This window comes from Syzygium oleosum, unplaced genomic scaffold, assembly GCF_021117445.2.
Source record: "Syzygium oleosum isolate NSW1041296 unplaced genomic scaffold, Sole_v2.1 Sole_v2.23, whole genome shotgun sequence".
Taxonomy (NCBI): Eukaryota; Viridiplantae; Streptophyta; class Magnoliopsida; order Myrtales; family Myrtaceae; genus Syzygium; species Syzygium oleosum.
In genome coordinates, this window is record NW_026607507.1 from 1,011,719 (window position 1) to 1,146,793 (window position 135,075).

Consider the following 135,075-nt stretch of genomic DNA (forward strand, 5'->3'; position numbering starts at 1 on the left):
AAGGTGTTTTGAGTTTTGAGGATTTTTAAAATTCAAATACAATTATTTTTCTTCCAACTTTGCCATCGGTCAATTTTCATAATTCCGAAAATGTCCCCACCATTTTAAAACGCACCCGTCAGCTTTCAGGAGCTTTTTAAATCAAGCTTACCCGTTTGGGCTTTAGGCCTTGGGCATCAAACGGGCGAATTTTTGAGAATCTTGGAATATGGGTGTTTGATGCATTTTGAATTCAATATATCGTTCCTCACGGAGAGGGTTCGGGCCACCCGTGAGGCCAAATCTGGCCTCACTAACCCCAAGCAAGGCTAGCCAGCGGCAGCTGAGTTTTGCTGGCAAATTGGTTTGAGAAATTTTTTTAAAAAAAATTAGCAAAGGTCCTTTATAAAATGTAGTTCTTTTTAAATGGCATATAAGTCAAAGTTTCTTCCCAATGTGTTTGTAAATTACACTTTACCAAACACTATATGTATTTTGGGAAAACCATTTCACCTAAAGTCCTTTCCATTTTCCCAAAAGTTTTTCCCCAAAATGTTTCCAAACTCACCCATTCTGAGCATTACGTGATGATGCCAAAATTCAAAGAGGCAATCTATAATTTTTCAAAGTTCAGGTTCTATAGCACAACTGTGTCAAAGTTTAAGAAAGGTTTTGAGCAAATACCCATTTTTGTGAAATTTTGTGAAATCACAGCCAACTGTTCTAAAAGCATAAACTGTTTGACGAACATATGATTTACTATTTAAATACTCTATCACTCCCTCACGCTTGGTTTGGTCTTTTATGCCATGTATTAAGCGTGGAAATATTTCATTGGGAAGGCAAATAGGAGCTTGAAAAGATTTAAACTCAAGACCCTATGTTATGATACCAAGCGAGATTTTATGAAATTACTGCCAACTGTTTTAAAAGATTAAACTGTTGAATAAATGTGTGGTTTAATATTTAAATATTCTATAAATGGTATTGAAAATTGAAATATTTTCTCAATTAGTATGATTAACGAGTGTACTTCTTTAGTGAGATCCTTAAATTATTATCGGATCGCCTAAAAATGCTGTTGATTTCCTGGGTCCTCGCACGGACGATATATACTTCTTCATTGGGATTGGATAAGCAAGTATATATTGTAAACAAGTACCCCTATGACACTTCTACTTGTTCATGCGAGATTTTGTGAAACCACACTGCTAACTATTTTAAAAGCTTAAATTGTTGAATAAATGTGTGGTTTAATATTTAAATACTCTATAAATGGTATTGAAAATCGAAATATTTTCGCAATTAGTATGATTTACGAGTGTACTTCTTTAGCGAGATCCTTAAATTATTATCGGATCGCCTAATAATGCTATTGATTTCCTGGATCCTCGCACGGACGATATATACTTGTTCATTGGGACCGGATAAGCAAGTATATATTGTAAACGAGTACCCCTAGGACACTTGTTCATGTAAGATTTTGTGAAACCACTGTCAACTGTTTTAAAAACTTAAACTGTTGAATAAATGTGTGGTTTAATATTTAAATATTCTATAAATGGTATTGAAAATCGAAATATTTTCTTAATTAGTATGATTAACGAGTGTACCTCTTTAGCGAGATCCTTAAATTATTACCGAATCGCCTAATAATGCTATTGATTTCCCGGGTCCTCACTCGGACGATATATACTTGTTCATTGGGACCGGATAAACAAGACTATATTATAAACGAGTACCCTAGGACACTTATTCAATACCTATTTAAGGAAAGTTTGCGATTTTTTATGCATTGACATACGAAAAAAAATAGAGCATATACCATTACTATAAAGGAAATTTTACAGCCATTCTAAATGAAAATTTACACAAGCGGTCTGATCTATCCTTAATATGATAATTGTAACTATGCACTTCTCAAATCAATGATGTATAAGGCCTTTTGTGTAAAACTTTTTTTTTTTAACCGGCGGTAGATGTTATAATCATTATTATCTTTTTCGTGTTAGGTACAATCAATGAATTGGAAATCGAAACATGTCCTCAGTTACTATTGTCGTTGTAATACGGCTAAGGTGGATATATAATGATAACCTAGGGTTATTCAGAAATTTCCATAGCACAACAAGAAGTCAATCAAGAAAATGCCAAAGACCACCTGTTCAATGGCAAGTTAAATTGCTTTCATCAAGCTCTTCACGTTGAAACATGTACGCATGCCTCTCTGTCATAGAATATTAGGTAAACTGTGCTCTTCACAGATCGTAAGGGTCAGCTTGTAATTGAGTCGTTCAGATTCAATCACATGCACTACTTTTCAACAGTAAGTGATGCATGCACTTGAGCTACCTCATCCAACGAGTGCCACTTATACATCAGTCAAAGCTGTGAAAAATCAGACTCGATGAAATAGAGTTGTATATCTTGCACCTGGATAATTGTCCAGAAAGTCCTAAACTTATTGTGCGGCGGCCAATTCGGTCCGGAGCCTTTCAATTGTCCCAAAATATTCCTAAACCTTTTAAAAATTTGCCAATTTAGTCATAAGTCTTTCGATTGAGTCTATCTAGTCCTAAACATTTTGAAAATTTGTCAATTTAGTCCTAAACATATTATTTGGATAATTGGACAAAAAGACTATATTAGTAAATTGTCAAAAAGTTTAAGACTAAATTGGAAAATCATCAAAAGGTTTAGGACTAAATTGGCACAATTGAAAGGTTTAGGATTAAATTGGCAAATTGCCAAAAGGTTTAAGACTGAGTTGGTCTCCGTATAATAGGTTTATGACTTTTTGGATAATTTTTCCATCTTGCACCTATTAATCCAAGTCAAATAACAACATCAAAAAATTGCGCATCGGTACTCCTCTGGAGATGTTAACTTACACATTTGGGGGAAGAAAGACAAGCCGTTCAATTGAGAATTGTTTTATGTTAACGATAGTATGCAAAGTTACTCAAGAAGGGAATCTCGACAGTGACATTATAGCTCATTTCCAGTTTTCCCTACTCCGGACCAACATTGGTGCAATTCAGCATGTCCATTCATGTTAATGTTAGTCTTATTTCAAAGTACACATAATATGATTAAAACCCTTCCAAAAGTGTAGTTCCTTTTGCTTTGTAGAATCATGTCTTTCGGTGTTCAAGGCATCCGCAAGAAGAATAACCTCTTTTCCTCTTAATAAGTTTCTCTAAACCGGCGATGAAAACAACCGGGGGGGATCATTAGGGAGAGTGTTAGAAGTTACCAAGGATCATAAAGATCGAGTGGGCGTCTCATGTATCTATACAGAGCCAATGATTGCGATACACGGGGATAAAGGGAAAATTGCCGAAAAAGTCCTAAACCTATCGTACAACGGCCAATTTCAATCCTGCATTTTTCAATTTTGCCAATTTAATTTTAAACCTTTTGACGATTTGTCAATATAGTCCTTTCAACCAATTTTGGCCGGAAATTGCTGACGTGGACGCCGGCCGTCTTACATGGCACGACCGCCACGTCAGCGATTTCCGGCCAAAATCAAATTAGAACGATTACATTAGCAAATCGTTAGAAGGTTCAGGATTAAATTGGCCAAACCGTCGAAAGGGCTAAGACTAAATTGCCAAAACTGGAAAAAAAAAAAAAAAACAAAGGACCAAATTGGCAACCGTAAAATAGATTTTATGACTTTTTGGACAATCATCCGCGAGTATAAAACATCAAGTCCCACAAGATTCGGAGACCGGCTCCTAGAAAGCGAAAATGTGATTCTCCAAACAAAAGCTCTCTTGCTCCTACTCACGAGTTGCCTTGAAAGTGAACGAACTGCCTGTGCTGTGCAAAAGCCACTTTCGCATCCAAGAGCAGGATTGGCGCACTAAAAGTAGAAATACTAATCAACATCCTCAGGTTGACAATCACGCCACTAATAAATACAAGTTGAATCCCATCGAGTCGATCCGTGCGTGCGATTTGCCTATGATTATCTTAGTAAAGGGAATCTTCTTCACGAGAGGAGGAGGAGGAGGAGGAGGAGGCAGGTAGGTTGGGGGACACCTCTCTCTTGTCCTTTTGCCCTTTAGCAAATTTTTTGACTCCCAAGCTGAGAACCCTTGTCCCAATGTGTGGGTGGGACTCCTGAATTAGCCGTGACCTCATCATCTTTTTTTATTTTTAGTTTTATTTTTCTCCTTCGACCACCTTAATTTAACCTTACAGAAGAATAAATTAAAAATAATTAATAGCACGAGAAATTCCAAATTGGTACACATATAACAAATTTACCCAAAACTAATTTTTTTACCATTGAAAACCCTAAACCAATATACCCGTGATAGATTTATCCTCCGTTAATTTCCGTTAAATTTAACCGTCATATTTTTTAGTTGGATGACACGTGACTGTTGACGGATATACCAGCTTGGGATTTTATCCTCCGTTTGTCACAGTTATACCAGTTTGGGGTTTTACCCTTCGTTTGTCACAGGTGTACCGGTTTGTGATTTTTCGTAACATTAATCCAATTTAACGGAAACTAACGGAGGTTAAATGTTTCACAAATGTACCGGTTTAGGGTTTTTTGGTGATCATTGGGGTAAATTTATCACGGATGTACCAGTTTGGAGTTTTTTTATTGTTGTAAAATTAGTTTATGGTAAATTTTGTAACGGGCGAATCAGTTCGAGGCTTTCCGTGGTATTAACCCAAATTAAGAAACTAAACTAAGGGAGACACATGAGCTTAATCGAGAGAATAAACAAAGAAAAAACAGAGAGGAGCATTTTGTTTTTGTGAGCACGTACTTCCCCCTGCCCCACCCCCCCAATATTTAATGGCCGCCCACAATGCAAAAAAAACAGTCTCTCTCTCTCTCTCTCTCTCTCCTCACGAGCTGTTCACTCTCTCTCTCTCTCTCTTCCCCTGTCCGTGACCTCAGAATGGCGGACTCGGAGACCGTCAGGCCGTCGCCGGCGGAGCCGCCGTCCTCCGCCTCCCGACCCGGTTCGGATTCCGGCGAGGCCCCGGGAATTCCGGCCGCGGAGAAGCCCGGGAAGGACGAGCGGGAGGACGACGCGCGGGAGACCAAGCGGCGGAGGAACTGCCCCAAGGCCCTCGACAAGGTCCAGGAGCTGGCCCGCACCGATCGCCGCCACCAGAGCCACTGCTCCTCCTCCTTCACCTTCGACACCAAGTTCAACGCTTGCTCCCCGGAGTTCACCCCCAAGTTCGGGTCCTTCAATTTCTGCGGCCAGGTGCGGGAGGAGAGGGAGAGGACCCCAGAGGACGAAGAAGAAGAAGAAGAAGAAGAAGCTGATGAAGATGCTTCGAACCCTTCGGTGACTAACGGGATCGGCAAACCGTTGGAAGGGGAATGATGGGAAGGCAACTGGGGGCACTGAAATTGATGATGGGTTGGACTTCGATCGGCTAACGTTGATGGGGATCAGATCAGGGAGGTTCCCGGATCGACTGAAGCGAAGAAAGAGAGAGAGAGAGAGAGAGAAAGGCTTGTCCTTTTTTTCCTCGTTCTTTATTAGTTTTCTACCCCACCATGCTCGTTGCTCCAATGCTCAAAGCCCAGTTGTATCTTTTCGTCCCCTTGTTAAAATTTAGCTTATTATCTTATGCTACTGAAAAGCTATCAGTATGTAGCAGCAGCACAGTGAGAATGGAGGGGGACTGAGCAATCAGGTTATCTTTGAGTCACTTCCACGTGTGGCCTCTCTCTCTCTCTCTCTCTCTCTCTCTCTCTGTGTCTCTCGGACACGCACACGCACGCACGAAACACATTAAAAGACTCTTGCTTTTTTGCGTTTTAAAAGTGCAGCTGACCCTTGAAAGATTGGTGATGACTCACTCACCTTCCTCCCCACAGTGACAATTCGCCCCCGTGTTCTTTGCTGTCGACTGTGGAACGTAATCGGGCGGCGGCTCAGTCGATGCCCAGAACGAGAAGCAAAAGGACAAAGACGCGAAAGGAAAAAAGGGAAGAGAAAAACCCGTGGCCCGATGGACTGTCGCATATGATCGATCCCTCTTCTTTAACAGTTGGCTTTGAGTCCTAGTCCTGACAAAAGACACTGACTGAAAATGAGACCAGTATGATGGAATTTTCGTTACATAATGATAAATATAGCACGAATCATCCAAGGGCCAACAGAATGCTGACGAGGAGGAGCCAGAACATTGCCTCAAATCTCGTTGAATATGCATAAAATATACAACTTTCCCGAGACTGACTTCGCTTGTTTTCATGAATTGTGTACTTATTTATTAGTTTTAAAACCATTGTAAGAATTCCTAGTATCTCTCGAGCCATCTTAAGTAATAGCTCTTTTACAAGATAAGATCTTCTAATGTTTGACGATGACACAGGATTACTTTTACGATGGCGATAATTGGACACGGATGGAATAGCCCTTTTGAGGATTGCGAGAGATTAAAAAAAAACCAGTGATTGGAGCGGGAGAGCGGCAACCACCAACAACGGTGGTGGCTTCACAACAGTTGGTAGCTAGCATAAATCACCAAACCGGTGGCTGGCGGTAGGGTGGCACCGGCGACAATGACTCGTGGCAGTGGCAGCAGCGGGAGCAGAAGAATCGGCAGCTGGCAAATGCTGTTAGAGGCCGGTAGTAGCGAGGCCTGTATAAACGTGTTTCTTGGAAACTGAACAGAGCTGCAAAATTGGCACGGACAGCACTCTATGTCATGGTGTCATTCACTTCCAAAATTTAATGGCTGAACCGCCATCCAATACAAATTCTCCCTAGTTCTTAGAACCTCCTAAACAACTGTACTTCTTGCAACTTTCATCCCAATTCTAACTCGCCCCTAATCTCGTAAGTTGACAGTACGTGAGCTTCCATAATATATATACAATATATTCTTAGAAGCTATCGAAATTTAGAAGCACCGGACAGGCCGCAAACTACATGGAAAACCAGTTGGTATGACAAGCAACTTCTCAAATGCAAACTTCAGGCAATTGATCTAGGCTATACTTGCATTATGATGAAGAAACAAGTCATTTCAAATGCCGCCTCTTCAATTTCACACGTGCTCGACACATTAGCAGGCTTCTGTATTTGGAAAGTAAAAGGGCATATATTCCCTCTTCTTAGCAAAATACCCTCAGGAAAGTTCCATTGCCAGTATGTCATCCAAACCATGTCCAGCACATCTGAAGGCGGGAAGCATACACGCCCAAAGCATCAGTGGCGACACAAAAAGCAGCATTGAGGATTCTTTCACCACTTAAATCTGATTGAGACTATATCCCGAGTTTAGTCAGCATCGCCTAGTCCATCACTGCCATCCCCTTTCTTTGTTATAGGTGCATAACGAGAGTTGGGTTTCTTGCTTTGTGAAGCAATTTCTGCATTCTTCCTTAAGACAGCTCCAGGAGACGGGTACGGCCGCTGTTGAAACAGAGGACCCTGAAATTTACCAAAACACACGTTACTTACTCAAGCAGATGAAAACATCAAATGAATGAAATCATCATTACTCATAGACCACAACATTGGACAGACGTTTGCCTGATCATGTCTCTTTTTCATGGATATGAAATCACAGCAAAAATTGCAATTCCTAGGTTCTTCTACTTAATCAGCTGAAAATAACCCTGCCTCGGGGCTAACCATGAAGAAGAAAGTAAAAACAATTTCTACTATTTCCATTTTTGATATCTGCTGAGAAAAAGTTTCCATATTTGACCTTAATGCAAAATGGATTCATCTAGCAGAATAAAAGTAAATGCATTGATGTCGACAATGTAGTGTACCGTGGCTGTGGTATCAGCTGCACGTGGTTGTACTCCTTTCAAGCCTACAACCCTGAAGTAGATCAGCAATTTCTTAAGTCAAATCAAGGAAAATTTGCCACACCACATGACCACATTTTCAGACATAAAGCAGCAGTAAAACCAATGAAACACATACCATCCTCCACGAGGAGCATCTGAGTAAGAGCTTGGGTCCATGGGATCCAACTCATCATCCTCAGAAAAGGCACGTTTCCTGCTATCTTTTTTATTTTTCTTTCCTATAGGAGGTCTCCAGCCAGACCTGAGAGTCCAAATTGGTGTTGTTTACTTTTCCGGTGAAACAACATTTACATGAATTTCATGAAGTCTTAAGAGCTGCTTATACATTGTCATCCAAGCATATGGACGCCAAAACTACAGCTAATATAATGCTACAAGAACACCAATGTACAATAAGAATATTGACGAGAAGAGGTAGGGGTGGGTTGGAAGGGGGGGAGAGAAAGGGACCACATGCATTTAAAAAAAGAACTCCAGCTAATTTAATGTTATGCCATAGTGAAACCTAGAGACTGGAAAGATCTCCTCATCATGACAGCATATGATGTTATTCGCAGAGCATACCTAACAAAAATCCTCAGGGAAAAATATGTAGCTTCAATTGACGTAGTGAGGTTCATTTTCTTAATCAGGTGATACTGTTTCATGAGCTTAAGTTCATATGCACAAGAATGACAAACAATCTGTTTGGTGCCCTGGCTCGGAAGAAAGGTGAAGGTTCAATAGCAGTATAAACATGATGCAACTATCACAAGCATCAGTCACAGCTTGTCTACCAATTTCGAATTACCTGTCCTTGGAGGACTTTCTCTCAGTATCTTCTCCTTTTGCATTAATGCTGATCTGCTGATAGTTATATGAAATGCTTGATATGTACTGGCTCTGAGGAAGATTAAGAACTCTGCAGTTCACAAAATATAGAGAAATTTCATTTCAAACTTCACGTAGAAAGTGCAGTTGCATACAGTATGTCAGCAAACTGTGTTTAAACTGATGCATTTGAAAAGAATAGACATCAGTAGGAAGAATGAGCTAGCGCTCCAGATAAGTAAAACAAGAGCACAACATAGGATTACTTGCAAAAGTTTCAAAGGAGTACAGAGAAATTTTCGAGGACCCTCAAGTACTCTTATGCAGGCACCACTAGGCCACACCTTGGCTTCGATAGCATAATAGCATCCACATTTAAAAAGGACCAGTCTCTTCAAAGCAGTCAGAGACGCCATCCTTCAAGAGGATCACAAATCTGAACTTTCAATTGAAACTTTGGAACTATGAGGTCTCTGTAGAAAAACTGATATATCACTTGTAGGTTTTATTCAGTTAATCCATTTTCCTTCCAACTATTAACAAAGGAGCCTTACTTACAGTTAGACAGCTCCCATAGAAGATAGATTAACAGATAGTCTTAGCCGTCAACAACATTCAGTAGAGTGTTGAACTATAAAAGCAGCAATTTTGTTTCCTAAAGTCCCATTGAATGAGCTCCCAGCTTGCAGATTGCAGTTGAAAATGGTCAAATGAGTCGAGAAAGGGGTGAAGTTGGAGAGAAATGTGTTGATCTTTTCAAACCACATCAGTAAACTTGCCCCATAGGCTCTCTTCAAAAGTAACTTTTTTCCTCCAGCAGTACAACATAACAAAAGCAAGATCACAATAATTACAGTGATCATAAACTTTGTATTACCGAGTGCAATGGTTGCAGTATCCCCAAGACTGCACAAGACCCAGTCCCCAGCCACCGCATTCCATGCATCTCGTCAGATGAGATGACTGGTCGTCACAATTTTTGTTAGCTGCACTTTGAGACACCGAGCTTGTATCATGTTGTGAAGCAACCGGCTCAGATGAACTAGGACGCTCCCATTGCGATACATGTGTCGCCGTATTATAATAGTATTTATGACCTGTAAAGAAAGATTCGGTTAATCTGAAAACAACAGTAAGTGGCAACCTGATTTACAAATGTTTGCATGCCAACGCATTAATCAACAGGCCAGGAATCTGACCCATGCATGGTGACTGATAAGAGATAAGCTAGCACAACACAATATTGTATCCAATTGTAATCTAGATTTGTGAGCAGAATGAACATATTACTAACTATTTTCCCACTTTGATACTTCCACCATTGGGTATAGAAATTACACAGGGAATGTGCACAATAGAATTGGAAAAACCAATTTCCCTTTCAATGCATCAGGGCACCACCCCAAACCCCCCCACCCCCCTCCCCTCTTTCCCACCCCCTCCTCCTTTCTCTCTTTGGCAAGATCAAGATGACATGAGCCATGACTAACTAAAAATTGTGTTATGGAACCAAATCTTTATGGATCCATATCAATCTTACATTTTTCAGGAACCCACAAGTCGACAGTCAGATGATTTTGTGAAGTACCTGTCGCCTCATCAAATGCCTCAATCCAATTTTCTGGAAGAGAAAATGATGATGGAGAGTGGCCAGCAGAAGAAGTTTGTTGAGGAATTTCCCACTGACTCTTCCCAGTGCTTTGATTATAATAGTACGGAGCACCAGTTGCTGGGTCTCTAGCCTCAATCTACACAAATTAGTGAGTAATTAGCGGAATCAGAAGCTCTAAGAAGATTATAACTCCAAAATCAAAATTTTTTGAAGAACAAGAAAGAACAGAAACATCTTTCTGTTGCATCTTTTTCCAGTTTTACATACAATGCAGTGATTTAAGAGTAGCCTATAACTCTATGCCAAAAGCCCATCAAACAGGGAAATAGATGGAAATGATGATAAGCCAAAATGCAGTCAACTGAGTCTTTTCGAATCTGAGATTATATTGATTGAATTTACATACTATAATTTTTTTTCATGAATAGAGGACAAATCAACATTACATGAACGATCCTTAAACTCTTAGAGATTATGAATCAGCAATGGCCATCAGTGTCCTCAGAAATAATGGGGTTTTCTCAATCCAAACAAAAACATTCTAGTCTAGCAGCAAAAAATTGCTATAACACGTGTACTCCATTGAATCATTTTCACCTTGCTAGCTTTCATTGTTGAGCTGTTTATACATGACCTACACCTTTGTTGACATTATGTGGCATTTGATGTCTGTCAAACATGCTGACTAGAAGAAAATAAGCTCTGGTGGATGTGGATACATGCATGCATTTTATCAACACTTGGAGATCTTTACCAGTGATCTCTGAAACATCCTTATAAGCATGGGGAGCAGATTACTGTAAAGTTCACAAAGACCACAGAACATTCTAGAAAACCTCCATCTAGCATTTGGCATTCACACATAAATATTCATCAGATTCAGGGAATCAGTTTTAAAAGTCTCAGGCATATATGTAGACAACAACGTGCCAAAGGCTGGCACAATTGTCCAAAGCACCCGATAATGCAAGAGATTTAGCCATGAGATGTAAGAGACTTCTACCAAATCATGGATCATTCACAGCAATTATTTGAACATACGCGTTTTTCCTATTTCTAATACACTATGGCCAATCAGAAAAGAGAAAAAATGTCATGCTGTACTTACAATAATTACAATCTGCATTCAATAGTTTGTGCTTGTAACCACTGCCTAGTTTATCCTACAACTAAATTCTCTGTGCATTGAACATGCTTCTTAGCTCTTGATTTACACAAATGATCACAAAAGAGAGGATATGAACAGGTTAGCTGTTACCCACCCATCCAGGAGGCAACCTTCCACTCCGCGAGATCTGAGCTGACTGTATGTCCAACTTCTGAAAGTGAAAATAAATAAATAAAAATGTTAAAAGAACTCATTACCTGTTTGAGTATATGCAACAGAATATATTTGAGAACAGAAGATGCAAATCCAGAACTTATCTAGGCATTTTATATCATAAAAAATAGAAAACTCCAATACACTCAACCAACAAAGACATGCAGAAAGAAAAGAAACAATATCAAAGAGACAAGCATATAAAATTCTCCATCCGCAAACAAGTGAAAATGGAAAAAACTAAAAGAACTCTACGAGTGACAGCAGCCTACATTCACAGCTGCAACAGGATCCTTATCGGCCTTATTATCCTTTAATATGCCACGTGCTTTCAATTTCTGCTCAAGATACTCTGGCAATTCTTTTGCAGCAGACAATTCTTCATTCCCGACACGTCCTTAAGCATCAGAAGAAAGAGAGATGTGACCAGCTTCAGCATAAAAAAAAGAATTGCACTTGAAAAGTATAGGCTGTTTAATCTTACTGGGCATAGTAACATCGGGCCTCGCAGCAACAGCGTAAGCCCCTCCTCCAGGTACACCATATCCATTTCCAATTTCTAAATTACCTGTAATCCATGGTTCATAACTCTTAAATACAAAGATAAACATTACCAAGTCAACATGCCTATACTATGATAATTCACGCCGTGTCTCTTTTCTAAGTGGACAAGAAAAAATGAGATTTCAGGTCATCATCGAAAGAGAGCTTAATCAGAAGTAGATCTATATTCAACAGTTACAATAGGTACCAACCAGCTGAATGATTGTAACCAATACAAAGAGATCAATTCAATCATATTGATCCCCATATACCTTTGAGAATTTTTAATCAAAGAGTATGTAATTTGACGTTTGTCCCATAAACAGACGAAACAGCATCAGATAAATACAAACTCAAGCAAGCAGCTAATTAACAGGACTGGCCTTCACATCAATTATCTAATTTAGCGTTTAATTTCTCTTACTGTCTTTAGTAGAACCTCGAGGTTGAGGGCACTTCAAACAAGGGTACTGTGCATATCCATATGAACCTAGATGGCCAAACTGATCCGGAAAAAAAAAAGCCAAATGCAGGTCTCAACCAAATGTTTAATTTGCCAAAAGAAAAGGAAGATACAATAGCTTCCTTTTCCATCCCACTCTTCCTTAACTCCCATTTTCACTACCTCTTAGTTCTCACTCTGTCTATGCCAATTCTTTTCACAAACAAACATGTATTATTCAGACAAGCACAAACATGAAACTCTGTTTATGCTGCGGAGAGTGCCTTTATGGAGCTTCAAAAAGTAGAAAGATGAAATGGAAACTCTCTACTATAAGAAAAAGGGAAAATATAGAACATCTTAACCATTTACGAAAGACAAAATTGTCTACCATTTTCAGGAGAGGAAGCCTTCCCCCGCTTTAAAGCCATCTCTGCACGATGCTCAGATGCCATCCTCAGTAAATGTTCCTGACACATTCACATTTGTTCTAAGATTATGATGGTGCACAACAAAAAATAATGCAAGTAGGTGCTGAAAATAACCAAAATACGATATATAGATGATACAGAATCTTGAATTTCTTTTTGATAGATAAAAGATAATCTACTACAAAGTCTTGAAATATGCATACTTTTAAGGCATTGGGGTCACGACGTTCTTTGAAGATGTCTGCATCGTCATCAGGAGGTCGAGTCGCAACATTCGCCTCTCTAAATAAACAGAAGGTTAGCTGCAGAACAGTTTTGAGTTAATAATTTAGATATCTCGTTGTGCCGAGTGCTCACCTTTGATTGCGTATGACATTTCGAGTCGCAACTTCCTGAAATTCGATCACAACAATGCTCCATAAGAATAAAGAAGATGCAAACAGGGAGAAAAAGTGAAACACGAAACGAAAAAACAATAACGAACGGAAAAATATATACTTGTTCTCGGAGCACTGCATTTTGAGCGGCAGTCTCAATATCCTGAGCACTTTCAATAAAATTGCTGGCATAAACAGGAGATGCACTAGCATTATCTGGCAGTCTGTTGGATTCTTCAGAGAGATTTTTCAAACCAGAGTCTTGAGTAACTGAGAACATGGTATCATCATACCTCTCGATCTTTGCATCAACCGAGCCTGTCTCTTGATGCTTTGAACTATCCATATGCTGGGGTATCTCCGCAACCTTCAAATTTAGTTTTTGAGGCACCTGCTCTTCAGGGCCATTCAACATCGAAGACAATGAGTCACCTTGCTGAGCATTGACCTGTTGAGAAGTCCTAACTTCACTGGTCTGACAGTAATTTACTTCCCCAGAATTCATTTTCTGTTGCACTTCCATGTAAACTACAGGACTTTGCGTTGGCAGATGTGAAGTTTGTTCGCCATTGGATTGACTACTATGGAATGAAGAATTACAGTGAACAACAGGGCTTGGGACCACACTGTGAATAGAACCATCTGGATTTAAAGATCCATAGGATTTGGGAGTTAAATTTGGATCGGCAAGGATGTTAGAGTGAGATTCACTGACATGTTGAATTCCATAAGGGTTCTGGCCCGACAAATTTGGAGCATATTGAGCAAAATTAGCCAGAGGTGTTGCAGCATAAGGATAAAAGCTTTGAGTGTTTGTGTTTTGAACAAAATTAGGAGAAAGAGGCAACGAGTGGTTTCCAAATCCACCAAATTGATAGTGAGGTCCCACAGCATTGTCAGAATGATAAGAAGGAGCTGAAGTGGATGGCCGAGGAGGTTGGTTAGGTGGATATTGAGCATATGATTGAACTCCTGGAGGGAGCGGCTGAGCATGATAGTTATTCATGGTAAGCACCGCTTCAGTCAAATGTACTCTCAAACCAAAAGATATTGCCAAGAAAAGAGATGCTGAAGATGTTGCTGATGGTCAAACAACAGTGACGATAACCACAGAGCACCTGAGTTGCACGAGGGAGAAAATAAGCTGTAAGCACCCGTTTAGTATCGTGATAGCTCTTCAGCAACAATAACAATGGCAGGAGCAAAGCACTCCAAAGAAAGAAAACATCAATGAAAAAAAATATAACTTGAGCAAATGCTAATCGCATCGTGATCAAAACTACGAAATTTGGTAGAAAACCAGGGGGAAGAGAGGAGCATCGTGCTGAAATATCATCGTCACGGCCTAACTCGCCAAATTTCCTAGGTTCAGACAACATAGGAAGAGAGCAGTTGCGAAAAAAAAGCACACCCGGGAAAACCTCCCTAAACAGCAACCTGAATTCGCAGTCTCCGTCCACGCAAAAGCGCACAACTGTCTCTCCTAGAGCACACTCTACCTGAGACTCGGCCCCACATTTCATGGTCTCCTAAGGAGGAGGACTCTTCATCTCTTCAAACTCGATAGTTATGCGGCCGAGCTCCGCGACATACAACAACAACAGTAGTACTACACAAACCCATGGCAAAGCCTCGACTTTCTCCCTCATCGTGCTTCTACAAAATGCACCGACTTCAAAGTTTCGTGAAAAACGAAAAAATCGCACTCAACTCCTCTCGCTGAGAACTCGGTCTTCAGCCGCCATAGATGCTCCTAAACCCTATCCCATGCTGGATTTCGCGCCCGATCACATCAATCAACGCGCGATAATCAGGTCGACGAGAACCGATTCCTCGCCATTCGCCAAGCGTGCTACGAACCAGAGCCTCGCGAAACAAAGCCGAAATCGCGAGTCGCCGCAGCAAGTGCTCCGACGAAGGGAACGAGAGCTGAATGAAGAGGACGAGTTACCTGAACTCCGGCTGCCGGATCGTCGAGCGGTGGAAAGGGCGTTCCTTCCTTCTTCCTTCCGTTCCTCGCGCAGAGTCGGCGTTCGCGGCTGCCTTCTTCGCGGCGGATGAGGGCGCTATTCCGGTGGGAGGATATGTTTAATCGCCTGGACAAACAGACCTCCTCTGAGCCGTATTTCCGGCTGGCCCGGCCCGGCCCGGTTCGGGGATCGGGCCGGAGTCGACGATCGCCTTATTGGGCCCATCATGGCCCAATATGAAAATGCTCGCATTCTTCCAAGTTGTGGGCGAAATCAATTGGATCTTGGGCCCCGTTAGTTTAGCAGAAAACAATGATTTGAAAAACTTTTTTTTCCTAAAAATGATCGTTTATATCGCTTGAAATAATTAGTCGATTGAAAATATTTTCATTATTAACGATAATTTATATTTAAACATTTTCATGGATGATGAAATTATTTCTTGTTCATTTATTTTGTAAACGATCGCTTTTAGGAAAATAATTTTTAAATTGTTCATTTTTCACGAGACAGACGGAGCACTATTGTAATTACATTTGACATGAAATGAGGAGAATTTTCTATTGTACTCAATATATAGTAAGCTTCAAACTCGAAATATGCAATTTTTTAAGTATAAATGAGCAGCACGTTGCCTTTTAAATTGAGTAAACGACTTTTGAATGAAAGTTAAGTACTACCCAAAGAAAGAAATATCCATTGGCAAAACGTTGTGCGTCAAAACTAGTAAAATACTAAAGCTATCGTAAGTCAATTACACTTCTTTAAGATCAACTGCAACGTGTTTCGATTATGAAAAAGTACGCGTACCTATTAACTTAATTCCACATGTCAACGCCTTAACGGCATAGGATGTAACGCAGTGCTGACACCTATAATTAATTAGGCTGTCCACAGCAAAAATAAATAAAGTAGCAGAGACAAATGCGCGAAGATCGTCAAGGAGTGACGTAACCCATAAAGGATTGTTTACGTAAGTAAACAACTAGCAAGCATTGGAATATCCTGGCGAGAAATTTGAGAATTCGAAATTGAAAAGATTGGAATTGTAGAAGAAGCAAGCACTACCTGAGCTTTCGAACCAAAGGTCGTCGATGAATCATAGAATAAGCAAGTGCCACCTAAGCTTTCGTACCGAAGGTCGTCGATGAAAACTGCTATATGGAGCCCGAGTCATTGAAGTTGTCGATGAGAAAAGGAGGAAGGACAGGTATCAAGACGAAAAAGAGATTGATGACAGTTATCGCATGGGAAATGACAAGTGTCACGACGAAAAGAGATCGATGGCGGTTATCGCATGGGAGAGGACGGGTGTCAAGACTAAAAGAGATTGATGATGGTTACCGTGCATAGAAGGACATGTGTCAAGACAGGAAAGAGATCGACGACGGTTATTGCATAGAAAATGACAAATGTTAGGACGAAAAGATAAGATCGATGACAGTTAATGGACAAATGTCATCAGATGAACGGCGAAAGTGAAATCAATGGTAGTTATTGAATATGGTGTCAGAAGGCGGTTATTAGACTCACAGTATAAATATTATCCGATAGCCAGAAAATCCTCTCGCGAATACACATCAAAATGTTGTCTTTCGATTATCTTTACTTTCCAGTATTGCATTTTTAGTTTCCAGAGATGTAGTTCTCTACGTTTTAAGCCCAGTAACTTTGTAATGTTATGTCGCCAGTCAGTAGCTAGACGGATTTGTCCGGATTGTTTATAAAGTTCAAAGTTTTATTAGCCAAACTTCGTCACGGTAAACTTGTGTTGCTGATCAAAATAAACAAGCTCTTTGTTCACGTCTGGATATCTCCTGCCCGGAATTAGTCACAGAACCCGGTCTCCTCTCATTAAGAATTGAAAAACAACTTTCGGTGAATTATATTTCATCGCAGGAGCATTTCCGGCGAAACACTCGGTTACAAAATAATCTGCGATAACTTTTCATGTGCAAACAATGAATGTATAATGCAATTTCAATCACTTCTGCAAAATAATTGTATTATGAGCAACTTGCAACTTGGTGCGTGGGAGAAGTCAAAGTATGACGACGAGAAAGTATTCTTTGCATTGGTTATACCGCACCCGGTTGACCTTGTTCTACATAGCAACTCAATCAACGCATTAGTCATGTTATTTTGTACCCTATCTTGATTGTTTTCCTATTTCCTATACTTGTTTAATTATTAGTATAGTATTTATTTTCCAAGAAAAAGAAAAGTCAATTAAAGCTTGGATGTTTCTAAAAATTCTATATTATCGTAGATTCTCACTATAGTGCCCAATTATTGTGTTGATGAATAGTGATTGGCATGAAATAATAAGCTTTTATGGCAACATTTTTTATTAGCTATCGAGTCTCTGCTCTATTAATTGCATGCCCCCAAGCCATATCGTCTAAGAGTCGCCTTTAAAGTCCGATATACGAGACTCTAGATGGTAAGAGATTGATCATTCTCCTTACGACGAGCCCTTCTTCTTCCATTTTTCGCTACTGTGCTACTAACTAGGATGTTGTGCTTCATTGCTCAAAGCGCATTCAATATCGTGAAATCAACAATCAGCTAAATAGATGATCAAAATGAAAAACACCGATGGAAATAAGCACCGATAGACACACAGTAAAAGTCCGATAATCGTGAGAGATCGTCAAGAAAGAGCCCAAATTTTAACCTAATGATAAATTCAGTCGGAACCATTTTCACTAAAAAAACTTAAGACAATAAATAGTTATCAACCAATGTATACCAATCTATGATTTCTATTTTATGCTTAATGCCTTCACAATGCACCTCGACGAAGCCTTATCTGTAAAACAAAATTGGGAAAATAATACAAATGGTCCTTGAATTTTGACCCAATCTGCAATGTGACCCTTAAGTTTTTAATTCATTCAATGTGATCCATAAAATTTTTGTGCATGTTTAATTTAGTCCCTCAACTATATGAAAATATTCAATATTACCCCCACACATTTGGTGCACATTCGATTTAGTCCATGAACTATATGAAAATATCTGATGTTATTCCCGAACTTTTTGTACATGTTCAATTTAAACCCCGAACTATATAAAAATGTTCAACGTTGTCCATGAACTTGAATTAATGGAATAACAACACCGAAAATTTTTCATATATTTCAGGGACTAAATTAAACACTCACAAAAAATTCATGGATCACATCGAACATATTAAAAGTTTATGGACCACGTCATGTATCGGGGTAAAATTCATAGGCTGTATTGAACAAATTAAAATTTCGGAGATCGAATAACACGCTTTGCCAAAGTTGAGATATTATTTGTGCTATTATTCCAACGAAACACGACCATAAATTAATACCAAAAGAAAAAAATTAGTTAGGGAAAAGAAGAAATATCTGGGAGCGACCTCCTTAAATAATGCGACGTGACCCATGATGTCACCGCTGGCGCTCTGACCTCTTCAAAAGATTCCGAGATACGCCTTCTAGAAATGGGGGTGTCCCTTTCGTATCCTTTTACGGATCTTACCTCCCTTGGATGCGTACACGAGGGATTTGACGGTGGACCACTTCCCGCCGTTGGATTCTTATCCGCTACCCTCTCTTCTTCTTCTTCCTCCTTTTCTCTATCTACTCATATTCTTTTGTTATTATCTTTCTTGAAGTTACTTTAGACAAATTTCTTTATCTTTACTCCCTTAAATTTGCCATCTTACTTGCCTTTTACTCTCTCGACAAGTTTCATTTGGATTTACTCCTACATCTTACCAATCAAACATATGATGATGTCCACGTCTTCTAATCTGAACATTTTTCTATCACTAGGGCAACTAAAATTTAACCATAATATAGGAGGTTTATCCTTTTCTGAGGTTTTTGTTTGGTATTGAACCCGGTACTTAGAGCTAAACAATCCCGGCCATCAAACCCTCTGCCACCACGACGAGCGCCTGGCGATATCTGATAGTGTAATCTAGACGAAAGGTTAAGGGTTTTTTCTTGATAGCGTTGGGTTGTCATGTGGCAAGATTCTGACGAATGATAAAATGTGGTGTTGAGTTATCTCGATGTGGAAGTTCGGAGAAACGCTCACATAAAAAAAAAAAGGGTTGGCGGGAGAAAATCCCCAAGTTGAAGGAAAACATAACCGTTCAGGATGTCATAATTTCCATCATCGTCGATAATTAGGATCAAAATGGCCATGTACGTGAATTTCTCGACTTATGGTAAAAAATTCAACCCAAACTTATAATTTTTTAAGTGCACGGAGAGTACACATAAATAAGAGACAGTTATAATCACGTCTTTAAGTGACATGAAATTGCACTAAGCACTCTCTCCCGTAATAAAGTCACTCCCTTACAAGTGTTCAACTCAGTTCAATCTTGTGAAATGGGCATGACTCTAGAATTGCGAGCAAGTCGATACGAACCCGGCCACTACAAATAAAGAGTTTTAAGAGGGGTGCCAAGACTTGAAATTTTTTTTTTACGAGCGTTCCGATGCCACGTGAGAACCTCGAACCCCAAAACTTAAACCATCGAGTAAAGTAAAATCACATTCGTACAAGACATATTATGAACACATCTTCGGGACATAGCGAGTCAAGAATTTTTCCAAAGGAGCAAAGCGCGACCGACGTGAAATTACCAGCCCTCTAAGTTGCACTAGTCGGTGTACCAGTAAAGACAAACGCTCCTCCATATTTTTCTTTGCTTTCCGTTTCGTTTCCTTCCTCTATGCTTCTGCACTTTTGACGGGAGAATTAAAAGAAGAAAAGAAACAGCAGTTGAATCGGGGCATGGCACAGACAAACGTTGGATGAGTGAGTCAACCTTAGACAGACGATAAACAAGGATTCATACACAGCTGATCGTACTGTGTGTGGGGAGGACTTTTGCCCGGTCGTCAGTCAATGCAAATGCAATCCTCCCCTCGCCATAATCAAATCCTCACGACCTCTCAGACTCATTATTATTGCCAATTTGGCAGCAAGGCTTTCCTGAGTTTTCAATTCGAAATCTCGAGCAAGTTGTCCGGATGAATCGGGAACGCCGGAGCCCTCAGGAATAATTTAGGTAAGATTCCATTCGCGCTGCATTAATCATCATTATGGAGTAATTACATCGCATATAATATGACCAAGCGTGCGAAGTGGCACTGTGAATTTTGATCATTAAGTTCGAGGGAGGAGGAGCCTTTTCCCGAAAAAAACATTTTCTTTTTCCGAAAAGGGTAATGAGAAAAAAAGACCCTTTTAAAAAATTTGGAGTTTCCAGAAATTTTTTACTAATGCCACGGGGAGGACAATGTTGACTATCGAGCGTCCCACTTTGGGTTAGGATTAAATAATGGGAGGAGATAATTGGGGTCGAGACGAAAGGACGAAATAATAATTATGCGGGTCTCACCTTCACCGACTATTTGTCGATTTAAGAATTCGTTTGGATCAATGTAAGGTTTGATCGGGCTTGGACAGGACAATTCCATTTCTGTAGATCATATTTCTATAAAATTCGAAAACCGCGATGTCAATCGTGACGGGATCGTCCACTTAAACTAAAATGTAACATCGGGGGCGAGGTTTATATTTGTGATCCACCAATGGAAAGAATGATAGAATGAAGTTTTCTCAAATCGATGATGGAGAACGACAGAGTCTGTACGTAATGAAATACTCATCACGAATAGTCCCGAGAGATGGAAACATCGAATTTTTAATATGGAATTCACATCGGTGCATGGGTCGCCGTGTTCGCTCCACATGCGATTAAATAGACTTCACTAGATTGCGCTCTTCTTTCCTCCGATAAAAAATTTCACCATTGATTTGCCAAAAAAAAGCCTCTACTCATGAAGTCAATGGCGCATCATTTATAATGTGCCTTGAGTGCAACAATAACAAATTTCGAAGAGAACGCTAGCGACACACGTTGGGTGAAAGAAGAGTACAATCCAGTGAAGTCTATTTAATCGCACATAACTTCTTCGTCCGAGTGTGCTATATAAAGTAATCACGTATCAAAGAATCGGATCTGAATAGGCTGATACTAAGGATTTGCATAGCAACGTTTCTGTTCCCAGAAACAATTTCTGATCAGAAATTGTTTTTTCTATTTCTATTTTTTGGAACAGTTTCTGAGCAAAAAATAGCGTTTAGTAACTGCACAAAATTTCTATTCCTGGAATAGAAAAGAATAGAAACGCGTTTAGGACGCGAATGATCCATTTCTATTCCATGGACGAGTTTCTCCCTTCTTGGCTACCGGCAGAGGACGGTGGGTGGCGGTGGGGGGCGGAGGACGGTGGTCGGCGGCAGTAGAGGATGGCGGCCGGCAGCGGGAGGCAGTGGAGCACGGCGGTCAGCGGCGGAGCACGGTGGCGTCGGGCGGCGGTGACAGCAACGGGGGGCGGCGGCAGGAGGTGGCTGGTGGCGGAGGGTGGCCATCGTCGGTCGATGGAGCATGGCGGCCGGTGGCGAAGGATGGCGGCCGATGGTGGGTGACTGTTGGCATCGGGTGGCCAGGGGCGGGAGGTGGCCAGCGGCCGAGGGCAGCCAGCGCCGGGTGGTGGCCGGCGTCGGGCGGTGAAGCACAATGGCTGACGGTGGAGGATGGTGGTCGGTGGTGGGTGGCCGGCGGCGGCGAAGGACGGCGACCGATGGTGGGTGATCGCCGGCGTCGGGTGGTTGGCGGGAGGCGGCTAGCGCCGGGTGGCGGCCGGCGTCGGGCGATGGAGCACGGCGGCCAGCGGTGGAGGACGGCGGCCGGTGGCGGGTGGCGACAAGCGTCGAGCGGCGTAGAACAATGGTCGATGACAAGAGGCGACCGGGAGGAGGCCGGCGGGCGTTGGTCAGCGGGCGGCGGCGGAAGGCGGGTGGTAGGTGGCGGCGAAGGACGGCGAGAGGCGACGGTAGGCGGGTTGCGGCCGATGGATTGTTTCTTGTTTTTGGAGGGTTCTAGAAAAAAAAATTGTTTCTTTTTTCTTGTTCCAGAAAGAAGAAGCAGATTTTTTTTGCTTATTGTTTCTGTTCCAAATTTATTTCAGGAACACTTTTTTGTTTCAGAAACAAAAAAATAGATTTTTTAACTAAACAGATTTCTATTTTTTTTCTATTCCGGAGAACAAAAAAACAAAAAAATAAATAAACAGAAACTTTACTAAACAGACCCTAAGAATTTCCATGCTCGGAATTTTTTGTACTATATATAAAAGTCGAATTATGTAATTTTGCCAAAAAGAAAAAGAAATAACACAATAACACAGACAAAGAAAGCGACACGTATCGCTCCCCCTCTCTCTCTCCAGAGTCTCCTGTTTAAATTCCACAGCAAGTCACAAGTCACAGCTCCAACCTCTCTCCTCCATCTCCTGCATCATCATCTCCTTCTTCTTCTCCATCTTCTTCTTCTGATGACAGCGAGAGAGAGAGAGAGAACCAGAGACCTTGCTTCTTCTTCTTCTTCTTCTTCTTCTTACCTGACTCTCTTCACTCCCATCTCACCATCCCCGGATCAGTATCTCTTCTTGGAAATGCTCTGATAGTCTTTTCTCTCTCTCTTTCTCACATCTGTTCCCCGCATGCTCCGAGTCTGACCAGAGAGAAACGCAAGAAGACATGGCGTCTTCGTCTGACCCCATCGCGAGCCTCGACGCCCCCGGCTTCCGGCCCCCCTCCGTCGACCCCGGCTGGGTCCTCTCCCGCGACGCCGAGGCCCTCACCAAGTCCCTCCTCCGATCCCTCTCCGAGCCCCAAGCGCTCGCCGCCGCGACGCCGGGCGCGGGCGCCTTCTTCTTCGACCCCGAAGCGACGGCGCCCGCCTCGAGCTTCGACCCGGAGACGGCGGCGCGGAAGCGACCCCGGGCAGCGGGCCCTTCCCGCAAGAAGCGCAAGTCGCGGTCCTCGAACCGGTCCCAGACGACGTTCATCGCGGCGGACGCGGCCAACTTCCGCCGGATGGTGCAGCAGGTGACCGGCGTCAAGCTCGGCGGGCCCCACGGCCTCGGCCCGCCGGTGACGAGGCCGGAGCCGCAGCCGCAGCAGAGGGCCGGTTGCCGTTTCCCCGTCGGCGGAGGCCTGCTGCCGAATCTGGACACGCCGCCGTCGTTCTTGGTCGGTGGCGTCGGAGGCGGTGGTGCCGAGGGCCCGCTCTGTTTCCCGGCGGCGGCGGTGGCAGAGGGGGGCGGCGCCGGTGGGCTGGGCTTTGACTCGTATGCGTGCTTTCCCACTCTGGACTCGTGGAAACTCATCTGATCAAGATCGATAGCGCTTTTGTTTCTTACTTTCTGTCCTTATCCTATGTACTAGGCTGCTGATAATATGTTGGGCGCTAGAAATGAAGATTATGGAATGTTAATGTCATCTGGAGAAAGCGTATATATTTCAGGACTTCGTATGGATAGCCACAGCATATGTAATTGGTGAGTGATTAGTCATATGATTTAGTAGGGAAGATCATTTGAGTTTAGTAAATATAATCTCAGCACTCAATTCTCCATATAGGCATCGTTTCCTGTATTCAGCACCTTCGATGATAAGGGTTCTAATGACCGGTCCATACCGGACTTGTCACTGAGGAACGACCGCGAAATTCCACTCGTTGTTCCATATAAAATCAGTTGCATTATTGTTCATAATGGGCTGTTTCTAGAGCAATGGTATTATTTCTTGATGTTATCTCGAGATGGATCTTGATAGTTATTCTTCCAAAGAATTCGATCTCGCTTTCAATTACGCAACATTGTTAAGTTAACAAGCACGGTTTACTTTCTACCAAAGCTCTATTTTCGGCATTTTTAAGTCGCCCAAAGTAAAGAGCAAGCTAAACATCAACAACATGAGAAAAGGGTAGGTCTAATTATCAACGAATCTCAAGTTGAATTCTCTTTCTTGTTGATGAATCGGTCTTTTTCGCTAGTCCAACGTATCTAGCAAAAGCAAACTATTTGCAAATTCATCGCAAAATCCGGCTCTCACCTCAGCAATTTGCTAAGCTTGCCCTGTAAACATTACAGCGACCAACTGGTCATTCAAGGAGAGCAATTAACAGGGCAAAGAGGCTTCGATGGGATTTGATCTGATTAGCCAACTTATGACACATGAAGACATTGGCCCAATTAACTAAACAATAATAGGAGAGATAATGTACATGGGTACGCTCAAGTCAAGAAGTCATAATGAAAAGATCATGTACATGGGGTTAGGTGATAGCGTGGTTGACTCCGGTCTCTCCCATCACTTTACTTTACTTTACTTTTGTAGTTTGTATTTATATACGAGAATGTAAGTGCTGATCGTGCATTTGAAAAAATAAGCCATGCTTTGGTGGCCATGTCTAATAAATCATTTCTTTAGGGAGTGATGTATAGTAAAATGGCTTCTAGCTAGTTGTTTCGGAGGGTACGGTTGAAAGGACGTGATCAAAATCGATAATAAGTCACGATATTATTGGGAAAATTACACGATCAATTCCGAATCTGTTGTACAGATGTCAGTTCAATCCTCAATTTTTCAATTTTTTCAATTTCGTCCCATAGCTTTTGGTAGCGGTGCATGGTGAGTTCATTCTCCGAGGAGTTAATAGATCAATTCTAGCTAATTAGCTTGTGGGACACGACTGAAAAGACGATATTAAAATGGATAATTGGTCCCAACGCGGCATGGATCCACCCTGAGTTTTGCTGGGTGATGGGAGGTAGGAATTGGTCAAATGGAAGTCGCTCTCAAGATTGATAGCTAATCTTGCTCGGTTTGGATTTTTTAGGGGATGACTTTTCTTCTTGATGCTACATCGGCTCCGCTAGAGGAAGAAGCACAGTGATTTGAATTGCAAACTGACATGATCGTTGGACTTTTTTATAAGATTAATCACGTGTCATCTATTCAAGAAATGAATTTGATCCTTTCGATTTGTAATCGGTTTGCTCGTACATTGAAAATATCCGAATTCAATGTTAATGGTGGTTGGTTCTCGTAAAGAAGAAAAAGGATCCCCGTCTCGATTTTGTGATTGCCATGACTGTATACATCATTTTCGACTTGCTCGATCGAACATGCATCGTAATAACGAAAGACGTTATTCGTGTAAAAAAAAAATATTTTATTTAAATTTATCATTTCATCATGATTGTTACCAGTTGCAACACTCAATAGAAAACTGTCACAATATAAAAACAGGCTAAAGAGAGGAACCCAATGGGAAATAGTGCAGAAGGAGTTTGTATTTGGTTGTCAAGAAATAAAGCCGGATAGGGTTGTTTATTAGGACAGCAAAAATGTAATTTTCGGGCTCTGCCCCCTTTTCTTACCAAAAAAAAGTTAGGTAGAGTTGAATAACACATGTTTTGGATTTCTTGTATCCTAATTTTATAATGCTAGATACAGGATCAAGCACAAGAATACTTTATTGAGTTCTCGAACGGTGCACAGTAATTTAGGGAAAATTCCAAAAAGGAGCCCGAAATGGAGTTATTTTCTCAAATAAGAACCCAGAATAGACATTGTCTCAAATAAGGACCGGAAGTGCCCTCATTTTCTCAAATAATAGTATAAAGTGAATTTTGTCTTAAATAAGGGCTTGAAATAGCCATATCAGTCTCAAATAAGGACCTGACCTCATCGGCCAAAGGGTATTTTCGTCTTTTTACTTTTTTGAATTTTCTTTTTTTTTTCCTTTTCCTTTTCTTTTTTGTTTCCTCTCTTCCCTCTGCCGGCCATTGACAGGGGTGGCAGAGGTCGCCCTTGCCTGGGCTGGCGAGGCCAAGGGTTGCCCTCGCCGGTGTCAAGTGAGGGTCGCCTCACTTGGGCTGGGCGGGCGAGGGCGACCCTCCTTAGATCCGGCGAGGGCAACCCTCGCCCTCACTCGCCTAGCCTAAGGGAGGCGACCCTCACCCGACGCCGATGAGGGCGACCCTTGCCCGATGCGAGTTGGGTGGCCCTCGCCCGATGCCGGCGAAGGTCGCCGGCCAGGCGCAGTGACGGCTAGGGAGGGAAGAAGAAAAAAAGAAAAAAAGAAAAAGGTAAAGAAAAGGAAGAGAAAAAGAAAGTAAAACAAAATCAAAAAAATATACTTATAATTTTTCTTGACTAAAATACCCCTTTTCCTGTAACGGAATAGTCACCAGCCGGCCAAAGGTCCTTATTTGAGACGATTTGGCCACTTCAGGCCCTTATTTGAAACGATTTGGCCACTTCATGTCCTTATTTGAGACAATGTTCACTTCAGGCCCTTATTTGAGAAAAAAACTCCACTTTGGATCCCTTTTTGGAATTTTCTCAGTAATTTATAACTTCACCCGAATATTCCACTACGATCGCAAGTCCTTATAATAGCGTTCGGAGGTGGTATCACCAGGACATAAGAGTGAAAATATCCACCTAAATTATATCTCGATCAATAGGAAAACTTCCACCTAGATTAGATCTTGGTAGAGTAAGTTGACGGCCAATATCGTTAGCTAGGGGTGGGCACGGTTCGAGGTTCTACCTGGAACCATAAAACCTTACCAGTAGGAACCTATAGGTTTCAAGTTCAAATATATGCGAGGCAGGTTTTAGGTTCCAAAAATTGGGGAACCTGTTTTGACGGGTAGGTTTTAAGTTCTAGGTAGGCGAAACTTGGAACCTGAAACCTAAATAAGTTTTTTTGTGTTTTTTCTTGGTTTATATATTCGCGTGATCTTTCTGTGTTTCATGGAGTTAGATGATGAGTGTATTATCTGGAACTACTAGTCTGAATTTTCATTTTATGACTTGTTAATGTTTCATATTCTTCATGTGTGTAAATATAAGTTGTGGTTAATTGATCATAGCAGTAAGTGGTGGTCATTAAAGGTGATGATTCACTACAATTGATAGGTGGAACCTGAGTAGACTTTAGAACCGACCATCAAATCTTGATAGGGTAGGTTCAAAATTCCAAAAAATGAGGAACCTATTATCATTGGTGAACCTATACGGAACATGAAGCTGCTCACCCCTAATATCGATTCACACAATGACTTCTTAGTTTAGTTATATTTATTGAACCGTAATATCAGGAAAACTAGTCTTTTGTATTCTTTTTGATGAATGACAAGTTTGTTCAGTATTGTGGCGTTCATTTTCGTTTTGATGAAATAAAAAAAAACTTGTTAGACCCTGGAACTTATGATAAGGTAGGTTCCAGGTTTCAGGTTCCGACGAGTAAGTTCCATATTCAAAAAAATGAGAAACCTGTACCCGATGATAGGTTCCAGGTGGAACCTGGAACCGCTCACCCCTATCGTTAGCCATCAGGTGCCCGCATGTTGCGATGCTTCTCACACGCGTACGCACTGAGAGAGAGAGAGAGAGAGAGAGAGAGAGAGAGAGAGAGAGAGAGAGAGAGAGAGAGAGAGAGAGAGAGAGAGAGAGAGAGAGAGAGAGAGAGAGGATGGTCATCTCAGAGCAGCGACCACCATTGGTATCAATGGTGCCACCGACCACGGTGGTTCCACAAGGAAGTAGAACGAAACTTTGGCATCAGATGGTATTGGACTTGTACTTGTGCTTGGATTTCTCAATCTCAGCCAGGCAGAACACTACTAGGGATGGCGGCAACAATGGTTCCCTATGCCATCTCCCTCCCTTGCTCTTCCTCTCAAACCCAGAATCCACCCTCATTGTTCCCATTACACTTATCACATGGCGATGTTTAACAACAACATCTGTGAACCACTTTGAAACAGCAGTCTCGCAGGAACATGATCATGCATACACCGGAGTGCCCTTTTCCAGTGATGGTGTTTGAAATGTGGACCCTCGGAGTAAGTCCATTAAATCGGAGCCTTCCATCCATTATTTTAATGTTCTAATTGGGTAAAAGACAAGATTTTTTTTTTTGAAACATGTGGTGTCCTAGGTATTTTACTTGTGGGGTTCAATTTACGTGATCCGTAAAGAGACAAGGTAAAAGTCTAACAAAGGGATGAGAGTCAAAGCAAGACGGATGAAAAGATAAAAAAAGATAAAATCGATGCCGTAAACTTTAGCTAAGCATTGAAAATGAAATAAAATCCCCGTGTAGGCCCATAGGTCCTGAAGGTGTCTGAATCGTGCCCAATTATGGGTGGCCCTTGCAAATTTTCAAATGCATAGGCAGGGGTGGCAGGGGAGCGGTGTTGACTTTTCGTGGCGTCGATGCACAGAGGAGAGGGGAGGTAGGGAGATAGATTCAAGGCCTAGCGACGGTGAGCGCCGCGTGTCGCGCGATCATTCGTCGGTCACCGTCCATGTGTCAGCGTCAAGTTTGACTGCGCTTTGCGTGCTTCGCTTGGGCCTTGCGATCCTGGTTGGCTACTTCATGCTTACGCCCGCATCTCGTCACGATTCTTCGGCACACAATTCGTGATTTGGTTCCGATTGCCCGATTTGCTAATGTTACGAACAAAGTTTAAAGTCATACTCTAATTTCTTTTCTTTCTCCACCCCGAAAGCCTTTCTTACGTATCCCGATCTATACCGTCGTTTTAACAATTAACATGTAAATTTTCTAAAGTAATCATCTGCAGTGATACGTAGTTCCTATCAAATAATGGACAGGATAGGATGTGAAAATATTCGATTTTAATATCGCGGTTCACCAAACAGATTGGAAATCTAGACAATCAAATACAGCCTTCGCATTTTTCGCAGTCGGGAAAAGAAAATCCCGGTGACAACCGTTTGCCGCAAATTAAGTAGAAGCAAAAGGTCCTTCTATTCTTTTTTTCTTTTTTTGCGTTTTTCTGAGGGTGGACTACACCACATATCTAAGTCGGGCCGGCCCGCATCGCAAGATAGGACAAGGCCGAAGCCTCAGCTGATGGGCCGGGACCAAGCCCAGGCCCAACCTGAAGGTATCATCCCATCCCCGACACGACACATCCTATCCGTTCGTTGTGCGTTGGCCATCCCCCGTTATCCACTGAATCGGAGGAATTCAGCGCAGACGGGAAGCTCTCTTCGCTTTTGCTTATCCCCAACACCACAACGCACCGAGCGAGCGGCATCATTCGTCGATTCGTGCTGTGATATGTAAGACAGCGAGAGAGATAAGAGAGAATGGCGCTGCTCTGCTGCTACAGTCCCGTCGTCGCTTTCTCTCCCCCTTCTCCCTCTCCGCTCTCGCCGTCGTCTTCGCCGTCTCCGTTTCTCGCCGTGAAAGCAGGTGTTGATTTCTTTCGCGGGTCTTTTAGTTTTTCCTCTCGTTTGGTTGCACCGAATCGTGGGTTTCTCGTTGGGTGTTGAGAGATGGCAGAAAGACTCGGCCTTGATGGTGTTCTAACATGTGCAAGAGAAGTGAGATGAGGTGAAGAGCATAATGTTGTTCTTGTGCGTTTGAATTTCTCCCTTGGGCTTTCTTTCGTGCGCTTCATATTGGTGTCGTGTTTTCCTTCGGAAGGGCGGTGTGATATGAGTAGTTGCGTCCTGGTAGTTTGTTTGGGGGTGTCTCGTATTCAACTCTAATATGGGTATGGAAGAAAGGAGAATGACATTTCTTGTGTTGTGTTTTCGCGCTCCGTGACAATTTCTGAACTTGTATTTCAGCTTCCAGATTGCACATCAAACCAATCGCTCTGCCCCCGAATTCTTTCGGCGCGATTAGCTATCCGAATGAGAAAAGGGGTTCGCTAATTGTGAGGGCCGATTCCAATGCCGAGGGAGCAGGGCCGGCTGATGGTGGCGAGGCTCCGTCGCAGAACAGGGAAGAGGCCGCCCCAGTTGACAAGATGCCCTTGGAGTCGAAGCTGCAGGAGAAGGCGGAACAGAAGTTGAGGATGAAATTGGCGAAGAAGATAAGGCTCCGGAGGAAACGGCTCGTTAGGAAGCGAAGGCTGAGGAAGAAGGGCCGATGGCCGCCTTCGAAGGTGAAGAAAATGAAGAATGTCTGAGCTGCATACCTCAAGTTGCCTGGCAGGTTTTGTTCTGACATCCTTTTTTGAACTTGCCATTTTGGACTGAGATTTGTATTCATTAATCTGATTCATGTTTATTTGACTGCTTCCTGTAAGGCAAAGATTTAGAGGAATACAATTTCATTGTCTGTTTTAGAATTCGGCTTCAAAGTTTGGGTGATTGGTGTTTGTCAACCTCCCTCCTGCTGGTTGGCGATCACGAGTCATTTGTGATCTTTAATTTCTGCTGGTCTGTGATGCTTCAAATCCTCTGATAAATTTTTGGTTTTGAATGAGGTTGAAATGTTAACAACATCATGGAGTAATCAGTAAGTTTGCCCTTGCGACGAGACAGATTGAAACACGTATCTATCAAATTGGCATAGGGTAGCATGAATTCGCTAAATTACCTAAAGGTAATAACCCAAAGACTAGGAAGCAATTATCGTCAATTGTCAATTGAGTTAGACCTATCCCTTGTATACTGTTGTTGAAATCCCATCTCTCTCTCTCTCTCCATTGATTCCACAGCCAGGGCTTTCTGGCCCTTCTTTACCCAATGAACCACCAACTTGCCACTGAGAGTTGCAGAGAACCTCTTCACTACTCTACATTCAGTCTCAGTCTCAGACATTCTAACTGGTAATTGCTTATATGCTGATAATAGATTAAGAGACTGATGAGGAACGATGATTTCTGCAATCACCAGAATTCTTGCAAATAGAAGGTTGCCACAACAATACCGCCTTTTGATTTGACTCTTAAGTTTTTGGTCAGCACCCTCTCGTGCTCAGCCTAGTTCGCAAAACTATGCGTAGGACTTTGAGGGAACAAAGACCCGTCTTTCTCTAACTTTCGGCATTTTTACATGCTATTTCATTCTGCCTAGGTATATAAGTATAAGGGCCTGCATAAACTCAGTTTCCTCATGAGAAAATACTACTTCTGATACTCAATGCTTGAGCGTCTGATGAGTTTCTATGATTATGGTTCCCGTTCGAATTTGCTCTAGGACTGAAAGTGTTCTGGGTGTATCTTCGCCCTGTCATTTGTCCTTGATGCATTGCATACCAGAGCATCAGTTCTCGCGTGCGTCTCATTCCTTGAGGACACCAATGAAGAGCCCTTAGGTGCAAATTTCTTTTACCGGTTCATTTTTTTGCAACTGCAGGTTCTTGCCCTCTATTTGCCTACATATGCATTAAGTAGCGAATGGAGTCCATAGCATCTTTTTGAGCGACTCAGTTGAAGCGATGAAAAATTTAAACGATGAAACTAGTCCACTCAATCGTTTTATCATGCTTTACGTAATGAAACAAGAAGGGATACGTTCTATCGTGCTCTTATTCCTGCGTAATTGCAGGGCCGTAAACTCAGTGCTCGATCTCAACATCCATCAAGTAGAAGATTCAATGTCCTTAACTTCCAAGAGGTTGCTTAGCCAGGAAATTCTTAGAGAATAACTTCATTTGGATCAGGTTGTTGGCGTCATCATTTGGATGTTGAGATCATACCGTCACGAATCAATCAAGAGCATCTCAGAAAAGCACAAAATCGCAAATCAAGGCTGATATTAACTCTTACATGAATTCTATTTACAAAATTTGGTGCCGATCATACATAAATAGCTACAAACAGGAATCGCTGTAAGAGAAAAACCCAATTCTGTCTTTTCACCTTCATTTGCATTTGCCATTAGTGTCAGTGTATCAGCAAGAGCATGGCAAGCTAAAATTCCTCTCTCCCGTTCCAATCTGGAGCTATGCGGTCTCCTTCTTATGGTCTCGGTGACTGTTCAGACGAGCGTGTCTCCCTTGAGAATGTTAAATTTGCAGAGGGGACAAGTTGCATTTATCAGGAGCCACTTGCTGATGCATGAGCAATGGAAATGGTGATTGCATGGAAGGGTATAAAGCTCCGCCCCATCTACATATGATGAGAGGCATATGCAGCATTCCTGCGAGTCACAATAGAAAGCTTATAAGTTGGGCACGCAGAGGTTTTTGTGAAGCTACTACTAGTAATGAGATATCATAATCCTAAGAAAGTCACAAGGGACCCTTTTCAATCGTATTGGCGAATCAATGTCCATGCAGACTTAGCTTGGACTATATCTCACCTTGTGCTAGTCCGTAATTAAAAACCTCATGGAGATTCTTTCTAAAGTAACTGTAATCATTTGACATCACGAACGTCTAAAGATTATAAAATCATTTAAAAAATGGCAAAACTTAGAACTCTCTTCCATCAAATGCAACTTCCTCTTCTGTTGGATCTCAGACATCCGTAGGACTTTTGCAAAGCATAATCAAGGAAGATAAGCATAAGTACATGAGAAAAAGGTGTTCCAAAGATATGCACGCTTACTGAATCTTCTGAATGAAGAAAAAGTTCACCACTTGAACCATTGTTTCCCAATCCTGACCTTGCCCCAAGAACTTCTTCCATCCCGAGATTGTTGAACGTGCTAAGCACACTAGCTGGGCGGTATCTATACTTAGGAAGACTCCTGATAATATCTTCGGATGCCCCTTCAGTGCTTGCAACAGCATAGGCAATTGCCAATATGGGGATGCAGCAAAAGAGAGCCAAGAAGACCACGAAAGCCATACCAATGCAGAAGATCACAAAGAAGACATCAAAAGCAAGAAAAACAACTGTCAACCTGCAATTAATTCCAGCAATAAACAAAATCAGGATTCATGTATGTTTGTTACACTTCACCAACCAAGGAAGAGAACAGAAACACAACTGTGCATGGCCATCAAAAAGTATATAGCAGAAAGTAATTGGCGATACTTTAAACGATTTCCAAAGCGGGTTGGTTTCAACAGCTCCCACAGTAACATGACTGGAAGAATGTAAAACGATCGACTTATCTATCATTGTGTCACTAAGCAGAGAAAACTGGACTCCAATCCTGAAAGAGAGCGACAAGATGCACAGTAACGAAATGACACTCACCAGTAGAGACGTGGCGCATCTTGAAGAAGTGGCTGTCCACCCACAACAATCCAATAGAAACCAAACACCCACCATACCGACGATATTAACGTATTCAAGGATTCCAATCTTTTAAGCATCCTGTAAAACATTGATAAGGAACACAAGGAACTGCTTCAATAATCAGTACCTTTCTTACATCTAAGATTATAACTACTATATAATTTGAATGATGCTTTAAAAGAATAACTAAGAAAAGTGAAGTAAAGAACTTAGCTCAGCCTTGAGCTATTAAATCTTCGACTACAAGACTTGTCCTGATTACTAATATAATTAAAGGACCTAACACAATAGCCTGTCCTAAAAATGTTTCTCCATTTGCTTGCTTCTTCAAAACTTCTAAAAGAAGTGCAAGAGTTTAAACATTAATAGGAGAACCTTGTTGGAATGAGCAGTAGACTTTCTCTCAAATTCCTAAAAACATTCTCCCCTATCCTCCTCAATCACTATCATGGGCAAACCAGAGCTTTGCTAACACATGTCAGATTCGAGAAATGACCCAATCCGTCGTCTCTTGAACTATTTCAATGATTCACATAAGATACGGGACATTGTGGTTCTCTTCCACGGTAATCACAACATGTTGCAGTTTGAAAATCAAAAGCAGTCAAAATCATCTCTGCAGTTAAAATACACATCTTCGCAATTCCTGGTCAATTCATCAATGCCCTTTCATCTTTCCTTGTGAATGTACTTAATCTTACAATCAAATGCCACCATCATGTTACCTTTACCCCCCCTGAACTAATGCCTAGTGATCACACGTCCCTTAGCCAACTACTACCATCACCAACATAGATCGATCACCTCATAAAAACTCACTGATCGATTCAAAATGACTCCACAATAACAACTAAACGAGTCCTTACAACCCATAAAGCTTCAATATTTCAGCTCGGAACAGCAACAGCACGGGCAATACACCAACGTAACGTCTCAGAAGACTCGAATTGAGGCCTCACCTGCTGCGACTCGGCGACCGCGACAGCCCGCTCACACCCACGAGCTCATCGTCCCCGTCCCTCCGCCGGTACTCAGCGCACACGAACCCCACGTGGAACAGACACTGCAGGGCGTACCCGCAGAGCCACAGCCTCAGAGGAGTGGACGGCCTCTCCTTGAACGCGGACAGTAGCACGACCACCGCGACCACCACGAAGGCCAGGTTCCACACGAAGTCGAGGACCACGATCGGCCTCGAGCACGCGGCGAGCCCCTCCCCGAAGAAGCTCGAGGCCGCCTCCTCGATGTCGCCCCGCGATCCTCCGCCGCCCCCCCCGCCGCCGCCGCCGCCGTCGCCGCAGTCCCCGAGGAGGAAGGAGCGGTGGCGGGTCCTGATCAGGCGAGCCAAGCGGGACGGGGAGGGGGAGGAGGAGGCCGCGGGGGCGTGGCGGCGGAGGAGGGGGGGATCGCCGCCGCCGCCGCCGCCATGCAAGGGGTCTTCAGGGTCATCCATATCTGGGTCTTGGAGGGGAGAGGCGGAGGAAGAGGAAGACAGAGGAAAGGTGCGACCTTTGTCCGTGTACGACTACGTGCTTGTGCCTACAAAGAGAAGGGGAGAAGGAGAAGGGGAATGGAGAGGGTTTAGGTGGTGGTGGTTACTGGGTAGGGGAGGAGCTGGTGGAGAGTGGTGGTGGTGGCAGTCGCTGTTTGTCTTCGTCGTGTGGCCAACCGGGGAGAGAGAGAATGCCAAACGCATCCTTTCCTCCTCTCCTCCTCACCAACATACTAACCTTTATATTTTTTTCCAAGGTAGGATTGACATCGAAACTCCTCATCATTATTTACCTACTTATACATGGGCAGAGAAAACGACATGGATAGTTCCCCGAACTTTAACTCGATGTGTAACGTAATTCGTAAATTTTTAATTTGTTCAATATGACCTATGAATTTTCACCCAGTGTGTAACGTGATCTATGAATTTTTAATTTGTTTAATGTCGTCCCTCAACTTTTCGTACACATTCAATTTAGTTTTCAAACAATATAAAAATATTCAATGTAGTTATTGAACATGTACTGAAAGTCAAGGGATCATATTGAACAAATTAAAAGTTCAGAGATCACATTAAACATTAAGTTAAAATTCATGGGCCATATTAAACAAATTAAAAGTTCGTGAACTAAATTGGATATTAGGCCAAAGTTCAGGACTGCTTGTATCAATATCCCTAATTGCATATTAGTGGGAATTCTTGATTTATGAAACTCCATGGCTTTCCTTTTTATTCTTTTTTCTTCATTTATTGAGACTTCGGTAGCGTTCATGCCTTTTTGTGTTTGATAGATGGTGCACTTAGTTTGAGGAAAAGTTTTCTCCTTTGGGAGGGGCCCTCATCGTAAGATTGGCCCAATTCCCTAAAAAACCTCCAAACTTTAACCTTTGTCCCAATTATATCCCAAACTTTTTTTTGTCTCATAAAAAACCCAAAACTTTTACTTTTGTCCCAAATCTACTCAGTTAACTTTTCGTCCAATTTGTTAATATTATTTTTTATTTTTTCGAATTTTTTTTATTTTTTTTTCTTTTCTTTTTCCTTTCCTTTTCTTTCTTTTTTGTTTCACCTTCGGCCGGTCGCCGGTCGGTGGTCCAGCCGCCTCAGCTGGCCGGGAGGCTCGGCCTCGCAGTTCTTGGGCAGGCCGACCTCGCCCGGCCGGCGGGGGCCGAGCCTCGCCGGCCACGGCGAGGCTCGGCCTTGCCGGCTATTGTGCGAGGTCGGCCTCGCCCAACGTCAGCAGGTAGAGCCTCGCCCCGGCCGGCGTGGCGAGAGTTCTCGCCCAGATCACGGCGAGGTCGGCCTTGCCTAGCAACGGCGAGGTTCGGCCTCGGCCGAGCCTCGCAGATTCTTTGGGCGAGGCCGACCTCGCCCGGTTGCGGCGGGCCGAGCCTCGCCGGATCCGGCGAGAACTCGGCCACGCCGCCGGCCGGCGAGGCTCGGCCTCCCTCAGAAGCAGATGAGGCCGAGCTCACCGGCAGCCGGCGAGGTCGAGCCTCGCCGGCCACGGCGAGGCTCGGCCTCGCCGGCTATTGGCGAGGTCGGCCTCGCCCAACGCCGGCGAGGCCGAGCCTCGACAGCAGTCGGCGGGGCCGAGCCTCGCCAGCCCCCACCTCTGGCCGGTCGCCGGACCGGCGACCGGCCCGAAGGTGAAACAAACAAAAAAAAAAGAAAAGGAAAGGAAAAGAAAAGAAAAGAAAAATAAAAAATTCGAAAAAATAAAAATAATATTAAAAATTGGACGAAAAGTTAACTTAGTAGATTTGGGACAAAAGTAAAAGTTTGGGGTTTTTTATGAGACAAAAAAAAGTTTGGGATATAATTGGGACAAAGGCTAAAGTTTGAGATTTTTTAGGGAATTGGGCCCCATAAGATTCCATGTCGAGAAGTTAACTTTTGATTCTTATTTAAGGATCTATGATTTCGTGGAAGGAAAAAAGGGGGTCTTGAAAATTGGAAACGGACCGATTTCTGGTAGAGAAAAATTAGACGATAAAGATGTTGAGATTATAGTGACTCACGATTTGTGGTGATTAGGATACGCATTAAAAGTAGTGGAATCGAAGATAATAGCTATAAGAGTTAATTGAAGATGGAGATGGTGACAACCATAGAAATGAATTATGCTGACTGACATGATTATGATGATACTAGTCAAATAGTAATAATAGAAATGGACCGATAAGCTATGGCTCCACTACGAAAAAAGTAAGGTGAATGGCCAGACTTCTAAGTATCTCATCTGTCGTTTGTTAACAAAACATTTTATGATTTCTCAATTAAATTTTGTATTAACCCTATTGGGGTCGATTGGTAGGTCAAAGAAAACAGTACCCGTCCGTATTAGATGCGAGACACGAATTCAATGCTCTATACTCCTAAGTCCAAAAAACGTAATGTACATGGATTAGCCATCCAACTTTTCGACTTCCATCTCATCTGACATGGTCAACGATAAATTTTATATGTCTGGAACCAACTCGATACGGACTATGAAAAGACATAAATGCACCCGATGGAACTAGAAAGTGGGTGATGAAGAAGACAACAACAATTTCCTTGGTTGCACAGCCGATGTGGACGGATTAGCATTTCGCATCAATGGCTGATGCGAATTAACTAATTTAATCGTTTTGCATCGATTGATATGAGGGAGTGGGGGGCTGACAGACATGAAGACACAGACTGTCCATTCATGTTGTTGGGATTAATGTATCATCCTCAAAATTTAGTCTTTGTACTTTTAGAATTGTTATTGCCGCAGTTGCTCTCGGTGAACCCGCCCCCGATTAGCATCCACCGTAACCTAGAAATGAACGAGAGAAGGAACGTGTAAAGCATGTTTTCCTTGATTAAAAACGACTTAATCTAGCACCAAGAGTTAGCTCTAATTTGAATGTGAAATTAGAGGGATTCCGTAATTAATCCGAAGTTAAGGACTTCTAATCACGGCCTCATTATGCGAAGAGGGCATAACGAACATCATTAGAGTTAGGAAGGACAGAAAGGACAGAAAGGACAGAGTAGTAGTTGGTGTGTGGACATGAATAATTGCAAAGGCCAATTGGTTTGTTTAAGACGTAAAACCGCCTAATTTAATCGGCGTAATACTTAATTAAGATTAGTTGGAGGTTGGTGCTTAACTATCCACGGCTATTATACGGTAGGTATTAGGTATTCTCCCCTGGGACATCATCGAATGATGTTGTTTAATGATCCAACCGTCCAATTTCTAATTGAAAGGTTCAATTCACATTTACAATATTTACATGAATAGATAATATATGTGAAAGGTACACATGTGCATTACTATAAGGAAATGATGGAATTAGATGCGAAATTTGGGATATGATAATATCAAAATGTCAACCCCTAAATAATTAGTGATCCAAGCCTGCCACAATGAGAGGCAATCGGGCATTGCATTAGCATATTCCGAAGACATTAGTTATGGATGATATAGAATATCGCAAAATTTAGGGCCAAAAACAAAAAATGACTAGAAAAGGTCAAAATTTTGTTCTGTAAACAAAACTTATAATCTCTCCCAATTAAAGAGAGAGTCTGGTCGTCTAAAACAACTTCCACTCCAAACCCGGAGAGGGACGGACTGTGCCGAATTCAGCTAACCTAAACAAGGCCAGAGAACATCGTTCCTCGGCCGAGACCCATTTGACAAAACTTTGGAACCGTTATTGCATGATCGCGATACTTCTCAAAAAATGGAAACCGTTGATCGACATAGGAACACTATCACTGCTATGTTCCATGAAATATCACTTCAAAAGTGGATGATCGACTCGTTCTATACTATAGAAGATCACAAGAAAGTATTTTGATAACACGGATTCTACTTCTCAATCAAAACCCACTTGCAACACGAATTGGCCAAAGTCATGCGTCTCTCGCGCAGCTCAAATCAAGCGAAACAAGGATAATGCATGACAAGTTGACAAGGTGAGAATTACAACTTTAGCAGCATATGAAATATAATCTACTGGGTCCTTACCAAAAAAAAAAAATATATAATCTACTGTTCTATAGCATCGAACAGCAGCTAAGCAAGAAGTACATTTTTACAACCACAAGCTCTACATAACTTGGATTGAGGGCGACAACATCTGAGTTATGAGATTATTCCATATAATTACAATCATCAGTTATATAAATTAGATAGAAGATCTAGAAGAATGATCATCTCCCTCAATCCGGATGCTTGTCGATTCTTTTAACAAATCAAAGGAGGTGAAGGAATAGGGCAAGATAACAACATCCATCTCTTTGCCGGCGTTTTTGAGTGGACTTTGGATCGGCCAAAATTGTACATTGGAAGGTGAGATGAGAAAATACCCTCTATATCATTAAGCCTGTATTCGCTTGATTGTGCTTCTTATCCTATCTCCCAACTTGAATTGCAGAAAATCAATTCGGATGAACTAACACATCCTTTTACACTTGCCAGCATGACAAATTACGTCCACATTAAAGTTCAAAGTTAAATAAGACATCATCAGGGAAATAGGAAAGACGAGATGTTCTGACCTTGTTCGGCTCAGAAAAGGAGTTCTCGTCCATCAAGTTAGCAGATGTCAATACCATCTTTGAGGATCCAGACTTTTGTATCCAATTTTGATCCAGGCCGCTAATGGAAATTGTTAGATTAACCAAACTGCTACCAAAGTTCACAATCTGCAAGAAATTACCAGGTTACCTAACCAAATAGTGCACGTTTATGTGGATAAGACACACCAAAGTAAATCTTGCAGCATTTATTTTATGAGGGCCACACTGCTCTTATTTCCTACTATAGTAGGGTCTCACGTCTGAAAAAAAGGAAACCCATCGACCCCAAAAGTCGAATATTAACTGGGATTAGAGCACAAACACAACTACACAAAATCAACGCATTGCATCCTATCACAGACCTTGATCTCGATGTAGCTTTTTTTATACTCTGAATTAGTCCATGTTATAGCTGAGGCGAGAAGTGAGCTGGAGGAACTCGCTTGAATTGTTGTATCAAGAAGAGTTGCTCCACTTGACTCGGTGAAAAACCGTTGCACCCAGTAACTTGGAGTTCCATAGAGACGTGATGAATCGAAAACGATTGCATCCGGATTCCACCTAGGGATGGAATCTATCCTTAGCCAGAACTTTAAAAATCCTGCTTAATGCTAAAAGTCTCCACCAGACCAATATTCAAAAAGGGCATTGATGGAAGTACCTCCTATCGTTTGAATTGACGAAGAGCGGTGCATAGCATGCCATCTCAACGATATCACTGCAAACAATAAGACAAAATTGATCAATAACCTTTTCTTTTATTCATCTGCAAAGGATAAACTCAAAATAAAATCAGAGTGACATCCTTGAATTCAAATGATTTCCCCAATGTGAAAATAATTAGTCAGTTACATATGTTACCTCTTTTCACATGGAAATAAAAGGCACGAGAGCAAGTGCGTGCACACGCACGCACAAACACACACGCGCACTCGTATGGAAACAGAGAGCACACCTGTTCTTTTCCAGCCCGATAAGGAAGCCAGCTTCAGCCAAGCCTGCTAATAGACTTCCTGTGCCCGCATCATTCCCAGTCACAGCATATTCGCTTACAAAAGCCTGAACACAGTAGATCACAAGATCAACTGTAATGCACGGTTGGATGTGTATATTAGTTATGACTTGACACATCAGACCACACCTTTGGACCAGCAGCTCGGGACGTCGTATCAAACTTCTGAGCCATAGAAAATAGATTCTTGGCAGATGTATACACCTAAGCAAGAAGCAAAGGTATTCATCAGTGAAATGATTTAAAATATAACACAAAGAAATCTGTAGCAACAGCCAATTTCAGCATTAAAAATGTCAATGTTTGACTTACGTGAAAATCGTAGAAATCAGCTGGGTGATCTAATGGTTGAGAAGAGCCATCGCAGTTGGAAATCATTTTAATGTCTGGATAGGCACTTTTTATAGCGCTATGAAACTTGAGGTAATTCCCTGGTCAGTTCGATACAAAAAGAAGATCTTACTGGATCAGTCCTACATTTGAAGTTCAGACATAACATCAGGGAAAAGGTGACGACAGTCACAAACCAACCTAGGTAATTCTTCTTGCCACAGTCTTCATTCCCGATAGCAACATATCGTAGGTCAAAAGGCTCAGGGTGTCCCATTTGAGCTCGCAAGGAACCCCACGTAGAATTGGGATCCCCTCTAGCAAACTCTATGCCGTCAAGTGCCTCCTGGAGTTAAGTTAAAAGGTCATTGACCTTGACATAACCTTTATTACCAGAAAACAAACCAACCCTTCAAATTGACAGACGGTGAAAAATTTATCTCGTGAGTAAGTGCTGCAAACGGTCGACATCATGTGAAAAAGAATATTCATATAAATCAAAGGATTAACACTTACAAAAAGAGCAGCTAATAAAATGTCCAGATAACTTAAATTGAAGAACCAGTGGCTCACACTTGACAAAAGAGCAGCTACAATATTTTCACATAACTTAATTGAGACGGCATTTACATGTCCAAATGATCAAGATCCATGGAGTCTCGTCCATAATAACCACCTAAAGTGTTGAACAAACAGAAAAGGCAGCTAAAAGATGGTGTGTCCGTAATAAATCAGGCTCCACTGAAAAGGAATGCTTTGTCCAGATGGGTCCATCATCTTCACTCAATATTTAATCCTCTTGCTTTCTAAAAGTAGAAGTCATTCACTTACAATGACAATTTGTGCAGAAGTAATTGCATACTGATGGAATGTATTCATGGAGCATTCCTCACTATATGAGGACATTAAATGCATTATATCTATCAGTGCACATTGATACTGTCCGGTTCTGCTTCAGAGATGATGAGACATACTAATAGACAAATCGTGTAAGGCTACCGCTGCTCATTGATTGATCAATGTTGAAAGGCCATTAATTGGCAAGATTGGACGGGACTTGGACTCACCTGTATAAAAGGCCAGACAACAGAACTATCAACTTGATCGTTGTGGCTGATTCCTACAGAAAGAAAAAATAAGAAAGTTAAAAAAAAAACCAGCAATATGGCAAAAAAGGATAAACAAGTAACATAGCATCAAGATGCTAAAGTACCATTGTTAAACACCCATATTGGCCGAGTTTTCAGGTCCTCTGCGAGCTGCAAAGAAAGCAACCATCACATTATACAATTAAACCCAAATGTACATCTTTAAAGTCCTAGAAGTACTTTTACGAGAATAAATAATTGCAACCAAAAGTATAAATACTGACCAGAAGGAACTCGAAGTAACCGAGACCATCATCAGTCCAATACATCCACACATCACCAAAGTGGCCAGGTCTCTCTTCCCATGGTCCAACAGTTTCTTTCCAGCGAAATGCATTTCTTAACCATTGGCCTTCAACAAAACAGCCACCTAGAAGAAAAAAGAAGAAAAGATACTTCATGAGCTAAGATGAGAAGTACGAGTAATTTATCAAAGCTTACTGTGGGCTGTTCTGGGGATACCTATTGCAATGCCTACTGATGATTAGAGACGTGAAAAACTTGGGTCTATGAAAAATTATTGGAATGACGAGAGAAGAAATTTCAAAAGATAGGCTTCAAAAGATAGAAATCATATATATATATTTTCTGTCGAGAAACTCAATTGCAAACCACTATACAACCGTCCTTGAAAAAATGACAGCCATCAGATTAATAAAAGGAAAGAATAGTCTCCATGCAGCTCAGTGGATATAACTGGTACTGCTATATGAAGAACTAACAGCCACAGTATTGGAAAAATTGATTCATAGCCAATTTTTCCAAATAAAACTTAGTTGAAACAGTATAAGTCGAGGAGTATAATTTCATGAAACTCTTCGCTGTGCTGAACAGTGACATCTAAAACCTTTGTTTAAAAAATCGATGCTGTATGGAGAGTGCTTAAGTACATGAATTTTAGAGCAGCAATTCTGCAAGTAAAGTGGACTTGGAAGTCGAGTCTTAACATCTGAATTTGGTCTCTGTCAAGATTAGCTAGTGGATACTCAGGTTTAGAAAGTGGTTAGATAAAATGAAATTAAGTCTGTCCTCCAATGGACAAATTTAAAACAAAACCATAAGGCCAAATTGCATTGGAGTAAATGAAGAAACTGATATATGAATTACATAAGCTTGCATGCATGCATGCTTAAGCACCTACAAACCAGCAGCCAACTAAGGAATAAGAACACATAAGAATGATTAAACGCTCAAAGGTTTTCTCGTACATTAATCCTATCTTGTCGAATATTCCATATCTATTGTCCTCCACATTGCAGGTTTTAGTCATTTTAGTAGACCAATGACATAAAGCAAATCCCGAAATTTAAAGATCAGCTTAGAGCAGATAAACGCATTTGATGCAACTAGGGAAAATTAGCATCTGAGATCACCGATATTCAAGTCTAGATGCACACAGTCCACCTCATAAAACATTAGTGTAGCATGACCTAAAAGGTAAAAGCAAAATTATATACCCGGGAATCTAAGGAATTGAGGTTTAATATCTTCAAGCATCTCAATAAGCTCAGTTCTGAAATCATGTCCCTGTTGCAAGGTAAGTTTTTGGAAGAACATCAAGGGACATTTAGATAGGCAACAAATAATGCATAAATTTTGCAGAAAGCAAAGAACTGCAGTGTTAAAAGCACCTACAGTCAAGTTCTCGTACTTCAGCTAAAAGCACGTAGATTCACATCCCATGCTTCAGAAACTCCACATAAAACCCGCAAGAAGAAATGCTCGATACAAAAATTATTGACTAGATGTTGAAAGCAGTATGGAATATTGATATTAAATTCCTCTTTAGAAAAACCTTCTCTCTGTATTAGTCTACCTATGCCCAGATGAAAGACGGCCATAATGACATAATCTCTCTCAATAGGGTTAAGGGGCAATTCCTTTCCAAAATAAAAATAATTGGTGGCGACGACTTTCCCTCAAAGAGATAGTGTATGGCAAAAGTGGATCACTTCAGAAAGAAAACCGCAAGGTTGTTCGAAAGAAACACTGATTCAAACAGAAGAACGGGCATAAATCTTTTTGAGCATGTGCTCCGGTCATAAGACACTGCCTAGTGGGCTTTGGTGTGTCAAAGAAAAAAAGTTGATACCTTGTACGTTGCCAGAGGCATAGCTGAGACTTGATCAAACCATATCACTCCCTTATTTGTGGTCGTCAACTGAAGTCTAGAATTGGTATTTGATTCCTTGGCTTGCAAAAGAACCTCCATTTTTGTCCAGTTTGATATGTCAGGAGCAGAAGCTCTGCAATAAGACTTTCAAATATCATCATGCCGATCCAGTAGATCCTCTCTCCTGGCATCACTCTATTAAGACTCTTCGTACCTCCTAATGCATACTATTATTAAATTAAAAGAGAAGAAGGTGCCCCAGAAAGAGCATAAAGATGGAATAGAGAGAGTGCAGAGTGAAAATCAGGTCCACAAGGATACCACATTTTCAAATTAACACTATTTATCTGGGTCTCTGTGAGCACTTAAATGGTACTTACATTATGTTCGCAGCAGCCAGAGTGGGCGTCCCGCTTGAGCCCGTCAAAGATACAGATACATTAATTGACCCGGATGAACGAACATAAAGGACCACTTTGTACGTCTTCCCTTCTTCTATATTCTGAAGAGCGACAAATCATAGGATTTGAAGTACATTAAAATATTCAAAAGCAGAGAGCAAGAAGACAAAATTATCCAAGCATTCGAAAGTAGATCCATGAAGTTGAAGAAAATGTTGAGGAACGGTATGGATCTGAAATGTTTTGGAAAATAAAAAACTGAAATCCAACAGATAGAGATGAGAACAGGAAGCCATGTTTACTATTATTCATGGAAGATCAGAGTAGAAGTAAAACAATAATTGTTTAGGAAATCAAACAGTCATTAGTACTCACCATGCCCCAGAATCCTGGGTTATACACACCAACACCACCAGCTGGACACATATTATCACCTTGGCTGTCACAGAGCACATCCATCCGAAGTGCAACTTTATTGCGTTCAAAGCATGATGACCGGTCGGTTGAAACAACCAAAAATGACTCGTCCCCAATTATCGACCATGGGTCGATGTTTGAGGGTGTATTAGGGCCCCCAGCTTCAAATCCTGGAGTTAGAATGAAACAGGAATTTCGTTCAGCTGACGGCACCTTCAGAGTGCAGGAGTTAACATAAACAACTGCCCATCCTCTAAAATATGAAGTTCATGAGAAGATGAGAGATACACTGGACACAAAAAATGGGCGGCTTCTTCTATGTCCGTTAACCACCGGAAGATAAAGAATGAATCGAAGCAAAACATTCTTTCGAGGATTAAAGTGTATTAATAGGAAAGCATCCGAATAGTGTCGAAATCATGCAGATGAGCCTACATGCATGAGCAAATAATTCCCCATTTGTACTAGACGTCTGAGAACGGATTTGGCAATCCATTCCGACCAAACCAATAGGAGCAGGGGCACATCCAATTCCATCTACAACTTAGCTATGTAAAGTAAGCACTCTTGTTGAGTCTCCCATTTCCAAAACAGCCCTTTAAGAAGCCACGGTCCGCATCTGAATTAAATTTTTCACAGAAACTGAAGCGGCAGGCTATCTCAGATTAACAAACATCCAATAGGAATCATTACAGTAGTCTGAAATATAATTAGATAAGCACACTGAAAAAAAGGGATCCTGAGATCACCTCTGTTGCTTACAAGCTCCGCCCACAATCCTCCAGCCCCAGCATGGTTGATCTCCTGCGATGATGACACTTCATATGAGGCATATCCACCATCAACGAAACAAAAGGAACAGCAAAAGCTAGAAATCATGTCTAGTCGTTGCAATGCATCAACCAGTAGAATGGTAGCTCTAGAGTAACTAAGGAAATAATGATACTTTGCTGTTCATCTCTCTAGGCAGGTCAGTAAATGCTGCCTCAAGGTGGATGGTTGTGCATGCAGCAAGCAATTAGAAATGAATAGGCTCGTACAAGTGTTGCTACACACAGAAGCATGGCATGCCATCTCAACATGGCATCAAAAGGTCAAACGGATGATCATGAACCTAAGTCTATCATTTCCCTGAAAGTTCTCAGTAGACCAGTTCACACACGGATCCACATAATTGCAAAAAAGGACATTGACGGAAATGGAAGAATGAACTCTTCTAGGGTCCTGAACAGACCTCAAAGGATATACCGAACAGCGTTTCAGGTATCGCCCGACCCGTGGAAGCATTAACGAGCAGCAGTGCAGTCTGATTCGCCTCAACATCAAGAGCAAAACATTGCCATACAGAAGAAAGGCCGATGAAGAGGAATAGCAGAAGGCCACTGCTAGGAGCTTCTTTGCAAACCCGCATTGTCACTCCTCTACCACATTCGATTTCAGCACGCCATAATGAAGGGAAGTTCAGTAGAAAACTCAGTCATGCTACGATCGATAAGATTGATATCACAGAAAAGAGAACAAAGTCAAGATCGTCATTTGTTGAGGTAATCTAATCCTGCCCAGATATAGAAAACCAATCACTCAGAACCTTTTGTAACAACCTTCTGACAACATTTTGTCACTACATGGACTCATTGAGACAACCAATGCTGATACAGACGATGATGCAACAACAGCAAAATCCAGGCTTTTCATCACCCACATACGCAATTCCAAATTTTGGAGCAAATAAGAAGCAAACAATACAGAGCCACAAATAGGATTCACATCAAAGAAACTAACGGAGCAATCGTTAAAAGCAACCGTTCAACACTCTGAATTTAAGCAAAAAACGAACCAAAGTTAGAACTGGATGACAGAGAAAAAAGAGCAAACAATTCTGCCCCTCTCGATATTCATCTGGCCAAAAACGATCATGTACCTGAAATGCCCCGATTGACAAATAGCCAGAGACAGACCGAGTCAACGAAGAAGTGGGTATAAGCAGGACCGGCAGTTAAACAAAAAGAACTGGAAAAGTTTGCGATTACGAGCTACGCTCGAATGCTTTCCTCCTTTGTAAAGAGAGAGAGAGATCGAATGCTATCCTCCTTTGCTATGTTTTCTTCATCCACACAAGATTGCCCATGCAATCAAGTGATCACGGATAAACATCAAGGAGGCACTCCATTGTCCATCCTACAAGAGTCATGGTGACAATGAGTGCAAAATCGAAAAGGCAGGCAAATCCCGAATAGGAAAAAAGAGTGTGAGTGTTATCCTATGATGCCTTGCGTTCGCTTGTCGCCCCAAATCTAGTGACAAGTGACCTAATAAATCGCCTGCCTTGAGCATTAGGATAATGGTTTGCTTTGCACAGATTGTTTGTCCACGAAAGCAAAGGGATAAGCTCAGATCGTAGGCAAACGAAAGAATAGCGGGTCCGCAGCTGTCAAAAAGATGCTGACAAAACAGTGGCCGTAATGCATCACGAGTCAAGAACCAGTCCCCGAGGAGGAAGGACCGGTGGCGGGTCCTGATCAGGCGAGCTAATAATAGAGGTAGACTGATAAGCTTTGTGGTTCAAGAAATCACCTCCACTACGAGAAAAAGGCAATGTTGCCGGCCAAACTTCTAAGTATTTTATCTGCTGTTTGTTAACAAAACATTTTATGATTTATCAATTTTATTTTGTATTAACCTTATCGGGGTCTATCGATTGATCAAAGAAAATAATACCCATCCGAATTAGATGCAAGGCACAAATTCCACGCTCCGTATTCCCAAGTCTACAAATAGATTCGTGCGTGGATTAGCCATATGACCTTTTGACTTCTATCAGCGAAAAGTTTTATATATCTGAAATTAACTTAATATAGATTATTGAAAAGAAATATTCGTGCTCGATGGAACTTAGGAAGTGAATGATGAAGATCCCTTGTTGCATAGATGATGTGGACGGATTAGCATTTCGTATCAATGGCTGATGTGAATTCATAATTTGATTGTTTTGTATCGATTGATCTGAGGGAGTGGGGGGCTAACAGACATGAAAACAGACACTGTCCATTCATGTTGATTTAGGAATTAATACCCACTTGCAATACGAATTGGCCAAATCCCGCATCTCTCGCGCAGCTCCAATCAAACGAAACAAGGATAATGCATATGACAAGTTAACAAGATGAGAGAGAATGACTCATTTAGCAGCATATGTAAGATAACTTGCTGTTCAACAGTATCGAGCAGCAGCCGAGAAGGAAGTACATATTGCAGCCACAAAGATCTACAAAGCTTGGATTGAGGGCGATAACATTGAGTTATGAGATTATTCCATATAATTTACACTTATCAGTTACATAAATTAGATAGAAGATCTAGAAGAATATCATCTCCCTTGATTCATGTGAGATTTTGTGGGACCATAGCTTTTAAAAGAGCTGGTAGTGGTCCCACGAAATCTCACAATACAGATGCTGGTCGATTCTTTTAACAAATCAAAGGAAGTAAACGAGTAGGGCAAGATAACGACATCCATCTCTTTGCCTGCGTTTTCGAGTATACTTTGGATCGGCACCACCTGCATTGCATTGGCCAAAATCATATATTGGAAGGTGAGATGAGAACATACCCTTCACATCATTAAGCCTGTACTCACTAGACTGCATTTCTCATCCTATCTTCAACTAGACTTGCAGAAAATCTCTACAGATGAACTAACGCATCCTTCTGCACTCGCCAGCATGACAGATTATGTCCACATTCAAGTTTGAAGTTAAATGAGACGTCGGAGGGGGCAAATAGGAAAAGATGAGATGTTCTGACCTTGTTCGGCTCAGAAAAGGAGTTCTCATCCATCACGTTAGCAGATGTTAAAACCATCTTTGAGGATGCAGACTTTTGTATCGAATTTTGATCCAGGCCGCTAATGGAAATTGTTAGATTAACCGAACTGCTACCGAAGTTCACAATCTGCAAAAAATTACCAGGTTACCCAACGAGGCAACGCTCATTTATGTGGATAAGACGCACCAAAGTAAATGTTGCAGCATTTATTTCATGAGGGCCACACTGCTCTTATTTCCTACTATAGTTGCGTCTCACATCTGAAAAAAAGGAATCCCATCGACCCCAAAAGTCGAACGTTAACCGGGATTAGAGCACAAACTCAACTACACAAAATCAATGCACAGCACCCTATCACAGACCTTGATCTTTATGTAGCTTTTTTTATCCTCTGAATTCGTCCATGTGATCGCCGAGGCGAGAAGTGAGCTGGAGGAATTCACTCGAATTGTAGTATCAAGAAGAGTTGCTCCACTCGACTCAGCGAAAAACCATTGTACCCAGTAACTTGGAGTTCCATAGATTTGTGATGAATCGAAAACAATTGCATCTGGCTTCCACCTAGGGATGGAAGAGTTGTCAAACCTTAGCCAGGACTAACTTAAAAAATCCTGCTTAATGCTAAAAGTCTCCACCAGACCAATATTCAAAAAGGGCAATAAGGGAAGTACCTCCTATAGTTTGAATTGGCGAAGAGCGGTGCATAGCATACCAACTCAACGACATCACTGCAAACAGACAAGATGAAGATGATCAATAACCTTTTCTTCAATTCATCTGCAAAGGATGAACTCAAAAGAAAATCAGAGCGACATCCTTGAATTCAAATGATTTCCCCAATGTGAAAATAATTAGTCAGCTACATCTGTCACCTCTTTTCACATGGAAATTAAAGGCATGTGAGCAAGTGCATGCACACGCACGAACGCGCGCACAAGCGCGTGCGCACACAAACTTAAATGGAAACAGAGAGCACACCTGTTCTTTTCTAGCCCAATAAGGAAGCCGGCTTCAGCCAAGCCTGCTAACAGACTTCCTGCGCCCGCATCTTTCCCAGTCACAGCATATTCGCTTACAAAAGCCTTAACACAGTAGATCATAAGATCAACACTAATGCATGGTTGGATGTGTATATTAGTTATGAGTAGACACATCAGACCACACCTTTGGACCAGCGCGGGACGTATTATCAAACTTATGAGCCATAGAAAATAGACTGTCGGCAGATCTATAGATCTAAGCAAGAAGGAAAGGTATTCATCAGTGAAATGATTTAGGATATAACACAAAGAAATCTGCAGCAACAGCCAATTGCAGCATTAAAGATGTCAATGTTCGACTTACGTGACAATTGTAGAAATCAGCTGGGTGATCTAATGGTTGAGAAGAGCCATCGCAGTTGGAAATCATTTTAATGTCTGGATAGGCACTTTTTATAGCGCTATGAAACTTGAGGTAATTCCCTGGTCAGTTTGATACAAAAATGAGATCTTACCGGATCAGTCCTACATTCGAAGTTCAGACATAATATCAGGAAAAAGGAGAAGACAGTCACAAACCAACCTAGGTAATTCTTCTTGTGACAGTTTTCATTCCCGATAGCAACATATCGTAGGTCAAAAGGCTCAGGGTGTCCCATTTGAGCTCGCAAGGATCCCCATGTAGAATTGGGATTCCCTCTAGCAAACTCTATGCCGTCAAGTGCTTCCTGGAGTTAAGTTAAAGGTCATTGACGTTGACATAACCTTTATTACTAGAAAGCAAACAGACCCTTCAAATGAACAGGCGGTGAAAATTTTATCTCGTGAGCAAGGGCTTTAAACTGTCGACATCACGTGAAAAAGAATATTCATATAAACCAAAGGACTAACACTTGCAAAAAGAGCAGCTAGTAAATGTCCAGGCAACTTAAATTGAGAAACCAGTGGCTCACACATTACAAAAAGAGCAGCTACAATATTTCCACATGACTTAGTTGAGACGACATTTACATGACCAAATGATCGAGATCCATGGAGTCTCATCCATAATAACCACCTCAAGTGTTGAACAAAAAGAAAAGGCAGCTAAAAGATGATGTGTCCAAAATAAATCTGGCTCCACTGAAAAGGAATGCTTTGCCCAGATGTGTCCATTATCTTCACTCAATATTTGATCCTCTTGCTTTCTAATAGTAGAAGTCATTCACTGACAATGACAATTTGTGCAAAAGTAATTGCATACTGATGGAATGTATTCATGGAGGCATTTCTTACTATTTGAGGACATTAAATGCATTATATCTATCAGTGCATGTTGATACTGTTGGTTTTGCTTCAGAGATGACGAGACATACTAATAGACAATTGGGTAAGGCTACCGTTGCTCGTTAACTGATCAATGTCAACAGGCCATTAATTGGCGAGATTGGACGGTATTTGGGCTCACCTGTACGAAAGGCGAGAGAGCAGAAGTATCAACTTGATCCTTGAGGCTGATTCCTGCAGAAAGAAAAAATAACAAAGTTAAAAAAAAAAAAGGACAAGCAGAATATGGTAATCAAGAATTAAAAAAGTAACATAGCATCAAGATGCTAAAGTACCAATGTTAAACACCCATATTGGTCGACTTTTCAGGTCTTCTGCGAGCTGCAAAGAAAGTAACCATCACATTATACAATTAAACCCAAATGTACATCTTTGAAGTCCTAGAAGTACTTTTACAAGAATAAATAATTGCAATCAAAAGTATAAATACTGACCTGAAGGAACTCAAAGTAACCAAGACCATCATCAGTCCAATACCTCCACACGTCATTAAAGTGGCTAGGTCTCTCTTCCCATGGTCCAACAGTTTCTTTCCAGCGAAATGCATTTCTTAACGATGCACCTTCAACATAACAGCCACCTAGAGGAAAAATGAAGAAAAGATGCTTCATGACCCTAAGATGAGAAGTATGAGTAACTTATTAAGCTAACTGTGAGCTGTTCTGGGGATACCTATTGCAATGCCTATTGATGGTTAGAGACATGCAAAACTTGGGTCTGGGAAAAACTATTAGATTGATGAGAGAAGAAGATACATGCATTTGATGCAACTCAGGAAAATTAGTATCTGAGATCGCCAATATTCAGTCTAGATGCACACGGGCCACCTCATATTACGTTATTGTAGCATGAGCTAAAATGTAAAAGAAAAATTATATACCCGGGAATCTGAGGAATTGAGGTTTAAGATCTTCAAGCATTTTAACAAGCTCAGTTCTGAAACCATGTCCCTGTTGCAAGGTAAGTTTTTGGAAGAACATCAAGGGATGTTTAGATAAGCAACTATAACGCATAAAATTTTTCCAGAGAGCAAAGAATTGTAGTATTAAAAGCACCTAGAGTCAAGTTCTCGTGCTTCAGCTAAAAGCATGTAGATTCACATCCCATGCTTCAGCAACTCCACATAAAACCCAAGAGAAGAAATGCGCAATTTGAAAATTATTGACTAGATGTTGAAGCAGTATGGAATATTGATATTAAATTCCTCTTTAGAAAAGTCTTCTCTCTGTATTAGTCTACCTATGCCGGGATCAAAGACAGCCATACTGACATAATCCCTCTCAATATGGTTAAGGGACGAACCCATGCCAAAAGAAAATAATTGGTGATAAATAACTCACCCTCAAAGAGAATGTATGGCAAAAGCGGATCACTTTAGAAAAGAAAACCGCAAGGTTGTTCAAAAGAAACAATGATTCAAACAGAAGAACGGGCATAAATCTTTTTGAGCATGCGTCAGTGGGCATTGGTGTGTCAAAGAAAAAAAGTTGATACCTTGTACGTGTCCAGAGGCATAGCTGAGACTTGATCAAACCATATCACTCCCTTATTTGTGGTCGTCAACTGAAGTGTAGAAGCATTTGATTCCTTGGCTTGCAAAAGAATCTCCATCTTTGTCCAGTTTGATACGTCAGAAGCAGAAGCTCTGACAGGAGCTTAAAGGCGGACAGGAGCACGACCACCGCGACCACCACGAAGGCCAGGTTCCACACGAAGTCGAGGACCACGATCGGCCTCGAGCACGCGGCGAGCCCCTCCCCGAAGAAGCTCGAGGCCGCCTCCTCGATGTCGCCCCCCGATCCTCCGCCGCCCCCGCCCCCCCTGCCGCCGCCGCCGCCGCCGCCGCCGCCGCCGTCGCCGCAGTCCCCGAGGAGGAAGGAGCGGTGGCGGGTCCTGATCAGGCGAGCCAAGCGGGACGGGGAGGGGGAGGAGGAGGCCGCGGGGGCGTGGCGGCGGAGGAGGGGGGGATCGCCGCCGCCGCCATGCAAGGGGTCTTCAGGGTCATCCATATCTGGGTCTTGGAGGGGAGAGGCCGGGGAAGAGGAAGACAGAGGAAAGGTGCGACCTTTGTCCGTGTACTACTACGTGCTTGTGCTTACTCTAACCGTCAAAATGGTCAAAAACCCGTTACTTAACCTATATATTAGTAGATCAATCATAAATATGTTAGTTATATTTAGTAAATGGATCATAAATAAGTAAAAATTTAATATTAGTGTTAAATGGATCATAAATAAATTATAAATGGATCATAAATGAGTTTACAACTGATTTAAACTCAACTCGTCTCTCTCGCCCTTACTTAATTTTGCGGTCACTCACTTCGCACTCTCATCTCAGTTTGGATATGAATTTTTCTAGATTTAATTAAATATAGAAGTGTTTTAGCAAAATGGGGTCTGATCGGGTATGGATCGGGTATGGATCGGATCGAGTATGGGTCAAGAAAATTGCATTGCGCATAAATGAGTCATAAACGGGTTAACGGGTCAATTTGGGTTGGACCATTTATGACCCGATCCGACCCACCCATTTGACAGGTCTAGTGCCTACAAAGAGAAGGGGAGAAGGAGAAGGGGAATAGAGAGGGTTTAGGTGGTGGTGGTGGTTACTGGGTAGGGGAGGAGCTAGTGGAGAGCGGTGGTGGTGGGAGGTGGTGGCAGTCGCTGTTTATCTTCGTCGTGTGGCCAACTGGGGAGAGAGAGAATGCCAAACGCATCCTTTCCTCCTCACCAACATACTAACCTTTTTATTTTTTTCAAGGTAGGATTGACATCGAAACTCCTCATCATTGGGGTAAGAACAGCAGAAGTGCCAAAAGCTGTGTACGGAGCTCACTTTGGTGCCAAAAGTTTCAAACGGCTCACTTAAATACCAAGAGTTGTGAAAAACGATCACTTAAGTGCCACATCGCCGAAAATCCGACGTGGCATTTTTTTATTAATTTCTCAAGCTGATGTGGCTCGCCGGAGGCTGACGTGGCATTTCTTTTCTTTTTTTTTTTCTTTTCTTTCTTTTCTTTCTTCTTATTTCTCATGGCCAGCGTTCGGCCACGGCCGGCCTCGCCGGGCGTCGCCTTCCTCCGGGCGAGGCCTTGGCGAGGGCTCACCTCGCCAGATCCGACAAGGTCGGCCCTCGCCGAGGCCACGGCAGCCTCGCCGGCCCTCGCCCGTAGGAAGGCGACGCCTCGGCGAGGTCGTCGTGGCCTAGGCGAGGGCTTGCCTTGCCAAATCCGGCGAGGCTGGCCCTCGCCGAGGCCACAGCGGCCTCGCCGGCCCTTGCCCGGAGGAAGGCGACGCCTCAGCGAGGCCGCCGTGGCCTTGCCGAGGGCTCGGCTCGCCGCATCCGACGAGGCCGGCCCTCGCCGAGGCCACGGCGGCCTCGCCGGCCCGCCCGGGAGGAAGGCGACGCCTCGGCGAGGCCGTCGTGGCCTTGGCCAGGGCTCGCCTCGCCGGGGCTCGCCCTGTCCAGGCGAGGGTCGACCTTGCCTGGGCAGGGTGAGCCCCGGCGAGGGCTCGCCTCGCCAGATCCGGCAAGGCCGGCCCTCGCCCAGAGGAAGGCAACGCTCGGCGAGGCTGGCCTTGGCCGGTGGCTGGCCTCCGGCCACCGGCCATGGTAGAAGAAGAAGAAGAAGAAAGAAAAGAAAAAAGAAAAAAGAAAAGAAAGAATAAAAAATCAGAAAAAAATTTTAAAAATTGAATTATACACGTGGAAATGCCACGTGTCATTAAAATTTAAATATAAAAGCCACGTATTAAATTTGATCGGAATTTCTCGTCATTGGCACTTAAGTGATCGTTTTTTCTCCGATTTGGCACTTAAGTGATTGCTGGCGTAAACTTTTGGCACTTAAATGATCCGTTTGAAACTTTTGGCACCAAAGTGAGTTCCGTACACAACTTTTGGCACTTCTGCTGTTCTTCCCCCCCTCATCATTATTTACCTACTTATACATGGGCAGAGAAAACGACATGGACAGTTCCCCGAACTTTGGCTCGATGTGTAATGTAATTCGTGAATTCTTAATTTGTTCAATGTGGCCTATGAATTTTCACCCAGTGTGTAATGTGATTTATGAATTTTTAATTTGTTCAATGTCGTCCCTCAACTTTTCGTACACATTCAATTTAGTTTTCAAACAATATAAAAATATTCAATACAGTTATTGAACATGTACCGAAAGTCAATGGATCAGATTGAACAAATTAAAAGTTCAGGGATCACATTGAACATTAAGTTAAAATTCATGAGCAATATTGAACAAATTAAAAGTTCGTGAACTAAATTGGATATTAGGCCAAAGTTCAGGACCGTTTGTATCAATATCCCTAATTGCATATTAGTGGGAATTCTTGATTTATGAAATTCCATCGCTTTCCTTTTTATTCTTTTTTCTTCATTTATTGAGACTTCGGTAGCGTTCATGCCTTTTTGTGTTTGATAGATGGTGCACTTAGTTTGAGGAAAAGTTTTCTCCTTTGGGAAGTGCCCTCACCATAAGATTTCATGTCAACAAGTTAGCTTTTGATTCTTATTTAAGGATCTATGATTTCGTGGAAGGAAAAAAGGGGGCTCTTGAAAATTGGAAACGGACCGATTTCTGGTAGAGAAAAATTAGACGATAAAGATGTTGAGATTATACTGACTCACGATTTGTGGTGATTAGGATACGCATTAAAAGTAGTGGACTCAAAGATAATAGCTATAAGAGTTAATTGAAGATGGAGATGGTGACAACCATAGAAATGAATTATGCTTACAGACTAGTCAAATAGTAATAATAGAAATGGACTGATAAGCTATGGCTCCACTACGAAAAAAGTAAGGTGAATGGCCAGACTTCTAAGCATCTTATCTGTCGTTTGTTAACAAAACCTTTTATGATTTCTCAATTAAATTTTGTATTAACCCTATTGGGGTCGGTTGGTAGGTCAAAGAAAACAGTACCCGTCCGTATTAGATGCGAGACACGAATTCAATGCTCTATACTCCCAAATCCAAAAAACGTAATGTACATGGATTAGCCATCTAACCTTTCGATTTCCATCTCATCTGACATGGTCAATGAGAAATTTTATATGTCTGGAACCAACTCGATACGGACTATGAAAAGAAATAAACGCACCCGATGGAACTAGGATGTGGACGATGAAGAAGACAACAACATTTTCCTTGGTTGCACAGCCGATGTGGACGGGTTAGCATTTCGCATCAATGGCTGATGCGACTTAATTAATTTAATCGTTTTGCATCGATTGATCTGAGGGAGTGGGGGGCTGACAGACATGAAGACACAGACTGTCCATTCCTGTTGTTGGGATTAATGTATCATCCTCAAAATTTAGTCTTTGTACTTTTAGGAATTGTTATTGCCGCAGTTGCTCTCGGTGAACCCGCCCCCGATTAGCATCCACCGTAACCTAGAAATGAACAAGAGAAGGAACGTGTAAAGCATGTTTTCCTTGATTAAAAACGACTTAATCTAGCACCAAGCGTTAGCTCTAATTTGAATGTGAAATTAGAGGGATTCCGTAATTAATCCGACGTTAGGGACTTCTAATCACGGCCTCATTATGCGAAGAGGGCATAACGAACATCATTAGAGTTAGGAAGGACAGAAAGGACAGAGTAGTAGTTGGTGTGTGGACATGAATAATTGCAGAGGCCAATTGGTTTGTTTAAGACGTAAAACCGCCTAATTTAATCAGCGTAATACTTAATTAAGATTAGTTGGAGGTTGGTGCTTAACTATTCACGGCTATTATACGGTAGGTATTAGGTATTCTCCCCTGGGACATCATCGAATGATGTTGCTTAATGATCCAACCGTCCAATTTCTAATTGAAAGGTTCAATTCACATTTACAATATTTACATGAATAGATAATATATGTGAAAGGTACACATGTGCATTACTATAAGGAAATGATGGAATTAGATGCGAAATTTAGGATATGATAATATCAAAATGTCAACCCCTAAATAATTAGTGATCCAAGCCTGCCACAATGAAAGGCAATGGGGCATTGCATTAGCATATTCCGAAGACATTAGTTATGGATGATATAGAATATCGCAAAATTTAGGGCCAAAAACAAAAAATGACTAGAAAAGGTCAAAATTTTGTTATGTAAACAAAACTTATAATCTCTCCCAATTAAAGAGAGAGTCTGGTCGTCTACGACAACTTCCACTCCAAACCCGGAGAGGGACGGACTGTGCCGAGTTCAGCTAATCTAAACAAGGCCAAAGAACATCGTTCCTCCGCCGAGACCCATTTGACAAAACTTTGGAACCGTTATTGCATGATCGCAATACTTCTCAAAAAATGGAAACCGTTGATCGACATAGGAACACTATCACTTCTATGTTCCATGAAATATCACTTCAAAAGTGGATGATCGACTTGTTCTATACTATAGAAAATCACAAGAAAGTATTTTGATAACACGGATTCTACTTCTCAATCAAAACCCACTTGCAACACGAATTGGCCAAAGTCATGCGTCTCTTGCGCAGCTCAAATCAAGCGAAACAAGGATAATGCATGACAAGTTCACAAGGTGAGAATTACAACTTTACCAGCATATGAAATATAATCTACTGTTCTATAGCATCGAACAGCAGCTAAGCAAGAAGCACATTGTTACAACCACAAGCTCTACATAACTTGGATTGAGGGCGACAACATCTGAGTTATGAGATTATTCCATATAATTACAATCATCAGTCATATAAATTAGATAGAAGATCTAGAAGAATGATCATCTCCCTCAATCCGGATGCTCGTCGATTCTTTTAACAAATCAAAGGAGGTGAAGGAATAGGGCAAGATAACGACATCCATCTCTTTGCCTGCGTTTTCGAGTAGACTTTGGATTGGCACCACCTGCATTGCATTGGCCAAAATTGTATATTGGAAGGTGAGATGAGAAAATACCCTCCATATCATTAAGCCTGTATTCGCTTGATTGTCTTTCTTATCCTATCTCCCAACTTGAATTGCAGAAAATCAATTCGGATGAACTAACACATCCTTTTACACTTGCCAGCATGACAAATTACGTCCACATTAAAGTTCAAAGTTAAATAAGACATCATCAGGGAAATAGGAAGAAAAGAGATGTTCTGACCTTGTTTGGCTCAGAAAAGGAGTTCTCGTCCATCAAGTTAGCAGATGTCAATACCATCTTTGAGGATCCAGACTTTTGTATCCAATTTTGATCCAGGCCGCTAATGGAAATTGTTAGATTAACCAAACTGCTACCAAAGTTCACAATCTGCAAGAAATTACCAGGTTACCTAACCAAATAGTGCACGTTTATGTGGATAAGACACACCAAAGCAAATCTTGCAGCATTTATTTTATGAGGGCCACACTGCTCTTATTTCCTACCATAGTAGGGTCTCACGTCTGAAAAAAAGGAAACCCATCGACCCCAAAAGTCGAATATTAACTGGGATTAGAGCACAAACATAACTACACAAAATCAACGCATTGCACCCTATCACAGACCTTGATCTTGATGTAGCTTTTTTTATCCTCTGAATTTGTCCATGTGATCGCTGAGGCGAGAAGTGAGCTGGAGGAACTCGCTTGAATTGTTGTATCAAGAAGAGTTGCTCCACTTGACTCGGTGAAAAACCGTTGCACCCAGTAACTTGGAGTTCCATAGAGACGTGATGAATCGAAAACGATTGCATCCGGATTCCACCTAGGGATGGAATCAATCCTTAGCCAGAACTTTAAAAATCCTGCTTAATGCTAAAAGTCTCCACCAGACCAATATTCAAAAAGGGCATTGATGGAAGTACCTCCTATCGTTTGAATTGACGAAGAGCGGTGCATAGCTTGCCATCTCAACGATATCACTGCAAACAATAAGACAAAATTGATCAATAACCTTTTCTTTTATTCATCTGCAAAGGATAAACTCAAAATAAAATCAGAGCGACATCCTTGAATTCAAATGATTTCCCCAATGTGAAAATAAATAGTCAGTTACATATGTTACCTCTTTTCACATGGAAATAAAAGGCACGAGAGCAAGTGCGTGCACACGCACGCACAAACACACCTGCGCACTCGTATGGAAACAGAGAGCACACCTGTTCTTTTCTAGCCCGATAAGGAAGCCAGCTTCAGCCAAGCCTGCTAATAGACTTCCTGTGCCCGCATCATTCCCAGTCACAGCATATTCGCTTACAAAAGCCTGAACACAGTAGATCACAAGATCAACTGTAATGCACGGTTCGATGTGTATATTAGTTATGACTAGACACATCAGACCACACCTTTGGACCAGCAGCTCGGGACGTCGTATCAAACTTCTGAGCCATAGAAAATAGATTCTTGGCAGATGTATACACCTAAGCAAGAAGCAAAGGTATTCATCAGTGAAATGATTTAAAATATAACACAAAGAAATCTATAGCAACGGCCAATTGCAGCATTAAAGATGTCAATGTTCGACTTACGTGAAAATCGTAGAAATCAGCTGGGTGATCTAATGATTGAGAAGAGCCATCGCAGTTGGAAATCATTTTAATGTCTGGATAGGCACTTTTTATAGCGCTATGAAACTTGAGGTAATTCCCTGGTCAGTTCGATACAAAAAGAAGATCTTACTGGATCAATCCAACATTCGAAGTTCAGACATAATATCAGGAAAAAGGGGAAGACAGTCACAGACCAACCTAGGTAATTCTTCTTGTGACAGTCTTCATTCCCGATAGCAACATATCGTAGGTCAAAAGGCTCAGGGTGTCCCATTTGAGCTCGCAAGGAACCCCACGTAGAATTGGGATCCCCTCTAGCAAACTCTATGCCGTCAAGTGCTTCCTGGAGTTAAGTTAAAAGGTCATTGACCTTGACAAAACCTTTATTACCAGAAAACAAACCAACCCTTCAAATTGACAGACGGTGAAAAATTTATCTCGTGAGTAAGTGCTGCAAACTGTCGACATCACGTGAAAAAGAATATTCATATAAATTAAAGGACTAACACTTACACAAAGAGCAGCTAATAAAATGTCCAGATAACTTAAATTGAAGAACCAGTGGCTCACACTTGACAAAAGAGCAGCTACAATATTTTCACATAACTTAATTGAGACGGCATTTACATGTCCACGTGATCAAGATCCATGGAGTCTCATCCATAATAACCACCTAAAGTGTTGAACAAAAAGAAAAGGCAGCTAAAAGATGATGTGTCCGTAATGAATCAGGCTCCACTGAAAAGGAATGCTTTGTACAGATGGGTCCATCATCTTCACTCAATATTTAATCCTCTTGCTTTCTAAAAGTAGAAGTCATTCACTTACAATGACAATTTGTGCAGAAGTAATTGCATACTGATGGAATGTATTCATGGAGCATTCCTCACTATATGAGGACATTAAATGCATTATATCTATCAGTGCACATTGATACTGTCCGGTTCTGCTTCAGAGATGATGAGACATACTAATAGACAAATCGTGTAAGGCTACCGCTGCTCATTGATTGATCAATGTTGACAGGCCATTAATTGGCAAGATTGGACGGGACTTGGACTCACCTGTATAAAAGGCCAGACAACAGAACTATCAACTTGATCGTTGTGGCTGATTCCTACAGAAAGAAATAATAAGAAAGTTAAAAAAAAAGACCAGCAATATGGCAAAAAAGGATAAACAAGTAACATAGCATCAAGATGCTAAAGCACCATTGTTAAACACCCATATTGGTCGAGTTTTCAGGTCCTCTGCGAGCTGCAAAGAAAGCAACCATCACATTATATAATTAAACCCAAATGTACATCTTTAAAGTCCTAGAAGTACTTTTACGAGAATAAATAACTGCAACCAAAAGTATAAATACTGACCAGAAGGAACTCGAAGTAACCGAGACCATCATCAGTCCAATACATCCACACATCCCCAAAGTGGCCAGGTCTCTCTTCCCATGGTCCAACAGTTTCTTTCCACCGAAATGCATTTCTTAACCATTCACCTTCAACAAAACAGCCACCTAGAAGAAAAAAGAAGAAAAGATCATGAGCTAAGATGAGAAGTATGATTAATTTATCAAAGCTTACTGTGGGCTGTTCTGGGGATACCTATTGCAATGCCTACTGATGATTAGAGACGTGAAAAACTTGCGTCTATGAAAATTATTGGAATGATGAGAGAAGAAATTTCAAAAGATAGGCTTCAAAAGATAGAAATCATATATATATATTTTCTGTCGAGAAACTCAATTGCAAACCACTATACAACCGTCCTTGAAAAAATGACAGCCATCAGATTAATAAAAGGAGAGAATAGTCTCCATGCAGCTCAGTTGATATAACTCGTACTGCTATATGAAGAACTGACAACCACAGTATTGGAAAAATTGATTCATAGCCAATTTTTCCAAATAAAATTTAGTTGAAACAGTATAAGTCGAGGAGTATAATTTCATGAAACTCTTTGCTGTGCTGAACAGTGACATCTAAAACCTTTGTTTCAAAAATCGATGCTGTATGGAGAGTGCTTAAGTACAGGAATTTCAGAGCAGCAATTCTGCAAGTAAAGTGGACTTGGAAGTCGAGTCTTAACATCTGAATTTGGTCTCTGTCAAGATTAGCTAGTGGATACTCAGGTTTAGAAAGTGGTTAGATAAAATGAAACTAATTCTGTCCTCCAATGGACAAATTTAAAACAAAACCATACGGCCAAATTGCATTGGAGTAAATGAAGAAACTGATATATGAATTACATAAGCTTGCATGCATGCATGCTTAAGCACCTACAAACCAGCAGCCAACTAAGGAATAAGAACACATAAGAAAGATTAAACGCTCAAAGGGTTTCTCGTACATTAATCCTATCTTGTCGAATATTCCATATCTATTGTCCTCCACATTGCAGGTTTTAGTCATTTTAGTAGACCAATGACATAAAGCAAATCCCGAAATTTAAAGATCAGCTTAGAGCAGATATACGCATTTGATGCAACTAGGGAAAATTAGCATCTGAGATCACCGATATTCAAGTCTAGATGCACACAGTCCACCTCATAAAACATTAGTGTAGCATGACCTAAAAGGTAAAAGCAAAATTATATACCCGGGAATCTAAGGAATTGAGGTTTAATATCTTCAAGCATCTCAATAAGCTCAGTTCTGAAACCATGTCCCTGTTGCAAGGTAAGTTTTTGGAAGAACATCACGGGACATTTAGATAGGCAACAAATAATGCATAAATTTTGCAGAAAGCAAAGAACTGCAGTGTTAAAAGCACCTACAGTCAAGTTCTCGTACTTCAGCTAAAAGCACGTAGATTCACATCCCATGCTTCAGAAACTCCACATAAAACCCGCAAGAAGAAATACTCGATACAAAAATTATTGACTAGATGTTGAAAGCAGTATGGAATATTGATATTAAATTCCTCTTTAGAAAAACCTTCTCTCTGTATTAGTCTACCTATGCCCAGATGAAAGACAGCCATACTGACATAATCTCTCTCAATAGGGTTAAGGGGCAATTCCTTTCCAAAATAAAAATAATTGGTGACGACGACTTTCCCTCAAAGAGATAGTGTATGGCAAAAGTGGATCACTTCAGAAAGAAAACCGCAAGGTTGTTCGAAAGAAACAATGATTCAAACAGAAGAACGGGCATAAATCTTTTTGAGCATGTGCTCCGGTCATAAGACACTGCCTAGTGGGCTTTGGCGTGTCAAAGAAAAAAAGTCGATACCTTGTACGTTGCCAGAGGCATAGCTGAGACTTGATCAAACCATATCACTCCCTTATTTGTGGTCGTCAACTGAAGTCTAGAATTGGTATTTGATTCCTTGGCTTGCAAAAGAACCTCCATTTTTGTCCAGTTTGATATGTCAGGAGCAGAAGCTCTGCAATAAGACTTTCAAATATCATCATGCCGATCCAGTAGATCCTCTCTCCTGGCATCACTCTATTAAGACTCTTCGTACCTCCTAATGCATGCTATTATTCAATTAAAAGAGAAGAAGGTGCCCCAGAAAGAGCATAAAGATGGAATAGAGAGAGTGCAGAGTGAAAATCAGGTCCACAAGGATACCACATTTTCAAATTAACACTATTTATCTGGGCCTCTGTGAACACTTAAATGGTACTTACATTATGTTCGCAGCAGCCAGAGTCGGCGTCCCGCTTGAGCCCGTCAAAGATACAGATACATTAATTGACCCGGATGAACGAACATAAAGGACCACTTTGTACGTCTTCCCTTCTTCTATATTCTGAAGAGAGACAAATCATAGGATTTGAAGTACATAAAAATATTCAAAAGCAGATAGCAAGAAGACAAAATTATCCAAGCATTCGAAAGTAGATCCATGAAGTTGAAGAAACTGTTGAGGAACTGTATGGATCCGAAATGTTTTGGAAAATAAAAAACTGGAATCCAACAGATAGAGGTGAGAACATGAAGCCATGTTTACTATTATTCATGGAAGATCAGAGTAGAAGTAGAACAATAATTGTTTAGGAAATCAAACAGTCATTAGTACTCACCATGCCCCAGAATCCTGGGTTATACACACCAACACCACCAGCTGGACACATATTATCACCTTGGCTGTCACAGAGCACATCCATCCGAAGTGCAACTTTATTGCGTTCAAAGCATGATGACCGGTCGGTTGAAACAACCAAAAATGACTCGTCCCCAATTATCGACCATGGGTCGATGTTTGAGGGTGTATTAGGGCCCCCAGCTTCAAATCCTGGAGTTAGAATGAAACAGGAATTTCGTTCAGCTGACGGCACCTTCAGAGTGCAGGAGTTAACATAAACAACTGCCCATCCTCTAAAATATGAAGTTCATGAGAAGATGAGAGATACACTGGACACAAAAAATGGACAGCTTCTTCTATGTCCATTAACCACCGGAAGATAAAGAATGAATGGAAGTAAAACATTCTTTTGAGCAAATGAGCCTACATGCATGAGCAAATAATTCCCCTTTTGTACTAGACGTCTGAGAAAGGATTTGGCAATCCATTCCGACCAAACCAATAGGAGCAGGGGCACATCCAATTCCATCTACAACTTAGCTATGCAAAGTAAGCACTGTTGTTGAGTCTACCATTTGCAAAACAGCCCTTTAAGAAGCCACGGTCCGCATCTGAATTAAATTTTTCACAGAAACTGAAGCGGCAGGCTATCTCAGATTAACAAACATCCAATAGGAATCATTACAGTAGTCTGAAATATAATTAGATAAGCACACTGAAAAAAAGGGATCCTGAGATCACCTCTGTTGCTTACAAGCTCCGCCCACAATCCTCCAGCCCCAGCATGGTTGATCTCCTGCGATGATGACACTTCATATGAGGCATATCCACCATCAACGAAACAAAAGGAACAGCAAAAGCTAGAAATCATGTCTAGTCGTTGCAATGCATCAACCAGTAGAATGGTAGCTCTAGAGTAACTAAGGAAATAATGATACTTTGCTGTTCATCTCTCTAGGCAGGTCAGTAAATGCTGCCTCAAGGTGGATGGTTGTGCATGCAGCAAGCAATTAGAAACCAATAGGCTCGTACAAGTGTTGCTACACACAGAAGCAAGGCATGCCATCTCAACATGGCATCAAAAGGTCAAACGGATGATCATGAACCTAAGTCTATCAGTTCCCTGAAAGTTCTCAGTAGACCAGTTCACACACGGGTCCACATAATTGCAAAAAAGGACATTGACGGAAATGGAAGAATGAACTCTTCTAGGGTCCTGAACAGACCTCAAAGGATATACCGAACAGCGTTTCAGGTATCGCCCGACCCGTGGAAGCATTAACGAGCAGCAGTGCAGTCTGATTCGCCTCAACATCAAGAGCAAAACATTGCCATACAGAAGAAAGGCCGATGAAGAGGAATAGCAGAAGGCCACTGCTAGGAGCTTCTTTGCAAACCCGCATTGTCACTCCTCTACCACATTCGATTTCAGCACGCCCTAATGAAGGGAAGTTCAGTAGAAAACTCAGTCATGCTACGATCGATAAGATTGATATCACAGAAAAGAGAACAAAGTCAAGATCGTCATTTGTTGAGGTAATCTAATCCTGCCCAGATATAGAAAACCAATCACTCAGAACCTTTTGTAACAACCTTCTGACAACATTTTATCACTACATGGACTCATTGAGACAACCGATGCTGATACAGACGATGAGGCAACAACAGCAAAATCCAGGCTTTTCATCACCCACATACGCAATTCCAAATTTTGGAGCAAATAAGAAGCAAACAATACAGAGCCACAAATAGGATTCACATCAAAGAAACTAACGGAGCAATCGTTAAAAGCAACCGTTCAACACTCTGAATTTAAGCAAAAAACGAACCAAGGTTAGAACTGGATGACAGAGAAAAAAGAGCAAACAATTCTGCCCCTCTCGATACTCATCTGGCAAAAACGATCATGTACCTGAAATGCCCCGATTGACAAATAGCCATAGACAGACCGAGTCAACGAAGAAGTGGGTATAAGCAGGACCGGTAGTTAAACAAAAAGAACTGGAAAAGTTTGCGTTTTTGGCGAAACAGATAGAATTTTTAAGTGACGATTACGAGCTACGCTGCGAGTTGACTCATGCGATACGGAGGAGGGGCAGAGTGCCGATTTTACTGCGGCAAAAACTTGTGCTTTTTGTCTTTGGCCTTTGCTTTCATGTAAGATCTTATCCCATTTTCTGGCTTTGGATTAGAAGCAACACCCTTCGCTGGGCTCCGTTTGAAGATTTCCCCCCCTGTGGGGCCGGCGATGGCGAGCCGGCGAATCGCTCCCAGCATCGAAAAGTACGAGGTGGGTTCTCGTACTTCGTGTCCCCGAAGTCTCTGGCTTTGGTGGGTGTCCTGCGAACGACATGGAAGTACCCGTTTTCGGGCTGCCTCCATCGCTACATCGTTCTTGCGTAGATTCCATCTCCGCTAATTACGAAACCAAAACATACTTTCCAGGACGAACAATGAGTTTTAGGGCGCGAATGATAACCATTCTATTCCAGAAATTAAATTCTTGCCAGAAATTGATTTATGAAATTCTTGCCAGAAATCAAATTCGTTCCTCGGCCGAGACCCATTTGACAAAACTTTGGAACCGTTATTGCATCATCGTGATACTTCTCAAAAAATGGAAACCCTTGATCGACATAGGAACACTATCACTACTATGTTCCATAAAATATCACTTCAAAAGTGGATGATCGACTCGTTCTATACTATAGAAAATCACAAGAAAGTATTTTGATAACACGGATTCTACTTCTCAATCAAAACCCACTTGCAACACGAATTGCCCAAAGTCATGCGTCTCTTGAGCAGCGCAAATCAAGCGAAACAAGGATAATGCATGATAAGTTCACAAGGTGAGAATTACAACTTTAGCAGCATATGTAATATAATTTACTGTTCTATAGCCTCGAACAGCAGCTAAGCAAGAAGTACATTTTTACAACCACAAGTCCTACATAACTTGGATTGAGGGCGACAACATCTGAGTTATGAGATTATTCCATATAATTACAATCATCAGTTATATAAATTAGATAGAAGATCTAGAAGAATGATCATCTCCCTTAATCCGGATGCTTGTCGATTCTTTTAACAAATCAAAGGAGGTGAAGGAATAGGGCAAGATAACGACATCCATCTCTTTGCCTGCGTTTTCGAGTAGACTTTGGATCGGCACCACCTGCATTGCATTGGCCAAAATTGTATATTGGAAGGTGAGATGAGAAAATACCCTCCATATCATTAAGCCTGTATTCGCTCGATTGTCTTTCTTATCCTAGCTCCCAACTTGAATTGCAGAAAATCAATTCGGATGAACTAACACATCCTTTTACACTTGCCAGCATGACAAATTACGTCCACATTAAAGTTCAAAGTTAAATAAGACATCATCAGGGAAATAGGAAAGACGAGATGTTCTGACCTTGTTCGGCTCAGAAAAGGAGTTCTCGTCCATCAAGTTAGCAGATGTCAATACCATCTTTGAGGATCCAGACTTTTGTATCGAATTTTGATCCAGGCCGCTAATGGAAATTGTTAGATTAACCAAACTGCTACCAAAGTTCACAATCTGCAAGAAATTACCAGGTTACCTAACCAAATAGTGCACGTTTATGTGGATAAGACACACCAAAGCAAATCTTGCAGCATTTATTTTATGAGGGCCACACTGCTCTTATTTCCTACCATAGTAGGGTCTCACGTCTGAAAAAAAGGAAACCCATCGACCCCAAAAGTCGAATATTAACTGGGATTAGAGCACAAACATAACTACACAAAATCAACGCATTGCACCCTATCACAGACCTTGATCTTGATGTAGCTTTTTTTATCCTCTGAATTTGTCCATGTGATCGCTGAGGCGAGAAGTGAGCTGGAGGAACTCGCTTGAATTGTTGTATCAAGAAGAGTTGCTCCACTTGACTCGGTGAAAAACCGTTGCACCCAGTAACTTGGAGTTCCATAGAGACGTGATGAATCGAAAACGATTGCATCCGGATTCCACCTAGGGATGGAATCAATCCTTAGCCAGAACTTTAAAAATCCTGCTTAATGCTAAAAGTCTCCACCAGACCAATATTCAAAAAGGGCATTGATGGAAGTACCTCCTATCGTTTGAATTGACGAAGAGCGGTGCATAGCTTGCCATCTCAACGATATCACTGCAACCAATAAGACAAAATTGATCAATAACCTTTTCTTTTATTCATCTGCAAAGGATAAACTCAAAATAAAATCAGAGCGACATCCTTGAATTCAAATGATTTCCCCAATGTGAAAATAAATAGTCAGTTACATATGTTACCTCTTTTCACATGGAAATAAAAGGCACGAGCAAGTGCGTGCACACGCACGCACAAACACACCTGCGCACTCGTATGGAAACAGAGAGCACACCTGTTCTTTTCTAGCCCGATAAGGAAGCCAGCTTCAGCCAAGCCTGCTAATAGACTTCCTGTGCCCGCATCATTCCCAGTCACAGCATATTCGCTTACAAAAGCCTGAACACAGTAGATCACAAGATCAACTGTAATGCACGGTTCGATGTGTATATTAGTTATGACTAGACACATCAGACCACACCTTTGGACCAGCAGCTCGGGACGTCGTATCAAACTTCTGAGCCATAGAAAATAGATTCTTGGCAGATGTATACACCTAAGCAAGAAGCAAAGGTATTCATCAGTGAAATGATTTAAAATATAACACAAAGAAATCTATAGCAACGGCCAATTGCAGCATTAAAGATGTCAATGTTCGACTTACGTGAAAATCGTAGAAATCAGCTGGGTGATCTAATGATTGAGAAGAGCCATCGCAGTTGGAAATCATTTTAATGTCTGGATAGGCACTTTTATAGCGCTATGAAACTTGAGGTAATTCCCTGGTCAGTTCGATACAAAAAGAAGATCTTACTGGATCAATCCAACATTGAAGTTCAGACATAATATCAGGGAAAAGGGGAAGACAGTCACAGACCAACCTAGGTAATTCTTCTTGTGACAGTCTTCATTCCCGATAGCAACATATCGTAGGTCAAAAGGCTCAGGGTGTCCCATTTGAGCTCGCAAGGAACCCCACGTAGAATTGGGATCCCCTCTAGCAAACTCTATGCCGTCAAGTGCTTCCTGGAGTTAAGTTAAAAGGTCATTGACCTTGACATAACCTTTATTACCAGAAAACAAACCAACCCTTCAAATTGACAGACGGCGAAAAATTTATCTCGTGAGTAAGTGCTGCAAACTGTCGACATCATGTGAAAAAGAATATTCATATAAATCAAAGGACTAACACTTACACAAAGAGCAGCTAATAAAATGTCCAGATAACTTAAATTGAAGAACCAGTGGCTCACACTTGACAAAAGAGCAGCTACAATATTTTCACATAACTTAATTGAGACGGCATTTACATGTCCACATGATCAAGATCCATGGAGTCTCATCCATAATAACCACCTAAAGTGTTGAACAAAAAGAAAAGGCAGCTAAAAGATGATGTGTCCGTAATGAATCAGGCTCCACTGAAAAGGAATGCTTTGTCCAGATTGGTCCATCATCTTCACTCAATATTTAATCCTCTTGCTTTCTAAAAGTAGAAGTCATTCACTTACAATGACAATTTGTGCAGAAGTAATTGCATACTGATGGAATGTATTCATGGAGCATTCCTCACTATATGAGGACATTAAATGCATTATATCTATCAGTGCACATTGATACTGTCCGGTTCTGCTTCAGAGATGATGAGACATACTAATAGACAAATCGTGTAAGGCTACCGCTGCTCATTGATTGATCAATGTTGACAGGCCATTAATTGGCAAGATTGGACGAGATTTGGACTCACCTTTATAAAAGGCCAGACAACAGAACTATCAACTTGATCGTTGAGGCTGATTCCTACAGAAAGAAAAAATAAGAAAGTTAAAAAAACGAAAAGGATAAACAAGTAACATAGCATCAAGATGCTAAAGCACCATTGTTAAACACCCATATTGGTCGAGTTTTCAGGTCCTCTGCGAGCTGCAAAGAAAGCAACCATCACATTATATAATTAAACCCAAATGTACATCTTTAAAGTCCTAGAAGTACTTTTACGAGAATAAATAATTGCAACCAAAAGTATAAATACTGACCAGAAGGAACTCGAAGTAACCGAGACCATCATCAGTCCAATACTTCCACACATCCCCAAAGTGGCCAGGTCTCTCTTCCCATGGTCCAACAGTTTCTTTCCACCGAAATGCATTTCTTAACCATTCACCTTCAACAAAACAGCCACCTAGAAGAAAAAAAGAAGAAAAGATCATGAGCTAAGATGAGAAGTATGAGTAATTTATCAAAGCTTACTGTGGGCTGTTCTGGGGATACCTATTGCAATGCCTACTGATGATTAGAGACGTGAAAAACTTGCGTCTATGAAAAATTATTGGAATGATGAGAGAAGAAATTTCAAAAGATAGGCTTCAAAAGATAGAAATCATATATATATTTTCTGTCGAGAAACTCAATTGCAAACCACTATACAACCGTCCTTGAAAAAATGACAGCCATCAGATTAATAAAAGGAGAGAATAGTCTCCATGCGGCTCAGTTGATATAACTCGTACTGCTATATGAAGAACTAATAGCCACAGTATTGGAAAAATTGATTCATAGCCAATTTTTCCAAATAAAACTTAGTTGAAACAGTATAAGTCGAGGAGTATAATTTCATGAAACTCTTCGCTGTGCTGAACAGTGACATCTAAAACCTTTGTTTAGAAAATCGATGCTGTATGGAGAGTGCTTAAGTACAGGAATTTCAGAGCAGCAATTCTGCAAGTAAAATGGACTTGGAAGTCGAGTCTTAAAATCTGAATTTGGTCTCTGTCAAGATTAGCTAGTGGATACTCAGGTTTAGAAAGTGGTTAGATAAAATGAAACTAATTCTGTCCTCCAATGGACAAATTTAAAACAAAACCATAAGGCCAAATTGCATTGGAGTAAATGAAGAAACTGATATGTGAATTACATAAGCTTGCATGCATGCATGCTTAAGCACCTACAAACCAGCAGCCAACTAAGGAATAAGAACACATAAGAATGATTAAACGCTCAAAGGTTTTCTCGTACATTAATCCTATCTTGTTGAATATTCCATATCTATTGTCCTCCACATTGCAGGTTGTTGAAAACCAGATCCGGATATTTTAGTTAGCAGTAGAAGTTCGATTATTTTGTTTCCAGATTTTCAGGATTTTGTTTGTTAGCTTTTAGGAATTTGTTTCCTAAGTTTTAGGGTGCTGATATTTTTTTTTTAAACCAGCAGATACTAACCAGATTTATGGCTAGTATATCTGGCTTTTTGCTTCGGGTAGTTAGCACAAAATAATTAGCTGGACGAGCAGCTATAAAAGGCCGGAGGCCTCATGTAATTTCGTAGCCCTTTCCTGGAGAATAAAACTTAGAACAGCTTTCTCCTAAATTTCTACATGGTATCGAGCTCGATCGGACCATTCTTTTCTACCACATCTCCGAGTGTTTCCACCATGACAAAATACCCCTAGAGCCACCATGGCAAGCGAGGTTGAGAGTGAAACCTCAGACCCTAAAGCTCAGAACTCTCCTTTGATTACCCAACCTATCAATGTATCCGAAGGGGGAACTCTTCTCATCACCGGTCATAAACTTACCGGTCACAACTTCAATCAATGGTCCCATTCTGTCATGATTTTCGTTTGCGAAAAGGTAAAGAAGATTACCTAACTGGAGTTGCCGTACAACCTGAGGCGACAAGCCCAAACTATCGAACATGGAAGGTGGAAAATAACATGGTGATGTCCTGGCTGCTGAATTCAATGACGAATGAAACAGGGGAGAATTTCATGTATTACCAAACAGCGAAGGAGATTTGGGATGCTGTTCATGAAACTTATTCCAACAAAGATAACACCTCAGCCATCTTCGAGATCAAGGGCATTCTTCATGATCTAAGGCAAGGGGAATCTTCAGTCACTGATTATTTTAACCAACTCATGCGTCATTGGCAGCAACTTGACATGCTGGAAGATATGATGTGGAGTTGTCCTGAAGATAGCAAGCGGTACAAGCAGATTCAAGATCGAGAACGCATCTATAAATTTCTGTTAGGCTTGAATCAAGAGCTTGACGAGGTACGTGGACGAGTTCTGAGCATAAAGCCCCTACCTAATGTACGAGAAGTTTTTGCGGAGGTCAGGAGAGAAGAGACTCGGCGAAAGGTGATGCTTGGTTGTTCAAAAAACCAGACCAATCCAGAAAATTCTGCCTTAATAGCCCGAGGATCTCAACCATCCTACAGTCGAGGCACTCAGTCAAACAACAACAACCAGCGAAAGGGTGGTCGTCCGTGGTGTGATCATTGCAAACGGACAGGTCACACAAAAGACACATGCTGGAAACTTCATGGTCGGCCAGATGATTGGAAGCCATCAGCCTCACGTCCTACTCAAGACCGGGAGAGCAGAAGCAACATAGTCCAAACCGAAACAAACGCTTCGGTAGATTCGAGTCCCTTCAACAAAGAGCAACCGGAGATGCTGAAAAAGCTGCTACAGAATCGGTTAAGGCAACCCGTTCGTAAGGGGTTAGTACAAAGAACAATAGCTCAACGAGGTAATTCTCTAAATGCCTTTTAGTGCTAAACAGAGACAATCACCTCTTGGGTTGTAGACTCGGGAGCATCCGACCACATGACCGGAGATATCACAGTGTTCAACGAGTACAATCCATGTCAAAACGGCACTAGCGTTCGAATTGCTGATGGTTCTTGCTCAAAGGTGGCTGGTGTTGGATCAATGGTTATTTCAAAAGATATAACACCGAATTCAGTATTATTTATTCCCAAACTCAGCTATAATCTTCTCTCCATCAGCAAGTTAACCAAAGATTTAGGCTGCACTACTAAATTTTTCCCACACTCATGTGAATTTCAGGTTTTGAACTCGGGGATGACGATTGGCAGTGCTGAGATGGATGCGGGCCTCTACCTTCTGCGAGTTAATGCCTCAGAATGGAAAAACAAGAAGATGTCATGTGTAGCATCTCGTGCTAAGGAAGAGAGTGAAGTAAGATTGTGGCACTATAGGTTAGGTCATCCAAATTTCTCGTACTTAAAAAGGTTGCTACCTTCTTTGTTCAATAAAGATTCAATAAAATTTCAATGTGAGGTGTGTCAATTATCCAAACATACTCGCAGTTCATACCCTTTGCAACCTTATAAGTCTTCTCATCCATTTCACATGATTCATAGTGATATTTGGGGACCTTCTCGTGTCAATAATATTACTGGTTCTAGGTGGTTTGTTACCTTCATTGATGATCACACAAGACTCACTTGGCTTTTTCTGATGAAAGAAAAATCAGATATTGGCCGAATTTTTCAAACCTTCAACCAAATGATCCAAACCCAATTCAGCACAAAAATCCAAGTTTTCAAAACGGATAATGGGAGAGAATACTTTCACTCACAGCTCGGGTCATATCTAAATAGCCAAGGTATCATACATATTAGCTCTTGTGTAGAAACTCCACAACAAAATGGAGTGGCGGAGAGAAAAAATAGGCATCTTTTGGAAGTCGCCCGTTCTCTTATGATAGCCACTCATGTTCCTAAACATTTTTGGCGAGAAGCAGTGTTAACAGCCACATATCTCATCAATCGTATGCCTTCCCGTGTTCTAGATTTCCGAACACCATTTCAAAGGCTACTTCATACCTACCCACATATTCGTTTTGCCTCACATATCCCACTCAAAGTATTCGGCTGCACAACATTTGTTCATATAAATCAGCAACATCGCAGCAAGCTAGATCCTAAGTCCCTCAAATGTGTGTTTCTAGGATACGCTCCAAATCAAAGTGGATATAAGTGTTATTGCCCACAAACAAAGCGTTTTTATACCACCATGGATGTTACCTTCTTTGAGCACCAGCCCTTTCACTCCAAAAATATCATTCAGGGGGAGAGTTGTGAGGAATATTATTTTTGGGACACTTCTCAGTCATTCGGATCACAACAAACAAATTCTCCTTGTCTTCCGTATCTACCCATTCCAACATCCGAGAGTCATCCAACATCCGAAAGTCTTTCGTGTCTACCCATTCAAGATGCTACACAAGACAAAAATAAAGAGGTAATTGTCTACTCTAGGCACAAGACTCAAAAGGAGTTGGAGGACCGTACTACATCAAGGCCGGCTCAAGAGACAGATCCGAGTTCAAGACCCACTGTCGATGAAGGTAATGCTTCTGCAAACTCAGAAAATTCTGCTGTACTTGATGATCTTAATCAGCCTATTGCTCTTAGGAAGGGGAAGAGACAGTGCACTCAACATCCCATTAACAACTTTGTGTCTTACGAAAAGTTGTCTCCGAAATACAAGGCATTTGTTTCAACGTTGAGCGACATTCAAATTCCCAAGAATATCCATGAGGCACTTGCTCAATCTGAGTGGAAAAGAGCGGTTCTTGAGGAAATTCATGCACTTGAGAAGAATAAGACTTGGGAATATACAGAATTGCCAGCTGGGAAGAAATTGGTGGGATGTAAGTGGGTCTTTACAGTTAAGCACAACGCCGATGGTAGTGTTGATCGTTTCAAGGCAAGGCTGGTCGCTAAGGGATTCACACAATCATATGGAATAGACTACGAAGAAACCTTCGCTCCGGTGGCCAAACTAAACTCCATCCGAGTGTTGCTCTCTTTTGCAGCTAACTTGGACTGGCCCCTACAGCAATTAGACATAAAGAATGCCTTCTTAAATGGGGAATTGGAGGAAGAAGTCTTTATGGAGGTCCCACCTGGAATTGACACTAAAGAGAGCTTCAACAAGGTATGCAAACTGAAGAAATCCCTATACGGCCTAAAGCAATCACCTCGTGCTTGGTTCGAGAGGTTAACAAGGGTCGTTGAGAAGCTGAACTTCACTCAATGTCAAACAGATCATACAATGTTTGTCAAGAAGTCAGATGAAGGTAGAAGAGCAATAATGATCGTATACGTCGATGATATAATCCTAACTGGTGACAATCTGGAGGAGATTGGAAAACTGAAGAATATCTTGGCACAAGAATTCGAAGTTAAAGACCTAGGTCAACTCAAGTACTTCCTAGGTATGGAGGTAGCTCGGTCACGGAAAGGGATTGCAATTTCCCAACGCAAGTATACTCTTGATCTCTTGAAGGAAACCGGTATGCTTGGGTGTAAACCAGCTGACAACCCCATGGATTCTACCTATAAAACCGAGATGGAAGAAGAAGGACCATTAACGGACAAAGGGAGATATCAAAGATTAGTTGGCAAACTAATCTATCTCTCACATACTCGGCCAGACATTGGTTTCGCAGTAAGTATGGTTAGTAGATACATGAACCAACCAACAGAGAAGCACCTACAGGTAGTTTTTCGAATTTTACAGTACCTGAAGAGAAGTCCTGGAAGAGGGCTTTACTTTAAGAAAACAGAGGAGAGAAACGTGGAGATTTTCACGGATGCAGATTGGGCTGGATCTCTCACGGACCGAAGGTCAACAACAGGGTATTGTACCTTCGTATGGGGCAACATGGTTACTTGGAGAAGCAAGAAGCAACCCGTTGTTGCTAGGAGCAGCGCTGAAGCGGAGTTTAGAGCAATGTGTCAAGGAATATGTGAAGGCATGTGGCTGAGAAGAGTCTTAAATGAACTAGGATTCACTAATACCAATCCTATGTTATTATTATGTGACAACAAAGCTGCTATTGAGATTGCCAAGAACCCGGTTCATCATGATAGAACAAAACATGTGGAGATCGATCGACATTTCATCAAAGAAAAACTTGATGAAGGAATATTGAAGCTCTTGTATGTTCCAACCAATCATCAAACAGCGGATATACTGACCAAGGTTTTATCCAGAAATAGTTTCGAGACTCTAAGGTGCAAGCTGGGTATGATAGACATTCATAACCCAGCTTGAGGGGGAGTGTTGAAAACCAGATCCGGATATTTTAGTTAGCAGTAGAAGTTCGATTATTTTGTTTCCAGATTTTCAGGATTTTGTTTGTTAGCTTTTAGGAATTTGTTTCCTAAGTTTTAGGGTGCTGATATTTTTTTTAAACCAGCAGATACTAACCAGATTTATGGCTAGTATATCTGGCTTTTTGCTTCGGTAGTTAGCACAAAATAATTAGCTGGACGAGCAGCTATAAAAGGCCAGAGGCCTCATGTAATTTCGTAGCCCTTTCTGGAGAATAAAACTTAGAACAGTTTCTCCTAAATTTCTACACAGGTTTTAGTCATTTTAGTAGACCAATGACATAAAGCAAATCCCGAAATTTAAAGATCAGCTTAGAGCAGATAAACGCATTTGATGCAACTAGGGAAAATTAGCATCTGAGATCACCGATAGTCAAGTCTAGATGCACACAGTCCACCTCATAAAACATTAGTGTAGCATGACCTAAAAGGTAAAAGCAAAATTATATACCCGGGAATCTAAGGAATTGAGGTTTAATATCTTCAAGCATCTCAATAAGCTCAGTTCTGAAACCATGTCCCTGTTGCAAGGTAAGTTTTTGGAAGAACATCACGGGACATTTAGATAGGCAACAAATAATGCATAAATTTTGCAGAAAGCAAAGAACTGCAGTGTTAAAAGCACCTACAGTCAAGTTCTCGTACTTCAGCTAAAAGCACGTAGATTCACATCCCATGCTTCAGAAACTCCACATAAAACCCGCAAGAAGAAATGCTCGATACAAAAATTATTGACTAGATGTTGAAAGCAGTATGGGATATTGATATTAAATTCCTCTTTAGAAAAACCTTCTCTCTGTATTAGTCTACCTATGCCCAGATGAAAGGCAGCCATACTGACATAATCTCTCTCAATAGGGTTAAGGGGGCAATTCCTTTCCAAAATAAAAATAATTGGTGACGACGACTTTCCCTCAAAGAGATAGTGTATGGCAAAAGTGGATCACTTCAGAAAGAAAACCGCAAGGTTGTTCGAAAGAAACAATGATTCAAACAGAAGAACGGGCATAAATCTTTTTTAGCATGTGCTCCGGTCATAAGACACTGCCTAATGGGCTTTGGTGTGTCAAAGAAAAAAAAGTTGATACCTTGTACGTTGCCAGAGGCATAGCTGAGACTTGATCAAACCATATCACTCCCTTATTTGTGGTCGTCAACTGAAGTCTAGAATTGGTATTTGATTCCTTGGCTTGCAAACGAACCTCCATTTTTGTCCAGTTTGATATGTCAGGAGCAGAAGCTCTGCAATAAGACTTTCAAATATCATCATGCCGATCCAGTAGATCCTCTCTCCTGGCATCACTCTATTAAGACTCTTCGTACCTCCTAATGCATGCTATTATTCAATTAAAAGAGAAGAAGGTGCCCCAGAAAGAGCATAAAGATGGAATAGAGAGAGTGCAGAGTGAAAATCAGGTCCACAAGGATACCACATTTTCAAATTAACACTATTTATCTGGGCCTCTGTGAACACTTAAATGGTACTTACATTATGTTCGCAGCAGCCAGAGTCGGCGTCCCGCTTGAGCCCGTCAAAGATACAGATACATTAATTGACCCGGATGAACGAACATAAAGGACCACTTTGTACGTCTTCCCTTCTTCTATATTCTGAAGAGAGACAAATCATAGGATTTGAAGTACATAAAAATATTCAAAAGCAGATAGCAAGAAGACAAAATTATCCAAGCATTCGAAAGTAGATCCATGAAGTTGAAGAAACTGTTGAGGAACTGTATGGATCCGAAATGTTTTGGAAAATAAAAAACTGGAATCCAACAGATAGAGATGAGAACAGGAAGCCATGTTTACTATTATTCATGGAAGATCAGAGTAGAAGTAAAACAATAATTGTTTAGGAAATCAAACAGTCATTAGTTCTCACCATGCCCCAGAATCCTGGGTTATACACACCAACACCACCAGCTGGACACATATTATCACCTTGGCTGTCACAGAGCACATCCATCCGAAGTGCAACTTTATTGCGTTCAAAGCATGATGACCGGTCGGTTGAAACAACCAAAAATGACTCGTCCCCAATTATCGACCATGGGTCGATGTTTGAGGGTGTATTAGGGCCCCCAGCTTCAAATCCTGGAGTTAGAATGAAACAGGAATTTCGTTCAGCTGACGGCACCTTCAGAGTGCAGCAGTTAACATAAACAACTGCCCATCCTCTAAAATATGAAGTTCATGAGAAGATGAGAGATACACTGGACACAAAAAATGGACAGCTTCTTCTATGTCCATTAACCACCGGAAGATAAAGAATGAATCGAAGTAAAATATTCTTTCGAGGATTAAAGTGTATTAATAGGAAAGCATCCGAATAGTGTCGAAATCATGCAGATGAGCCTACATGCATGAGCAAATAATTCCGCTTTTGTACTAGACGTCTGAGAAAGGATTTGGCAATCCATTCCGACCAAACCAATAGGAGCAGGGGCACATCCAATTCCATCTACAACTTAGCTATGTAAAGTAAGCAAGCACTGTTGTTGAGTCTACCATTTGCAAAACAGATAAGCACACTGAGAAAAAGGGATCCTGAGATCACCTCTGTTGCTTACAAGCTCCGCCCACAATCCTCCAGCCCCAGCATGGTTGATCTCCTGCAATGATGACACTTCATATGAGGCATATCCACCATCAACGAAACAAAAGGAACAGCAAAAGCTAGAAATCATGTCTAGTCGTTGCAATGCATCAACCAGTAGAATGGTAGCTCTAGAGTAACTAAGGAAATAATGATACTTTGCTGTTCATCTCTCTAGGCAGGTCAGTAAATGCTGCCTCAAGGTGGATGGTTGTGCATGCAGCAAGCAATTAGAAACCAATAGGCTCGTACAAGTGTTGCTACACACAGAAGCAAGGCATGCCATCTCAACATGGCATCAAAAGGTCAAACGGATGATCATGAACCTAAGTCTATCATTTCCCTGAAAGTTCTCAGTAGACCAGTTCACACACGGATCCACATAATTGCAAAAAAGGACATTGACGGAAATAGAATAATGAACTCTTCTAGGGTCCTGAACAGACCTCAAAGAATATACCGAACAGCGTTTCAGGTATCGCCCGACCCGTGGAAGCATTAACGAGCAGCAGTGCAGTCTGATTCGCCTCAACATCAAGAGCAAAACATTGCCATACAGAAGAAAGGCCGATGAAGAGGAATAGCAGAAGGCCACTGCTAGGAGCTTCTTTGCAAACCCGCATTGTCACTCCTCTTACCACATTCGATTTCAGCACGCCCTAATGAAGGGAAGTTCAGTAGAAAACTCAGTCATGCTACGATCGATAAGATTGATATCACAGAAAAGAGAACAAAGTCACGATCGTCATTTGTTGAGGTAATCTAATCCTGCCCAGATATAGAAAACCAATCACTCAGAACCTTTTGTAACAACCTTCTGACAACATTTTATCACTACATGGACTCATTGAGACAACCGATGCTGATACAGACGATGAGGCAACAACAGCAAAATCCAGGCTTTTCATCACCCACATACGCAATTCCAAATTTTGGAGCAAATAAGAAGCAAACAATACAGAGCCACAAATAGGATTCACATCAAAGAAACTAACGGAGCAATCGTTAAAAGCAACCGTTCAACACTCTGAATTTAAGCAAAAAACGAACCAAGGTTAGAACTGGATGACAGAGAAAAAAGAGCAGACAATTCTGCCCCTCTCGATACTCATCTGGCAAAAACGATCATGTACCTGAAATGCCCCGATTGACAAATAGCCATAGACAGACCGAGTCAACGAAGAAGTGGGTATAAGCAGGACCGGTAGTTAAACAAAAAGAACTGGAAAAGTTTGCGTTTTTGGCGAAACAGATAGAATTTTTAAGTGACGATTACGAGCTACGCTGCGAGTTGACTCATGCGATACGGAGGAGGGGCAGAGTGCCGATTTTACTGCGGCAAAAACTTGTGCTTTTTGTCTTTGGCCTTTGCTTTCATGTAAGATCTTATCCCATTTTCTGGCTTTGGATTAGAAGCAACACCCTTCGCTGGGCTCCGTTTGAAGATTTCCCCCCCTGTGGGGCCGGCGATGGCGAGCCGGCGAATCGCTCCCAGCATCGAAAAGTACGAGGTGGGTTCTCGTACTTCGTGTCCCCGAAGTCTCTGGCTTTGGTAGGTGTCCTGCGAACGACATGGAAGTACCCGTTTTCGGGCTGCCTCCATCGCTACATCGTTCTTGCGTAGATTCCATCTCCGCTAATTACGAAACCAAAACATTCTTTCCCGGACGAACAATGAGTTTTAGGGCACGAATGGTAATAATTCTATTCTAGAAATTAAATTTTTGCCGGAAATTAATTTATGAAATTTTTGCCAGAAATCAAATTCGTTCCTCGGCCGAGACCCATTTGACAAAACTTTGGAGCATCATCGTGATACTTCTCAAAAAATGGAAACCCTTGATCGACATAGGAACACTATCACTACTATGTTCCATAAAATATCACTTCAAAAGTGGATGATCGACTCGTTCTATACTATAGAAAATCACAAGAAAGTATTTTGATAACACGGATTCTACTTCTCAATCAAAACCCACTTGCAACACGAATTGCCCAAAGTCATGCGTCTCTTGAGCAGCGCAAATCAAGCGAAACAAGGATAATGCATGATAAGTTGACAAGGTGAGAATTACAACTTTAGCAGCATATGTAATATAATTTACTGTTCTATAGCCTCGAACAGCAGCTAAGCATGAAGTACATTTTTACAACCACAAGTCCTACATAACTTGGATTGAGAGCGACAACATCTGAGTTATGAGATTATTCCATATAATTACAATCATCAGTTATATAAATTAGATAGAAGATCTAGAAGAATGATCATCTCCCTTAATCCGGATGCTTGTCGATTCTTTTAACAAATCAAAGGAGGTGAAGGAATAGGGCAAGATAACGACATCCATCTCTTTGCCTGCGTTTTCGAGTAGACTTTGGATCGGCACCACCTGCATTGCATTGGCCAAAATTGTATATTGGAAGGTGAGATGAGAAAATACCCTCCATATCATTAAGCCTGTATTCGCTCGATTGTCTTTCTTATCCTAGCTCCCAACTTGAATTGCAGAAAATCAATTCGGATGAACTAACACATCCTTTTACACTTGCCAGCATGACAAATTACGTCCACATTAAAGTTCAAAGTTAAATAAGACATCATCAGGGAAATAGGAAAGACGAGATGTTCTGACCTTGTTCGGCTCAGAAAAGGAGTTCTCGTCCATCAAGTTAGCAGATGTCAATACCATCTTTGAGGATCCAGACTTTTGTATCGAATTTTGATCCAGGCCGCTAATGGAAATTGTTAGATTAACCAAACTGCTACCAAAGTTCACAATCTGCAAGAAATTACCAGGTTACCTAACCAAATAGTGCACGTTTATGTGGATAAGACACACCAAAGCAAATCTTGCAGCATTTATTTTATGAGGGCCACACTGCTCTTATTTCCTACCATAGTAGGGTCTCACGTCTGAAAAAAAAGGAAACCCATCGACCCCAAAAGTCGAATATTAACTGGGATTAGAGCACAAACATAACTACACAAAATCAACGCATTGCACCCTATCACAGACCTTGATCTTGATGTAGCTTTTTTTATCCTCTGAATTTGTCCATGTGATCGCTGAGGCGAGAAGTGAGCTGGAGGAACTCGCTTGAATTGTTGTATCAAGAAGAGTTGCTCCACTTGACTCGGTGAAAAACCGTTGCACCCAGTAACTTGGAGTTCCATAGAGACGTGATGAATCGAAAACGATTGCATCCGGATTCCACCTAGGGATGGAATCAATCCTTAGCCAGAACTTTAAAAATCCTGCTTAATGCTAAAAGTCTCCACCAGACCAATATTCAAAAAGGGCATTGATGGAAGTACCTCCTATCGTTTGAATTGACGAAGAGCGGTGCATAGCTTGCCATCTCAACGATATCACTGCAACCAATAAGACAAAATTGATCAATAACCTTTTCTTTTATTCATCTGCAAAGGATAAACTCAAAATAAAATCAGAGCGACATCCTTGAATTCAAATGATTTCCCCAATGTGAAAATAATTAGTCAATTACATATGTTACCTCTTTTCACATGGAAATAAAAGGCACGAGAGCAAGTGCGTGCACACGCACGCACAAACACACCCACGCACTCGTATGGAAACAGAGAGCACACCTGTTCTTTTCTAGCCCGATAAGGAAGCCAGCTTCAGCCAAGCCTGCTAATAGACTTCCTGTGCCCGCATCATTCCCAGTCACAGCATATTCGCTTACAAAAGCCTGAACACAGTAGATCACAAGATCAACTGTAATGCACGGTTCGATGTGTATATTAGTTATGACTAGACACATCAGACCACACCTTTGGACCAGCAGCTCGGGACGTCGTATCAAACTTCTGAGCCATAGAAAATAGATTCTTGGCAGATGTATACACCTAAGCAAGAAGCAAAGGTATTCATCAGTGAAATGATTTAAAATATAACACAAAGAAATCTGTAGCAACGGCCAATTGCAGCATTAAAGATGTCAATGTTCGACTTACGTGAAAATCGTAGAAATCAGCTGGGTGATCTAATGGTTGAGAAGAGCCATCGCAGTTGGAAATCATTTTAATGTCAGGATAGGCACTTTTTATAGCGCTATGAAACTTGAGGTAACTCCCTGGTCAGTTCGATACAAAAAGAAGATCTTACTGGATCAGTCCTACATTTGAAGTTCAGACATAACATCAGGGAAAAGGTGACGACAGTCACAAACCAACCTAGGTAATTCTTCAAGCCACATTCTTCATTCCCAATAGCAACATATCGTAGGTCAAAAGGCTCAGGGTGTCCCATTTGAGCTCGCAAGGAACCCCACGTAGAATTGGGATCCCCTCTAGCAAACTCTATGCCGTCAAGTGCTTCCTGGAGTTAAGTTAAAAGGTCATTGACCTTGACATAACCTTTATTACCAGAAAACAAACCAACCCTTCAAATTGACAGACGGCGAAAAATTTATCTCGTGAGTAAGTGCTGCAAACTGTCGACATCATGTGAAAAAGAATATTCATATAAATCAAAGGACTAACACTTACACAAAGAGCAGCTAATAAAATGTCCAGATAACTTAAATTGAAGAACCAGTGGCTCACACTTGACAAAAGAGCAGCTACAATATTTTCACATAACTTAATTGAGACGGCATTTACATGTCCACATGATCAAGATCCATGGAGTCTCATCCATAATAACCACCTAAAGTGTTGAACAAAAAGAAAAGGCAGCTAAAAGATGATGTGTCCGTAATGAATCAGGCTCCACTGAAAAGGAATGCTTTGTCCAGATTGGTCCATCATCTTCACTCAATATTTAATCCTCTTGCTTTCTAAAAGTAGAAGTCATTCACTTACAATGACAATTTGTGCAGAAGTAATTGCATACTGATGGAATGTATTCATGGAGCATTCCTCACTATATGAGGACATTAAATGCATTATATCTATCAGTGCACATTGATACTGTCCGGTTCTGCTTCAGAGATGATGAGACATACTAATAGACAAATCGTGTAAGGCTACCGCTGCTCATTGATTGATCAATGTTGACAGGCCATTAATTGGCAAGATTGGACGAGATTTGGACTCACCTTTATAAAAGGCCAGACAACAGAACTATCAACTTGATCGTTGAGGCTGATTCCTACAGAAAGAAAAAATAAGAAAGTTAAAAAAACGAAAAGGATAAACAAGTAACATAGCATCAAGATGCTAAAGCACCATTGTTAAACACCCATATTGGTCTCGTTTTCAGGTCCTCTGCGAGCTGCAAAGAAAGCAACCATCACATTATATAATTAAACCCAAATGTACATCTTTAAAGTCCTAGAAGTACTTTTACGAGAATAAATAATTGCAACCAAAAGTATAAATACTGACCAGAAGGAACTCGAAGTAACCGAGACCATCATCAGTCCAATACTTCCACACATCCCCAAAGTGGCCAGGTCTCTCTTCCCATGGTCCAACAGTTTCTTTCCACCGAAATGCATTTCTTAACCATTCACCTTCAACAAAACAGCCACCTAGAAGAAAAAAGAAGAAAAGATCATGAGCTAAGATGAGAAGTATGAGTAATTTATCAAAGCTTACTGTGGGCTGTTCTGGGGATACCTATTGCAATGCCTACTGATGATTAGAGACGTGAAAAACTTGCGTCTATGAAAAATTATTGGAATGATGAGAGAAGAAATTTCAAAAGATAGGCTTCAAAAGATAGAAATCATATATATATTTTCTGTCGAGAAACTCAATTGCAAACCACTATACAACCGTCCTTGAAAAAATGACAGCCATCAGATTAATAAAAGGAGAGAATAGTCTCCATGCGGCTCAGTTGATATAACTCGTACTGCTATATGAAGAACTAACAGCCACAGTATTGGAAAAATTGATTCATAGCCAATTTTTCCAAATAAAACTTAGTTGAAACAGTATAAGTCGAGGAGTATAATTTCATGAAACTCTTCGCTGTGCTGAACAGTGACATCTAAAACCTTTGTTTAGAAAATCGATGCTGTATGGAGAGTGCTTAAGTACAGGAATTTCAGAGCAGCAATTCTGCAAGTAAAATGGACTTGGAAGTCGAGTCTTAAAATCTGAATTTGGTCTCTGTCAAGATTAGCTAGTGGATACTCAGGTTTAGAAAGTGGTTAGATAAAATGAAACTAATTCTGTCCTCCAATGGACAAATTTAAAACAAAACCATAAGGCCAAATTGCATTGGAGTAAATGAAGAAACTGATATGTGAATTACATAAGCTTGCATGCATGCATGCTTAAGCACCTACAAACCAGCAGCCAACTAAGGAATAAGAACACATAAGAATGATTAAACGCTCAAAGGTTTTCTCGTACATTAATCCTATCTTGTTGAATATTCCATATCTATTGTCCTCCACATTGCAGGTTTTAGTCATTTTAGTAGACCAATGACATAAAGCAAATCCCGAAATTTAAAGATCAGCTTAGAGCAGATAAACGCATTTGATGCAACTAGGGAAAATTAGCATCTGAGATCACCGATATTCAAGTCTAGATGCACACAGTCCACCTCATAAAACATTAGTGTAGCATGACCTAAAAGGTAAAAGCAAAATTATATACCCGGGAATCTAAGGAATTGAGGTTTAATATCTTCAAGCATCTCAATAAGCTCAGTTCTGAAACCATGTCCCTGTTGCAAGGTAAGTTTTTGGAAGAACATCACGGGACATTTAGATAGGCAACAAATAATGCATAAATTTTGCAGAAAGCAAAGAACTGCAGTGTTAAAAGCACCTACAGTCAAGTTCTCGTACTTCAGCTAAAAGCACGTAGATTCACATCCCATGCTTCAGAAACTCCACATAAAACCCGCAAGAAGAAATGCTCGATACAAAAATTATTGACTAGATGTTGAAAGCAGTATGGGATATTGATATTAAATTCCTCTTTAGAAAAACCTTCTCTCTGTATTAGTCTACCTATGCCCAGATGAAAGGCAGCCATACTGACATAATCTCTCTCAATAGGGTTAAGGGGGCAATTCCTTTCCAAAATAAAAATAATTGGTGACGACGACTTTCCCTCAAAGAGATAGTGTATGGCAAAAGTGGATCACTTCAGAAAGAAAACCGCAAGGTTGTTCGAAAGAAACAATGATTCAAACAGAAGAACGGGCATAAATCTTTTTTAGCATGTGCTCCGGTCATAAGACACTGCCTAATGGGCTTTGGTGTGTCAAAGAAAAAAAGTTGATACCTTGTACGTTGCCAGAGGCATAGCTGAGACTTGATCAAACCATATCACTCCCTTATTTGTGGTCGTCAACTGAAGTCTAGAATTGGTATTTGATTGCTTGGCTTGCAAAAGAACCTCCATTTTTGTCCAGTTTGATATGTCAGGAGCAGAAGCTCTGCAATAAGACTTTCAAATATCATCATGCCGATCCAGTAGATCCTCTCTCCTGGCATCACTCTATTAAGACTCTTCGTACCTCCTAATGCATACTATTATTCAATTAAAAGAGAAGAAGGTGCCCCAGAAAGAGCATAAAGATGGAATAGAGAGAGTGCAGAGTGAAAATCAGGTCCACAAGGATACCACATTTTCAAATTAACACTATTTATCTGGGTCTCTGTGAACACTTAAATGGTACTTACATTATGTTCGCAGCAGCCAGAGTCGGCGTCCCGCTTGAGCCCGTCAAAGATACAGATACATTAATTGACCCGGATGAACGAACATAAAGGACCACTTTGTACGTCTTCCCTTCTTCTATATTCTGAAGAGAGACAAATCATAGGATTTGAAGTACATAAAAATATTCAAAAGCAGATAGCAAGAAGACAAAATTATCCAAGCATTCGAAAGTAGATCCATGAAGTTGAAGAAACTGTTGAGGAACTGTATGGATCCGAAATGTTTTGGAAAATAAAAAACTGGAATCCAACAGATAGAGATGAGAACAGGAAGCCATGTTTACTATTATTCATGGAAGATCAGAGTAGAAGTAAAACAATAATTGTTTAGGAAATCAAACAGTCATTAGTTCTCACCATGCCCCAGAATCCTGGGTTATACACACCAACACCACCAGCTGGACACATATTATCACCTTGGCTGTCACAGAGCACATCCATCCGAAGTGCAACTTTATTGCGTTCAAAGCATGATGACCGGTCGGTTGAAACAACCAAAAATGACTCGTCCCCAATTATCGACCATGGGTCGATGTTTGAGGGTGTATTAGGGCCCCCAGCTTCAAATCCTGGAGTTAGAATGAAACAGGAATTTCGTTCAGCTGACGGCACCTTCAGAGTGCAGCAGTTAACATAAACAACTGCCCATCCTCTAAAATATGAAGTTCATGAGAAGATGAGAGATACACTGGACACAAAAAATGGACAGCTTCTTCTATGTCCATTAACCACCGGAAGATAAAGAATGAATCGAAGCAAAACATTCTTTCGAGGATTAAAGTGTATTAATAGGAAAGCATCCGAATAGTGTCGAAATCATGCAGATGAGCCTACATGCATGAGCAAATAATTCCGCTTTTGTACTAGACGTCTGAGAAAGGATTTGGCAATCCATTCCGACCAAACCAATAGGAGCAGGGGCACATCCAATTCCATCTACAACTTAGCTATGTAAAGTAAGCACTGTTGTTGAGTCTACCATTTGCAAAACAGATAAGCACACTGAGAAAAAGGGATCCTGAGATCACCTCTGTTGCTTACAAGCTCCGCCCACAATCCTCCAGCCCCAGCATGGTTGATCTCCTGCAATGATGACACTTCATATGAGGCATATCCACCATCAACGAAACAAAAGGAACAGCAAAAGCTAGAAATCATGTCTAGTCGTTGCAATGCATCAACCAGTAGAATGGTAGCTCTAGAGTAACTAAGGAAATAATGATACTTTGCTGTTCATCTCTCTAGGCAGGTCAGTAAATGCTGCCTCAAGGTGGATGGTTGTGCATGCAGCAAGCAATTAGAAACCAATAGGCTCGTACAAGTGTTGCTACACACAAAAGCATGGCATGCCATCTCAACATGGCATCAAAAGGTCAAACGGATGATCATGAACCTAAGTCTATCATTTCCCTGAAAGTTCTCAGTAGACCAGTTCACACACGGATCCACATAATTGCAAAAAAGGACATTGACGGAAATAGAATAATGAACTCTTCTAGGGTCCTGAACAGACCTCAAAGAATATACCGAACAGCGTTTCAGGTATCGCCCGACCCGTGGAAGCATTAACGAGCAGCAGTGCAGTCTGATTCGCCTCAACATCAAGAGCAAAACATTGCCATACAGAAGAAAGGCCGATGAAGAGGAATAGCAGAAGGCCACTGCTAGGAGCTTCTTTGCAAACCCGCATTGTCACTCCTCTACCACATTCGATTTCAGCACGCCCTAATGAAGGGAAGTTCAGTAGAAAACTCAGTCATGCTACGATCGATAAGATTGATATCACAGAAAAGAGAACAAAGTCACGATCGTCATTTGTTGAGGTAATCTAATCCTGCCCAGATATAGAAAACCAATCACTCAGAACCTTTTGTAACAACCTTCTGACAACATTTTATCACTACATGGACTCATTGAGACAACCGATGCTGATACAGACGATGAGGCAACAACAGCAAAATCCAGGCTTTTCATCACCCACATACGCAATTCCAAATTTTGGAGCAAATAAGAAGCAAACAATACAGAGCCACAAATAGGATTCACATCAAAGAAACTAACGGAGCAATCGTTAAAAGCAACCGTTCAACACTCTGAATTTAAGCAAAAAACGAACCAAGGTTAGAACTGGATGACAGAGAAAAAAGAGCAGACAATTCTGCCCCTCTCGATACTCATCTGGCAAAAACGATCATGTACCTGAAATGCCCCGATTGACAAATAGCCATAGACAGACCGAGTCAACGAAGAAGTGGGTATAAGCAGGACCGGTAGTTAAACAAAAAGAACTGGAAAAGTTTGCGTTTTTGGCGAAACAGATAGAATTTTTAAGTGACGATTACGAGCTACGCTGCGAGTTGACTCATGCGATACGGAGGAGGGGCAGAGTGCCGATTTTATTGCGGCAAAAACTTGTGCTTTTTGTCTTTGGCCTTTGCTTTCACGTAAGATCTCATCCCATTTTCTGGCTTTGGATTAGAAGCAACACCCTTCGCTGGGCTCCGTTTGAAGATTTCCCCCCTGTGGGGCCGGCGATGGCGAGCCGGCGAATCGCTCCCAGCATCGAAAAGTACGAGGTGGGTTCTCGAACTTCGTGTCCCCGAAGTCTCTGGCTTTGGTGCGCGTCCTGCGAACGACATGGAAGTACCCGTTTTCGGGCTGCCTCCATCGCTACATCGTTCTTGCGTAGATTCCATCTCCGCTAATTACGAAACCAAAACATACTTTCCCGGACGAACAATGGGTTTTAGTTTTTTTATTGGAAAAACGAGATTGGCAAACATTTTCATCAAAAGTTCGTCGGGTACAACAGATAAAAAACTATAAAGTTGCAGCAGCTCCTAGCTAAGACGATCTATAAAGAACTATGGAGAAACATCTCAAAATCGTAGCAACCCAGGGTTAACTAAACATACAACCGTTTAAGGAAGTTGTCTCTGTTCATAGATTTTTGGTTGTGGTTGAGAAGATGAATTTGATGGACAAGGCATTCTCTTTTGTTAGGATTTGGCGTCATCATGTTTTTGACAAAAATCTCATCGTTATAACACCCCGCAGTTACAGCAATTTACAACGGTTTTTCAAAGGCTTCCTTCGCCATTTTTCCCCTTCAATGAGCGTTCCGATCAAGAGTCGAGTAGACGAAATTTATGCATAAATTGCCTTCTTTTATTGACATGCGGCACGCATGGTGCTTTCATGCAGATCGCGTGGAAAGAGTAGCTTGTATATTCATTTTAATTTGATGCATATAGATGAAGGCAAAAAAAAAAGAAAATCCCGAGTTAAAATCTCCATTATTTACCGATGAGCTCTTTCTCTTATATAGCTCTTTGGTTCAGGTTTGGTTTAGGTTGAACCTTCACGAAAGAAACAAGAGAATCGAAGTTCCTTCTCCAGTCGAAACTTCACAAAAACAGCAGGCGAGTTGAATTGTGGCAGATTCTTATCATTTTCGTTTATGCATTTACGCTTATATACAGTTCCTATCAAACAATAGAATGGAAATATCATACTGCCATACACTAAACAACGGATCAGATATAGCAAAATTCATGAACTTATTTCCTATCCTATAATTGTGTCATTTTGTGCATTTCTAGCTCTTTATTAGCGAATTGTGAGAGATTATTACCATTTTCGTTCATGCATTTAACTGATATACGATTCTTGCCAAATAATAGATATGATAGAATATGAAAATATTCTTCGGATATTGCGATTCACCAAACTATGGATATGATATAGCAAAGTCCTTGGATTTATTTCCTATCCTATCATTGCCTCAGTTTGTGCATTTCCGCTTTCTTTTATTAGTAATGATGAAAGACTCTTACCATGTTTGTTTATGCATTTACACTTATATACAGTTCTTACCAAGCAATAGACATAATATGATATGAAAATATTCGATTCTATTACTATGTTTAATGAAACAGTGGATACAACATATCAAAATCCCTGGATTTATTTCCTATGTTGTAATTGCCTCCATTTATGCATTTTTGGTTTCTTTATGGATGAATTCTTATAATTTTAATTTATGCATTTACACTAATATGCAGTTCCTACCAAATAATGGACATGATGAGATATGAAAATATCTAGTAATTATTGCAATTCACCAGTAAATATGATATAGGAAAATTTCTGAATCTATATCTTATCCTATCCTGGATTCCCTTATTAGTAATCCAGGCGACCAAATGCAATTTTAAAGTTCTAATTACTTAGGATAAAATACTAAATAGTTATGGCTTAAAACATGGAAGATACAAAAGAGGGAAAAACAACATAAACCTGAGATTGTAATATTTAAATCCGTCCCGTCGATGAAGCTCATACTAAGTATCAATTTCAAAAGAAAATAAACAAACGAAGTTGCTAAAAAGCATAGAAGACTCTAGTGACAAATGTGATCGATATAATAATATGTGTAGTCAAATTGGGTCTTGTCTCTTCTAGATGGTTTAATACTCGCAACATTATGCTTAGAGGTTTTGCACAATTAAACACAATCCAAACATCGCAAGGAATTAACATTTTCCTTCTTATTTAAATCTCTCCGGAGACTATCGATCTCATGTGAGATCCATGTGAATCATATATAATCTAACTGCTCCTGTGAAGTGAGCCAAAAAACCACCTTGAAAAGATATAAATTATCAAAAGAAATGACGGTTCGTTTGTAAAGAGAGAGAGATCGAATGCTTTCCTCCTTTGCTATGTTTTCTTCATCCACACAAGATTGCCCATGCAATCAAGTGATGACGGATAAACATCAAGGAGGCACTACATTGTCCATCCTACAAGAGTCATGGTGACGATGAGTGCAAAATCGAAAAGGCAGGCAAATCCCGAATAGGGAAAAAGAGTGGAGTGTTATCCTATGATGCCTTGCGTTCACTTCAAGACTACGAAGACAAACAAGTTACGGCTGGGAATTGCTGTCGCCCCAAATCTAGTGACAAGTGACCCAATTAATCGCCTGCCTTGAGCATTAGGATAATGGTTTGCTTTGCACAGACTGTTTGTCCACGAAAGCAAAGGGATAAGCTCAGATCGTAGGCAAACGAAAGAATAGCGGGTCCGCAGCTGTCAAAAAGATGCTGACAAAACAGTGGCCGTAATGCATCACGAGTCAAGAACCAGTCCCCGAGGAGGAAGGACCGGTGGCGGGTCCTGATCAGGCGAGCTAATAATAGAAGTGGATTGATAAGCTATGTGGCTCAAGAAATCACCTCCACTACGAGAAAAAGGTCATGTTACCGGCCAAACTTCTAAGTATCTTATCTGCTGTTTGTTAACAAAATGTTTTATGATTTATCAATTTTATTTTGTATTAACCTTATCGGGGTCTGTCGATTGATCAAAGAAAATAATACCCATCCGAATTAGATGCAAGGCACAAATTCCATGCTCCGTGTTGCCAAGTTCACAAATAGATTCGTGTGTGGATTAGCTATCTGACCTTTTGACTTCTATCTTATCTGACATGGTCAGCGTAAAGTTTTATATATTTGGAATCAACTTAATATAGATTATTGAAAAGAAATATACGTGCCCGATGGAACTTAGGAATTAATGGATGATGAAGATCCTTTGTTGCATAGATGATGTGGACGGATTAGCATTTCGTATCAATGGCTGATGTGAATTCATAATTTGATTGTTTTGTATCGATTGATATGAGGGAGTGGGGGGCTAACAGACATGAAAACACAGACTGTCCATTCATGTTGATTTAGGAATTAATACCCACTTGCAATACGAATTGGCCAAATCCCGCATCTCTCGCGCAGCTTCAATCAAACGAAACAAGGATAATGCATATGACAAGTTAACAAGATGAGAGAGAATGACTCGTTTAGCAGCATATGTAAGATAACTTGCTGTTCAACAGTATCGAGCAGCAGCCGAGAAAGAAGTACATATTGCAACCACAAAGATCTACATAGCTTGGATTGAGGGCGATAACATTGAGTTATGAGATTATTCCATATAATTTACACTTATCAGTTACATAAATTAGACAGAAGATCTAGAAGAATATCATCTCCCTTGATTCATGTGAGATTTTGTGGGACCATAGCTTTTAGAAGAGCTGGTAGTGGTCCAACGAAATCTCACAATTCAGATGCTGGTCGATTCTTTTAACAAATCAAAGGAAGTAAACGAGTAGGGCAAGATAACGACATCCATCTCTTTGCCTGCGTTTTCGAGTATACTTTGGATCGGCACCACCTGCATTGCATTGGCCAAAATCATATATTGGAAGGTGAGATGAGAACATACCCTTCACATCACTAAGCCTGTACTCACTATACTGCATTTCTCATCCTATCTTCAACTAGACTTGCAGAAAATCTATACAGATGAACTAACACATCCTTCTGCACTCGCCAGCATGATAGATTATGTCCACATTCAAGTTTGAAGTTAAATGAGACGTCGGCGGGGCGAAATGGGAAAAGATGAGATGTTCTGACCTTGTTCGGCTCAGAAAAGGAGTTCTCATCCATCACGTTAGCAGATGTTAAAACCATCTTTGAGGATGCAGACTTTTGTATCGAATTTTGATCCAGGCCGCTAATGGAAATTGTTAGATTAACCGAACTGCTACCGAAGTTCACAATCTGCAAAAAATTACCAGGTTACCCAACGAGGCAACGCTCATTTATGTGGATAAGACGCACGAAAGTAAATGTTGCAGCATTTATTTCATGAGGGCCACACTGCTCTTATTTCCTACTATAGTTGCGTCTCACATCTGAAAAAAAGGAATCCCATCGACCCCAAAAGTCGAACGTTAACCGGGATTAGAGCACAAACACAACTACACAAAATCAATGTACAGCACCCTATCACAGACCTTGATCTTTATGTAGCTTTTTTTATCCTCTGAATTCGTCCATGTGATTGCCGACGCGAGAAGTGAGCTGGAGGAATTCGCTCGAATTGTAGTATCAAGAAGAGTTGCTCCACTCGACTCGGCGAAAAACCATTGCACCCAGTAACTTGGAGTTCCATAGATTTGTGATGAATCGGAAACGATTGCATCTGGCTTCCACCTAGGGATGGAAGAGTTGTCAAACCTTAGCCAGGACTAACTTAAAAAATCCTGCTTAATGCTAAAAGTCTCCACCAGACCAATATTCAAAAAGGCCATTAAGGGAAGTACCTCCTATAGTTTGAATTGGCGAAGAGCGGTGCATAGCATACCAACTCAACGACATCACTGCAAACAGACAAGATGATAATGATCAATAACCTTTTCTTTAATTCATCTGCAAAGGATGAACTCAAAAGAAAATCAGAGCGACATCCTTGAATTCAAATGATTTCCCCAATGTGAAAATAATTAGTCAGCTACATCTGTTACCTCTTTTCACATGGAAATTAAAGGCATGTGAGCAAGTGTGTGCACACGCACGCACGCGCACACAAACACACGCACGCACACACACACACACACACACACACACACACACACTTAAATGGAAACAGAGAGCACACCTGTTCTTTTCTAGCCCAATAAGGAAGCCAGCTTCAGCCAAGCCTGCTAACAGACTTCCTGTGCCCCCATCTTTCCCAGTCACAGCATATTCGCTTACAAAAGCCTGAACACAGTAGATCACAAGATCAACAGTAAGGCATGGTTGGATGTGTATATTAGTTACGAGTAGACACATCAGACCACACCTTTGGACCAGCGCGGGACGTATTATCAAACTTATGAGCCATAGAAAATAGACTGTCGGCAGATCGATAGATCTAAGCAAGAAGGAAAGGTATTTATCAGTGAAATGATTTAGGATATAACACAAAGAAATCTGCAGCAACAGCCGATTGCAGCATTAAAGAAGTCAATGTTCGACTTACGTGACAATCGTAGAAATCAGCTGGGTGATCTAATGGTTGAGAAGAGCCATCGCAGTTGGAAATCATTTTAATGTCTGGATAGGCACTTTTTATAGAGCTATGAAACTTGAGGTAATTCCCTGGTCAGTTTGATACAAAAAGGAGATCTTGCCGGATCAGTCCTCCATTCGAAGTTCAGACATAATATCAGGAAAAAAGAGACGACAGTCACAAACCAACCTAGGTAATTCTTATTGTGACAGTCTTCATTCCCGATAGCAGCATATCGTAGGTCAAAAGGCTCAGGTGTCCCATTTGAGCTCGCAAGGATCCCCATGTAGAATTGGGATTCCCTCTAGCAAACTCTATGCCGTCAAGTGCTTCCTGGAGTTAAGTTAAAGGTCATTGACCTTGACATAACCTTTATTACTAGAAAGCAAACAGACCCTTCAAATGGACAGACGGTGAACATTTTATCTCGTGAGTAAGGGCTGCAAACTGTCGACATCACGTGAAAAAGAATATTCATCTAAACCAAAGGACTAACACTTGCAAAAAGAGCAGCTAGTAAATGTCCAGGCAACTTAAATTGAGAAACCAGTGGCTCACACATTACAAAAAGAGCAGCTACAATATTTCCACATGACTTAGTTGAGACGACATTTACATGACCAAATGATCGAGATCCATGGAGTCTCATCCATAATAACCACCTCAAGTGTTGAACAAAAAGAAAAGGCAGCTAAAAGATGATGTGTCCAAAATAAATCTGGCGCCACTGAAAAGGAATGCTTTGCCCAGATGTGTCCATTATCTTCACTCAATATTTAATCCTCTTGCTTTCTAATAGTAGAAGTCATTCACTGACAATGACAATTTGTGTAAAAGTAATTGCATACTGATGGAATGTATGCATGGAGGCATTTCTTACTATTTGAGGAAATTAAATGCATTATATCTATCAGTGCACGTTGATACTGTCGGTTCTGCTTTAGAGATGACGAGACATACTAACAGACAATTGGGTAAGGCTACCGTTGCTTGTTAACCGATCAATGTCAACAGGCCATTAATTGACGAGATTGGACGGTATTTGGGCTCACCTGTATATAAGGCGAGAGAGCAGAAGTATCAACTTGATCCTTGAGGCTGATTCCTGCAGAAAGAAAAAATAACAAAGTAAAAGAAAAAAAAGGACCAGCAGAATATGGTAATCAAGAATTAAAAAAGTAACATAGCATCAAGATGCTAAAGTACCAATGTTAAACACCCATATTGGTCGACTTTTCAGGTCTTCTGCGAGCTGCAAAGAAAGTAACCATCACATTATACAATTAAACCCAAATGTACATCTTCAACGTCCTAGAAGTACTTTTACAAGAATAAATAATTGCAATCAAAATTATAAATACTGACCTGAAGGAACTCAAAGTAACCAAGACCATCATCAGTCCAATACCACCACACATCATTAAAGTGGCCAGGTCTCTCTTCCCATGGTCCAACAGTTTCTTTCAAGCGAAATGCGTTTCTTAACGATGCACCTTCAACATAACAGCCACCTAGAGGAAAAATGAAGAAAAGATGCTTCATGACCATAAGATGAGAAGTACGAGTAACTTATTAAGCTGACTGTGAGCTGTTCTGGGGATACCTATTGCAATGCCTATTGATGGTTAGAGACATGCAAAACTTGGGTCTGGGAAAAACTATTGGATTGATGAGAGAAGAAGATACTTGCATTTGATGCAACTCAGGAAAATTAGCATCTGAGATCGCCAATATTCAGTCTAGATGCACACGGGCCACCTCATATTACGTTATTGTAGCATGAGCTAAAATGTAAAAGAAAAATTATATACCCGGGAATCTAAGGAATTGAGGTTTAAGATCTTCAAGCAATTTAACAAGCTCAGTTCTGAAACCATGTCCCTGTTGCAAGGTAAGTTTTTGGAGGAACATCAAGGGATGTTTAGATAAGCAACTATAACGCATAACATTTTTCCAGAGAGCAAAGAATTGTAGTATTAAAAGTACCTATAGTGAAGTTCTCGTGCTTCGGCTAAAAGCATGTAGATTCACATCCCATGCTTCAGCAACTCCACATAAAACCCAAGAGAAGAAATGCTCAATTTGAAAATTATTGACTAGATGTTGAAGCAGTATGGAATATTGATATTAAATTCCTCTTTAGAAAAGTCTTCTCTCTGTATTAGTCTACCTATGCTGGCATCGAAGACAGCCATACTGACATAATCCCTCTCAATAGGGTTAAGGGACGAACCCTTGCCAAAAGAAAATAATTGGTGATAAATAACTTACCCTCAAAGAGAGAATGTATGGCAAAAGCGGATCACTTTAGAAAAGAAAACCGCAAGGTTGTTCAAAAGAAACAATGATTCAAACAGAAGAACGGGCATAAATCTTTTTGAGCATGTGTCAGTGGGCATTGGTGTGTCAAAGCAAAAAAGTTGATACCTTGTACGTTCCAGAGGCATAGCTGAGACTTGATCAAACCATATCACTCCCTTATTTGTGGTCGTCAACTGAAGTGTAGGATTGGCATTTGATTCCTTGGCTTGCAAAAGAATCTCCATCTTTGTCCAGTTTGATACGTCAGAAGCAGAAGCTCTGCAATAACACTTTCAAACATCATCATGCTGATCCAGTCGATCCTCTCTCTCCTGGCGTCACTCTTTCAAGACTCTTCATACCACATGATGCATACTATTTTCACTCAAAAGAAAAGAAGCTGCCCCAGAAAGGGCAATAAGATGGGCTGGAGAGAGTGCAGAATAAATTCAATGGTCCACAAGGATACCACATTTTCAAAATTAACACTATTTATCTGGGCCTCTACAGGCACTTAAATGGTACTTACATTATGTTCGCAGCAGCCAGAGTCGGCATCCCACTTGAGCCTGTCAAAGATACTGATACATTAATTGATCCTGACGAGCGAACATAAAGGACCACTTTGTACGTTTTTCCTCCTATATTCTGAAGAGAGACAAATCATAGGATTTGAAGTACAAAAAGATATCAAAAAGAAAATGGAAAGAAGACAGAACCATCCAAGCATTCATAAGTAGATCCATGAAGTTGAAGAAAATGTTGAGGAGATCTGAAATGTCTTGGAAAATGAAAAACTGGAATCCAACTGATAGAAATGAGAACCTGAAGCCATGTTTACTATTATTCATGGAGTTCAGAGCAGAAGTAAAACAATGTTTGTTTAGGAAATAGACATCAAACAGTCATCAGCACTCACCATGCCCCAGAATCCTGGGTTATACACACCGACGCCACCAGCTGTACACTTATTATCACCTTGGCTGTCGCAAAGCACATCCATCTTAAGTGCAACTTTATTGCTTTCAAAGCATGATGACTGGTCGGTTGAAACAACCAAAGATGACTCGTCCCCAATTATCGACCAAGGGTCGATGTTTGAGGGTGTATTAGGGCCCCCAGCTTCAAATCCTGGAGTTTAGAATGAGTCAGGAATTTCGTTCAGGTGATGGCTGCAGGAGTTAAACATAAACAACTGCCCATCCTTTAATATATGAAGTTCATGAGAAGGTGAGAGATGAACTGGATTGGTAGACTAGGCATTCTCTTTAATTAAGATCTGGCATGCATGAGGGTAGATGCAGTTATATGCAAAGGCTATGCAACTTGCGCTGCCATGCTCGACAAACATCTCACCGTTGTAACACCCCATAGATGAAATCAATGCGTAAATGGGCTTATTTCATCGACATGTGGCGCGCAAGGTGGTTTCATGCAAATCACTTGCCGATGAAGGAGTAGTTTGTATATTCATTTTAATTTAATGCATATAGATATAAGGCAAAAAGAAAAATTAAAATCTCCATTATTTACCGATGAAACTCCTTCTCCTATGTAACTCTTTGGTTCAGGTCGAACCACCGAAGCAACAAGATAATCGAAACTCCTCCGATCAAAGCTACACAAAAGCGGCGAGAGAGTCGAAGCGTGATAGATTCTTATAATTCTCGTTTATGCATTTATACTTATATATAGTTTCTACCAAACAATTAAATGGAAATATAGCCATAATACACTAAACAACAGCTAAGACATAGCAAAGCTCCCTCTGGTGTTATTCCTATCCTAGAATAGCCTCCTTTTGTGCATTTTCGCTTTCCTTTACCGGTGAATGATAAGAGACTCTTATCATTTTCGTTTATGCAGTTACACTTATATCCAGTTTTTACCAAACAAAGACATGATAGGGTATGTAAATATCTGGCATATTATTACATTTTACCATACAGTAAATAAGATATAGCAAAATCCCTGAATTTATTTCCTATCCTATAATTGCCACAGTTTGTGCATTTCTAGTTTCTTTATTGATGAATGTGAGAGATTCTTACCATAATCGTTCATGCATATACATGTACAGTTCCTACCAAATAATGGACATAATAGAATATGGAAATATCTAGTTGTAACACTACCATATACCAAATAGTGGATAAGATGTAGCAAAGTCCCTAGTTTTTTTTCCTATCCTATAAAGCCTCCATTTGTGCATTTCGGTTATCTTTTATTAGTGAATGATGAAAGACTCTTACCATTTTCGTTAATGCATTTACACTTATATACAATTCTTACCAAACAATAAATATGATAAGATATGAAAATATCCGGTTCTATTACTACATTTCACCAAACAGCTAATAAGATATAGCAAAATCCCTAAATTTATTTTCTATCTTGTAATGGCCTCCGTTTATGCATTTCTAGTTGCTTTATCAATGAATTTGAGCGATTCTTACCATTTTTGTTTATGCATTTACATTAATATACTGACCACGCAAGTGACCTGAGCTATCCGGCCATGGATACGCTGCTCAACCATAAGGTTGGTCGTGGGATGGTCACGTACCACCGTGGATCGATGGACGTTCATGGATTGATCCTGCATGGTCCCGTTCCTGTCGTGGGTGATTCCGCACGGTCATGTACCGACCGCGGACAACCATGGATCGATCCATGCGACCATGTGTCGGTCACGGAATGATCGATCTCACACAACTACATGATAACTGAGAGTCGGTCACGGACCAATTATACTCAGCTATGGACTGGTCATGAACTGGCCATGGGCCACTTGGGATGGATCACGGACTGGCCCTAGATCAATCACGAATTGGCTCGTCGACCTTGCCATTAGATCATGTGCCAAGGCATGAGTCTGGTCTTGTGCCAAGCCATGTGCTAGGACTTGGACTCTGCCGCAAGGCCACGAGCCAGGGTAGGCACCGGCCTTACGCTCGGCCAGTGTCGGCGACGGATGGGCCACCGATATAGCCACGCCAGGCAAGTTCGGCCACGACAAGCCTCACCTGATGGTGATTCGGCTATGAATCTCAATTCGATTAGCACAATCAATCGTGAATGAACATGAGAAACTCTTACCAGACTAAATTAGTGCTTTCAATGGCCTAATTCCCATGTTTGCTATATTCTTTGAAAAAAGACATAATATAAGACTCTAGAATATTTTGTCATTAAATGCAAGGAATGAATCATCCTCTTAAGTGGCCTTATGAAGATTTGGTAATGATGGCAAAAGATTTGCCTTAGAGAAAAAGCAAGTGACTCAATGGCTTAGGTGTACCCATTGGAAAGGCATACATTGGCCTCCAATCATTCCCCTAAAAGTTTAGGGCGCCACACCATTCCAATAGGCGTGCCACCTCTCCCTAATAGGCATGCCACTCATCCAATAGCATTGATTCCACTCCTTTGGCTCACTCTCTCACCCTTTACCCCTTTGCACGCCTCATCTCCTCTCTTTTGGCCACGCACGCCCATCTCCTCACCAAACGGCCATTCCTTGGCAAAACCATATCTAGTTCATCAAAAGTAAGTAGAATTTCCTAATTCTTGGCTAAGGCGATAGGCTACGTCGTCGAGTTTAGTTGTGTACTCACTCGTGAAAGCCATGAACTTGTTATAATGTTCTTTTCCAATGGTTTGCTCATATTGCATGTTCGAGTGCGTTCATGTCACGAGACAAGGTTGAGGTTCGCTCTACTTGGAATCAACGCTAAAGCGACATAACACAAGCCACGAGGCCTTGGTCGGCTTTGAGGCATGCCAATTCCAAATCTTGCTTGGTGCGGGGGTCAGCACTAGGGGTTCGGTTCAAGCCACGAACCAAGGATTGCTTTCGGCATACTATATAATATGATAATGAGGGTCATCACACACTCATTTGACCACTCACAGGTATTGTGTGTACATCGACTAAGAAAAAGATAAGATATCGGCCTTTGTGAAGCACCTCGTGTGATCATTAAAGGAAAGATGTGCCCGTCGCCACATAGTGTTGGCGGCGATACCTCATTCATTGAACGGGATACCCTGGTTGAACTAGGATGCTTGGGTTGAGCCCGGATGCCTCGTGTAAGCTAGCCCCAGGATGCCTCGATTGAACCGGGACACCCTGGTTGAGCTAGGATGACGGTAAATGAATTTTTTATGCGTGCCAATATGTGCATAAGTATGTTTATATGTTTATTGATAAGCCAAGGGTAAGTAAGCACTGAAAGAGTGTCAGACTGGATACATGTATGTAGTCGAGGTGCAGTAATGAAATAGCTATTGATTTGCCATCGACGATATGTTGCGAGTGCCGTACCTGCTAGATTTGATGATGATATGTCCTCCTAGTAGAGAATTAGGGGATTTACTTACAGAGTTTTCCTCGACTCACTCCTTTATTCTTTCAGGCGTGTAGGCATGGCTACTCTGCCCCCTGAACGTTTTGGATTGACTGTAAATATAGAGGTGTCAGTCACGGATGTTATCGACGTAAAAGCCGAGATCACCTACCGTAGATGTACTATGACATTATGGGTCGAAGAAGGGCTAGATAATCTAGTCCCGCATTGTTATATCTCTTGGTATGTTTGGTTCGCGGGTTTGACGGGCCACCAGGACCAAGCAATGGGGCGACGCCCACTAGGACGGTGGCTAACCCATACGGTAGGTGACCTCGGATTTTACGTAGATAATATCCATGACTGACACTTCCATATTTACAAGCAATCCAAAACGTTTAGAAGGCGGAGTAGCCATACCTACACGCCTGAAAGAATAAAGAAGTGAGTCGGAGAAAACTCAGTAAGTAAAACCCCTAATTCTCTGCTAAGAGGACATCTCATCATCAAATCTAACAAGTACGGTACTCGCAATATATCGTCAATGGCAGATCAGTAGTTATTTCATTACTACACCTCGATTACATATGTGTGTCCAGTCTGACACTCTTTCAGTGCATACTTACCCTCAACTTATCAATAAACACATAAAACATACTTATGTACATATCAGCGTGCATAAAAGATTCATTTACCGTCAAAGGCAGATCAATAGTTATTTCATTACTACACCTCGACTACATACATGTGTCCAGTCTGACACTCTTGGCTCAACCAGGGCATCCCGGCTCAACCAGGGCATCCCGGCTCAACCGAGGCATCCGACTTCAAGCTAGGCATCCTGGCTTAATCAGGGCATCCCGGCTCAACCGAGGCATTCCGGGGCACGCTTACCCAAGGCATTCGGGCTCAACCCAGGCATCTTGGCTCAACCAGAGCATCCCGTTCAATGAACAAGGCATCGCCATCAATGCTATACAGCGACGAATGCATCTTTCCTTTAGTGATCACAAGATGTGCTTCACACAAGCCGATTTCTTATTTTTCTCTTAGTCAATGCACCCACAATGCCCATGGGTGTAGTCAAACGAATGTGTGTCATGGCCCTCATTATCATATTATATAGTATGCCGGGAGCAATCCTTGGTTCGTGGCTTGAACCGAACGCCCCTGCACCGAGCAAGACTTGGAACTGGCATGCCTCAATGCCGACCAAGGCCTTGCGGCTTGGGTTATCTCACTTTAGAGTTGATTCTAAGCTGAGTGAACCTCGACCTTGTCCCATGGCGTGAACGTACTCAAACATGCAACATGAGCAAACCATTGAAAAAGAACATTATAACATGTTCATGGCTTTCACGGGTGAGCACACAACTAAACTTGACGACATAGTCTATCGCCCTAGCCAAGAGTTAGGAATTCTACTTACTTTTGATGAACTAGAGATGGTTTTGCCAAGGAATGGCCGTTTGGTGAGGAGGTGGGCGTGTGTGGTCGAAAGAGAGGAGATGAGGCGTGCAAGGGGGTGAAAGGTGAGAGAGTGAGCTAAATGAGTGGAAATGAAGGAGGGGATGCTTCTTTATATAGGCTTCATCCTCATTATTGCTTGTCCAAATGGTCCAATAGGCTTTCGTGAAGTGGCACACCTACAAGGAAGAGGTGGCAAGCCTATTGGATGAGTGGCACGCCTACTAGGGAGAGGTGGCACGCCTATTGGAATGGTGTGGCACCCTAAACTTTTAGGGGAATGATTGGAGGCCAATGTGTGCCTCTCCAATTGATACACCTAAGCCATTGAGTCGCTTCTTCTCAAAGGCAAATCTTTTGCCATCATTACCAAATCTTCATAAGGTCACCTAAGAGGATGATTCATCCCTTGCATTTAATGACCAAATATTCTAGAGTCTTCTATTATGTTATTTTTCAAAGAATATAGCAAACATGGAAATTAGGCCATTTGAAGCACTAACTTAGTCGGGTAAGAGTTTCTCATGTTCATCCACGATTGACCGTGCCAACCGTACCGAGGTTCGTAGTCGAATCACCATCAGGTGAGGCTGGTCGTGGCCGAACTTGCCTAGCGTGTCTATGTAGGTAGCCCATCTTGTGGGCTCCGTGGCCGGCACTGGCCGAGCGTAGGGCCAAGTTGGTCGCGCACATGGCCGGTGCTTGCCTTGGCTCGTGACCTTGCGGCAGAGTCCGGGTCCTAGCACATAGCCAGTTCATGGCCTGGCACAAGACCAAGCTCATGCTTTGGCACATGACCTAACGGCAGGATCGCCGAGCCAATCTGTGATCGATCTAGGGCCAGTTCGTGACCCATCCCAAGTGGCCCATGGCCAGTTCATGACCGATCCATGGCCAAGCATAATTGGTCCGTGGCCGATTCTCGGTTGTCATGTAGTTGTGTGGGATCGATCCTTCCGTGATCAACACACAGTCGCATGGATCGATCCATGATTGTTCGCGGTAGGTGGATGACCGTGCGGAACCACCCGCGACCAGAACAAGACCACGCGGGATCGATCCATGATAGTCCATCGATCCGCGGTGGTACGTGACCGTCCCACGACCAACCTTTATGGTCAAGCAGCCGATCTATGACCGGATAGCTTGGGTTACTTGCGTGATCTGTTGATTGGTTTACTGCCGATTCCTCAATCATTCTAGGGCTGATTCTTCGATAAGGCCATGGCTGATCCCTTGGTCACCCTTTTGATCAGGTAGAGGTGTTAAATGGGTCAGGTTGGGTTTTCATGATACCCGACCCGATCCTAAACTTAGAGGGTTGCTCTTGACCTGACCCGAGACCCTATTCATCATATACCACAAGAGACGGGTCGGTCCAGGTCGGGTTTCGGGTTGTTGTTTTTTTTTTTTTTTTTGCAGATTGATTGGAAAATGGGTGTCAACCTCAAGTACGTATGGTCATGGAATCACCCCTCACCTCAGATTTCCCATTTTTGTTCTTATTATATTGCATGTTTGTCACTTAAATAGGCTTGTGACTCTCAAGCTCGCACGGGGAATCTTGTATTTGCCTCCTTTCTAAACATGTTAGATGGGATCATGTGAAGATTCTTGAGCTGAGAGCTTGAGAAATTGCAAGAGAATGTAGAAGCATGAGTACGTTGTGACCCTGGGATAAGAATCGCATCATAATGCACATAAACAGAAAGTTTCATGGTGCAAATGGGTGGGACAATGATCTCAGAAAACCAAACTCAATCTTCATTTCAGTCTACTCCCAACAACAGTGCAATCATAGAGGGAGTAAGAAACAACGCTCTCTCATTGACTCTGTCGGTAAAATGAATCTCACTTTCTTAACCTCTAGTTATTCTAAGTATGTTGCTAGGCCAAGCAGGACCAAAAGAACAAGAAGTCAGAAATAACACGATTTACATAAGCCTCCCACAGCAGTCCACATATATAAAGATAGAGTGTAGGAAAGTTTAATCACGTTCAAACATGATAAGTTAATGTCGAGCAAATCTGACAATTGAATTATTAGATCAGACAGATGCTAAAGACGGAAACTCAACAGCACAAATGGAAGGGTAGGAAGATCAATCCTCCAACAGATGGCACTAGCATTGTGCTTGGGAAAAGAGTGAGGACAAAAAGAAAGTGAAATCAGCGAAAGGGGAAGGAATGAGAATTGTGGCCATATTTTTTTGTCCCCAGTATTTTCTCCTGCTAGCATTTCCAACAATTCCTCCACTAAAATGGACAATTTGCACTTGACCCCAGTATTGTCAGCAACCCATTTGACAAAGATCTTGTCCTACGGCTATCCATCCTCATAGCTCATAGTCCAAACCAGATCCGTATCTCCAAGCCTCTAAATGCCGCTTCTACTCGTACTTCATCTTAGCAGGAAAAGTGTCGATCAAGGGCCTTCACAACCGCACAACTAGTTAATTCAAACTGTAAAATATGAAACCAAATGCAACCAATTCTAGCTTTTGGTTCACTCTGAAGACGGAACTTAACCATGGTCTGGATAGAAGAGACCTACCTAATAGCAGGGCCAACAAATGTAGAGAGGAACTCTTAATAGCCCAGCATGAAGAAGTGTCCAAACCAGTCAAGAAGCATCGGAACTCCAACCTGACAGCGAGTCAAAGCATTTCTACTAATATCAGCTGAACTACTCGATAATTGAAACATTCTCCACCAAAACAGACAAAGTGGCAAAGCATAAACTCAAAAACGTCAAATATCTCCTGGCTAGACGATCTCACGAAAATGCATTCATTCGAAAGAAACATTACACCGGCTTCAACTTAAAAAATGACACCAACCCATCTTGAGAACTTGTGCTCCCAAAACATAACCCTTCACTTGCACATTCGAAAGAGAGAACATTTTGGGGCAAAAACTTGCCCCTGGCAAATCTCGACTTCCTAAACAAACTCACAATCTCCTCCACCTTCGCGTCACCGCACTCCTCAAAGACCACTACACAAGCCCCGCCGACCCTCACCGTCCCCTACATCTCCGCCACAAACCGCAACAGAACAGAGCTTCCTCCAAAATCCCCACTAAACGCCAAATCGAGAATCACATCGAAAAAGCGCAAATTGTGCGGATCAGTGTGGCTTACCAGAGGTGGCGAGTCAATCAATTCGACCCCAGTGACGTCGGCGATGCTCAACTCAGACAGCGCCATTTACTTGTTTGTCTTCTTAGTCTTGAAGTGAACGCAAGGCATCATAGGATAACACTACACTCCTTTTTCTTATTCAGGATTTGCCTGCCTTTTTAATTTTGCTCTCGTTCGCCCCAGATCTAGTGACAAGTGACCCATTTCAATGGCCTGCCTTGAACATTAGGACAATGGTTTGCTCTGCAGAGATTGTTCGTCCACAAATGCAAAAGGATAAGCTCAGATCATAAGCGAACGAAAGAATAGGGGCTCCGCAGCTGTCAAAAAGATGCTGACAAAACAGTGCCCGTAATGCATACCGAGCCAAGAGCTAGTCTCAAACAGGTCTTTTGGGGTCTTACAAGGATTGTTTGGTTGTCTTCACAGTTTGATAAAACAAAAACAAACTCTGAGAAAGAAGGAAGATTGCCTAAGGCTCCGTTCGTTTGGCGGAAAATATTTTCCTTTTGGAAAATATTTTCCCGGAACTCATTTTCCTGAAAAATATTTTCCCGGAACATAATTTTCCGGTGTTCGGCGACCAATATGAAAAAGTTTCGGAAAATATTTTTCACCGCAGAACCGGCGCGGCGGCGGCCGGCGGCGGCGCGGCCGGCGGATCGCGGCAGCGGCGGCGGGCGGCGGCGGCGGCAGGCGCCGGGCCAACATGGTGCAGACCGGCGATCAACTTCCTCTCCCACGAAAAATATTTTCCCTCCCATATGCAATTTTGCCTTCAATTTGGGGGAAAATGATTTCCTCTTTGTGAAAAGAGGAAATTATTTTCCTCAAAACAATGAAGGATTTGGGGGTGGGGAAGGAAAATATTTTCCCACGGAAAACATTTTTCGCCCCCGAATACCGGAAAACGCGAAAAATATTTTGCGAAAAAATATTTTTCCGCAAACAAACACAACCTAAATGTAACTAACTTTTTTTTTAACAGAATAGCGCAACCGTTATATAAAATACTTGCGCACCATGACGAGCCCATGAGCTTCTCTCGTTACACTTCGAGAACCTTTCAGTTTTTTACTTAGCTCCATGGAAGACTGAATATTACACATACCGTGTGACATGGCTAACTTTAATTTAGAAAAGATTGAAATTCATCATGAAGAACGATGTGAAAGTGAAAATGCAATCTTTCTAGTATACTAAGGAAATTCTTCCAGAGATCTATATGGGCTCAGCAATGAGGCCATAGACTAGCATCTTAAGGGCCTCAACCTGAAATCCTCACCTTGTCAAAGCTCTCACCTTAAGCGGCCCGGTTGAGTGCGTTAATTCATAACCTCGCGTCGCTCGATATGGAACTAGGAGCTCTACTTACTCAACCCCATCAGAATTATTTAATGGTAGGTGATTAACGAATTGTAATGCCAAGCTTGAAATTTGCACCTCTCAGTATACGAAGTACCCAGACTTTACATGTTAGAGACAGTTCAATGATGGAAAAGAGAGCTTCTTCATTAGTTTTAGAAAGAACAAGTACATGGGCATGCTTGAAGCCAATGATCTTACCTGATATCTGGTGAGCCTAAGGTATTTGGGCCTTAGGCCCAGTAAAGATGTAAGTCCTTACCGGGCCTGTAAATGGGGCTGTTAAGCAAATGCATTGTGTCGCCTCCATTTAGTTAAAGTTTAGGGACCGCATTAAACAAATTAAACGTTTATGGATCATATTGCATATTTGGTCAAAGTTCAAAAATAATTTGTGTCCTTATCCTCCAAAATAAATATCAACTTGGACTTTCGTATGTACCCAAAAGAAGAAGAAGAGAAGGACGAAGGAGGAGGAGAAATGGCCTCTCATCCTGCTGGACAGGTTTGCTTCAGACCGGACAGAATCATGAAATTTTTACCCAAGAAAATTCTCAGTGGACCCTCTAGACAGAGAATCAAGCTCGAACAAAAGTGGGAGGCCACGACCACAAACACCGGTTTGCCTAAGTGGCATTATCACCACCAACCAGACAAGTAATCAGACCGGCCTATGGCCACCCACCACGTGTCGGCCCCTTCCCAAGCCCGCAGATTTCCATCGGATCACACCCCATAATCACCGTCAGCCAATTGCACCATCCCGACCACCTTATCCACCCTGCCACTCCTCTGCTTAACTCCTCTGTTCCACAATATAATAATCTCTCGTTCCCTCCCGCTCTGAAGAAAGCCAGAGTCCTCCTGAAATCACGCCCGCTCCCTAGCTCCAAGCAATGGCAGCAGAGATGGCTCTCCTCAAACCCATCTCGAAATTCACCAACACCCCCCCAAGATTGACCAACCCCAGAGCGCCCTCGCGCTCCAGGTTCGCCACCGTCAGAATGTCGGCCACTGCTCAGCCGACCGCCCCCAAGAAGCCCACCAAGAAGGCCAACAAGCAAGCCATCAAGGAGTCCCTCCTGACCCCGAGGTTCTACACCACCGATTTCGACGAGATGGAGCAGCTGTTCAATACCGAGATCAACAAGAACCTGAACCAGGATGAATTCGAGGCTCTGCTTCAGGAGTTCAAGACTGATTACAACCAGACCCACTTCGTGCGGAACAAGGAGTTCAAGGAGGCCGCGGATAAGATGCAGGGCCCGCTCAGGCAGATCTTCGTGGAGTTCTTGGAGAGGTCATGCACTGCTGAGTTCTCTGGGTTCCTTCTCTACAAGGAGCTGGGAAGGAGGCTCAAGGTACTTGGGTTTGGCTCTTTGCTTTTCTTGGTACAATTGGTTATCTGTTTCTGCATTCTGTTTGAAAGGATATATGAAATGGGTTCAAGCTTGTCGTATCACTTACTACTCAATACTTCAATTTTCTGCTAGCATCATTGTTTTGACTATGTAATTGGAAAAGGTGTGCTTTTGGTATTTGCATTTCGAATTTTCGTGAATGGCTGGATACATTAGGTATTCTCCGAGCTGTTTTTTGCACTGCTATTGAATATTTGTCGGAATTTCAATGCGCTTTCGACCGTGAAATAGTAAATTTCGGGGTGGAAGATAGGAACTCCGAAGTTGATTGAGAAATTTTGGACATCGATTCAGCTGACTATTTGAGGTATTTGCTAACAGAAAACCAATCCAGTGGTAGCTGAGATATTCTCTCTGATGTCCAGGGATGAAGCCAGACATGCTGGGTATGTATGATGTCACCTATTAGCTCCGTTCGCAATCCGAGTGATTATTACTATAATTTTTTTTTTGGTTGGAATTATTACTATCATATTACAAATCAAACAACATGATAAATTTACTTCGACGGCATGCAGATTCCTGAACAAAGGGTTGTCCGATTTCAACTTGGCATTGGACTTAGGTTTCCTGACAAAGGCCAGGAAATACACGTTCTTCAAGCCCAAGTTCATTTTCTACGCTACCTACTTGTCCGAGAAGATTGGATACTGGCGATATATCACGATCTACAGACATCTCAAGGAGAATCCCGAGTACCAACCTTATCCTATCTTCAAGTACTTTGAGAATTGGTGCCAGGACGAGAACCGGCACGGTGATTTCTTCTCTGCGTTGCTGAAAGCCCAACCACAGTTTCTCAATGACTGGAAGGCAAAACTGTGGTCCCGGTTCTTCTGCCTTTCGGTAATAATCAGTTCTCGTGTCCGACATATGAGTTCTGCCAAGAAAATCATTCACAGTTTCTCTGCTAATGCTGTGGAAGTCACTTGTTCTTGCCCTAACCTGCCTATGCTTTATTCCTCAGGTGTATGTGACAATGTACCTCAATGATTGCCAGCGGACTGCTTTCTATGAAGGCATTGGTCTCAACACTAAGGAATTTGACATGCATGTCATTATTGAGGTGAATGAATACATTCATATCGCTGCATTGGAAAAGTACATTTATTTTTGTTGCCGCTGCACGCTGTCCATGACTTCTAAAATTAGTACCATACTTTGAATTTATGAACTTCGAAAATTTTGATTCCTCGAATGAATAATGATTGAAAATTTCTTCATGCAGACAAACCGCACCACAGCTAGGATATTTCCTGCCGTGCCGGACGTAGAGAACCCTGAATTCAAGAGGAAGTTGGACCGGATGGTGGAAATAAACGAGAAGCTCCTTGCGGTTGGGGAAACTGAAGACATTCCGTTGGTGAAGAACTTGAAGAGGATTCCACTTATCGCCGCACTGGCCTCCGAACTCTTGGCTGCATATTTGATGCCACCGATTGAGTCTGGTTCAGTCGATTTTGCAGAATTCGAGCCTCAACTTGTGTATTAAGTCTTTTCCACAACTTTCATGTGAAATTGTTAATCCATAGTACTTGAGACAGTGTGTCATTACGAGAACTGTCACATCGAGGAACACTCGTAGAAGGAAGATTTGTTTGTACTGACATTCAGGATTAGCGCTTCTCTATGAAGAAAAAGCTTGTCCTCTCTGTGATACTGCTTCTGTTTACCATTTCATCAATTATGCTTATATTTAAACGAGTTCGACAATGCGGTTAACCTTCCTGCAGTACCATTTCCATGGTAAATCTTTAAATATATGATCATCTCCATCCCAATCACCTTCAGAGAATTATAAATATTTCTGAAGCTGTTCTTGGATTAAGTCGACATATACGGTTTTTCTTCTAGTGTGACAGTCTTAAATTGGTCTTAAACAAATTTCTTCATAAACCCATTCCGTGCCTGAATTCTCAAGCTTGTGCTTGTTAGAAGAAGAATTATCAGGATGAATGTTGAGCAAATAGCACATGGTAACTGCCCTGTTAGCACATGGTAACTGCCCTGAAAGCAGCGATCTTGCTCAAATCTTGCGGATTGAAATGTATGAGCTCACTTATTCAAACACGACCATTGAAAGTTTTAGAGAGGTGTTCAAAAACATGCGCACACGCACACGCACAAAGAGAGAGAGAGAGAGAGAGAGAGAGAGAGAGAGAGAGAGAGAGAGAGAGAGAGAGAACTTAATATTGAAGAAACGAGGTACATTGGATACACAGTTTGGGGAGAACTTGATGGAATGAGGAAAGGGCACCCATCATACATACAGATTGCCCAACGAAACCTACACCGTGAATTACAGCCTAACATGATTTACATAATTTATTGCCAATTGTCTACGAATAAAGCAAGTGCCAAGGGTAGTGTCTAATACAAGGGTTAAATAAAACCCAACATACCATGCAGATTGCCTGACTTGACAAAAGATTGGACGTTAAAGCACATCTCATGCCCTTAGGTCGACATATGCTCCTGGCATCCAATTTTAACAGATGATATCATCCAGTAGACACCGAACAAAACTCAAATGCCAATCCTCACTCTGATTTTTTTTTCTTTGCTTCCTGCTCTTTTAGCGGCCCAACAACCAGTCTAAATATCCACACTGCCAGCAGGGTGGCCTCTACCGGGGCAAGCCAGTAAACAAGCACATGTTCCTTGGTTATATGATCCCCACGAGCATAGGCCCATCCCATTGCCTACAGTATTTAACAAGTTTTAAATCCAAGTATGAGTGATTCTGAGGGAACATCCACCTTTGGTTTCCTCTAAAAAGGAAAGAAAACACTCAGAATTTTGTAAGTACTTACAGAAGCCGGGTTCATACATCCACCGGTTAGATCAGAACCGAGTATTTGCAGAGTCAGCTTGGAGACACTTGATATCCAAGTCTTTGTGTAAAAACTTCCAGGAATCTTTCTACCGAGTCCTAGTGAGATGATGACGATCACAAATGCTAAGAGTCCTTCAGTTAGTGCCCCTCGATGAACATCAACGCTCAAATGTGGTCCGAGCCAAAGGTGAGGAAAGGTCTCAATGATGAGCCTAACCCCAGTAATAGAACCGACTGCCTGGAGAAAAGAATGAACAGATTTAATGATATTTTTTTAACAGAGTGATGTCACGGCAAGAAGACACTGAAAGCGTGAAGAGAGACAGGCATCATATTCTAGATGATTATTTAATCTTATCTCCAATGGCAAGTCCCTTCACTGAAGTGCTAATAATTTCAGTTTACTTTTCAACCTATTCCATACTAAGGGGTGTCGAAGAAAAAGGATTCTGTCCAACCCATGATGCTGGCACTGCCCCTCGTTGATTATGTGCACATCTATAATTTCATCCTTCCACAAGACTTTCTCATATTCAAGTTTCAAACGTTTAATTGTAGAGACTTTGTTGAATTAAGGTGTATAGAGCCAATCAATTGACCGAGTGGATGGAACATAGTGAAAATGAGCAAACAATCAAGCAGATAATATCAATCTCGCTAAACCTGCAAATAGCAATTGCAGGCAGAACAATCAACTAGTGTTTCCATTAACAAGAAAAATTGAACAGATAGTGTTACACCTTGCTAAACTAAACTGAGCCCTCAACAGTTATCCAATTCCTAGCTAAACTGAAATCCATCCATGGAGAGTCGGTGAATAATCAGCAACTTGTGTCACTGAGAAGCGTGAAGGACTATCAGTATTCTTTTACGATGATGCCAAGCATGGTATCACTTTGTTATCGGGTGCTCTAGCTCACAATGACAAAAAAAGTTATTGCATAGGCCACGACCTATACAATACAAGCTCGACAATAAAAAAGATGACCTAAAAGGCATTGAATGCAATTGATGAATTTCGATGGCATTCAGTCTGAGATAGAATTTGGAGACAATGGGAAGTAATCCTCTCATTCCACTAATTTGTCCATAAGATTTCATGGATTGACAGAGAATGATTCAAATTGAGACAAATGAAGAATTCACAACTTGTGTCTATAACAAAATAGAGAGTTGCACTTTCGCAGTATCTTAGTCACACCTAACATTAGCATTTAGATTCTGCCAAAATTATCTTGTCGACTCATTATAACCAAGATTATCTGGCAGTTCCATCAGCTCAAAGGATTGTCATCTATAGTATAGTGGAAAACAGGGCAAGAAGATGGACAGCAATAAACCATTTAACAACAGTACAAGGAGACCTATCTGTAGAATACCATCCAGTGATGATGTCGCGACAGGTCTACTTATTTTCCTTTTGATTAATCACTAATGTGGGTTCATCCAGTGATTAGACGATATGACCCTTGAATATAAGCTGTAAAGTGTAAATGTGAGGTAGAAAGTCCAAAGCTCAAGCTGCAGTCATATTAAAACATGTTTTAGTTAAAAAAATGTGGGGAAAAGATGTATACAGTGTCTCTGATCATGAATTAATCGAATACAATTCTGCATGAGCAAACTCCAGAAAGCTACCAAAATGCGGCCTATGCAATAGCCATTCTCAATTTGTACTGGCAACTCAAACTTCAATAAGGGGCTTGATAAATGAAGGAACATATCTTTCACACAAATGAGTCAGCAGAGAGCCCTCAAGCTCAGTTAAAAAGAACCCATCAGTCAAAAACTACATCAAAGCCTCGTCAGTCCCTCAAAAGAAAATCGGATTGAACCTTCTAGGCATCCACTTCCCCAAACGAAGGCCCTAACTTTCCCCAAAACCATATTCACAAAACCCAGTTAACTGAAGCTGTTACCCATATCTTATCTAGACCATGTTCCTCAGGTCTTTTGTTAACGTGCCCTAGACAGAATTAAGCCATACTGCTGATAACAAGTCCATATTTTTATAACAGCAAATATGAGCAAACACAATACATTGAACTGATCCCATGGCAAGAACACCAACCCTTAAAAAACCTACCTTTTTCGCAACATAAAACGAATTAATTGCAACGTAACCGGTAACCCGGAAGCATTTCAGCCAAACCCAGAAGCTTTTTCACAGAACACATGCCAACCATAAAACCCATACATTTACCGGGCAAGGAAAATCAAACGAACCGGTCCGAAACAAGCCGAAACCAAAGGGGGGCAAAGCCGAAACCGAACCTGGGCAGGGATGCGAGCGCCGACGGTGAAGAGGAAGCGGCCGAAATCCCCGGAAACGCCGGGGGCCAGCACGGTGAGGGGGTTATACGACCCGCCCTTCGTGAGCTTGCCCAGGAGCGCGAAGAAGAACATGTTGGCGATGTAGAGCGAGGACTTGACGATCTCGCCCCGGAGCCCGTGCCCCAGCCCTAGAACCTCGTACACGAACATCTTGATCAGGGCCCCCGACCACACCCACATGAAGGAGATGACGAAATCGCAGACCAGCAAGCGCGTCGCCCCCATTGACGCGACCTCGCCACCTCTCTCCCTCTCTTTCTCTGATCTCTCCGGATTAGAGGGCAACGGATGCTGTTTGTTTTCCGGTTTGGAAGTTGACGACGGCCCAAAGGCAATGATTCCCCCAAAAAAAGAAAAAAGACAAAAATACTCTTAGAAAAAATAGTGGGGCCCGAGCGAACTTTCCCTGTTCCAACATGCTGTCGGGAGATGAATGGAAGTCCTTGCCTTTCCGAAATTGAGGAGGGGGAGTTATTTCGTGGAATGTCGTAGCACGTAACATATAGTGCCTACCCCCTCAAGTTGTAATCAACCCTTTTTCGTTTACTGTTTGGAATGAATTAGTAACGTCGAGCAAGCTGTTTAGGCGACACCCGTTAACAAAATCTTACATGAAAATGAGGAGGCTGTTTTGGAAGCGATGTTAGGTCAGACGCGTCAAGCGATCCGTAATGCAGAGCAACAGGGCTTCCTCAGTAGTAAACCGGCCGTGTTCAGGCGCCCCCATGTACAGGGAACACGTCGGACCCCAATGTGAGAAATGTTACAAATGCTTAGAGCTTTTTTTTATCAAGTGATGGTGAGTGTTTGAACTGATTGACGCTCATGAACAGGGTAATGAATTCTCCCCGAATTTCAACCCTTGGGCTGAACATGTAACTTCAGGAGATGATGGGTTTGTGGATCATGCGTTCAAGAAGTGTAGAAGAGGACACTAGAATCTCGATACCAGAAAGCACTCGATGTGAATTTATTGCCATCATAATGGACAGGGGTACAGTATTGCCAATTACCATCGCCATGCAAGTTCACACAACCTCAAAAGGCAGTGATCTGACTTAAGGCTTCTTCCACACAGGACAAATAAAGAAGGCCAACTTGTTTTCCCTTCCGGGTTCTTCAGGCTTTCGCTGCCTCCACAATCTCGACCTCCTCCTTGTCGAACTTCCCATTTGTCGCTGCATTCTGGACCTTCGGAGCGTCGCTGGAGTCGGTCTTCCCGACTTCAAGGTTCCTGCTGCTGTATTGGAGGAGTATTTCAGAAGTCCAACCGCGCAACTGCGCGACTGCGGTCTCATCTGATTAGCAGTCATAAATGTCAGTTCGACTTCGAGTTTCCAAGATGCTTGATAGACTAGACACTATGCTGGGATTAGTTCGTGGTTTTCTATTTGATTAGCGACGGAAGAAGTTTAAGAACAGACAATCGTACTCACCTAGCCTTGGGACGGTGTGGCCTTGGGGATGTCTGATGATCAGGGGATTGTCAAATGCGGTCGCCAGATCCTGCGACGGCAATTTCAGCCAATCCTTGTCTCCAATGAAATGGACCGACTTCGCCTTGATGGGGTCCTTGTAGGCAACATCACATATGTCTGGAGTCCTAAACTTCGATCCCGATATAGATACAAAGAACTTCAGCGGCGGGTGATCCTTCAATAACTTCCCCTGCTTCCAAGAAGATATATCAACCATATCAACCACCACTTCCCGACTGAAACTGTCGCACAAGAGTACGATAAAAATAAAAAGAGTATTGGGCTTGCCTGTGCTTGGTACCCCAGCAAAAGGGCCGAGAGTGTGGCGCCCTGAACAAACGAGAAAATTAAGTGTGAGAATGAGAGAGCCGTCTTTGCAAGATGATGCTATTAAACTTCATCAGCGCACTTTAGACCGTGACTATTGGCTAAACTACGTTTTGCATCTGGATTTATTAAATCATGAGCACCTGACCGCAAGAATCACGGCGATGGTGAAGAGTACCTGAGAGAATCCAAGTAGACCATCAAAGGGGCCTTTGCTCGTAATGTACTCGCACAGGTACTTGACACATTCTTCCAAGTTCGTGTACTCCGTGAAATCCTGATTAGTTTGAGTTCTATTAAGAATATTGTCTCCTTGGTTGACAATTGTGAATAAAAGACGGTACACTCGTAGTGGATTGGTGATTCAGAATAGACGGGCAAACTCACCTTGTCAAACTGGAACCACTCAAAGTAGGGTGGTGGAAAGATGCCTTCAATATCGGATTTTCCTCCCGCAGGAAACATCCCGTCGGGGAAATCCTGTAAGAAAGAGAGGCGACGCTTCCGGTCAGTATGTGTATGTGGCGAAAGTCTAATTGGTATCGATCTTGTGGAGTTTCTAACATGGAACTCATTTCATGGCCTGTTGTGGAATCTAAATTTTCCTTTCAAGTGCTGTAGAACTGTAGAGGATAAACAGCATCATCAGAACCCATGTTCTACACAAGAGTAGACATGGGTAATTCGTTTCCATTGCTCGATGACAGAAATGCATTATAGACACAAAAACTGCAAACAAATAGTATTTAACATGAAAAGTACTCATCAATCATGACTGCATCTACTTCTCCAGGCCATCGGGTATAAATCAATCAGCTCAATTGGGGCAGCTGATAGCCCAATTGGAGTTGCTTTCCTGAGTGTGTTAATTAGCACAACTTTCATGGCTTGAACAATCATAGAACAAATTTACAATTCTCAGTGATAGAGAAATTTAAAGGCCAAGGTAAATCTCCATATCCAAGACGGAAACATGTCATCCAAAGGCTCCTGCTCATATAATCACAGGAAGAGCTTCCCTTTTTCACTCATTTAGATAATATTTCGAGCCTATATTAGTTTCAGGGGACGGCTCATGCAGTCTTAGACTTCAATTCGGTTACTGGATACCTTATCTCCTTTTCATTTAATGACATCGCAGACAAATTCCGGTCGAAAAGTAAAATCGGCCAAATTGTTCAGTGATTGACATCTTTAGCTGTCTTCACTCGAAAAGCACAAGCAGTGGTCAACCCCTTACTTCTAAAACCATATTGATCACTCATCACTCTAGCATGGCACGTTGAGTCAAAACATATAATGATCACTTGATCACACTTGTATGTCATATTCATCGACTCAAAATGCTTCTGATCAAATTCTCAACCGAGCAACACAGTTACTATTTCCTTCTTCGACAATGACAGAAAAGAGAAGAGAGGGTTGAGGGAAGTTTTGATGTTACCATGTCAAAGTGAGAGAAAATGGAAGGATCCCATTTACTGATTTGCTTCTTCAAGAAGCCGCCACTGGTTCTGAACCCATGGAGGCAGAGTATTTTCATCTTCTTCTCCTTCTCCTGTGCAACCTCCATAGTTTTTGTTTGGTGTACTTGGCTCCCTCCTTGAATGAAAGCACTTTCACTGCAACTGAAACAGAGAACCAATGCACGCCAATTGAAGAGAGGCGAGTGGGAAGCTTGTTTTAAAGGGTTATGGCATTGACGGGTGTTTGAGACCTACCCTCCACACATCTCTAATGGCGCCAACTACCCTCCTCTCTCTGCTTTTTGGTGGTAGTTGACGCACGTGGATTCCGGTTAGGTAACTTGGACCAGATGATCAATTTTTTCTTTGAATAACCCGATCACTAGGCTTAATGCTAATGCATTCACCTGAGCCAAATTGGGACTTTCCCCATGCGATGCAAATTTCAATGAAACCAACAACTTCAAGGAGGTTGCACCAAAATGCAAACTGTAGTCCTTCTATTACCAAAATTGACCGCCCTTCTTGCAAAATAGTTGTCCTAGAAACAACAACAGTCATTGAAATTAAACCACACTTCGCTGATGGGGAAGATGTGTTGAGAAGGTTGAAATGCAGGATATGGGTCGAGACAGTGAACTGCAAATTCTCACGCGCGATGCATCGCCTGGGCGTATCTTCGACTCCCAAATAGGCATTATGAATACAGTCCGTAAAGCAACTACAAACCGAGTTTCCCATTTTTCACTTCTTGCATAGATAAGTCATAGCACCGTTCAGATGAAAGCATTTCGCGTCATCTCTTCGGACAAACTATCAGTTACCGACTTTTCAGCTCGACTTGAGTTCCTAAATAAGGGAACCAAAGGTCAAACGCAAGCCGCGATAGTAATAGAATACATATGAAACCAAATTGATCCTTATGCTAACTAAACGAAACCAGACAAACCAAGCTGACATTCATGAGCCAATCAAGGGGACATTAACAAAGACGGTACCCTACAGAAAAACATTCCATCAGCCAATCAGGATCACCAAAGAGAAGACTCCTTTCTCTCTTTCAAGGTTTAAATTCATAACATTCATAGACATTGCAAAAGGAAAAGCAAGAATCTTGTTACATTAGTTATTGCAATCCTTTCTTTTCATTCTCTCGTGGGTTTCGCTCAGATGCAGCGAATTACTTGGCCATCATCACCTTCACAAACTCCTCATAGTTTATCTGGCCATCTCCATCTACATCAGCCTCCCTAATCATCTCGTCGACCTCTTCGTCGGTGAGCTTCTCCCCGAGATTGGTCATCACATGGCGGAGCTCGGCAGCAGATATGAACCCGTTCTGATCCTTGTCGAAAACTCTGAATGCCTCTTTCAGCTCTTCTTCGGAGTCAGTGTCTTTCATCTTCCTAGCCATCAGGTTTAGGAACTCCGGGAAGTCAATAGTCCCGTTGCCATCAGCATCTACCTCATTGATCATGTCCTGAAGCTCTGCCTCAGTAGGATTCTGCCCCAGCGACCTCATGACAGTTCCAAGCTCTTTGGTGGTGATACAACCTGAAGAATGACAGGAGTGACCAATAATTTATCATCCTTAAGGAAATTGACCTTTTTAGAGTAACAATTTGACTAGGAGAAGCTATATGTCACTGACCAGGACATCTACATCTCATTTGATCCCATTTGGAATTATAATTGATGCTTATTTAATTGGTGCATTCAGTTGACTCAGACAATTCATGTCATCACATACAATAATCAAAAGACCGTCAAAGTCAGAAGGAAAAATCGTAAAAACCTCACTTCAAATGGAAGATTTATTACCTCATGAGTATGATCAATACCTCAGAACACGTAGGCTGAAAACAACAAACTAAAAAAGAAGAATATTTGAACACTTCAAGAAAAACACGAACTACTTTAGACCAAAATTCCAAGAGCTTTGCAACAAATAAGCGACACATTGATCTTATAAAAAATACCTCATGGAAAGATAATAATGCTTTGATGCTTATAAGAATATATAATTTTACACATCTTAGTATATAGTATCTACATTCTAGATGTGATAAATCCAAGAGCCTAAAAAAATTATGACCCATAGAAGATAATATTGATATATCATGATCGAGATGTTTAACATCTACTAATAGTTGTATAGAAACCAAGAATCGCATTGGCTGCTTCAGACAGTCAATGAGTTATACATCTTAAAACCCCGCTTCAACTGACTTTACAAACATGTCAAATGTCAAATAAACACAACAATGAAAGATCCTTCAATGGAATGTAACTCGAAAACAGAGCAGCTACTTTTCAAGAATGTGGAAGATCTAGCTCCAAATGCGACCAGACTGCATACCCAAATATAGAACAAAAGAAATTTCCAATGCCTTGTCTCCCTCGTGTTATCCGCAATAAATGTTGGACATAAAAAATCATACAAAACATTTCTATACTGAGAGTAGTGTACCGCGCCACTCGTTCACAAGATCCAAGCTAAAAAATTTCCAATCATTAATGTGCTACGCATCCACCATTTCTGAGACATGACAAAGATCCAGCCCCAAATGCGATCGAAGACAAACAACCCGCAATTCCTTCCGCCCCCCTTGACAGCACAAGAAGACAATCTAACAATCAGCAGGAGTGAACAGTCCGGAGATCCAGCAGCCCCCACAAAACGGAATCGACCGAAAGCCAATCACAGCATAGAATTCGCAGGTAAAAAGCCCAAAACGAAAAGACCCTTTACACCATCGCCCGCGAATCACACGCGAAAACTAGCATCGGACCAAGGACACGAACAGCGACGCAGCTAAACTCGAATCAAACGACAGGAACATCATAGACAGAGAGAGCCAGAGAGAGAGAGAGGAATCAAACCATCGCCGTCCTTGTCGAACAAGCTGAAGGCCTCCTTGAACTCGGAGATCTGATCATCGGTGAGCTGATCCGCCATTTTTCCCTCTCTCTCTCTCTCTCTCTCTCTCTCTCTCTCTCTCTCTCTCTCTCTCTCCAAAAAATCTCGTTCGGTCGACGCGGGCTCTTCCCTTCCTTCCCTTCCTTCCTTCCTCCCTATCACCCTGGTTTTCTAAATCGAAAAGCGACAGAAGAGATGGAGAGAGAGAGAGGGAGGCTTCTAGAGAGAGAAAGGCGATCGGTTTCTTCGGACAAGACGAGCGATTTATGTTCGTCGATGAGAGCGTCGATGACGCGTAGCGATGGTGTAAATTTAGCCAGAAAAGTCTTCGCGACACTATTTCGTTTTCCCCTTTTTGCCCCTCCTCTGCATTTATTTTTCCCCCTGCCAGATATTTTTATATTTTTCTCTACTTTTTTTTCTTGGCTTTTATGTTTAGCTGCTGTTGATTTTTATTTTTTTAGGAAAATGACATAAATGGACCATGAACTTTGGCTCAATATATAATATGGTCCCTGAACTTTTAATTCGTTGAATGTGATTTTTTAAACATTAGCTCAATATGTAATGTCGTCCCCGAATTTTCAATTTATTTAATGTGGTCCCTAAACTTTTGATATATGTCTAATTCAATCCCTAAACTATATGAATATGTTCAATATTGTCTCTCAAATTGAATTAATAGAATGTTAACATTGACTTTTTATATACTCCAAAGACTAATTTGAACATGTATCAAAAGTTTAGGGATTACATTGAACAAATCAAAAATTTCAAGAACAGCATTGTACATTGAGCTAAATTTCATGGATTAGGCATTAAACAAATTGAAGGTTTAGGAATCATATTGCACATTGGGTTAAAAATTCTGGAACTAACGGTATCATTGTCCCTTATTTTTTTGCCCTCTCTAGTAAAAAAATGGTTAACTTGGTTTTAAAATGGTTAAGACGAGTCCTTTTCTTTTCGTTTTCAATGAGGTTATATGGAGTTCTAGCAAAAAAAAAATGAGGTTATATGGAGATGGAAAAGTGACTGACACGGAGGTCGCGTTGGATCCCATCCTATGGAATGACAAAAAAAAAGGAAGAAAAAAGACAGCTGTTATATTTTGAAATTTGATATGCGGAATAATTTGATAAATTAATATGATGCATTTATCTAAACATCTACTTACATATTTTGGAATATATGATCTTAATATATCTAGCTTTACGCAATGAAAAATGAGATGAGAAATGGGGTGCACTGAAATCAGAAGTTTCTCTTTTTATTGATGGACTCTGTTAAATAGAAGGTGCGTATGAAAACGAAGAAATTATGAAATCTCAATCATAAGAAAGAGAAAACAAATGAGGATCCACGTATATATGATAAATAGCAAAGGAACGAGAAGAATCGCGTTTCCTTCTATTAGTAGAGGATTTTCGATATTTTCTTCTTTTTTGAAAAAAAAAACTGAACCTCAAAACCTTCGTCAAATGCCGGCGAAGGGCTCAGGGGCGAGGGCGAGCCAAGTCTGGCATTGGCGCTAGATTTGGCATTGCTGGCAACGCCACGCAAGATGAAAAATGGTGAGGGCATTTTTAGAATTTTGAAAATTTAACAGTGGCAAAATTGGAAGGAAATAATGTATTAGCATTCTGGAAATGTTAAAATCCAAAACTCTTACGGACCTATTTTGGGCTAATGGACTTTAGAGACTTTTGAAATGCAATGCATTTCCCCAAAATATCCATAAACGAATTTACCCATCATCTCAGCATTTGGCCATAAGACCTTTGGCAAAGTGGTTGCCAAATGTGGCCTGAGTATATCTTGAAGCAATTGCACCACCATCCAGCCCAAAGGTCGCGACCGATTCAAGGGGTGGTTAATGACTCTTTAGATTTTAAGTGAGGAATTGAGGGAGAGACTATCCAAAGATGAATCATAATTGTTTCCTCAAAACCAATCAATGACTATTATTAAAAAAAATAATTTTGGGAATATTTTACATTTCAAGTAAATACATAGAAATTAACCAAACACCACAGCATTTTGGCTAAAGGCCTTTAGTAAAGTGGTTGCCAAACGCAGCGAAGGTGTGCCTTGAAGCAATGGCACCACTATCGCAAGTGGGTGGCAGCCCTTTAGATTTTAAGTAGGTTTTTTTAGAGAGAGACTGTCCAAAGATGAATCATAATTGTTTCTTCAAAAGTAATGAAGGATTATTATCTAAAAATACAATTCCAAGAATAATTCAAATTTCAAGTAAATACATATAGATTGACCATCACATGTTAAAACATCGAAGACGGATTAAATTTTCGAGAGAGCATAAATAGCCCCGCTATCAACATGAAATTCCCAAATATGAAAAAAGGCAATTTATGTATAAGATTAGTTTTCCGCACGTGATGTAATTAAATAAATCGCGCAGCTTTTTCAACAAGGCACGCCATCTTCTTCGTCGTCATCTTCATCGTGCTGCCCCAAGAAACTCCCATCGGCATTCTCGTCGCTGCAGTACAGACATGGATGCTGCTCGAACCTTTGCTTCCTCAGCACCTCCCTCGCCAGCACCACCACCTCCCTGTTGCTCAGCCTCCGGTCGTTCTCCCTCAGAACAGTCTGGACCGCGTTGCTGAACGCCCCGTACGCCTTCTCTCCCTCCGCCGACGGGTTCATGTCCGCGGACGTCTCGTTGGCTTGGCACCCGCTCAGCAGGATCCCCTCGTCGGGCTTCAGCGGACCGGAGGAGGGCGCCGCTTCGAGCTGCGGGAGGCGGAACCGGAGGCTCGCCTCGGCGCCGAAGGACTCGAGCAGGTGGGTCCCGATGTCCGGGGTGGCTATGTGGGTTAGGGACGAGAGGTGCTGGAGCAGCGCTTCGAAAGGGATGTGCTTCGTCGGTGCGGCGGAGGAGAGAGATGCGTCGCCGCCGCCGCGGGGGGTGGGGGCGCTCGACGGGCCGACTTGCTCCTTCTCCTTGTCGATGAGGCCGCCGCTGTGGCAGGAGTCGGAGAAGATCGTGAAGGTCGCGCCCTTCGGAAGGCGGTTCACCAGGTGCCGGAAATCCACATCTGCAACGTATCGTTTCTTCTACGGTTATGCCAATGTTCATGGGAAAGAGTTTGTGCGATGAGACAAATTACCAGTGATGAGATTGAAGTCGCAGGGCACAATCGCTTCGTCCTTCTTGAACGGAAAGCTCGGCCTCGGCGACGGGATTCGGGTCCCGTGTCCACTGTAATGGAAGAACAGGACGTCCCCCGGCTCCGCCCGGTCGACCATCCGGCCGAGCGCCGCCCTGATGTTCGCACCAGTCGGCATCGCCGGCGAGCCGGGCGCATCCGTCAGGACCTCGATGCGGCCCTCCTCGAACCCGAACCGCCCCACGAGAGCCTCGCGCATGGCGCGCACGTCGTTGATACAGCCGCGGAGCTCGTATTGGGTGCCCTCGTAGTTGCAGCCCACGAGGACGGCCGATCTCTTCCTGCCCTTCTCCATGTTCGATACCAACTAAAGTTGACCAAGTCTATTGCCAATGCTTTTAGAATTTATGTGAATGCGCCTGGCCTCTCTTCAAGTTTTGTCAGCTTATATAGAACTTTTACACTCGGTTGCTCTATTGATTAAACTAGAGAAGATAGTTGACGTTCTGGTGCAAGTTGAATTAGGTGAAGCAAATGGTGTTGCTTGGGGATCCAATGTTTTTGCTTTCAAGCTCAGCAAGATTTCGCCACAAGCTCGACGAGAATCCACCAGGCTTTTAGGGTGCGTTTGGTAACGCTTCTGTTTCTCTATTTTTCTCGTTCTTCTGCTCCCTGAACAAAAAGAATGTAAACCGTTAGAACGCATTTTATTTTTCTATTTCCTGAATAGAAAAGTAGCCAAGAAATTAGATTTGGAGCAGAAATAAGAAGTAGAAAAAATCTACTTCTTTGTTCCTAGAAATAGAAATAGAAATAGAAAAGTCCGGTCCTCAAGTCGCGACCTCAGCTCCTCCTCCATCCTCCGTCATCTGCAAACCGTCTCAAAGCACCGGTCCGGTCCATTCTCAGCGGAAATAATAAAAAAATTATAAAAAATTAATTAAATTATAAAAAATTAAAAAATTCCAAAAATTCATAAAAATCAGAAAAATTCTCAGAAAATCCATAAAAATCAGAAAAACTTAGAAAACCCATAAAAATTTGCAAAATTCCGAAATTGACAAAATTCATAAAAATTCATAAAAAGCTTTCTGGAAAATAAAAAGGGACAAATTTCGGGAAAGTAAAAAGTTTTAATAAACTTTTCCCCAAAAAAAATAAAAATAAAAAATTCACATAATGGCTTAGAATAAATTAAAAAATTCCGAAAATTCATAAAAATTAGAAAAATTTCAGAAAAATCCCATAAAAAATTAGAAAATTAAAAAATTCCCAAAATTCATATAAATCAGAAAAATTCTCAGAAAATCCATAAAAATCAGAAAAACTCAGAAAACCCTTAAATATTTGCAAAATTCCGAAATTGAAAAAATTAAAAAAATTTCATAAAAAATTTTCGGAAAAATAAAAAGAAACAGATTTAGGGAAAGTAAAAAATTTTAATAAATTTTACCCCAAAAATATAAAAAATTCACATAATGGCTTAGAATACCTGGCACACCACTTTGAGTGAAATTTAAATTTTTGAGGTGCCCAAGTGGTATTTTTGAAGATTCCTTAGTTTAGAGATTAAAATGGGTTTTAAACCCCTAAAAAGGATTAGACAAATCAATAAATCATGCTTATTGATTTTTTTTACTTATAACTTGTACTTATAGTTAAATAAAAGATATAGATTTGAATGCAAAAAATTGGGAATAGAAATTTTGTGCAGTTACCAAACGAATTTATGTTCTTTTTTTATTCCAGGAATAGAAATTTTGTGCAGTTACCAAACACATTTCTGTTTTAGAAATAGAAATTTTGTGCAGTTAACAAACGCATTATTTTGCTCAGAAACTCTTCCAGGAAATAGAAATAGAAAAAACTATTTCTAAAAAGAAATTGTTCCTAGAAATAGAAACGTTACGCACCCTTAGCTTCTTCTCGTTATCAATAGTAATGCTTGTGCTTTGTTAGGTTCGGCCTCGGAAATTATTATCTGTAATCTTATGATGTGCTTCCCGTCGATACACGAGTTTATCGAATCGGATTTTCCATATTGAAAGACGATACTTCTGTCCAAAATGATAGTGTTTATCGATCTCAATTTCTTTTTCTTATTATCTAATCGAGACGAGACGCGCGAAATTAAAAATATATTGGAATTAGGATTGGCTGATCTCAGTGCATCCGATCTTAATTCATATGCATCGATATCTGCCTAATTTTTTTTTAAAATGTTTTGGCCGGGGGTTCTCTGCCTAACTTTCTTCCTTGGAAGCAACAGTCGTGACCAACCTTTGCCCGGTTTTAATCTTATTTTTTCGACATTCTTTCCCTTTCTCCTAAGACAACACGTTACACTTAAGAACGTATTTTATTATCAACTGTTAGATAAAGAAAGGGACGGTGATCGTAACGTTTGGTCATTATTTTTTTTTAGATTTTTAGTCCGCACGTAGGAGAAATTTTTTTTTTTTTGGTAAGTAATGGACGACGGAAATCCTAACTAAAGTGATGAAAGATTATGACATATAGGCTTCATTTATTTCACGAAAATTTGACATTCTTGAAAATTATTTTGCAAAAAATATTTTTTTGAAAAATAACAATATTTTCGAGCATTTGATTGAAATCTGAAAATGAATCAAAAATTATTTTCAGCTATTTAAAAAGAAAATTTTGATTTCATTTTCTTAAAGAGACATGCATTTTTGGTGTGATATAATGAATACCTGGTTGCCGAGGTCCTAGTCAATAGAGTAGGGGTTTTTGGACCCAGCCACTAAGGGGTGGTTCGGCTTTTGAAATGCTACTCGAGAGAATGCAAATACCTTTAGGTTAAAGCCCCTTGGGGAAATGCAAGTGGCGTTTGGTAAAAAATCACTTGTAAAGCTACTTTGGGTTAAGTAGTGTTTGGCAAATTTTTTTTTGCAAAAGGGCTTTGGGAATTATCTTTTTTATTTAAAAAAAAAACCTACTTTACCCTTCGCTGGAGCCGGCCTTCCGGCGAAGGCCGACGGCCGCCGGCGAGCTAGATCTGGCACCGGCGGCCGTTGCCCGAGGTCAGGCGATCGCCAGCAAGCCAGATTTGCCGCCGGCGGCTGTCGCTCGAGGCCAGGCGACCCTCGGCGAGGGTCGCGCGACCCAAGCGGCCGGCGCCTGAGTCGAGCGACCCAGGCGCCGCCGACCTGGGTGGTCGCGCGACTTCAGGCGGCCATCGCCTAGGTCGTGCGACCTCGCCGGCCCAATCCAGTGCCGGCCGCCCTCGCCGGTGGCCTCACGAAGAAGATGAACAGTAACAAGAGGGGCAAAATCGGAATAAGCCAAAATAAGTGAGAGTAGTTTAGGGACAAAAAATTTGGCTTCAACATTCCAAGTGCTGAACCAAACGGTTCAGCATTTTGGGAAGGGGCTTTCGAGGCTGAAAGCCTCTTCCCAAAGCTGAACCAAAGGGGGCCTAAGAACCCTAGCATGGGCATTGGGGACCCGCACCTGGATACTAATGACTTGGGCGTGGGAGGGGTGCCTATGCAAGGCTGCTAATGACTCGAGCACTGTCACCGGGATCTTGAGCACGGCCTCGAGGAATCTCATCCCAACCTCAAGGATCCCAGGCCTAGCCTTTGTGGACCCGATTCATGCCATCAAGAACTAAGGTTGAGCGCCAGTGACTTGGGCACGGGAGCTGGGTACTTGCGCATGACCACTGCCAACCAATGCAAGGGCATCGAGGTCCTAGACTCAGTCTCGAGAGACCCAAGCCCTAACTTGGGCATGGGAGCTGGGTACTTGAGCATGACTGCCGGGGACATTGGTATGGGCATCGGGGTCCCCACATGGTCGCGGGGGACTCGGGCACACACACCGTAGCCTGGTCTTTGTTAACATAGACCTAAATGCCGATGACTTGGATATGAGAGCTGGGTACCTGCGCATGGCCGTCCGGACCCTAGTGCGGGCATCGTGGTCCTAGGCTCGACCTCAAGGGACCTCGGTCCAACCGTTGAGGAATCCGAACTGGCCTTGATGAATTCAGGCTCGAGCGCCGGTGACTTGAGTGCGGAAGCCAAGTACCTGGGCATAGTTGCCGGAGACCCAGGCACAAGCCCCCTAGTTCTGAGCCCGACCTCTATGGACCGAAACTCGGCAATCAATAGACTTGAAACTAGCAATCGATAAACCTAGGCCTGAGTGCCAAGGACTTAGGTAGGGAAGCCAAGTACTAGAGTGGGCCGTCGAACGAGGGTATGGGCATCAAGGTCCCGAGCATGAATGCTAGGGATCGACCCAGCTTCTTTGGACCTTGGCCTATGCAACGGTGACTTAGGTGCAAGAGATGGGGACCATGCACGATTGTCGATGTCTTAAGCCCGACCTTTATGGACCCAAGCCCAACTGTTGTGAAAACCGGTCTTGGCCTCAATATAATCGGCCTCAGTTCTCGGTGGCATGACAAGAAAATTAAGGTGTGTTTAGTAATCATTTTGTTCCCGAAAACAATTTCTGCTCAGAAATGATTTTCTTTTATTCTATTCCCGGAAACAATTTCTAAACATTTGAAAGTGTTTGGTAACTACTCAAAATTTCTATTCCCGGAATAGAAAAAGAACAAAAATTCGTTTGGTAATAATACAAAATTTCTTTTTATTAACTACATTTTAATAATATTTTGAATTTCTTAATATTTCTTTTTTCTTTTTTTTTTCTTCTTCTTCCCCTTTCTTGGCCCATGGCTAGGTCACCGGCGCCGGCGACCGGCCACAGGCTAGGGCCGGCGAGGGCGTCGCGGCCCTTGCCAGATCTATCGAGGGCAGGACCCTCACCGATGCCCTCGCCAGATCGGGCGAGGGCAACGATGAGGGTCGCCCAGGTCGCGAGCCGCCCTCGCCGGATTTGGCGAGGGCGACCCTCGCCGCCGCCCTCACCAGATCCGGCGATGGCCGCGATGCCCTAGCCTGTGGTCGGCGATCGGCCACAGGCCAAGAAAAATGAAGAAGACCAATCAACAAGAAGAAGAAGAACAAATTTTCTTTTCCATTTCCAATTCTTGTTCCCAGAATCAAGAATAAACTTATTTTTTATTATTGATTCTGTTCCAAAACTGATTTTGAGAACAAATTTGTGCCCGAGAACAAAAAATTTACCAAACAGATTTCTATTCTTTTTTTGTTTCAGAGAATAAAAGAATAGAATCGGGTACTATTTGACAGGTTACCAAGGGCCTGTTTGGCAACTTGCCAAATAGTGATTGATTCTGTTCTTTTGTTCCCAGAATCAGTTTGGGAACAGAAATCCGTTTGTTAAATTTTTTGTGTCCGGGCACAATTTTGCAAAAAATTGTGCCCAGAATCAGTTTTGGAACAGGAATAAAATAAAAGTAACTTCTTGATTCTGGAACAATTTTTTCAGAACTGATTCTTCTTGATTTTTTTCTTTTTTTGGTTGTTATTGTTCTTCGGCCCCACCACCCGCTGGCCGCCGGCCACAGGCCAGGGCCGGCGAGGGGCGGCTCGCGGCCTCGCCCAGCCAAGGCGAAGCCGACCTCGTTGTCGCCATCGGTGAGGGCGGCGGCGAGGGCCGCGACGCCCTCGCCGGCCTTGGCCTATGGCCGATCGCCGGCGCCGGCGGCCAGCCATGGCCAAGAAAGGAAGGGGAAAGAAAGAGAAAAAAAAGAAAAAAAGAAAAAAAGAAAAAAATTAAAAATATTATTAATAAAAAGAAATTTTGTGTAATTACCAAACGCATTTCTGTTCTTTTTTTATTCTAAGAACAAAAATTTTGGCCAGTTACCAAACGCTTTCAAATGTTTAGAAATTGTTTCCGGGCACAGAATAAAAAATAATCATTTCTGTCTAGAATCAGATTCTGGACACAGAATGGTTGCCATGCGCAGCCCAAACAGCCCCTTATTTTACTTCACGTCCTTATTCGAGATATTTCCTCTATTTTATTAGCAAAATAGAAATTTGCGTTAAATTATTTAATTATCACTGCCCAACAAATTTGTAAAAAATTCCTCATTTCTCGTCAAGCCAATCACTTCGCCCACCGTTGCTCTGCGACGTGAAGAAGAAGAGCGGTATTGCCGAGCTGAACGAGCACAGTTTGTTCGTCTCAGCTTCGCGCAAGGGGCGACGACCGCCGGAAGAGAGCAAATCCGAGGGAGGAAATGCTGAGGCGTTCGACGGGAAGCGTCCGCGCGGTACTGAAGGCCGTCCAGCTCGCCAGGAGCTTCGCCTCCGCGGAGACGGCGGACTGCGTGGTGATCGGGGCGGGCGTCGTCGGGCTGGCCGTCGCGCGGCGGCTCGCCCTTGGCGGCCGCGACGTCCTGGTGCTCGAGTCGGCGCCGACCTTCGGGACCGGCACGAGCTCTCGCAACAGCGAGGTCGTCCACGCCGGCATATACTACCCTCCCGATTCTCTCAAGGTCGAGTGATCTCTTCTCTCTGACCGGCGGTTTTCGGATCGCTGGAGTTGTAACGGCTTGTCAGCGCGATCGAGTGATGTGTTAGGCCGAGCGTGTGATTTTCAGTCAGAGAGTAGTAGTGTCTCGTAGTAGATTTTGAGGTAGTCTGCATTTCTCCTGTGAGTGATTGTTTGTAATGGAAAGGTTGTTCGATTGTCGGTCATATGCTCTGTGAAATTCGGAGTGGGGATATGAAATGCGCGCGATTTTTCAGGCGGCGTTTTGCGTGAGGGGAAGGGAGTTGCTGTACCAGTACTGCTCCGAGCGTGGAATCCCCCATAAGCAGATTGGGAAGCTCATAGTTGCTACCGGGCCTTTGGAGGTTCCGAAGCTGAGCAATTTGATGAGCCATGGAGCTCGTAATGGGGTTGATGGTTTGAGGATGATGGATGGTCCTGAAGCCATGAGGATGGAACCTGAGCTGCAGTGTTTGAAGGCCTTGTTTTCCCCTGTTTCTGGCATTGTCGACTCGCATTCGTTGATGCTGTCGCTAGTGGTAAGCGATCAAGCTTTGTGCTTTGGAAATATCGTCTTAGCTTCTTTTCTATAGGTAGTTTCATAGCTACATATTGACAGGTGGATCACCCGAATGTGAGTCCAGGGAGAAGCCGAAAGTCACAGAGCGACATTCTCTTACAATACTACTGTGGTTGGCGGTCATCTTGAAGGCAATTCTATGCACCTCCATGTTTGTGAGACCAAAAATCTTGATGAACATGGGAATGCACAGTTTCCTCTCCAACCTGAACTTGTACTAGTTCCAAAGGTTGTTGTCAACTCGGCGGGCTTAAGCGCTCCTCTCCTAGCAAAGAGATTTCGTGGTCTTAATGGTCAAGTAATTCCTCCAGCGTATTTTGCTCGCGGTCACTACTTTGCCCTTGTGAACACTAAGAACCCCACATTCCAGCATTTGATATATCCCATTCCTGAGGATGGTGGCCTTGGTGTGCACGTAACTCTTGATTTGAATGGTCAAGTAAAGTTTGGCCCAGATGTTGAATGGATTAATGGTGTGGATGATGTTTCAAGCTTCCTAAATAGGTACTTATTCCGATTCAGTATACTTGGTCTGAGTAGATACATCATTTGTCTTCTATGCTTCTATTGAGTGGTGTAAAATTAGTGAGTGAATCCCATGTCATGCTTGAACAAAGTTGTAATTGAAAAATCCTGTGGGGATCTGATGAGTGAAAGCCAAAAACTTTTCCCCCTTAGTAATTTGTGACAAGCACATAATAACTGGTCTTTTTTGGCAAGAAGCACATGGTGACTGGTTGACTTGCAATTTTCAGTCTCAATTAGAGTGAAGTTTTCCCATGTCTTCTTGAGCATGCATTAACTATTGAATATCAGCAAACAAAATTTTTAGATTTCAACCTTGTATCAGTTTACCAAGTTTGGGTTATTTACTTAGTAATGCTTATCGGACTATGAAATACCAATATAGCAGATAACATGATCATCTAATCAAAATATAAGCATCTGTTCTTTTTAATTTTTCATTAATAGCTGTGTCTCCCATTGTAAATAATTGCCAAAGGTCAATTCAGGTTTGACTATTCCGTATCTGCATGCCGCGCAGAGAGATTTTATCCGGCCATCAGAAAGTACTACCCTAACCTCAAGGATGGTTCTTTGGAGCCAGGTTATTCAGGGATTCGGCCAAAACTTTCAGCTCCTCGACAGCCTACCAGTGATTTTGTGGTACAGGTTGGATCTCAGCTCTCCCTTCTTAACAGAATGTGTCAGGTCAATAGAATCTAAAAATTTATTTCCAAAATCATGACTTTCTTTACTTTGTCTTTCATTATGCATTATTCCAACAGTTGGTTTTCTTTCCCTTAAAGGAACTATGGTGAACACCAGTTGGGAAAGCTCTGATTAATTGAACATTATCTTTTCTCATTGCTTTTGTGCACGGGATGCTAGGTGAAGTCTTCTACCTTGCAAGAAGGTTGTAATCAATTTGAGATAAATCAGGCCTGGTTTATCAGGAAGTGCAATACCAGCATTGACTGGTTTTGTTAGACCGTAACAGTAGGATAAATTTGTTTTATATTAATGCTGGGTAGAGTAAAATCAGTCTAATATGATGTGACAAACTACAATTAATCATTTAAACAAGTATGTCATATTCAACACCCGATGGGTGTCTGCAGCATTACTTAGTACACTAAATTCGTAAAATAGTTTTAATGTACTTAGCATGATTCTTTATCTTACCTAGTCCTAACACCGTGAAGTTTCTTCGGTATCTCTGTTTCATGCACTTATTTCCAAGCTTAATTCTTGCAACATCATTAGGAAACAGGAACATATGCATGTACACATTTCTACATCTTAATGATGTGAGATAAGAGTACATAGAGTATTGGAGTTCATAGAGTACATAGAGTATCGGTGCATTGTCGAGTCACGAGACTGTAGACTCCCTGTTCATAGAGTACATCCATTAATTTACCTACTACCTAATATGGTCAGATTGATTGTCAAGTGCTCTGTGTTGAATTGGGTTTGACATGTTTTAGAAACTGCAAGACAAAACCAGCATGAAATATTGCAAAGATCTCTGTCTCCTTTCATTACATTTACTGCTGAAGCAGAGAGACGACCTTCATTTGTTGCTTCTATAGAGTCCTGGATTTCATGGATTGTGCATCCTCTTTCTTCAAGTTCAATGCTGTAATTTCTTCTCCTTCGCCTATTAGCGTGCAGACAGCCAGCATACATGTGTGCTTAATCTTCCTCTTGGTTATCGAGAAACTATGCAATACGACAATATACATTATTGACCAGCGGATTTCATTTCATTTTTAAGGCTTTCCATCGTCAAGGTTACTTGAAAGACTCAAGGGACAGCATGGTCGATGACAATTGTATCCTGATTACGTTTTTGCAGGGGGAGGAGATTCACGGGATCCCTGGACTGGTTAATCTCTTTGGAATCGAGTCGCCTGGTTTGACTTCAAGCATGGCGATAGCAGAACATATTGTTGCCAAGTTCTTGACGTGATAATGAAGGTGTGGAAGATGAGATGCTGGTCATAGAAGTTAGCCGCTCCAGCCATTGCGGCTTTTGAACCTTCAATCTCGACTTAGTTTATGTGGGAATAGTGAATATCTGCAGATTTTGTAAGCCTGTATCGCTATAGTCGAGCTTATTGGAGATTGTGATGGGCCATGCTCGATGTGTTTTATAATGGATCATGTTCTAGAGTAAAGAAAAGTATGTTACAAGTAGCCACCAAGTTCAATACGACCAAGCGTGGACGATCTTAGAATAAACTAGTAGGATACCTGAGTTACAATCCAAGTCTGGTTGGTTAAGTTTCTTTCGCTTTCTTTCAAAATTTTGCAAACCCCAAAAAGAACTTCAGTTTTCACGAGTTATAATTACTGCCAAATGGCTCATGCATATAACATTTGGATACTTTTACAGAATTCTGATGTTCAGCATGAGTAAGAGTCAAATTTGAAATGCAACATGAGTGAAGTGCAAAATCAAGAAGCTCCATAGGAATTAGAACTTCTCGAAACAGTCTTTCAAATAAATCCACTTCTTGTTTATGCACTCCATAAAATACCGGCACAACGGCATGACGTTTAAAAGATGACAGCTTCATATATTCTTCCCACAACGAGATAGAGACAAAAATAGACCAACTTATGTTCAACAAATTGTGTTAGCGTTACACGAACTGCAACACAAATTTTACATCAAATATCATGCATCAAAAAATTGTGATCCCAGTTCACAGCGGTTCATCTGCCACCTGAATCGTCATCCAAACAGGTAAGTTTTGCAGATGAGATTTGACTGTATATGAGAACCATTGCTTGCGCAAAAGAGATGCGTCGAGCTCAGATAGAAACTGTAATCATCGCTTCCGTTCCAACCGCCATTTGTATACTGGTTTTGAGGAGGGGCAGACAATCTCAGCTTCACGAAGTTTTCGCTTCTTGCCCTTCTTCTGCTCATGGATAAAAGCTTTATTAGAAAATATCCAAACAGACCAACTGAAAAGTCGAAAGTCAGTGAAGCCTACCTGCAATTCCTTCTGCAGCGACATATCCATGTATATCTTCTCCAAATCATTTACTCTACTTTTTCTTGCCTCTAGTTCTCTGTATGAAGCAGCTGTTTTCCTGCACAATGTGTCGATTTTAGGCTGTCTACTCCACCAAGAGCACAATCAAACAGATTGAAGTTGATAGGCTGACAGAACCACCAAAACATTCTGTTTAAATAATGCCAGACAGCTTTCTTTATATCGGTCTGGAACAGCGAGCGAAACAAAAAAAAAAAAAACAACCAAGCAGTTAAGGAAAAGGTCCACAACAGCATCAGTATCGACACCTGAAAAGTAACAGATACGGCGGAAGTGGATGGTGACATGATCAACAATTTGATGCCCAAATGAGCGGCAAGTGACATTAAAGTCTTTCTAAGTCGAGCAAAAATCTAGATTTCTATTCTCCATAAGAAGATAATCTTTGCTTAACTCAATTACACTGTTCCTATCATACATTCTCCCTCGACGCCTGACCATGACAGCGACTTCCAACTTCTGCGCACTTGAAACAGGCCTTATGAAGATATGCTCAACTGCCAACCAACAAACAAGCCATATGATCTTACCTTTTGATATTATCAGGAATATCATTGAAAGATATTTTCCCATTCTTGGAAGACGATGATTGCATCTCTTTTGCCTCCTCCCTGCAGACATCATGACAAACAAATGAGATAATAAAATATACTGGCTCAAGGCTTAAGCGAGGGCACAAAACAAAAAAGAGTGCACATCAACTAGGATGGAACTAAACAAGGGCCAAGAACTTTCAAGGTAGTGAGCAGCCCAATAACAATGCAACCAGCACATCATCCTGAGGTATCCCTTGGAGAAACATTTTACAAGTCGAGAATATATTGTAACCTTTTTAAGGGGATAAAATCATATTGATCTCAATTCACACTCAACTCATTGGCTATTAATAGTTCAGTAGAACATGGCATACTTTCAATGGCCTCAAACGAAAATTTTCATATGCCAAATTTGTCAGAAAGTGAGATTGGTTGGTCGAGAAAGCACAAGCACAATGCTAGCATGTCAAACTTTCAGCGAAGTAACCAGTATCTCTGTTGTCCAGCAGAGGGGAAATAAAACTCCAGTAACTAGAACTACCAGCAGTCAGTAGGAAACTAATTAAAAACAAAGATAAGGAGGAACAGACCTGTCTTCCGCGTAGTAAACATGATTGCTCGATGGGCGATCATCGAGAGAATGCAGCATGGCGGTTAGCTTTTCGATTTTCTGCAATAGACAGCAGAATTCATACAGCATCAATATCTCTCAAGAGTGTCATTCCGGCAACAAATTTCGACGAGAAACAGCTCAAACAAGCACTACCTTTTTCTCACTCTGCACTTTCTGAAGAATATATCCAATGTCCTGCGTCTTCATCAACATGAGTTCTTCATGGGTGTACTTATTTGCCTGGCTCCTACCCCCACACGCCAAACTACAGAGTCAGAGATACGATCGAATCGAAAACACGCACACGAAGAGAAGAGGGCATGAATTCAATCATCTTACTCCGGCCTGTGAACTCCATCGACGGTCTTGGTTTTGACCATCTTGAAGTAGAACTCATCTGGGTTCCTGAAAGCCGCCTTCTCCTTGAGCTTCCGCAGGGCCTCCTCCTTCTTGTGGAAGGCTCTCGCCCGGACGACATAGTCCTTGTGCTTCTCGAGGAGCCCGAACTTCTTCCGCGACTGCCTGCCATGCGCACCGCAAAAATTCACCATCCTCAGAAGACAGGATTCAGCAAAAAAAAAAAACCCACCGTCGAACGACATGGAAGAATGGAGAAAAAAAAAAAGCTCCCTTTTTGGGACTTACGGCTGAGCTCGTTCCTTGTGAGCGCGCCGACTGATCGCGTTCCTCAGGGAAGACATTCTCCCTCCAACGCGCGATAGGACGCTGCTGGGTGTTACAGACGCAGGGCGGCGGCGGCGAAGAAAGGCTTCGCTGCAAGAGGGAAAGAGCCCCGACCGATTCCTTAATGGTTCTGCTAAACCCCTATTCCAAAACCTCGAAGAACAGCATCAGCAATTCTTCGACCTAACCCTCAAAATTTTCTCTTCTTTTCCCGGAAAATCTTTCTCAGGAACAGGGTGATCTTGTCCTTGTCATGGGAATTGTTGGGTACCGGGCTTAGGCGCGTTTGATAACGCTTCTGTTTCTCTATTTTTCTCGTTTACATTCTCGTTCTAGGAGCAAAAAAGAACGTAAATCCGTTCAGTAACGCGTTTTATTTTTACATTTCCTGGAATAGAAAAGTACTGCCAAATAGATTTGGAGGCGGAAATAAGAAGTAGAAAAAATCTACTTCTTTATTCCCGAAATAGAAATAGAAGGTCCGATTATCAAGCCGCGACCTCGCTTCTCCTCCATCCTCCGTCATGCAAACCGTCTCAAAGCACCGGTCCGGTCCATTCTCGGTAGAAATAATAATAAAAATTTAAAAATTAATTAAATTATAA

General features: G+C 41.7%; 14 protein-coding genes and 2 pseudogenes across 30 annotated transcripts; 4 read left to right on the forward strand and 12 right to left on the reverse strand.

Moving 5' to 3' along the window:
- Positions 1-6,952: 6,952 nt before the first annotated feature.
- Positions 6,953-15,410, reverse strand: LOC115674578 (uncharacterized). 5 transcript variants are annotated; one of them, XM_056321588.1, is made up of 15 exons: positions 15,289-15,410; positions 13,631-14,455; positions 13,459-13,522; positions 13,318-13,352; positions 13,164-13,242; positions 12,921-12,999; positions 12,029-12,112; positions 11,817-11,941; positions 11,486-11,542; positions 10,200-10,359; positions 9,489-9,708; positions 8,592-8,702; positions 7,917-8,042; positions 7,760-7,811; positions 6,953-7,412 (listed from the first exon to the last, which is right to left on the reverse strand). In XM_056321588.1, the coding sequence occupies exons 2-15, from the start codon at positions 14,341-14,343 to the stop codon at positions 7,260-7,262; spliced, it is 2,058 nt and encodes a 685-aa protein (XP_056177563.1). In that variant the 5' UTR covers positions 14,344-14,455; positions 15,289-15,410; the 3' UTR covers positions 6,953-7,259. The 5 variants fall into 5 exon arrangements, 3 of the variants coding, with proteins under 3 accessions (XP_056177563.1, XP_030452857.2, XP_056177564.1); XM_030596997.2 differs by having other exon boundaries at positions 13,459-14,455; XR_008818958.1 differs by lacking the exons at positions 6,953-7,412; positions 7,760-7,811 and adding an exon at positions 8,366-8,496 and having other exon boundaries at positions 8,016-8,042; positions 13,459-14,455.
- Positions 15,411-22,620: 7,210 nt separating this feature from the next.
- Positions 22,621-23,792, forward strand: LOC115674579 (calmodulin-binding protein 25-like). Its single transcript, XM_030596999.2, has one exon. The coding sequence runs from the start codon at positions 22,913-22,915 to the stop codon at positions 23,546-23,548; it is 636 nt and encodes a 211-aa protein (XP_030452859.1). The 5' UTR covers positions 22,621-22,912; the 3' UTR covers positions 23,549-23,792.
- Positions 23,793-29,198: 5,406 nt separating this feature from the next.
- LOC115674581 (50S ribosomal protein 5 alpha, chloroplastic) lies at positions 29,199-30,430 on the forward strand. Its single transcript, XM_030597000.2, has 2 exons — positions 29,199-29,462; positions 29,843-30,430. The coding sequence occupies exons 1-2, from the start codon at positions 29,357-29,359 to the stop codon at positions 30,184-30,186; spliced, it is 450 nt and encodes a 149-aa protein (XP_030452860.1). The 5' UTR covers positions 29,199-29,356; the 3' UTR covers positions 30,187-30,430.
- Positions 30,431-31,743: 1,313 nt separating this feature from the next.
- On the reverse strand, positions 31,744-34,940 carry LOC115674800 (E3 ubiquitin-protein ligase At1g12760-like). 2 transcript variants are annotated; one of them, XM_056302266.1, is made up of 4 exons: positions 34,155-34,940; positions 33,154-33,273; positions 32,557-32,854; positions 31,744-32,146 (listed from the first exon to the last, which is right to left on the reverse strand). In XM_056302266.1, the coding sequence occupies exons 1-4, from the start codon at positions 34,646-34,648 to the stop codon at positions 31,985-31,987; spliced, it is 1,074 nt and encodes a 357-aa protein (XP_056158241.1). In that variant the 5' UTR covers positions 34,649-34,940; the 3' UTR covers positions 31,744-31,984. The 2 variants fall into 2 exon arrangements, with proteins under 2 accessions (XP_056158241.1, XP_030453175.2); XM_030597315.2 differs by having other exon boundaries at positions 33,154-33,303.
- A 3,808-nt stretch (positions 34,941-38,748) lies between these two features.
- On the reverse strand, positions 38,749-46,136 carry LOC115669451 (alpha-L-arabinofuranosidase 1-like). Of its 3 annotated transcripts, none has more exons than XM_056302264.1 (17): positions 45,909-46,136; positions 45,424-45,478; positions 44,633-44,844; positions 44,237-44,358; positions 43,836-43,989; positions 43,201-43,270; positions 41,968-42,113; positions 41,809-41,854; positions 41,663-41,715; positions 40,797-40,941; positions 40,578-40,696; positions 40,395-40,469; positions 40,209-40,312; positions 39,915-39,971; positions 39,616-39,814; positions 39,232-39,379; positions 38,749-39,008 (listed from the first exon to the last, which is right to left on the reverse strand). In XM_056302264.1, exons 1-17 carry the CDS (start codon positions 46,083-46,085, stop codon positions 38,860-38,862), a joined length of 2,031 nt encoding a protein of 676 aa, XP_056158239.1. In that variant the 5' UTR covers positions 46,086-46,136; the 3' UTR covers positions 38,749-38,859. The 3 variants fall into 3 exon arrangements, with proteins under 3 accessions (XP_056158239.1, XP_056158240.1, XP_056158238.1); XM_056302265.1 differs by having other exon boundaries at positions 38,749-38,967; positions 39,197-39,379; XM_056302263.1 differs by lacking the exon at positions 38,749-39,008 and having other exon boundaries at positions 39,073-39,379.
- A 1,840-nt stretch (positions 46,137-47,976) lies between these two features.
- Positions 47,977-55,864, reverse strand: LOC115669220 (alpha-L-arabinofuranosidase 1-like). Its single transcript, XM_056302411.1, has 14 exons — positions 55,839-55,864; positions 52,300-52,450; positions 51,686-51,755; positions 51,240-51,385; positions 51,081-51,126; positions 50,927-50,979; positions 50,063-50,207; positions 49,844-49,962; positions 49,664-49,735; positions 49,478-49,581; positions 49,171-49,227; positions 48,862-49,060; positions 48,479-48,625; positions 47,977-48,233 (listed from the first exon to the last, which is right to left on the reverse strand). Exons 1-14 carry the CDS (start codon positions 55,862-55,864, stop codon positions 48,042-48,044), a joined length of 1,527 nt encoding a protein of 508 aa, XP_056158386.1. The 3' UTR covers positions 47,977-48,041.
- Positions 55,865-57,366: 1,502 nt separating this feature from the next.
- Positions 57,367-65,718, reverse strand: LOC115667944 (alpha-L-arabinofuranosidase 1-like). Of its 5 annotated transcripts, none has more exons than XM_056302260.1 (18): positions 65,165-65,718; positions 64,562-64,773; positions 64,077-64,131; positions 63,334-63,545; positions 62,938-63,059; positions 62,537-62,690; positions 61,902-61,971; positions 60,674-60,819; positions 60,515-60,560; positions 60,368-60,420; positions 59,502-59,646; positions 59,283-59,401; positions 59,100-59,174; positions 58,914-59,017; positions 58,620-58,676; positions 58,321-58,519; positions 57,938-58,084; positions 57,367-57,693 (listed from the first exon to the last, which is right to left on the reverse strand). In XM_056302260.1, exons 2-18 carry the CDS (start codon positions 64,736-64,738, stop codon positions 57,544-57,546), a joined length of 2,031 nt encoding a protein of 676 aa, XP_056158235.1. In that variant the 5' UTR covers positions 64,739-64,773; positions 65,165-65,718; the 3' UTR covers positions 57,367-57,543. The 5 variants fall into 5 exon arrangements, with proteins under 5 accessions (XP_056158235.1, XP_056158234.1, XP_056158236.1 ...); XM_056302259.1 differs by having other exon boundaries at positions 65,248-65,717; XM_056302261.1 differs by having other exon boundaries at positions 65,110-65,179.
- Positions 65,719-66,186: 468 nt separating this feature from the next.
- LOC130134696 (alpha-L-arabinofuranosidase 1-like) lies at positions 66,187-79,496 on the reverse strand (annotated as a pseudogene).
- Positions 79,497-80,163: 667 nt separating this feature from the next.
- Positions 80,164-88,122, reverse strand: LOC115667946 (alpha-L-arabinofuranosidase 1-like). 6 transcript variants are annotated; one of them, XM_056302340.1, is made up of 18 exons: positions 87,743-88,122; positions 87,140-87,351; positions 86,655-86,709; positions 85,984-86,195; positions 85,588-85,709; positions 85,187-85,340; positions 84,551-84,620; positions 83,324-83,469; positions 83,165-83,210; positions 83,035-83,087; positions 82,169-82,313; positions 81,950-82,068; positions 81,767-81,841; positions 81,581-81,684; positions 81,287-81,343; positions 80,988-81,186; positions 80,604-80,750; positions 80,164-80,360 (listed from the first exon to the last, which is right to left on the reverse strand). In XM_056302340.1, the coding sequence occupies exons 2-18, from the start codon at positions 87,314-87,316 to the stop codon at positions 80,211-80,213; spliced, it is 2,031 nt and encodes a 676-aa protein (XP_056158315.1). In that variant the 5' UTR covers positions 87,317-87,351; positions 87,743-88,122; the 3' UTR covers positions 80,164-80,210. The 6 variants fall into 6 exon arrangements, with proteins under 6 accessions (XP_056158315.1, XP_056158314.1, XP_056158316.1 ...); XM_056302339.1 differs by having other exon boundaries at positions 87,826-88,121; XM_056302341.1 differs by having other exon boundaries at positions 87,688-87,757.
- Positions 88,123-91,465: 3,343 nt separating this feature from the next.
- Positions 91,466-95,732, reverse strand: LOC115669726 (alpha-L-arabinofuranosidase 1-like; annotated as a pseudogene).
- Positions 95,733-106,930: 11,198 nt separating this feature from the next.
- Positions 106,931-109,243, forward strand: LOC115674644 (magnesium-protoporphyrin IX monomethyl ester [oxidative] cyclase, chloroplastic). The gene is made up of 5 exons (XM_030597102.2): positions 106,931-107,522; positions 107,904-107,968; positions 108,101-108,428; positions 108,550-108,648; positions 108,811-109,243. Exons 1-5 carry the CDS (start codon positions 107,058-107,060, stop codon positions 109,072-109,074), a joined length of 1,221 nt encoding a protein of 406 aa, XP_030452962.1. The 5' UTR covers positions 106,931-107,057; the 3' UTR covers positions 109,075-109,243.
- A 507-nt stretch (positions 109,244-109,750) lies between these two features.
- On the reverse strand, positions 109,751-113,108 carry LOC115674646 (probable aquaporin SIP2-1). Its single transcript, XM_030597103.2, has 3 exons — positions 112,693-113,108; positions 110,396-110,656; positions 109,751-110,284 (listed from the first exon to the last, which is right to left on the reverse strand). Exons 1-3 carry the CDS (start codon positions 112,975-112,977, stop codon positions 110,123-110,125), a joined length of 708 nt encoding a protein of 235 aa, XP_030452963.1. The 5' UTR covers positions 112,978-113,108; the 3' UTR covers positions 109,751-110,122.
- A 590-nt stretch (positions 113,109-113,698) lies between these two features.
- Positions 113,699-119,232, reverse strand: LOC115674799 (uncharacterized). The gene is made up of 8 exons (XM_056302328.1): positions 118,907-119,232; positions 117,211-117,577; positions 116,002-116,206; positions 114,945-115,037; positions 114,736-114,834; positions 114,519-114,560; positions 114,189-114,420; positions 113,699-114,050 (listed from the first exon to the last, which is right to left on the reverse strand). Exons 1-8 carry the CDS (start codon positions 118,980-118,982, stop codon positions 113,872-113,874), a joined length of 1,293 nt encoding a protein of 430 aa, XP_056158303.1. The 5' UTR covers positions 118,983-119,232; the 3' UTR covers positions 113,699-113,871.
- A 1,932-nt stretch (positions 119,233-121,164) lies between these two features.
- On the reverse strand, positions 121,165-122,508 carry LOC115669057 (metacaspase-9). The gene is made up of 2 exons (XM_030590382.2): positions 122,078-122,508; positions 121,165-122,005 (listed from the first exon to the last, which is right to left on the reverse strand). The coding sequence occupies exons 1-2, from the start codon at positions 122,430-122,432 to the stop codon at positions 121,371-121,373; spliced, it is 990 nt and encodes a 329-aa protein (XP_030446242.2). The 5' UTR covers positions 122,433-122,508; the 3' UTR covers positions 121,165-121,370.
- A 5,568-nt stretch (positions 122,509-128,076) lies between these two features.
- On the forward strand, positions 128,077-131,702 carry LOC115665311 (L-2-hydroxyglutarate dehydrogenase, mitochondrial). The gene is made up of 5 exons (XM_030587186.2): positions 128,077-128,489; positions 128,743-129,024; positions 129,130-129,569; positions 130,079-130,238; positions 131,428-131,702. Exons 1-5 carry the CDS (start codon positions 128,232-128,234, stop codon positions 131,539-131,541), a joined length of 1,254 nt encoding a protein of 417 aa, XP_030443046.2. The 5' UTR covers positions 128,077-128,231; the 3' UTR covers positions 131,542-131,702.
- A 353-nt stretch (positions 131,703-132,055) lies between these two features.
- On the reverse strand, positions 132,056-134,678 carry LOC115665310 (probable U3 small nucleolar RNA-associated protein 11). The gene is made up of 7 exons (XM_030587184.2): positions 134,432-134,678; positions 134,126-134,308; positions 133,940-134,033; positions 133,764-133,843; positions 133,168-133,248; positions 132,575-132,674; positions 132,056-132,499 (listed from the first exon to the last, which is right to left on the reverse strand). The coding sequence occupies exons 1-7, from the start codon at positions 134,485-134,487 to the stop codon at positions 132,407-132,409; spliced, it is 687 nt and encodes a 228-aa protein (XP_030443044.1). The 5' UTR covers positions 134,488-134,678; the 3' UTR covers positions 132,056-132,406.
- Positions 134,679-135,075: the final 397 nt, after the last annotated feature.

What these genes read in the sequence shown, in the direction of transcription:
- LOC115669451 (XM_056302264.1), bottom strand. Translation starts at nt 46,085, where the DNA reads ATGCGGGTTTGCAAAGAAGCTCCTAGCAGTGGCCTTCTGCTATTCCTC. An exon ending in ACCCAGGATTCTGGGGCATG is followed by an intron (nt 44,359 to 44,632) that starts GTGAGTACTAAT and finishes GTCGCTCTTCAG; the next exon opens with AATATAGAAGAAGGGAAGAC. An exon ending in CTGATTTCTACGATTTTCAC is followed by an intron (nt 40,470 to 40,577) that starts GTAAGTCAAACA and finishes CTTCTTGCTTAG; the next exon opens with GTGTATACATCTGCCAAGAA.
- LOC115674579 (XM_030596999.2), top strand. Translation starts at nt 22,913, where the DNA reads ATGGCGTCTTCGTCTGACCCCATCGCGAGCCTCGACGCCCCCGGCTTC.
- LOC115667944 (XM_056302258.1), bottom strand. Translation starts at nt 65,031, where the DNA reads ATGTGGGTGATGAAAAGCCTGGATTTTGCTGTTGTTGCCTCATCGTCT. An exon ending in CTGGCTGCTGCGAACATAAT is followed by an intron (nt 62,691 to 62,937) that starts GTAAGTACCATT and finishes GTCTTATTGCAG; the next exon opens with AGCTTCTGCTCCTGACATAT. An exon ending in AATATGGGTGTTTAACAATG is followed by an intron (nt 60,421 to 60,514) that starts GTGCTTTAGCAT and finishes TTCTTTCTGTAG; the next exon opens with GAATCAGCCACAACGATCAA.
- LOC115665310 (XM_030587184.2), bottom strand. Translation starts at nt 134,487, where the DNA reads ATGTCTTCCCTGAGGAACGCGATCAGTCGGCGCGCTCACAAGGAACGA. An exon ending in CACAAGGAACGAGCTCAGCC is followed by an intron (nt 134,309 to 134,431) that starts GTAAGTCCCAAA and finishes TGCGCATGGCAG; the next exon opens with GCAGTCGCGGAAGAAGTTCG. An exon ending in GATGGAGTTCACAGGCCGGA is followed by an intron (nt 134,034 to 134,125) that starts GTAAGATGATTG and finishes GTGTGGGGGTAG; the next exon opens with GAGCCAGGCAAATAAGTACA.
- LOC115667946 (XM_056302338.1), bottom strand. Translation starts at nt 87,609, where the DNA reads ATGTGGGTGATGAAAAGCCTGGATTTTGCTGTTGTTGCCTCATCGTCT. An exon ending in TGTTCGGTATATTCTTTGAG is followed by an intron (nt 86,710 to 87,139) that starts GTCTGTTCAGGA and finishes TCATCATTGCAG; the next exon opens with GAGATCAACCATGCTGGGGC. An exon ending in TTGTCTGGCCTTTTATAAAG is followed by an intron (nt 82,314 to 83,034) that starts GTGAGTCCAAAT and finishes ACTTAACTCCAG; the next exon opens with GAAGCACTTGACGGCATAGA.
- LOC115665311 (XM_030587186.2), top strand. Translation starts at nt 128,232, where the DNA reads ATGCTGAGGCGTTCGACGGGAAGCGTCCGCGCGGTACTGAAGGCCGTC. An exon ending in CGTTGATGCTGTCGCTAGTG is followed by an intron (nt 129,025 to 129,129) that starts GTAAGCGATCAA and finishes ATGTGAGTCCAG; the next exon opens with GGAGAAGCCGAAAGTCACAG. An exon ending in CCAGTGATTTTGTGGTACAG is followed by an intron (nt 130,239 to 131,427) that starts GTTGGATCTCAG and finishes ACGTTTTTGCAG; the next exon opens with GGGGAGGAGATTCACGGGAT.
- LOC115674799 (XM_056302328.1), bottom strand. Translation starts at nt 118,982, where the DNA reads ATGGCGGATCAGCTCACCGATGATCAGATCTCCGAGTTCAAGGAGGCC. An exon ending in GTTCGACAAGGACGGCGATG is followed by an intron (nt 117,578 to 118,906) that starts GTTTGATTCCTC and finishes GTCATTCTTCAG; the next exon opens with GTTGTATCACCACCAAAGAG. An exon ending in TTTGTGAAGGTGATGATGGC is followed by an intron (nt 116,207 to 117,210) that starts CAAGTAATTCGC and finishes CTTCAATTGGCG; the next exon opens with TGCATTGGTTCTCTGTTTCA.
- LOC115674644 (XM_030597102.2), top strand. Translation starts at nt 107,058, where the DNA reads ATGGCAGCAGAGATGGCTCTCCTCAAACCCATCTCGAAATTCACCAAC. An exon ending in CCCGGTTCTTCTGCCTTTCG is followed by an intron (nt 108,429 to 108,549) that starts GTAATAATCAGT and finishes TTTATTCCTCAG; the next exon opens with GTGTATGTGACAATGTACCT. An exon ending in ACATGCATGTCATTATTGAG is followed by an intron (nt 108,649 to 108,810) that starts GTGAATGAATAC and finishes TTCTTCATGCAG; the next exon opens with ACAAACCGCACCACAGCTAG.
- LOC115674800 (XM_030597315.2), bottom strand. Translation starts at nt 34,648, where the DNA reads ATGGATGACCCTGAAGACCCCTTGCATGGCGGCGGCGGCGGCGGCGAT. An exon ending in CGGTCGCCGAGTCGCAGCAG is followed by an intron (nt 33,304 to 34,154) that starts GTGAGGCCTCAA and finishes TTATTGAAGCAG; the next exon opens with TTCCTTGTGTTCCTTATCAA. An exon ending in GATGCGCCACGTCTCTACTG is followed by an intron (nt 32,855 to 33,153) that starts GTGAGTGTCATT and finishes AATTAATTGCAG; the next exon opens with GTTGACAGTTGTTTTTCTTG.
- LOC115669220 (XM_056302411.1), bottom strand. Translation starts at nt 55,864, where the DNA reads ATGTCAGATGAGATGGAAATCGAAAG. An exon ending in GATGAGATGGAAATCGAAAG is followed by an intron (nt 52,451 to 55,838) that starts GTTAGATGGCTA and finishes AGCTCCTGTCAG; the next exon opens with AGCTTCTGCTTCTGACGTAT. An exon ending in TCACAAGAAGAATTACCTAG is followed by an intron (nt 49,963 to 50,062) that starts GTTGGTTTGTGA and finishes CAAACTGACCAG; the next exon opens with GGAATTACCTCAAGTTTCAT.
- LOC115674578 (XM_030596997.2), bottom strand. Translation starts at nt 14,343, where the DNA reads ATGAATAACTATCATGCTCAGCCGCTCCCTCCAGGAGTTCAATCATAT. An exon ending in AATGTCATACGCAATCAAAG is followed by an intron (nt 13,243 to 13,317) that starts GTGAGCACTCGG and finishes CTGTTTATTTAG; the next exon opens with AGAGGCGAATGTTGCGACTC. An exon ending in CAGCTGATACCACAGCCACG is followed by an intron (nt 7,413 to 7,759) that starts GTACACTACATT and finishes GGTAAATTTCAG; the next exon opens with GGTCCTCTGTTTCAACAGCG.
- LOC115674646 (XM_030597103.2), bottom strand. Translation starts at nt 112,977, where the DNA reads ATGGGGGCGACGCGCTTGCTGGTCTGCGATTTCGTCATCTCCTTCATG. An exon ending in GCGCTCGCATCCCTGCCCAG is followed by an intron (nt 110,657 to 112,692) that starts GTTCGGTTTCGG and finishes TCTTTTCTCCAG; the next exon opens with GCAGTCGGTTCTATTACTGG. An exon ending in GATGTATGAACCCGGCTTCT is followed by an intron (nt 110,285 to 110,395) that starts GTAAGTACTTAC and finishes TAAATACTGTAG; the next exon opens with GCAATGGGATGGGCCTATGC.
- LOC115669057 (XM_030590382.2), bottom strand. Translation starts at nt 122,432, where the DNA reads ATGGAGAAGGGCAGGAAGAGATCGGCCGTCCTCGTGGGCTGCAACTAC. An exon ending in CGACTTCAATCTCATCACTG is followed by an intron (nt 122,006 to 122,077) that starts GTAATTTGTCTC and finishes GATACGTTGCAG; the next exon opens with ATGTGGATTTCCGGCACCTG.
- LOC115674581 (XM_030597000.2), top strand. Translation starts at nt 29,357, where the DNA reads ATGGCGCTGCTCTGCTGCTACAGTCCCGTCGTCGCTTTCTCTCCCCCT. An exon ending in GTTTCTCGCCGTGAAAGCAG is followed by an intron (nt 29,463 to 29,842) that starts GTGTTGATTTCT and finishes CTTGTATTTCAG; the next exon opens with CTTCCAGATTGCACATCAAA.